Here is a 144,179-nt window from a genome sequence, read left to right on the forward strand (position 1 = left end):
TAAAAAATAAAAAACTCACATCATTGACAATCAAGTTATCAATCACTATACGCCAAACTTACAAAGAACGCTTGGGAGGCGTCGACAAACAATACTTAGGCAGTCAATGAAGAAACCTTGGATACATGTCACCGACATCTTCTAAGACTTGAGGACCAACCCTAAAATATTTGTACATCCAGACCTGGAAAAAATCACCACACATCATTAACGGCACAACAACCAAAACGACCTTCCAAAACACACATAACCAAGAATTCAAAACCTCACCTGCCAAACAAATGGTGCACCTCCTATGCTTGAAAGGCTATGCCGAGAAAGTTGAGTCATAAAGTGCAAAAGGGTTGTGTAAGCCATGCCACCCCAATCGTATTTTTTTTATTTGGCCAATATCCCTCAGACTCCACAAATAGCGCAAACTCACAGTATTACCCAAGTCTGGACATAAGAGAGTTCCAATGAAGAGAAGCCTGAACATGCGAGTGCCGGTTGCTACAGTCTTGCAGCTTTCAATATTGGTGTACAACCACATCAAGGATACATTTTTGCTCCTAATTTTTGAAGGCATCACACCCAAAAGACTTTTAATCTTTTCCGAGGTGATGGAATCATTAACTTTAATTCTTTCATCACCCAATTTTAAGCTAGTAACGGCTGAGAAGTCATAAGGTGTCAACATCACCTCACCAATACCCAAAAAATGGAAAGTCCAAGTAGTGTCCCAGAATCGCTCTGACAAAGCAAGGAGTAATTGGAGGTCCTTATACTCATTGGTATCATGATCCAATAAAGCTCGAAAAAAGGTTTGGAAGCCGGCTTCGTTAATGATGTTCTTAAAGTTTGGGGATAGTATCTACCACATGCCTTTCAACATCTGGAGGCTACCTCGACTCTTGCGGTTCTGCAAAACAAAGTTTAGCCAATCATTGAGATGTCCACAAAATGCCAGGTCTCAAAATCTTCATTCCAAAAAAAAAAAAAAAATCCATGCCCCTAAAAATTTTAGCCAATTCTCAAAGGCCATTCCATAAATTCCAATCCAATGACATCCCAACAGTAGCCCCTATCAACCCAAAACATCCTTCATCTCCATAAGATCATTCCACAATGGCTCAAGCATATGCACACCAAAAAAAAAATCTCAATTTTTTTTCATGTCCAACAAAAAATTCCATGCTCAACAAAAAATAAAAATTTTTCATGTCCAACAAGAATCTTTCATGCCCAATAAAAAAAATCTCACGTCCAAAACATTTTTCCTTACCCATACCCATAAAAATTGCCATGCTCATGAAATAAGACTCATACATTCTAACAAAATTCCTAACTCATCAAAAATGAGTTTGTTCAATCAAGCCTACACATCAAATTCTCATGATTCCAATATCCAAAACATTCAAGTCAAAAATCATTCAACATTACCACAAACTACATACATTGCCAAGTTTCATAAGTCGTCAACATTGTCCAAGTTTCATACCAAATAACTCAACAATTCAGAAATGCCCCAGAAGAAAGAGCACAACATGATCACACAAGGATTTCCAACCAAATCATACAATGTTCAAAATTCCAACAAGAACAAACAACAACAAAATGATAATGTCCCACCATCAAGCTCTTAACAAAACATAAAATCAACAAATTTGCCAACAAAGAAACAAAAATGAGCTCACCTTGAAGTCCTTTTTGGAGTTTGGAGCATGGGTTTTAGGGTATTGAAGGAGCCCCTCTTCCTTATTCCATTCAAGGGATGGATGATATATTTTTCCCATTGAAAGTAAGAAAAGATGGCCCCTTAGAAGATGCCATTGAAAATGCAAAAAAAATGGAGGTTTGGATATGGGTTTCAAGAAAATGGGTTTGTTGCAAAGGGGGTCAAGAACTCAAATATCTGAAAAGATATTCTAGGAAATGAATGAAATCAAGTTTAGAAGCCTAAAGAAGTGATTTTCTAAATAAGAAATGCAGTGGAAATGGAGAAAATGCAAAAAAGAAGAAGCTTGTGAATAGTAACAATGGAGAAAGAGGAAAGAGTGAAGGAGTAAAAAAAATGATGGAGACAAGCACAAAAGGAGGCTAAAAATTCACCCCCCCCCCCCCCTTTTGTCACACTTGAGTTGCTGAGTCAACTCATAAAAAAAAATTTTTCTTTTTTCTAAAAAAATGAAATGAGGAATAAAAAAAACTACGAAAAAAAAGAAGCTTTTCAAAGATTTTCAAAGATAGATGGTATCAATTTCAAGAAAATTTTAATTTTGAAGGAAGAAAAATAAATTTTCAAGGATGGTCAAGAACAAAGGGTGGCATTTTTCAAAGAAAATTTCAAATAAAAAAGAATAAGAATAAGTGATAATTTTTTTTTTTTTCAAATGACTACAAAAAATCAATGATTTTCCTTAAAGAATAACAAATTCAAGTCTTAAAAAAAGCAAGGAAAAAAAAATCACACATCTCAAAATAGTGGAACAAAAAAGCACCAATCATTTAAAATCTAATCCCAAACTTTGGTCGCCTCCATTCAGATCAAGATAGAGAAGCATCTTGGTTACCTTCCATTCAAATCAAAATAGAGAAGCCTCTTGGTCACCTCCAAATTCAGATTAAGATAGAAAAGCCTCTCAATCGCCTCAAGTTCCAAGATAGAGAAGCCTCTTGGTTACTTTTCATTCAGATCAAGAGGCATTTAGATCAAGCTAGAGAAGCCTCAATCGCCCCCTACATGCAGATAGAGATAGAGAAGCCTCTCAATTGCCACAAGCTCCAAGATAGAGAAGCCTCTTCGTTACCTCCCATTTAGATCAAGATAGAGAAGCCTTTTGGTCGCCTCCATATTCAAATTGAGATAGAGAAGTCTCTCAATTGCCTTAGGTTCCAAGATAGAGAAGCCTATTGGTTACCTCCCATTCAAATCAAGATAGAGAAGCCTCTTGGTCACCCCCCACTTGTAGATTGAAATAGAGAAGCCTTTCAATCACCCTAGATTCGGACTAAGATAGAGGAGCCTCTCATTCAACTCAGATTTCAAGATTTAATTCCGGTTTATCAATTGTCAAGTAGGTCAAGTATTCATAGTTCTCATTTTTCAAAACAACAAAACACTAGTTCTATGTCCCATGGTTTTAGGTTCTACGGCTAGGTAATATTTGAAAAGTCAACCTCAATTAAATCATGGCTGCTAAAATTAGTGTCTTTGTTTTACATTGACATTTGCTTTGCAAGCTTTATCAGTGAGGGGCATTCTGTAGACACTCGATTTTGCACCCATAATTTAATCTTGGAAGATGGCTAGAATGACCATTCATATACCCAAAATTTAGAGTTGCATTACATACATCAATTCATTCATTGCATGTCATAAAAATGATCTTGAGATTCTAATGATCGCAACGGTATGTTTGATTCCTAAATTGGAATGTCGGATCGAAAGATATCACATGATCAAGTTTTCACGGTCCACATGCATTTTGTGTGGGTGGAACGGATCACTCATGATTAATTTAAATTAATTCTGATTGGTTAAATAATTAAAATTAATTAAATAATTTTGTGATTGGTTGTTGGTTAGTGTAAAAAATAAGCCTGCTTTCATGGGAATAAAGTGGATAATCAGATAACAAATAAGTTATGGATACTTAAGTCTTTTTGGAATTTTATCTATAAGATAATTATCAATTTGGAGACCTGCGTATCAAGAAAAATAAATTAATTTTTAGAATATGAATCAAAAACACGTTTAGGTGCAAATTCTAGCTCAAACATCCTCAAAAAGAGTCCAAATCGAACCAAAACTTAGGCAGGGGCCTAGCACCCAAGAGGGCTTGTCAGCACTCTTGGAGTGCCGATCGACACATGGCAAGTGCCGATCGGCACTTCCCAAGTGCCAATTGGCCCAAATATGTGGCTTGGCCCATGATTCTCCTAATTGAAATAAAGCCTATCCTTTTCGACTTTTTAGAGATAAGGACGTGTTCCGATTCGTATCTGATCTCATTCAACTTATTTTTTATGCATCCCAACCTCTATAAATAGAGGAAAAAGATTAGAATTCGGGGCTCTTATTTTCAGACTTCTCTGCTTCCCTTACGTTAAAGATGTAGGTTAAAGTCTTTTTTTAAAGAAAAAATTTGTGATGCATGCAAAATAGATTTGGATTATGAATATGAATCATCTCTTTAAAATATATATATATATATATATATATTTTTTTTTTTACTTTCAAAACAGTTCTAATTTTTCTTAACAAAATCTTTTTTTTTTACCCTTTACAAAAATAGATATGATTTTTACAAACCAAATCTCCTTTTTTTTAATTTTTTTTTTAGCTTTTCAAAACATATTTGATTTTTTCTTAGCAAAATCTTTCTTTTTACCATTTTCAAAACAGGTCTGATTTTTCAAAATAGATTTGATTTTTACAAATCGAATCTCAATTTTTTTTTTTTTTAACTTTACAAAACAGATATGATTTTTTATTTTTTTTGAAAAAAGGGCATATTCATAAGACAAATTTTGTTTAAAATAATTTTGTCAAGTGTTTGTTACATGTGTGTTGCAACATATCATTCGACATCATACGAAAAGGTATATAATGGTCATTAGAGTCTAGAAGACCAGACTCTGTCTGGGCAGAATGGGTGTCTTACACCTTCCCATTCTATAACCTAGCCCTCGAACTTAGGATTTTGGTTAGTAGATTAGTGTTTTATCTTTAATTTTGGTATATTGTAACTAGGATCAAAGTTTTGTATTTTTTTTTTTGCACAGATTGTAACTAGGACCAAAGCCTTTTATTGTTATTCTACCAAATTGTACTTTTTTTATTCAATTAATAACATTCAAGGAATTTTTGAACATGTAATTGTATTTATTTTTTTCTTATTTTTTGTATAAAAATAAGTGACGACTCCACACAACTACCCAAAAGAGAGGTGCCTTAAGCACCCGAATCTTTTTTGAGAGCACCCATGCCCAAGTTGGTCCGGTCTCTCACACTTCCATTATTGCCTCGTGCTAAAATCCTTGTCATGATCATCATCTTCTCATTGGTCTTCATTGATTCCTTTCATTTGGTCTTGATTTTTTTAGCTTGACAACTTCGTCTTTTTGGCCTTCTTAGCATCCAATCTTGTGGTCAAATCACTTACTCTCATTTTTGTTTTTCTCATTTTTTTGAAAGATTTTTTTTTTGAATTTTTCATTTTGTTTTTGCCCTAATTTTTGCCTAGGTTGCCCTTTCAGGTTTTCAACCTAGCGAGTTTTTTTTTTTTTTGAATTTTTTTGGAATTTTATTGGCTTTCACTCAGCTGCATTTTACTTTTTCTTTTCCTCATCTTCCTCAATTTGATTGAATTTTTCTTTTGATGAATTTTCATTTTTGCTCATCCTTCTCAACTTGAATGATCTTTCATGGAATCTCATGTCTCTTGTGTCTTTTGATGAATCAGTATTCTCTCACAACTTGATGAAAATTCTTGCATTCACTTCTCTCTCTTGTTTTTTGGTTGAAGTCTTTTCTAGCTTGATGACAATCTCTTTTTTCTCATAGTTTGATGCTTTCTCAAAATCTTATCTATCCTTGATGGATTTCCTTCCTACCTAGATTGATGGGGTGAACTATCCATTTTCTTTGATGAACTCTCATGCCTAAACTTGATGAACTCTTCATCTTTTTCTTATTATGAATTGGTGTCATTGTCTTCATTGAGGACCTTTCCAAGTGGTGTTGAATCCATAAGGTCAACACTTCCTCATCTTGAGATTTAAGCATGCATACTTAATTTTCCACCCAAGGTTTAAGTTTTTAGTGGGTACATTTAAAAACAAGCTAATTATTTAATGGCTCAAGTTGGCTAGCAATGTATAATTATTGTAATGGGTGTCAAGAAATAATGTAGCTTAACAAAGGCGGCCTCCTATCCCTAGTGATGCTTTCTTGTAAGCACAGTAACTTAAACTCTTTTAATAAATTATTCTTGGAATAGAAGTACAAATGCTCCAGTGATGTGATAAATTTTTTTTGAGATATGGATTGAGTATATATGGATTGAGAATTTTGAATGAATGGATGGATTCCTTTGACTACCTTTTGGGACATTTTCTTCTCATATATTAAATATTTAGCAAAAGTCCTTTCATGGATTGAATGAAGTTAAATCCTTCTTTGGAACAAATTGATTGGTATAGCAATTAATCATCATGATTTGGAAAAAATTTTGTCAAATGGATCTTCCTATATTCACTTGGAAAGAAGGCTTTTGAAAATCTTTTGGAGTCTTTGAAAGGAAGGCTTTGGAAAAATCTTAGAGTCTTTGAAAGTTCAAAAAACATTTTTGGAAAAAGGTTACTAAAAAGGACCAATGCCCCTAGTCCAATTTTTTGTTTTTGAAATGAAGTCAAATGACTTGAAGGCCCAATGCCCCAAGTCAAAAAGATTTTTCTTTTTCTTTTTTGGGTTTTTTTATAAACAAAATGCATGAAACATGATAATCAACAAAAATACATTAAACTTCAACAAATATTTTCTAATTGAAACATGTAGTAAACAAAAAAGTCTTTAAGATGAACAATGATTCTGAAACCCAAATATGGCCTGGTTGCTTGCGAGGCCAAGTCAGGCTACTTGTTTCTTCTTACTCCATTGTGGATGTTTGTGTTGAAATTCTATAAATTGGACCTTGGTAGGCCTAAAGCTCGAGGAAGATGACTTGATCTTGATGGAATTGGGCTTGAATCCTCATTGAGCTTGATGAGCTTGAGTTTGATGAACTTATGAACTTGATGGGCTTGATGGACTTTGGGCTTAGAATCTTGGGCTCAAACTGCATATACACATGACATACCTTCTTTCTAGGAAAACAAAATAGGTTTATACAACACACAACATTCACACAATTATGGTGGGCCCAAGTATTGAACTTGGGCTCACCATGGCTCAAACAATGGTCCAAACACACACCATATGCAATGCAATTTTAACATGGACCTACCTAAGGAGGTTCTAAGTCATTACATTGAAGGGTGGGTTTGTTGTTTTATTGTTTCCCATAATTAGGATGTTACACCTCCCAACTTGTAATGTAATGAACATTACGTTGGTCCAAACGGCACGGTCTATTCTTTTTAGTCAACAAGAAATGATCTAGTAACTTTGAGTTATGAGTTGGTGAGTTCACCACTGGGTACCCAAATCTAATGAAGACTAGTGATCCATGGTTACTACCACCATTTGTTGTTTGATGGCACACACTATGACAGTTAGGGAAAGATTTTAACAAGCAACATGGCATTTTCAAATAAGATATTATACCAACAACACAAGACATAAGCATCCAAACAAACAAAACACCATACAAAAACAAGGGTATTTAATTGGTCATTTAAAGCTTAATGTGAAGTTTAGCCCTTGACATCCCTAGTGGAGTTACCATTGTGAGAGACCGGAAAAACTTGGGTGCTCTCAGAAAATGGGTGAGGCATCAGCACCTTCCCTTTTCAGGATTATATGTGAAGTCGCCACTTATTTTTTTTTTACAAAAAATAAGAAAAAAGAAAAAAAAATACACAAGGTATATACTTGAATAATACAACCTCTCATTAATTTGAATGAATTACAATTTGATAAAATGAAGTTTACATGGCTTTGTTTCCTAGATTACAATCTAATAAAAAATTACAAAACTTTGTTTCCTATATTATAATATAATATATATATATATATAACGCACTATCCTTCGAACAAAATTCTAGATTCGGGAGCTAGATTACAGAATGGGAAAGTGTTAAGCACCCATTCTGGCGAGACGGAGTCTGGCCTTCTAGACACAAAGTAACCATTTATATACCCATTTGAATGATACATTACAATGACATATTGAAATTTCCAAATTTAAGATTAATTCATTCTTTAAAAATTCGAAATCTACAATTTTATTTAAGAAGAAACACAAAAATTGGGGATATTTTACATTGAAGAAAACATTTTTTGATTATAAAAAAGGTTCAGATCTGTATTTTAGTGAAAAATACAGATAAGTTTTTATATGCAAAAAAACTTCTAATCTATATTTAATGAAAATACAGATCTATTTTTATATGCAGAAAAATTTCAAATCTGTATTTAATGAAAATACAATTCTGTTTTTATATGTAGAAAAATTCCAATTCTGTAGTTAATGAAAATACAGATCTGCTTGTATATGCAGAAAAATTTCAGATTTGTATTTAATGAAAATACTGATCTGTTTTTATATGCAGAAAAATTTTAGATCTATATTTAATGAAAATATAGATCAGTTTTTATATGCAAAAAAATTTTAAATCTGTATTTAATGAAAATACAGATCAATTTTTATATGCAGAAAAAATTCAGTTCTATATTTAATGAAAATACAGATCAGTTTTGTATGCCAAAAAATTTCAGATCTGTATTTAATGAAAATACATATAAGTTTTTATATGCAAATAAAACTTCAGATTTGTATTTAATGAAAATACAGATAAGTTTTGTATGTAGAAAATTTTCAGATCTGTATTTAATGAAAATACAGATCTGATTTTTTTTCTTTTTTCTTTTTTCTTTAAAAAAATGTTCTTAGTTGTTTATTGTAAATCTCGAAATTTAAAGAAGAATCAAATCTTAAACTTTGTTAATCAACTATTAAGAATTGAATTAAGCATGTGAACATGGCAAAAAAAAAAAATATGAACAAGATTTTATGGGCAATGAGTAAAATCAAACATACATCAATGAAAATATGTGATGAACATAACATATATATTAGATAGGAAAGAAAAGAATAAAAAAAAAGGGTGAGATTCAAGAAACACTTGCGTGAATGTACTATTTGATGAGGGAATTTTTTAGAAATCTAAGAAGTTCGACCTCTCTTAGATCTAAAATATGTTCACTTACGGAAAAGACATTCTTAAAGCCAAAGCTTCCAAAACGTCTTTAACGTAAGGGGAGCACAGAAGTTAGAAAAAGGGGTCTTGAATGTTGGGAGGCCTCCCTTATATATAGAGGTTGGATGCTTGAAAAATAAGCTGGATTGGATCAGATATGAATTGGGTTGCGTCCTTATACCTAAAAAATTGAAATGGATCCGTCAGAGCATTTCTAGGCTAAGCCTTGAAGTTGTGCCAATCGGCACTTGCCATGTGCCGATCGGCACTCCTAGAGTGCTAATTGGCCATCTCAAGTGCTGAGTCCAATTCCCAATTTTGGTTCAATTTGGACTCTTTTTTAGGGATTTTCAGAGTTGGGAATTGCACCGGGACATATTTTTAACTCGTATTCTAAAATTGATCCCTTTTACTTTGATAATCAAGTATTCAAAATAATAATAATTTGATAGATAAATATTTATAAAAAAAAAAAAACTTAATTATCAACAATTCCCTTATTATCTACTTATCCATTTTATTCTTATGCAACCAAGCTTGTTTTTGACAAAACCCAATAACCAATCAAAAATTATTTAATTAATTTTAATTGTTTAACCAATCAGAATTAATTTTAATTAATCATATGTGATCGGTTTCACCCCTAGACAATGCATGCAAACCGTGAACATTTGATCTTATGATATCTTTCAATCCGACGGTACAATTTGGGAATGGGACATACTGTCGCGACTGTTAGAATCTCAAGATCATTTTTATGATATGCAATGAATGATTTAATGCATGTAATGCAACTATGATATTTGGGTATTTGAAATGGTCATTTTAGTCATCTTCCAAAATTAAATTATGAGTACAAAATCGAGTGTCTACAACTGCCACAGTGCTGCCTTCATCTCTGTTGCCATCACTATAGTACCACTGCCTTCCAAAATCAAATCTTAATGATATCCATGTTAAAATATTTGATCTGGGAACCTAGTCAAGTTGTTCTTAACTTGTAAATTCATTTTTGTAATATTTTAATAAAAATGTCACTTCAATTAAAAAATGCCACATCATTATTCCGTTAGCCACATAGACAAAACATTAATGGCAGATAATAAAAAGACTAACAATACTCATTTTTAAAACTTGGCTAAATTTAAATGGGTTTCTCATCTCCTCTTTTACAATTTCAATGCTAATTACTCTCTTCTTACCAAAAAAAAAAAAAAAATTATTTATGGCATGTTAAACATAAGGGACCAATATTGCACACTTAAAACTTGAGGGACCGATTGCGCTCACAGGGTAAATTTTAAGGACCAATAATGTAGTTTTGCCCAAAACTAAACCACAAACTTTCTAACCAAAAAAGCAAAAGTTTAAGACTCAATAATAGTTGACGTAAAAAAAAAAAAAGTAACCTACGAAGGTCCCAAGAAAGCCCAACATCAAAACTAGATCTTGAATCCCTTGGTAATTAATATTGTTTTGCATAAAACACCCGTGATCCTTTACTTGTGTTTTATGTTTAGATGGTGGGAGATAGGGGGAGAGGAGATGCTAGGGGTGGCGCTATATCATGTTAAGGGGTTTGAACCCCTTGATTTGAAAATATTTTTACACATCGCTAACTTAAATTTCGTACACCCAGATGACAGATCAACCTAGTCCAAAACCAAATAACAACATAGAACAGTCTATCCCAAAACCAAACAACAACACCGACTACAGATCATTCTCAAACTCTAAGAGTAAAAGGTGAGTTTTTGTGAGTTATGAGTAGACACTCTTTATTATATACTAGTAATTGACCATGACATCTTAAAAAATATACCAACCTAAAACCGACCAAACCACACTTTGTACGCCGCACCAAATAGCACATGTGACTACAAAACTGTAGTGAGGTGTGGAAATTGTTTTGGCCAAACAGCACCGCACTTTGTAGTGCTAAAAATGGCTCAAAACTGCACCATGAACACCTCCAAATGATGGTTTTAAATTAAAGAAAAAAAATATAAGTGTTCATAATCTCAGTCATTACGCGAGATTGAGATCTAGTGTAATAGCAAAGGCACCTATATGAGATGGAAAAGTTTATAGGGTAAAAAATTAAAAAGAAAAAATTTACCCATTAAGTTTTACATCTTATATAGTATAAATATAATATAATTTTATATAATTTAATAATTAGAAAATACAGAGGGTTTGTTACTGTTTATTGTTATCATGTTGGAATAATTTTTGTTATAAAGTTAGTGAATCAAAAAAAAAAAAAAAAGTAAAGTAAGTGATTATTTAAGCATCCATATAGTATTAACAAATTGTAAATACACAAAATCATATAAAACAATGAAGTGTCTATTGGCATACTATCTTGAGGTCAAAGTTTTGATAAGCATTTTGACATTTAAAATATATATATATATAAATAAATAAATTTATCCCGATTTTTCTTTGATTTTCTGATTTTTTTTTATAATTACAAATTTTAAATTGATGATTTTAAATTTCAATTAATTATCCATTCTCAAAAGATAATTAACTAAATATTTAAAATGACCAAAATGAAACAATGGTGACCTAGCTAAACAAGATGAAATAGAGTTTGTCTTAGAAAATTTAGAGACTAAAATGAAAGAAGCCAAAACAGAGAACCAAAATAAAAGGATCCCAAATATACAATTTTAGCCAAAAACCAGATATCACTCATTATTTGGTGAAATACAATTTTAAGATGAAAAAAAAAAAATTCTCCTTTTTTATATTTGGGGTAATTTACAATCTCTCTATTATCTACATTACTTTCTTAATTAAATTAAATGAAGTCGTTAGACGAATTTATCAATAGTACACCACAAAGAAAAGAAAAAAAAAATCTTTTATTTGTTGACAAATTTTTTTATCAATTCAACTAACTGTAACAAAAAATGTAACTGTAACCCAAAATGTAAGCGTACGTTAGATTCTATGAAACTTGGAAAAAGACACGTTTATTTGCCCATTTGTAAATAAAACAGGTATATTTTTCAGAACCCATCAGAATTCAGAAACCCCAGATTTTGCTTTGAACTTTGAAGATAAGTCATCAAACGGACCAACAACAGATGTCTCGATCTACGGAGATGTTGTCCCTGTCGTCCAAGCTTCTCCCTGACAACGTGGTATTCGACATCCTGACTCGGCTGCCAGTGAAATCCTTAATCCGATTCAGGTGCGTTTCTCAATCTTGGAATTCCACTATCACAAACCCCATTTTCATTGCAAAACACCTCGATCTAGCGTGTTCATTATCCAACATCAACAACAATGGTTATCTGTTATTCACACCACTAAGAAATTTCCTGGATCCTACACCTTCCAAAGAATGGACCACGTTTGTTTACAATACCAACCGCACGTTGACCCAGATTTCAAGGTTTGAAATTCCCTTTCCTAGCAACCTCATAATTGGCTTCTGTAACGGCATGTTCTGTCTTGCTGCTAAAAATGATGACTCTGATGAAGAAGATCTTAGACACTCTTTGTATTTGTGGAACCCAAGCATTAGAAAGTTAAAGAAGCTTCTAGCTACTCGTCCTTCTGATAGAGCCATTTCTGGATTTGGGTATCATCCTCAAAACAATGACTACAAGATTCTGAGAGTTACGTTTGCTATACAACAAGTGACACGAAAACCTGCTGAGGCCGAGATTTACACACTGAGTACTGATTCGTGGAGAAAGGCTGTAATTTCGGTGGAGTCATTTAGTGCCTCTGATTCTAGACCCAATGGATCAGTTGATCAGGTATATTTGCCAACCCGATTATGTTTTAATGGAGCTTTGCATTTTATAGCATTTTCAGGGGACCATAAGTTTATCTTGTCCTTTGACATCAATGATGAGAGATTCCGTGAGATATTGCTGCCTCAAAATTACTTAGAAGGAATTGTTAAGCATTTTGAACGCCTTGCAATGTTCAAGGGATCGTTGGCTTTGATTGTTTTTGGTGAACATCTAGCTGAGATGAGTGACATATGCTACATATGGGTGATGAAGGAGTATGGTGTGGTTGAGTCATGGGCTAGAAAAAGTGTACCAATGAAACAGGTTGCAGAGTTCTTTAGCTGCACCATCAATGGGGAACTTTTGGTCGAAAGGTTTACCCCTTATCAGAGCTTTTTATTCGACCCTGAGAGTTTAAATGAGGAAATTCTAAATATTCCAATGCCTGAATATATGATTTACACACCTAATTTTGTGGAGAGTTTAGTTTTACTTGACAGGTGAACAGCTCTTCCAAATGCGAAAATTAGCAAGTTGGGGTTTCTAGCAAGGCAGACGTCTTTTTGAAATTCATATGGACAAGTCATTAAGCTGCCAGAAATTTTTGTTTTGTTTTGTTTTTTTTTGTTTTAATGTACTTTTGAATAAATGAATCCGGTTTGTTGTGTTTTCTTTCGGCTTGTTCTAGGCATGAAAGTATTGCTTTTGATATAGAAAACTAAACTTTATCATTTTTGTTTTATATATACTATTGGAGAAAACCAAAACATTAAATTTACACATTCCAGTTGCAGATTGGATAGTTTCTTGCTGCTATCTTAGATAATTTAGTAGCATCTTGCAAAATGACTGAACAAGAATTCCTTGTCCTAGAGATGGTCTAACAAGGTTAACAATGTCCTCCAAAATCTTGTGACTTGTCATCTCCATTTCTTCCTTCTGAAAAGCATGTCTTTAAAACCTTTGCTTTGTAAGAGGATGATGGCTCTGTCTAGTTGGGCTGTTTTAGCTCTTGATAATGCTCTGTTGCTGGATTTTGCTTTTATCCTTTCTATTTTAATCAGAATTTACCAATTTCATTGGTGTCCATAAGTGTCACAGCCTACTGCTGCATTTGTGGCTTGGCTGGTTCTTGGTTGCTGGGAGCCTTCAAATGCTGTATCACACCTGTCCACCATTGATTAAATGGGCAGTATCACCCCTGTCCACCATGGATTAAATGGTTAGTAAAGTTGATAAAGCACTCACTTCCTTGTGCTCATGTATCTGTATATTTCTTTGTTGCCAAATGGTCCAAAGGGGGATGATTATGATTCGAGTGCTTCTCCTACTTGGAGGCTCAATAATGTCTCTCTCCAGCCAGTGTTGCAGTGAGCTTTGCTGCAGTTGTTCTGTTCTTAAATTAAGCTGAGAACCCCACCAAATAGCTTTGGCAAAAGGGCATAGTGATAGGAACCTATGAGTAGAACTCACCCTTGAAAACCAGCTTGCAAGGAGAGGGTGCCAAAGAACTTATAAACACAAGGTTAAGCTTACACTTAATCCATGTGGAACACTAGGATCATAACACAGAACAAGAAGAAATGTTCAAATGATTCCTTACTAAACACAGTAAAATCTCTTATTATTGTACAAGGGATGTGGATTTCTACCTATGCTAAAAAGAAACTTGTTGGCTTCTTGACATCATGAGAATGAACAATCACCATAGAGTAAATGCTGTAAATTTCAAATCCTATTGCAACTATCACACAAGAACTAATATTAGAGCTTCTTTTACCTGTAATGACCTCGTAGAAAGGCAACCGGTTATAATGAGATAGGTCATTTCAGTATATAAACATTCTCAAATCGCAAGATAGAGAAGCCTAACATTTTCTAGATGAAAGACAAAGTCCAAAATACCAACTAGTTAGACGAGCTTTAAGTGATGCACTAGGTTGCCGTAGATAATTTTGTGTTACCAAATTTCCATGGAGTGCTTGACTGGTTAAATTATGGTGACATTTAACTATTAAACCATCCATTTCCATGGAGTGCTTGACTAGCTATAGTCACTCAAAAATCTCAATCTCAAGCACAAAGCATCTCTCTCTATAAAAATTGTGTTGGAAGCATAATTGCTTTCAATCCAAGCTCTTAGACTACATTTCTCTTCTATGTTTTTTTCAATGGCTAAGTCTTATTCAACTGGGAACAGCCCTTAAGCGATGTCCTTAATGCTAATGTTTGTGATGCAGATGGCTAGCCTAGACATAATAGGTCCCTCCTTCTCTCTCCCTCTCTCACACTTCTTTTGCATGTTAACTACAAAAAAGTTGTCCTATTGCAGCATAAATCAAAACTAGTCAAAGTAAATAATTCTGCTGGAAGCACACCATTTACCATAACTTAACGTGTCGTTGACTATGAGTGGTAATAAATCCACCACCTTTTCTTTACCAGCATAGTCAACCACTCAAGAGTTGTGGCAAAAGTTGTGCCTAGACTTTTTTACAAAGGAAAACCTCTATAAGATCACTTTATAAACTCTCATAAACCATACATGTTCCATGTATTGCTTGAACAATTTTGATAAGTGGAGATCACAAAAAATTTCACAATAGCTTAAGTGATAGCTAACGATTAATATATGATAAAGTCATATCAATTTTGTTTCTATATGAAATTATATTAGTCATAACCTATCACCTCAAAATTTGTAAAAAAAACATTGTGAAATTATTTGTGTATGCAGCATTATTGGAACATTTAGGATCTGTTTAGAATCCGTTTATTTTGCTGAAACTGAAAATTTTTTGTTGGAAGTATTGTAAATAAAGGTAAAAGTTAATTAAAACAATACAATGGGACTTATGAATAGTATCAAAAAGTGTAGTGGTGCCCATAAATAGTAGCAAAAATAAGCTGGCAAAATTTATCATACCAAACGGATACTTCACATGTATGAAATGAGGTATAATCTTAGAAAACCAAAAAATTGGTAGCATGGACTCTATTCTTGTGTATCGTATGCCAAATGTTACCTTAGTAAAAAAATTATTTAATATCCAATTCTAGTCATGTTTTTAGTTTGCTTATAAAGCATAATAAAACCATGATTTTGATAATTTTAAAAAATTTATAGAGAAAATAATTTTAATCATCTTGATATTTGTTTAGCATGATAATGACAGATATGTGAGTAATATATATTATCTACTATAATTATTCAGTTCAAGTAATGAGAAATTCTTTTTTTTTTTCAAAGCAACTTTAGAGGAATATTGTAAAATAAAAGTTATATAAAATGTGTTTTCCTCTTTTTCCTTAATTCTAAAACAAAATACACATCCCAAACACCTACAGTCAATCATAGTCTTTACAAAACCCATAAGTCCATAACGTCCAATCTTAACATTAAAATCGTAATTGTTGATGTCACTCAATATAAAATGTGTGCCCTCTTCTTTGGTTGTAGCCAACTCATACAAGTTTGAATTAGATAGGATAGTAATTTTGGAGATAGGTAAGTGTCGTTGAAAGATTAAAGGCAAATGACATTGTTTTTGGTTTGTATGTAACTGTGTATTTGACATGAGAGGACATGAAGGGCTATAGATAGGTATATATAAAGGAGTAGATGTGCAAGAGGTGAAAATGGTAAATTCAAATGTAAAGAGTACTGAAACATTGAACTAAAAGAAAAAATGAATATTTATTTTTTAGTTAAAAAAATCTTGAAATACTAAACCAAATAAAACAAAAATTCAATATTTAATTTGTTCTTGATAGGCCAAAAACGTATTGACCCTTAGTGATGGATTAATTGATTAACTAGCCAAGTTATTAATTAATCAAATTAACATGCAAACGTGTGGTAGCACAAATAAATCACTAATAAACTAAAGTATGCAGTGGAAAATAAATGACACGATAGTTTGTTTACGAATGAGGAAAACCTACACGGTAAAAACCCCACCGAGTGAATTTAAGGTCACCACTCCTGAAACTCTACTATTATCATAACAAGCGGTTACAAGTAAAGGAATCCCAAGTACCTTACCAACCTACAATTGAACTCTTACCCCAATACCCAATTGGACTTGTTCTGTAGTGACAATTTCTCCTTTCAATGCACGGCTCCCAAGTACGTGACTAACCAATTTGATGCGCGGATCCCAGTACGCGGCTTACTCCTTTGCACGAATCTCAGTACGTGACTAACTCCATAGCAACCTTTTGATTGTTGTAGTTGATTTGGAACAGCTTTACATAGAAACACCAATAAGATCTTCAATATTAGTGCAAAAGACTTTGCTTGGTCACAAAACCCAAAGGCGTATAAGAAACGCAGCAAGAACTCTTTCTTTTATAGAAGGAGGCTAGGGTTTCAAAAAGAAAACCTTATGACGCTCTCTAGAATAGATTTTTCTTTTTCCACCTCCTTTAAATAGGAGCTTTAAAGGGCTCTACTATTCCAAATAGATTTACACAAACCTTGGGCTTTCCTAATTCAATAAGAATTATACAAACCCATAAACAAATAGCCTTTTAGAGTAAAAATGTTTCTGGCTATAAACTGAATCCCGTAAGCTCAATCGATTGGGATATCTGTCGAGCTTTAATGATCTCGACAGATCGAGCTTCTGTCGAGGAGGTATCGAGACTTACAGTTTGCACTTTTCTTGAGCAATTCTTGAGTAATCTTCATGTCTTCAATTTAACCACTTATAATGATCATCTTGAACCTACTTAGATTTACCCAAATACAAGTAAAGTGCGTTTTATCAAAGGATATGTCAATTACATAAAAATATGTCCCCAACAATCTCTTCCTTTGGCAATCCGTGACAAAACCACAGGAGTACATTGAATGTCCTAGATTTGAACCTTGGAAGTTGCCGCAAGAAGAAAGTTCGGAATCTTGACTTGACTTTAACTTGTCTTTCCTAAAAGGCACTAAACAAAACACATCAAGGTATCATGTGGAAAACAATGACAAGTTAAATAAATAAGAAATATGTGTATAAAAAGAAAAAAGAAACAACACATGTGAGATAAAGAGTGAAACACATACATCATCACATATACCACTTGATGAGCATCATGTATGTAAAAATGTTTACAAAACCAAAAGATATACATCATAAAAATATATCAATATCAATGTGTATCAAACTAACTCTCCCCCTAAGTTAGTTATATCAAAAGCTTTCTTCCCTTTAACATGAAGTTCTCCCCCTAAGTCTATTACTCCCCCTAAGGAATGACATTCAATTCTCAAATTTCTCTCCCTTGTTGATACGATTGTCAAATGGCATAAAAAGCCAAAAGACTTGACTAGAGATAGACAAAAAACAGATACAGAGGGAACGAGGAGAACAAGCAACCATAGACCTGCAAGAAAAAGAAAAATAAGATGCTATGAACATAAAGGAAAAAAAATGCAAAAAAAAAAGAAAAAGAAATGCATGCAAGGGTATCTCGATCGATCTAGAGGTGTCAAGAAGCTATCGACCCAACCTCGATGGATTGAGAAAGTGTCGAGGATCTATCGAGGAGATAGGAGATATCTCGATTGATCCACCTAGCTATCGAGAGGTGTCGAGATTGTGATAAGATGCAACTGAAGAGCTCGAAAGATAAGCCAAGTATTGAGAGGTGTCGGGAGCTGTCGAGATGTTATAAAACCAGTTTTTCAAAGGAAGAGAAAAACATAGATATGAATGCAATCAAACATGTAACTCAGCCAATGATCCAACTAACATTTTAACCTCTCAAAATCATCTCTCACTCAACAAAGAGTTAAGAAATTAGCTCTAAAAAAAAAGCTCACACACACTAAATAAGTCTAACCAATTTTATATTTCAAAAACAAGTCAAGACAGTTTAGTGAGTATACATCAACAAATGTAAACCTTGTAATGGCCAAATCACATTGTACCTGCACATGTATCAAAAATAGCAAAAAATATTGTGTGTTGTGTGTGAAATTATCGCAAGATTGCATAAATGTCTCTATGTTATGACGATTTGAGATATGAGAAAATTACTTTAACTCACACACAATCATAACTGTTTGATGGGGACTATCACATTCAAGATACATCCTATAACTCCCACATCTCCTAGAAAACATGCTTGCAATCATATTTAAAGCTTTTTTTTTTTATCTTTTTGCTTTTATTTTTTTTGCATATTTTCTTTTTATTAAGAAAATCATGCATGAGTATACGAATGAGAGAAAAGAAATACCCAATTATATTAAGATTTTGGCATTGTACTTTTGCTATGTCGAAGCATACAGATGTCATTGACATTGCACTTTTGCTATGCCAAAGCATACAGATGTCATTACATGATTGGTGAGTAACAATGGTGAGATGGTTATTTATGCCTTTTTCTTAGAATTTTCTAGTCATATCTGTCAAAAAGAGTGATACGAGTGTTAAGTACAAAAGATTACTTAACCTTACTCATCACAAACAAAGAGCCACAAAGCTCACTTTCTTAGTTGTGCATAAGAATGCTCATCTAAGCTACAAGAGATACAAAGTTTAGAAAACTCTGTTTCAATGACCATTTTAAGGTTCACAAGAATCGATGTACACATACACACACTGTTTTTGTATTTTTCAATTTTTCTTAATTTTTATTTTGAAAACAAAACAAAATAAAAACTCAACAACCAAACAAAAACAGACAAACAATAATGAAAGCATGAAAGAAAAATGCAAATGCATGAAGGCATGATAGAAGAATGCATATGCATGAAAGCATGATTTCAAAAGCAGATAAGAAATCAAGCAAAGAAAGTCCTACTACAGATAGAAAGAATTAAAGCAGAGGACAAACAGAAAAGACAATTAAGTCTTAGAGTCCTTTCTCACCCACACAGCACGAGTCTTTGGTAGTGAAGATGAAAAGGCACGTGTCTTAGTATGACTACCAAAGGACATAGAGGAATTAGAATTCCCCTGAAATTGAGTTAAAAAACTCAAAACTTTTCATAACTCACCAAGAATAGGTACAGACCCTTTAGACAAAGGATGAGACCTATTGGACACTCTCTTATGAGGAAACAACTTGAAACAATTAGGACGAGTGTGACCTGAAGCACCACAATGGTGACAAGCATAAGCAGTTTTAGAGCTACTCAGTTTCCTAGAAGGAGGTTTAACCTTAGAGGTTGACAGAGACCTCAACTTAGGACAATCTGACCTAATATGACCAACAATATTATGATGACAAGTGGGGACAAATTGAGAATTTTTATTCAACGTAGGAGGAGTTTTAAACATAGGTTTAGAAACTTCAGCGTTAGCATCAGATTGTTTACCTTTGTCTATCCTAGCAATATTAGCCTTCAACTCTTCATTATTCCTTTTAAATGGAGAAATACAAAAATCTTTTTCTTTTGAGTTAGGCTCAACAACAAGTTTGACACTAATTTTTCAACTTCAGTTTTAAATTCAACTAGTTGCTCTTCCAAACTCTTAATTTTGTCCACCTAAGATGAAATTTGAATTTTAAAATTCTCATTCAAATTATTAGCTTCATCCAATTTTGCAATCAAATCATTTTTTTGAAGCTTGACCTTTTTAAAGTTAGCTTTTAATTTTGTAGAATATTCAAGAGATTTCATACAAATATTATAAAGCTTGCAATAGGCATCTTGAAAATCATCATCATCATTCAACACAAGATCATGCAAATCAAAACAATCAAGAGTTTCCATGACAACAGGGATTAATGGATCACACAACAAAGATTAAACCCTAATCAGAGTGTGCCCGCTCTGATACCACTTGATAGGCCAAAAACGTATTGACCCCTAGTGATGGATTAATTAATTAATTAGCCAAGATATTAATTAATCAAATTAACATGCAAACGTGTGATAGCACAAATAAATCACCAATAAACTAAAGTATGCAGCGAAAAATAAATGACACGATGATTTGTTTACGAATGGGGAAAACCTACACGGTAAAAACCCTACCAGGTGAATTTAAGGTCACCACTCCCGAAACTCCACTATTATCACAATAAGCGGTTACAAGTAAAGGAATCCCAAGTACCTTACCAACCTATAGTTGAACCCTTACCCCCAATACCCAATTGAACTTGTTCTGTAGTGACAATTTCTCCTTTCAATGCACGGCTCCCAAGTACGTGACTAACCAATTTGATGCGCGGATCCCAGTACGCGGCTTACTCCTTTGCACGAATCCTAGTACATAACTAACTCCACAGCAACTCTTTGATTGTTGTAGTTAATTTGCAGTAGTTTCACATAGAAACACCAATAAGATCTTCAATATTGGTGCAAGAGACTTTGCTTGGTCACAAAACCCAAAGGCGTACAAGAAACGCAGCAAGAACTCTTTCTTCTATAGAAGGAGGCTAGGTTTCAAAAAGAAAACCTTATGAAGCTCTCTAGAGTTAGGTTTTTCTTTTTCCACCTCCTTTAAATAGGAGCTTTAATGGGCTCTCTTATTCCAAATAGATTTACACAAACCTTGGGCTTTTCAAGTCCAATAAGAATATACAAACCCATAAACAAATAGCCTTTTAGAGTAAAAACGTTGCTAGCTATAAACTGAATCCCGTAAGCTCGATCGATCAGGACATCTATCGAGCTTTAATGAATCTCGACAGATCGAGCTTTTGTCTAGGAGGTATCGAGACCTGCAGTTTGCACTTTTCTTGAGCAGTTCTTGAGTAATCTTCATGTCTTCAATTTAACCACTTGTAATGATCATCTTGAACCTACTTAGATTTACCCAAATACAAGTAAAGTGCATTTTGTCAAAGGATATGCCAATTACATAAAAATATATCCCCAACAGTTCTTATCTCTGATGTGACACTTACAGGTATTTCAATTATCTTTGCAAAGAATGTGTCATATGACAAAATCTCATACTCTCTCAAATGAGGTCTTTCACTAGAAATCTTGGAAAGTGAGGGTTATTGACAAAGCCCACTTGCGGGTTACATTAGGTTCGCCCAAGTCCCAATAACCCCACATTTAGCCAAAAATATATAGTATTTTGTACCTATCCTAAATACTAGTCATACCAAAGTCAATTCAACTCTATTAGGGCAACAGAGAAATATAGTATATATATTATTAGAATTATTAGTTCTATTTGTGTAAGTGAAAAAAATAAAAAACTATTGTTATGTTTAATTATATATACATGGAGAGAGAGAGAGAGAGAGAGAGAGAGAGAGAGAGGTAACTCTCATATTTATCAACACTGAAACATATTATTTCTTTCACCAGAAAAATGACTTCATCTATAACACACTACAAAAAACTGGGCCTATAGTAGCGTTTTAATTAGTGGCGTTTGTCAAAAACACCACTATAGGGTATTTGTCAAAAATGCCACTATAGGTACCCTATAGTACAAAATTAACTTGCTTGGTTTTAATAAAGGTGTTTATGTTGTATTTGGTTCCCAAGAAAGTGAAATAAAATAAAAGGAGAAATAGGGTTTTTTAAAATTCATTTTATTTATTATTTTTTTCATCAACTTTTCATTTTATTTATTAATTGTTGATGAGGCTTTTTTATAGCAATTAACTGTTTTTTAATTGTGTCAAATGAGCATTTTGTCATCCAAGTCAACATTTTTCAACACTGAGATGAAAATAAGGATCAAAGTTGATGGGAATGACGAGAGTGGCTCACAGACGGGTATAATGCTACAGACGACCTGTACTCCATGACGATAGAAATATTTCCACGTCACTGACAAAGGCACCAAAATGGTTCAATGCCAGCAGTAATACCTCGAGCGGTTACGACACCAGCTAGGTAGACCGTTGGAAACATATTAAAGAACCATTACTCGGCCAGGAGCACAATTAAGCCAGGAATTAATGCAGCAACGGCTAGACACCAAAAAAAAAGGTATATAAAGGAGAAGCACCATCCACATAGGGGACACAATTGCATAAAGAACAAATTAATTCCTTAGAAAAACTCTATTTTCTTTTTTTGGCTAACTTTGGCATCGGAGGTGTTGTGGCAGGCACCACACCGGTGGCCGAGTAAAGAAACTTGTCTTATTGCAGGAATGATATAGTGATCGTCTGGACAGACTCCCACCGGCTGGCATTCATCTGGACGAACCTTCCTCAACTGACGATATTCTGCTTCAACAGTTTGGCGCCGTCTGTGGGAACGACGTTCTCGCACTACGATCCGAAAACGCAATTCCTACCAACTTCAACATCCAGATGGAGTCCAACCAAGATCCAGCAACTTTGGCTCAGCAAATTCAAACCCTTGTGGCCACTGTGGAAGAGCTCACCAGACAGAACGAAGAAATAAGGCAAAGGCTTCAGCAGGAGGAGAACCGATCGAGAGCAGTCCAAGAAGACGAAGGAGATAGCCATGGGAGAACTAATCGACGAAGGACCATCACTCCGGAGGAACAACATTCTGATCTCCTCCATGAGATGAGAAAGGAGATGAACGAGCTGAAAAATGCCATCAAGGAGAAGACAGATCGGAGCTTAGATAAAATGGTCAGAGCAACAGATTCACCCTTTACCATGGCAGTTTTGGAACGGCCAGTGCCACCAAAGTTTCTGCTACCTCAACTCGAACCCTTCGACGACTCAAGGATCCCCAAGACCATCTTAATACCTTCAAGACGACATTGGGTCTTCAACGCCCGACGAGATAATGTGTCGTTCTTTCCCTACCACGCCGAAGGGGCCGGTAGGGAATGGTTCACGAGGCTGCCCACCTCATCTATTGACAACTTCGAACAGCTAAGCAGCGCCTTTCCGCCATTTTGTCGGGAGGGCGTCCCCAAGAGACCCGCGGACCACCTGCTCACTATTAAACAAGGTGAAAAGGAGACCTTGCGCTCGTACGTGAAGCGCTTCACTCGAGAGACCTTGGAAGTGGACGATGCAGATGACAAAGTGCAGCTGACGACATTTAAAGCCGGACTTAGGTCTCGAGAATTCGTTGTCTCATTGGCAAAGAATCCGCCCCGAACGATGGCAGAAATGCTCCTGAAAGCGCAAAAATACATGAATGCCGAGGACGCACTGGCAGCCATTATTGACGAGGGCAGATCAAAAAAAGAGGGAAGGCACGAAGACGAACGTAGGGGGCAAAAGAGGGAGCGTCCAAACCGTCGAGGAAGTGACGCAGACAAACGAAATGAAGAGAAGACGCCACGAACGGTAAAATTTACCCCTCTGATTATGCCTATTGACAAAATTTTGACACATATCCAGGATCAACATTACCTTCAGTGGCCAAAACCTTTACATTCATCCCCTAACGTGCGGGACAAGAACAAATACTGCCGATTCCACAAGGATCACGGCCATTACACAGAGGATTGCCGAGACCTAAGAGGACAGATAGAAGAGTTGATACAAAAAGGAAAATTGCAGAAGTATGTCAAGAAGGGAGAACCCAGCAGGTTCAAAGACGAAGGCAAGGGCCAGCGCGGGCCTTCGGTAAAGAATGGGGCCAGCACTCCTCAACTACCGCAAGACGTGATTGGAGAAATACACACGATTGCAGGAGGGCCACCGTCGGGAGGGTCGTGCAAGTCCCTCAAGAAAGCATGCCAGAGGCAAGTGAATAGCGTCCATATGCCGCCCGTTCGTTCGCGCAGACGAACATCATGACATATCCTTCAACGAAGAAGATGCGCGAGGAGTAAGGCAGCCACACAATGACCCCCGGTTATAACACTCACGATCGAGGGATTCAACACGAAGAGGATACTTATAGATAATGGCGATTCTGCGTACATTATGTACCCGACCTTCCAAAGCACTGAAACTTGATCCCAAGAGGCTGCGCCCCTTTGACTCTCCACTCGTTAGATTAAGCGGGGACAAAGTATCCCCCAGGGGTATAGTAAAACAAAAAGTCACGATAGAACGTACCGCACGCAAAGAAACACGTCAGCTGGACTTTCTGGTAGTAGACTGCCCGTCAGCGTACAATGTAATCATTGGTAGACCTACGTTAAACAGATGGAAGGCGGTCACGTCCACATATTGTTTGAAGGTGAAATTCCCAACTGAGGACGGAGTCGGCGAAGCTAAAGGAGACCAAGTCCTGGCTAGGGAATGTTACCAGGCTGTGGTGGCCACAAAGGAGAACCATACATGGACGATAGAAAAAGAGAAAGAAGACAAAGCAGAGGCTTTGGAAGACGTTGAGCTCGAGGAGGGGGAGGTCGCGAAGATGACGAGGATAGGGACAGCACTAAGCCCCGAAATGAGAACGAAGCTCATTCAATTCCTCAGGAAAAACCAGGACGTCTTCGCGTGGAGTCATGAGGATATGCCCGGCATCTCGCGACAAGTGATTCAGCACAAATTAAACGTAAATCCCGAAAAGAAACCCGTCCAACAGAGGCGCCGCGTCTTTGCCCCCGAACGAAGCCAGGCGATCAACGACGAAGTTAACAAATTATTGCAGGCAGACTTCATCAGGGAAGTCTATTATCCCGAATGGCTTGCCAACGTCGTGCTGGTGAAGAAAGCAAATGGAAAGTGGAGAATGTGTGTAGATTTCACAGACTTAAACAAGGCATGCCCAAAGGATAGTTTCCCTTTGCCTAGGATAGACTAGCTGGTGGATTCCACGGCCGGGCATGAAATCCTGACGTTCATGGACGCCTTTTCAGGATACAACCAAATAAAAATGGCTGAAGAAGATCAAGAGAAAACCGCCTTCGTCACGAGCCAGGGGCTCTACTGCTATAAGGTAATGCCTTTTGGACTGAAGAACGCAGGGGCAACGTACCAAAGGTTAGTAAACAAAATGTTCAGCAAGCAAATCGGCAGAAACATGGAGGTATATGTGGACGACATGCTCGTCAAGAGCAAAAAAGAACTGGCACACCTGGACGACTTGGAAGAAACATTCAACACCCTCAGGAGATATCAGATGAAGTTGAATCCTAGCAAGTGTGTTTTTGGGGTAACATCAGGGAAATTCTTGGGATTCATGGTGTCTCAAAGAGGGATAGAGGCCAATCCGGAGAAGGTGCGAGCAATACTAGACATGACGTCACCGAAGTCCGTCAAAGATGTCCAGAAACTCACAGGGAGGATCGCTGCACTGAATAGGTTCGTCTCCAAAGCAACGGACAAATGCCTCCCCTTTTTTAAGATGTTGAAACAAGCTTTCGCCTGGACTGACGAATGTGAAGCCGCGTTTCAAGAGCTCAAATGCTACCTAAGCAATCCACCCCTACTAAGTCCGTCAAAAGAAGGGGAAAACCTCTACTTATATCTAGCAGCGTCAGAATCAGCCGTCAGCGCGGCCCTCATCAGGGAAGAAGACAAGAGACAGCTGCCAGTTTACTACGTAAGCCAAGCCTTCCAGGGGGCAGAAGCCAAATACCCCAGGATTGAGAAAATTGCGTTCGCCTTGATAGTAGCCTTACGGAAGCTGCGACCATACTTCGAGGCGCACCCAATATTGGTAATGACGGACCAACCGATCAGGAAGTCCATGAACAAGCCAGAGGCAGCAGGGAGAATGGTTCAGTGGGCAGTGGAACTTAGCCAGTTTGATATTGAGTACCTTCCCAGAACTGCCATCAAAGCCCAAGCATTAGCGGATTTCATTGCCAAGTTCACCCCTAAAGACGACGACAATTGGGAAGACGATGCAGAACGATGGACGATCCAGACTGACGGATCATTAGCCCGAAGAAGGGGAGGAGTAGGGATCGTTATAACAACTCCCGACGGAGAAAAACTCAGGTATGGAGTTCGACTCAAGTTCCCAGCCACCAATAACGAAGCCAAGTATGAAGGAATACCGATGGCCGAGACTAGGGAAGGCAATCGGAGCAAAAAACCTGGTCGTCCAAAGTGACTCGAAGCTAGTAGTAGCACAGATCAAGGAGGAGTACGAAGCGAAGGAGGAAAGAATGCAGAAATACCTCAAGATAGCAAAGCATTTGGCCCGGGAATTCGACAAACTGGAGTTCATGCAGATCCCGAGAGGCCAGAATATGGAAGTAGACGAGATTGCAAAGATAGCTTCGTCAGAAGATGAACCTGCATGCACGGAGCTGACCATGGAGATACAAGAACGCCCCAGCATCGAAGAAATCTCGATATTCACAGTCCAGGGAATAAACAGCTGGATGACGCCAATCATATCCTTCCTCCAAGACGGGCACCTCCCCCAGGACCCCAAAGACGCCAGTAAAATCAAGCAAAGAGCAACCAGATTCACCATTCTGAATGACCGATTGTACAAAAGAGGTTATTCCCTACCATACTTGAAGTGTGTCGACGAGGACGAAGCCAGGTACATCCTAGAAGAAATACACGAAGAAGTGTGCGGGAACCACGCTGGCCCCAGATCCCTGGCGAGCAAAGTCATCCGAACAGGTTACTTCTGGCCAACCGTCCAAACAGACGCAGCGCAACTCGTCAAAAATTGCGACAAGTGTCAAAGATTTGGGAACATCCAACGACTCCCAGCGGAGAAGTTGATGACCATATCATCCCCGTGGCCATTTGCACAATGGGGAATCGACATCGTCGGGCCGCTACCCCCGGGGAAAGGACAGGTAAGATTCCTACTCGTCGCAATTGATTACTTTACAAAGTGGGTGGAAGCCGAGGCAACGGCATCCATCACCGAAGCACGAGTCCGAAGCTTCGTGTGGAAAAGTATCATCCGTGGAGTTCGGGATCCCACTCGACGATTGTCACGGACAATGGGCGGGCTGATAACCAAGGCTTCGAGAGATTTCGCTCGGCCTCGGCATCAAAAATCGGTTCTCATCCCCCGGGCATCCACAGCGAACGGGCAGACGGAAGTAACGAATCGACATTGCTCCGCATGATCAAAACCAAGCCGGACGATGCGAAGGGTGCCGGCCGAGGAATTGCCCAACGTGCGCTGGCCTGCGTAACCACAAGAAGAACTCCAACGGCGAAACCCCATTCGAGCTTACATATGGCACCGGCGTAATCCCTACGAAGTGGGAATAACCAAGCATCAAAGCGAGAAGCATTCCACGATGAAAGCAATAACCAACAGTTACGAGTAAACCTGGACTGCCTGGACGAGGTAAGAGACAGAGCCTCGAACAGGATAGCAGAATACCAGAAGAAAATGACCGAGTACTACAATAGAAGAGTGAGACTCAGACGACTCCACGTTGGTGACCTCGTCCTGCGGAAGGTGACGACAGCAACCAGAAACTCCACCCAAGGAAAGCTCGACCCAACATGGGAAGGACCTTACTGAGTCACTCATTACTCCAGGCAGGGCAGCTATCGCCTGGAAACCATGGACGGGAAAGAGCTTCCTCGACCATGGAACATTGAACATTTAAATAAGTACCATCAAAAGGTGTAACAAGCTAATGTATTCATGTTTCTGAAATTAATAAAAGCACTACCTACAGTCGTGCAAACAGACCAGTCCACATTACTGACGAGACAAAAAGAATGTCTCCGAAAGATATCTAAGTAATAAGATTCCGCACCGACGGATGTACATTACTGACGAGGCACAAAGAATGTCTCCGAAAGATATCTAAGTAATAAGATTCCGCACCGACGGATGTATATTACTGACGAGGCACAAAGAATGTCTCCGAAAGATATCTAAGTAATAAGATTCCGTACCGACGGATGTATATTACTGACGAGGCACAAAGAATGTCTCCGAAAGATATCTAAGTACTAAAATTCCGCACCAACGAATGTATATTACTGACGAGGCACAAAGAATGTCTCCTAAAAATATCTAAGTAATGGGATCTTGTACCGACGGATGTACATTACCGACGAGACACAAAGTGTCTCCTAAAAATCTAAGTAATGACAGGTGTGCATTACTGACGAGATAGAGAGATGTATATTCTAAGCAAAACAAAACAAGTAGCCACAAAACCAAGAGCAGTGAGCAATTACTTTAAAGCAAAAATAATATTCTCAAAATATGAGTAAAATTGTTCTCAAATTAAAGCCCAAAATACAAAGGGCACACCAAAAAAAAAAAAAAACAACACAAGCAGAAATTATAAAAAGCTTTCATTCGTCCTCTCTTTCATCAGCAGGAGGGACTTCAGCTGGGGTGCTAGCATCGGGGGAGCGTATTGCTGCGCGCCCTCACGACGTAGACATCTCTTTATCTACCTCCTCCATATCTAGCATCTCCAAGTCTACTCCAGAGGGGTGTTTGATTAGGTATCTCCGCAGCAACTCGAATCCCTTGAAGTACCAGCTGAAGAGGACAAAGTTGTACTCTTCAGTTTGCTGGAAGCCCTCTATGGCCCTTGCAAAGAACCCCTTTCCAGCCTCTCCGCGAGTGTACAGTTGTTCGTCCTTCTCTAGAACCAACTCCGCCGCTCTGCCCCGAGGTCATCCTGAATCTTCCCGGCCTCCCTCCTTGGCAGCATTAGCTTCACCCATGACGGTTATAAGCTCCTTCTTCAGCTTTGAGTTGTCCATCTCCAAGGCCGATATCTGCGATAAAGCAGACTCGACCTTGGCCTCTTGAGCTAAATACTCAGAGGAAAGATGAATACTCTCCCCCAACACCTGTAGAACACATAGGGAGGTCAGATTAAAAAAAAAAAGGGAGGAGGAAAAGGAAGAAGTGAACGGGTATATGAAGCAAAAATGACACAAGGACATTACCTGGACCAGCTTGTGCAAATGACGACCCACAAGGTCCTTTGCTGATGAGCTTGAGAAGACCCTCAAATCCTCTGTCGTCACCACCTCACGAGCTCTGTCCACAGCAATTTTCTCGTCGTCCCAGATTGATGACGAACGGGAGTCAACTTTCTCTTTCCCCTTGTCTGAAGTTCGCTGCTTCTTAGAAGCAGGAGTGGGGATCTCCTCGATAGAGGCAGCGGGAGAGGCTGACCTCGTCGTGTCAGTCCCGGATGCGAGATGCGTGACAGAAGCTGTAGGAGTAACCGGGGGGCCCTTCCCGGTAATGCGTACCACCTTCTTCCCAAGGTGGGATAAAGGTTCGTCCTTTTTTGCCCTCATCTTGTCATACATACCTTTGTTAAATTTGGTCGTCATCTCTGCAAGAAAGGAACATAAAAAAAAATGTGAAAGGAACATACATGAGAAAGAAATACACGAGGCGAAACTTACTTTTTTTGCCTTCAATCCTGAGGTTACGCAAGATGAAAGCAGAAGGTTCAGGGCCGAGACAATAGAACGCGAGAGTGCGCGGATCTACAAGGTCGTCCCAATCCACAATTGTCCGCGCGTACTCAATCGCCTTCTCCACACGTTCCTTATATCTACTCTTGAGCTTAAGGCGCCTTTTTACTGCGCAAAACAATGAACAGAGAAGTTTAAAAAAAAAAAAAAGGAGAAAGTCAAGTTCAACAAAACTCGGGTGACGGGGATAAGTAATGACGCACCTAAGTTTGGGGTCCTCCATTGACGAGATAGCCTCGGGAGTTCACCCCAAACCCCTCCAGAGGGGGTTTCAAAATCGTCCCCCGACACAAAGAAGAACCGGGATTTCCGCACTGAAGACGAGGGTAGATTTCGGACGATCCGAGTCCTCTTTTCCCATGGGACTAACTCATAATACCCGAACTCTTTAGATTCCTTTAGATGGTACAAATAGGTGAGCTCGTCCACCCTAAGCTCTCCACCGTCCGTAGCGGCCAGCCATATTCCCATACAGCTGACCAATATTCTCCAGGAGTTAGGCATAAGTTGCCCCGGAGCAATGCCGTAACGATCTAACAACTCCATAAAAAAGGGATGGACCGGGAGCCTCAGCCCGCAGATAAAGGAAGACTCATAAAAACAGACCTCCCCAGGGAAAGAATGACAAGCCCGATCCTCCTTGGTTGGCAAACGAACCCTAACCCGCTCCGGGAACTGAAATCTTTCCCTAAATCTACCTAAAGTCTCAGAATCTAGCCCACATACCTCTCTAAGGGCGTGGAAAGCCCTGACCTCTCGGAAGGAAGAGACGGCGGTATCTCCTCCCACTGGGTCGTCACTGGATGACAGCCCGGTCTCGAGCTCACTCGTCCTCACCTCAGACATCCTTTCCCACTCCCTTAACAAATTCCCCAACCAATTGACGGATAGACGAAGCAATGGCAACAAATCGGCCACCACTACTCCCAAACCGTTACCCTCTGAGATAAAACCCTCAAAGTTTGGGGAAACTCCTACAAACCCTCCTAAGCGTGCGAATAGGAAAGAAACCGAAGGACAAATAACCCAAACCTCAGAACTATCTATCATAGAAAGACCAAAGAAGCTAAAAAAAAAAAAAAAGGGGGAAAAGAAGGAAAAAAGGGGCATCAGAACCTCATTATCAAAAAGAAAGGGGGAAGAAGGAAAAGGAAAAAGAAAGAAAAAATCGAGAAGGAAAGAACGCACCTCGGATAGAGAAGCTAGAGAACTCTGCCTTGCACCAGCTTTAGAGGAATGGAGAATGCGCACTAACTCACAGAGAAAATCGAAGGAATAGGAAGGAGCACAAACAGGAAATTTTAGAAGATGAGAAACAAAAAAAAAAAAAAGTAAAAGTGGGAGTTTTTAAACAAAGTCCAAAAAAAAAAAAAAAACCGCAAATTAGCGGGAAACCCAAGGGTCGCACGAAAGAAACAGTAACTGCACCCACCAGTAAGCGCCACGTGGCAACAATCAGAATGGCGCCGCCACTACGCCTTTATTACAGCACGAAACCCCAAAAGTCATCTGCAGTTCAAGCGATTCGCATTCTGTGGACGACGCATTCGAACGATTCGCATCCTGTGGACGACGTGACGTGTCACGACGACCACATGATCCGGGGGCATCTGATGGGAATGACGAGAGTGGCTCACAGACGGGTATAATGCTACAGACGACCTGTACTCCATGACGATAGAAATATTTCCACGTCACTGACAAAGGCACCAAAATGGTTCAATGCCAGCAGTAATACCTCGAGCGGTTACGACACCAGCTAGGTAGACCGTTGGAAACATATTAAAGAACCATTACTCGGCCAGGAGCACAATTAAGCCAGGAATTAATGCAGCAACGGCTAGACACCAAAAAAAAGAAGGTATATAAAGGAGAAGCACCATCCACATAGGGGGGACAATTGCATAAAGAACAAATTAATTCCTTAGAAAAACTCTATTTTCTTTTTTTGGCTAACTTTGGCATCGGAGGTGTTGTGGTAGGCACCACACCGGTGGCCGAGTAAAGAAACCTGTCTTATTGCAGGAGTGATATAGTGATCGTCTGGACGGACTCCCACCGGCTGGCATTCATCTGGACGAACCTTCCTCAACTGACGATATTCTGCTTCAACAAAAGTAACAATGATTTCGAAAGTTTAGGACCAAAATGGTTGCAAAAAAATAAAAGTATAAAAAGAACCAAATTGGTAATAACTACTAAATATAAAAACCAAAAAGATGTTTTTGGTGATTGGCAAACTGAAAAATGCCACTTGACGGACACATATTGGGAAAATCGAAAGTTCTGATATTAAAAAAAAAAATTGTTGTAAAACTTCCTTTGAACTCTTCTCGACATTCTGGACTCATTTAGTAGCGAAAACTAGATGTTTTTTATTTTTAGAAAATTTTAGAAGAATACATATAGGTAACTCTAATTAATATAATAATGATTCATATCCGATTCTAAAATTTTGGGACTAAGACTTTGTCATCATTGTTATTATAGAAGAAAAATGTTAGAATGTAAGTGTAGTTTTAGTGTTCGACAAACTTGAAAAGAGACATTTAAGTTATATTTGGTAACTGTTTTTGTTTTCTATTTTCAAAAACTTGTTTTGGGAATATAAAGAAAAAAAAATTTCTTGTATTTTTCAAATAAAAAACATGTTTGGTTAGTTGAAATTAAAAAGGATAGTTTTTTGAAGAAAAAAAATAGAAAATACTAAAATATGTTATAATTAGGATTTGAACTCTAATACTAACTCATTAAATGAGATAGATTCATTAAATTAAATGCGTATTTTCATTGACTTTGAAAAATTAAAAACTAAAAACAACCTTTTGCATGTTTTCAATTTCCTTTACAAATTGAGTTTTAAGAATAATTTTTGTTTTCTATCTATTTTAGGTTGCCAAACAAGTTTTTTAGTCTAAGAAATAGAAAATTGTTTTTGAAAATAGAAAATAAGGAAAAAAAAAAAACAATTACCAAATATATTCTTATTTTTGAGGGTTTAACTTACCTTAAGTAGTTTTTTAACTAGACATTGCGTTAGTTTTTCTTTAATATAGAATGATGTGATATTGGATTTTAATTTCCATCAAAAGTTTAGTTAGGGGATAATATGACATTTTTTCATTAAAACAAAAAGAAATGTCCAATTAAAAAACTACAAGAAGTAAAACATTTTGTTGATAAGTGATGAGAGAGAGAGAGAGAGGGGGTGCAATATTTATAATTGGGCCGTAAAGCTTGAACGTTGGATAAATGAGAAACAGTGGCTCAATCTAAAGCTTGAACCTTTCCTCTCAAAAAATAAAGCTTGAACTTTTGTCCACCAATGTCTCGACCTGCAACGAATCCAATGCTGTTGTCCGAGGGTCTCCCTTACGACATTATAGTCGACATCTTGATTCGGCTGCCAGTGAAATCCTTAATACGATTTTGTCGTGTTTCTAAATCATGGTACTCCACAATCACCAGTCCCATTTTCATTACCAAACACTAGACCGAGCAAATTCGATTATCCAACACCAACAACAATAACAATGGTTATTTGTTGTTTACAGTAAAAAAGTATCGAGATCGTTCTTGCGAAGAATGGACTAAGTTTGTGTACAACACCGACCGTACAATGACACAGATTTCCAGGGTTGAAATCCCCTATACTGATGATCTTAGACACATATTATATGTGTGGAAAACCAAGAATTAGAAAGTTCAAGAAGATTGTTTCTCCCAAAAAAAAAAAAAAGAGATTCTAGCTATTCTTTTCACTAATATCCTTCTGATAGAGCCGCTTTTGGATTTGGATACTACAAGATTCTAAGAGTTATGTTTATTGAACCATGTGAAGCTTTCTGTTTGTTTACACATTTGAGTGCCGATTCATGGAGAAAGGCTGTAATTTCAGTGGAGTCATTTAGTGGGTTTGGACCCCAATGGATTAGTTGATTATTTAGATGGATCACCTAGTTTTTTTTTATGTGGAGCTTTGCACTTTATAACATTTTTCGGAGACCACAACTTCATTTGATCTTTTGTCATGTATGTATTTGTGATTAAATGAGGAACTATATATTCTGTGTTTCTTTTCTGGTTTGTATTAGGCATGAAAGTATTGCTTTTGATGTAGAAAACTAAATTCTAGTACTAAGGAGGAAAAGTTTCCTTCGAGGGGACAATGGCTATCTTTTATAAACTGGATTTTTGTGTGAGAAATGGTGTCCACATTCTATAACATGGCATGTCATGGGGAAACGTACATGCTTAGCCAACATTGTCTTGTTTTATTGGTATAACATAATGATTACTAGTTTTTGAATCAAGTTAATGTCGAGTGATACGTGTGAGTGGAGTCTCGCATTGAATAAAGATGAGAAGAATAAATTGTTAATATAACATAATTGAGCACATACTCATTTGGCTTAGGCTTTTTGGATTAAAAGTGTGTCTCTATATGTTATGTTAATTATTCAAAAAAGCTCTCCAAGGTGTTTATCTCTCCAATAAGTGGTATCGGAGCCCATAGTGGTTATCCCCCCAATAGTAAACAATGAAAATTTTTTTTGCCTGTAAATTGTTGATACATGGTGGCACCCTTAATTTTCATTTTTCTAAACACACCTTACTGGATTTTGTTGTATTATTTAATCCCAGATATGAGTAATAAATTTCCGATAAAACATATGCTCATTACTCTTTATAAGAGTAATAACTTTTCCATTTTGTTTCATTTGCATTCTCAATACCAAGAAAACCATGATCCGGATGAAATTTAAATAATGATCTGGGATTGTTAACAGCTCCAAGAATTATTATAACTAGTCATGGACCCACGCGTTGCGCGTGATAATATTTTTAGGATGATCTCATTAAATAGTTTGGACTAATTTAATAAATAGTAATGTACTTTATAATTATATTTTTATTTATTATAGGAATAATCATAAATGTAATATATATCATTTTTGTCGTACCAAAATGAAAACAATACAATTTTTCTCAAGATTTCAAAAGGCAGCAAAAATATTACTTTTTAATAAAAAATATTTATAACATTTTGTATATCATTAAAAAGTATATAAAATTTGAAAATTATTATTTTTAGTTTTAAAAAAACTTTGTCAAATCCAATTGTATCTACAGTACAATCAAAAACACCAAAAAACGTATAAAAAAATCAACAAAAACTACAATTCAAAAAAGAAAGGGAAAAATAAAAATCACATCAAAGTCAAACTTCTTCTTTCAAATATGTAAAGCATTTCAAACGTTAAATATCCAATGCATAATCAAATTCAAAATTTTTAATAAGTTATAACTTTATATATAATGATTGTAACCAAGAGTACAAAGGGGAAATTTAGAGAAATTGTTTTGTAAAAATAAAAAGTATTGTGTTAATACTATCATAATCTAATCTAACACCTAATCCAACATATGAAAAATGAATAGATAAATAAATAATTTTAAAAATTGAATTTTTTTTTCATAAAAGTCTCAAAGAATACACAAATGAGATAAGATTATGAGAATAAAAAATATTCGTAAATGCTTAAAACAATTACTCAAGCATTTAAGAATATCATATAATAAAGACATAACAATTTCCTGTTAATTTGTTCAACAAAATATTTACAAATAATGAAAGGAAACTACACAAATACAATTTTCTTCAACTGCATTACTGTTCTTCATTGTATTGTCTAAATAAACTAAAAGCTGATAACAAAAAAAAATATGGACATATTATAATATGATTTTTTCTAATCTGGTCAACAATATTAAAACTATTTTGTGTTGTAAATAAAATGATAAAAAAAAAATACTTTCATCAAGTAACACATAAATTAGCCAATAATAAGACAATGGGAGTATAAACCTCATAAAAAATCCAACAAAAAATGTAAAAAAAAAAAAAATGAGAGAGGCAAGAAATAACCTTTTTGTGTGAGAAAAATATGCATAAAATAGGAGAGAGAGACAAATTTATAGTAAGATGATGATGATAAGAAAAGTCAAAATAAAAGAAGAAAAATGAACAAAATTATATGTAAAGTTAAAATTCTAAGAGGAATACGTATAGACAATACTTAGTTATAATATCAAAATTAAAGTAAGTGAATATGTAAAGTTAAACCCCTTAAGATGAATTTGTAAAGCCAATATGTTTATATATTTAATATTTTCAAAAACATTAAAGGTAAAAAATAAATATGAAAAATAGTAAATGACATGGCAATGACACGAAGGATGAAATGGCTTAATAAGAGCGTAATAACAATAAATGCTACATTTCAGTTTATATATATATATATATATATATATATATATATATATATATATATATATATGAAAGCTGTTCTTAACTTCTTATTGGATCTTTAATTAAGAATAAGTCGTCTACCAGTGAAAAGGCTTATTTGTTGGGACTTGGGAGATGATGGTGATGTCCTTTGTGTTCTTTGTAGAAATTAAGTAGAGAATAGGGACCATTTCTTTTTATTTTCAATTCCTTTTCTCTAAATAGAATTTGAGTTAGTGTCAGACATTTGTGCCTGGTATATAACCCTTGTAGCTGTAGGAATGATGTGATCCAAAGTACCAAGTAAAAAAAGGGTACCACATGTTAAACAAAACTGATGAGAACCACTGCCTGAACCAGAGACATATGTGGAAAATATTTTGGAAAAAAAAGCTGGCCCTTAATATATATTCTTACATTCATATGACATATAGCCAAATAATCAGCGAGTTGTCGAATAGTGACTTAATCTCTCCCACCCTTAATTTTATATATGAAAAAGCGTTAACAAGATTTTTTTTATGACTCTCCCCATGTAGGAGCCCCTTCCTCTCGACCATCCCTCAAGTCCTCCCTCCCTTCCTAAGGGCTCTTCCTCTCACTATCTCTACAGACACCCCTCTGTGCTCACCTCCAATCCCCCATAACCTTCACTCTCAACCTCTCTTCAATGGACCAGAACGTGATTGAGGGCCTCCAACATCTTCACCTCACGAAGGATGAAGAAGTGGAAATCCCCGTCACAACCATGAACAGATCTGACCTCATGGAAGAATGTGCTCTAAGCCTTTTTGGCAAACTCCTTTCCAACAAGCATCAAAACCAACGAGCCTTAAAGAGCACCCTCAGAGCTGCCTGGAAGATGGGTTCTGACCTGAGAATAGTTGATGTTGGGAAGGATATCTTCTAGTTCAAGTTCACCTCAAAATATCAAATGGGATGGATGGAGGGAAACGGCCCTTGGAATTTTGACAATAATTTGCTGCTCCTGTGCAGATTGAGGAAAGGCCTCTCAATCTCCAACATAGATTTCACCCACTCGCCCTTCTGGGTTTAGATTTGGGGCCTTCCTTTTGAGAACTTGTCTGAGGATGTTGGACGAGACCTGGGGAACAGCTTGGGTCATGAGAATCTAGGTTGATTTACCGCTCAACAAACCTCTTCGAAGAGGAGGCAACATAGTAAATCTTGAAAGAGGAAAGACTTGGGTCACCTTCAAGTATGAAAGGCTCTCCACCCTTCTGCTACAAATGTGGATGGCTTGGTCATGATGAAAAATACTGTCAAAACCACCCCTTCACTCCCAACTCTCCTAAACAATATGGAGATTGGATGAGGGCAAGTGGAAACCAAAAGGGTAGTGCTGAAAAATCCAAATCCCAAAACAATTGAGGTTTCGATGAAGGGCAATCAGGCAAATCAAGTGACAAATCAGCGCTGGCGACAAAAACCTCATCAAACCCAGATTCAGAGCGACAGGCAAGGACAAAAATTCATATTCGCAATCAGAATAAAAAGGGCATAGCGCTCAAGGTGATTGGTGGGCTTCAAGGGACAACCTCACAGAGAACGTTGACATGTTGCCTAGATTGGAGGGCCCCCCACGTGATTAGCACAGTGCAAGAGCCTCAGGTAGAGATGCCAGAGATGAGTCCTCACTTGTGGGCCTTCCCAGTTCACCCTTTCACAAGGCCCAAGGGATCACTAGCCCACTAAAGCCCATCACTAATTATAACCCCTATGGAAAATCCTGAATCCCCATTAGGACCAAGCCTAACAAAGTAGCCTAAACGTAAAGTTAACTTGAAAAGAATAGCTTGGGAAAAAGGGAAACAGACCCAGGGAGTCTCCATGCAAGCAAATTAGAACCTATTTAGGTCCTAAAGGCCAGATAAGCTAGACTTCTCAGTTGAGTTTGAAGAACTTCATCCCCAAAAAGGCATTACATAAGCCCCCCTACAAGTTCAGTTGCCTCACTAGTCAGATCAGCAATGGCTGCTAGGCAGCACAGCCAAGAACAATGAATTCAATATGTTGGAATTGCCGGGGAATTGATAACCCTTAGATAGTGTTTGCATTGCATGACTACATGTGACGATGGAATCCTTATATCGTTTTCCTGGCAGAGACTAAATCAAAGGTAAAGCTTATGGAGAGAATTAAATTTAAATTAGGGTTTTCTAATGGCCTAATTGTCCCCAATCAAGCCCGAAGCGGAGGCTTAGCCCTTCTCTGGTCAAATGAAATAAACTTAGAAATCATATCCTTCTCTCAACACCACATCAACGCCACTATCACTGATCAACAAAACAGCTTCAAATGGAGATTTACCGGTTTTATGGCCACCTAGAACCCCATACGAGGAAAGAATCCTGGAACCTTCTCACTTATCTAAATGCCCAATATTCTTTATCATGGCTTTGTTGCGGAGATTTTAATGAAATTTTATCTGTATCTGAAAAATCAGGTGGAGCCTAGAGATCACAGAGGCAAATGGAAGGCTTCCGTGATGTCGTGAGTGCTTGTGGCTTCGAAGACCTTGGCTTCTCAAGTCTGAAATTTACGTGGTGCAACATGCAAGAAGGTAGCAACAGAGTCTACCTTCGACTGGACAGAGCCTTTGCCAACTCGAAATGTTTCAATATCTTCAAGGATGCCAAGGTCTACCACCTGGTTGAGTCCACCTCAAACCATTGCCTCCTAAGAATTACAAACTCATGCTCCTTGCCTCCAACCAGAAAGCACCGCTTCCATTTTGAAGCCATGTGGGCAAAGAGAGAAGCCTATCAAGAGATCATTGAAGCTACTTGGAATGGGGGCAATTCATTGATTACTCCTGAAGGAATTGCTTCCAACCTTAGCCGTTGTGCATCAAAATTAACTGCATGGAATAAAAGTGTGATTGGCAACATCCCAAGGAAAATCCAGGAAAAGAGGAAAGCTCTCAACAACCTCATTACCCAAGATCATGTTGGCTCTCATAGAGTAGCAATTGATGAAATCAAGAAGGAAATTAATGACCTTTTGGATAGTGAGGAGATTTTATGGCATCGGCACAACAAAATTCACTGGTATAAAGAAGGAGACAGAAACACTAAATTCTTCCATGCTAGAGCTTCAGATAGAAGGAGGAAGAACACTATCTTGGGCTTGTGGAATGATGAAGGTAGATGGTGTGATGACAAGGATAGTATCTTAACTACTGCACTAGCCTACTTTGAGAAAATCTACACTACCTCACCTAGTGGTATTCAGGAGATCACCAATGCCATTCCCACTCGAGTAATAGAGGAGATGAACCCCGAGCTCACCAAAACCTTCACCAGTGAAGAAGTCACAAGAGCTCTCTAGCAACTCCACCCTACCAAGGTCTCAAGTCTCGATGGTATGTTTGCTATTTTTTTTCATAAATATTGGAGCATTGTGGGTTCTAATGTCACCACCATGGTACTGAATGTGCTTAACCTCAATATGTCTATGACGGAACTCAACAAAACCATCATTTTCCTAATCGCAAAAACCAACAACCCCACCAGAATGACAGAGTTTCGGCTAATCAACTTATGCAATGCAGTGTACAAGTTTATCTCCAAGGTGCTGGCCAACCACCTTAAAGGCATCCTTCCCCATGTTATCATGGAGAGCCAAAGTGCCTTTACCTCAGAAGGGTTGATCACAGACAACGTATTAGTTGCATTTTGAGCTTATTCACTACTTGAACCACAGTACCGAAGGCAAGGAAAGCTTCATGTCCATTAAACAAGATATGAGTAAGACATTTGATAGGGTGGAATAGGGCTTTGTGAAGGGTGTCATGGAAGAATTGGGCTTTGACAGGAAATTGGTTAACCTCATCATGCAATGCATCTCCTCAGTCTCATATTCGATGGTCATCAATGGTGAGGCCTATGGCAACATCACCCCCTCTGAAAGCCTTCGCTAAGGTGACCTGCTCTCCCCTGGACTTTTCCTCCTTTATGCTGAGGGTCTTTCTACTCTCATCCAACAAGTAGCTGGATACCAATCACTCAATGGCATGTCCATCTACAGGGGCTGCCCTACAATGACCCACTTTTTCTTCACGGACGACAGCCTGTTGTTTTGCAAGGTAAACACTTCAAAATACGTGGAGTTAATCAACATCCTTAATGCCTATGAAAAGGCCTTGGGTCAAAAAATCAACGCAAGCAAGTCATCAGTCTTTTTTAGTCTAAACACTTCTTCGAATGTTAAAGAAGAGGTCTTGAGGATCCTTGGTCCAATGCAAGACACTAGGCACAAGAAATACCTCAGCCTCCCCTCGCTAATAGGGAAATCAAAAAATCTGGTGTTTGTTGAAATTAAAGAGAGGGTGGGGAAGAAATTCTCTCTATATTAGGGGTAGAGAAATTCTCATCAAGGCCGTTGCACAAACCGTTCCAACATATACCATGAGTTGCATCCAATTACCTAAAACACTATGTGATGACCTTGAATGAATGATGAGAAATTTTTGGTGGGGCCAAAGCAATCAAGAAACAAAATTGGCTTGGGTAAGTTGGAAGATGTGCAAATCCAAGCTCTTTGGGGGTATGGGCTTTCGGAATCTCCAAGCCTTCAACTTGGCATTATTAGCCAAAAAAGGGTGGTGGATCCTCTCAAACCCCAACTCCTTAGTGGCACGGGTTTATAAAGCTAAATACTTCCCCCATGACAATGTCCAAAACTCTAAGAAAGGACGCAACCCAAGTTACACATGGAGGAGTATCCATAATAGTCTGAAGATTATAAGGAAAGGTACCCAATGTGGGAAACAGCAAAAGGATCCATATTTGGGAGGATAGGTGGCTCCTAATACCGACCACCCATAAGGTGATCTCCCCCCCCCCCCCCCCCATAGCCTTTAAAGTTGATACCACCCTTAGAATTCCTATTAGCTACAGTCTTTCGGAGGATAGTCTAATTTGGATGGGGAAAAAAGTGGATCTTTAACTGTCAAGAGTGCCTATTATGTTGCTACTAAGGTGGTTGAACAATGTGAGTTCGGGGAAGGCACATTTGATCACTTAGACCTACCATTTTGGAAGAAATTCTAGCAGCTCAAAGTCCCACCAAAGGTTAAAATTTTTGCTTGGTATGCCTACATGAACGTAATTCCCACCATGTACAATCTCCGCTGCAAAGGATTGAACTCTCCTGGGTTTTGTCCTTTATGTGATAAAAGTATGGAAACCACTTCACACGCCCTTCTTCATTATAATCATGCAAGACAAACTTGGGCCTTGTGGCAGGACTGCCCAATAGACATAGCAGCCACTAAAGTGGACATTATTGACATCGCAAGCCAATTCATCGAGAAAGGGACCTTCAGGGAGTTAATATCTTCTTCATGATTGCTTGGGCCATTTGGGGTAATAGGAACCAAGCCATCCACAATGATGCAGGTGTCCTTCCAATGCAAGCATGGGAATTAGCTAGAAGAACCTTACTTGATTTCAACAATGCCTGTATCCAACCCCTTCTAACGCTACCTACTCCCCACCATAAATGGACACCCCCCCCCCCCACCAGGCTTCTTTAAGGTTAATGTAGATAGAGCAACTTCAGATAATAGGAGGAACTCTTGCATAGGTGTAATCATCAGAGACTGCTTAGGCAACCCCATCAAGGCTCTTAGCAAACCCCTCCCATCAGACTTTTCTGTCGAGGTGACTAGGGCATTTGCCCTTCTCCAAGGAGTCCTTTTCGCTTCAGAGATGCTGATTTCTCGAGCCATCTTTGAGTCAAACACTCTATCAGTGATTCAAGCTCTAACCTCGGGAGACTTAGGTGGTAAGGTTGGTCATATCCTTGATGATATCAAGTCTTCTTCGCACTCCTTCTCTTGTTATTCCTTCAAGCACTTGACAAGGGACGGCAACAGAGTAGCTCATGCGTTAGCCAGGGAAGCCAAACTCTCGGGCTAAACTCAGATATGGAAGGGTGTCACACCCCCTCCCATTCAGTAGATTCTTAAGGATTACTTGTAGTTTCTCTTGTTGTTTCTACCTGTTTCCTTGCTCTGTTGTAATTCAATTTCAAGTTGGAATGATACTCTTCAAAGTTTACCATAAAAAAAAAATTTAAAAAAAAAAAATCTCCCACCCTTAATACCATTTATACAGTTGAATAGGGCCATCTTACACGGGTATTTGTTTTTTTTTTTTGGGTTTTTTCTCGCTATAAATGAGATAAATTAAGTTGGGTTTCCAGGTTTTTTCAATCAAATTAGACACCTTATTAAATTGTGGTGGAGATAGACTTCTCTCATTGTCTCTAGGTAACTAGTGAGGATGGTCTAAGGGAATATTTTGTCCTTTTCCATTTCTAGTGATCCACTAAATAAGTTATTCCTAAATGGATACTTCATTGCCTGACACTAGATCTTCTTCAAAAGCAATTAATACCCACATGTTATTCAAAGTAAGCTCCTGTATATTCCTAACCGTTTTTTCTCTATGTTTTAATATTGGTTTTTCTTTTACTTTTAAGCTTTTTCAATTTTTCCATTTAAAATTAAAACATCAAGGCTTGCTAGTATTTGAATTTTGAACAACACAAAATACTTGTAGGAAATCTATGGGTCTTTCGAATAAAATACGTGCTAGTATTTGGCATAATCATTATCATTAAACGTTAAATGTAATCCAATCCTAATCATCCCATGCAACCCAATAATGTTTGTAAAGTTGTAATTTACAACTATTATGTGTTGGCTTTAATTCAGTGTCAAATTTGATTGTAATTTTGTTTAATCTTTTGTACCCTGTATTTTATGTGGGATTTATTTGTAAGGGTTGTGTGTGAGAGAGAGTGTGTGAAGACTCAAAGGCATCTTTTGAAGACAAAAGGAGTTTTTGTGGGTAGCTCACGACTAGCCATCCCGCGAAGTAAGGCATGTGCCCAACACATGACTGGAATTCGAAGAGTCATGATAGATGGTGACAGCTGGTTTTCGCGAGTGTCTCACAGGTAAGGCCTTCTCACGAGATACACGTGAAACAGTTTGTTCTGCTATTTTGTTCTATCTGCTCCACTACATCCTCATACACACTATATATATCATCATTACCCACATATTGAGTAAAGAGCTTTTCAGAGAGAAAACCCTAGCCTCAAACCCTTGAGAGTGTGAGATTGTCATACCCACAATTCTCTACACCATCCATTGTGGTTTTCCTCTACTCCTACCTCTCCATTTCCAAATCTTTAAGAGGTTGATAGCTCAAACACTTACCACACCCATACTGAGTGTCCGGTGAGGTTTTGGTGTTGCTAGGAAGTATTGGAAAAAGCCAAGCTTTGGCGGATGCAATTGGGCGCATTGCAGAATTCAGAAAGCTAAATAAGACACGATTTTGAGAAGACTTGTTGGAGTACGAGCTTGGAGGGTTTTTCGCTATTCGTGTATCCTAACTTATTGTCTAGTAGATTGATTTACCGCTTGGAGGGTGGCAAAGAGGTTTTTTGCTGAGTTCTTTGGTTTCCTCTTCAATAACACATCAAAGTGTTATCTTGTGTTTGCATCTCTCTCCTTACTCTTTTAGCTTTTATTTTACTGTTGTGTTTTAATGAATATGGCTTAGAGTAGTTGTATTGTTTGTTTGCTCACATTTACTCTATTCTAAACTTAGTTTAAGTTAGAATAAAATCAACTGAGCCGTAATTTTTAATTTGGGGTCTAAACAGCTCTTGTGTTTTCAACACAAATCCGAGCTTTCAATTGGTATCAGAGCTGGTGCACTTGTTGTGGTTTCATTACCTAAGTGCGATCCAAGACCCTTTTGGTGATGGATCGGTCACAATCTTTCAATGCTCCACCATACTTTGATAGGAGCAAGTACGCTTTTTGGAAAGTCCATATGAGGACATTTCTTTGTTCTATAGATGAGTCCGTATGAGATTCCGTTGAGAATGGGTATGTTAGCCCCACAGCAGCCAAGTCCGAATGGGACAAGGCAACACTTACTTTGGCAAATGCCAATAGCAAAGCAATTAACACTAATCAAACCCTGCATGCTAGGCTTAAAGTCTTGTAGGGCCCTTTTTTATTTTTTATTTTTATAAGTTCCCTAAGCCCAAGACCAATGCAAATCTATGGGTCTATTGAAGGGCTAGGGAAGATTTGAGATTCTGAGTAAGGGAGCTAGTCTCAGTCCCACTACAACTAGCTTGGGTCGTTTTAATAGACCAATTTGCGCACAAGCAAGTCCAAAATACAACAATATATGCGCAAGAACTAAGTTCAGTGAACTTTTATTAATAGGACAAAGAACCCAAGCACAAATCCTTTGAGGAAATAGACACAAAGCCTATAGGGCTCAAACTTCACAAACTTAAGTAGACATTGAGGTCTTACAAGATTTTCGATGTTTGGATTCCTAGATTGATGTGTAGCCCCCAAGTAATACTACAAACAATGACCACTTTTAAACTACTTTCCAGGTACTTGACCTAAGTCTTAAACTCTTAATGTGATTTTCAATTTTCTCTATTGCTTTTTTTTACTATTTCTCCTTGTTCTCCTCTTTTCCATGGCAAGTTTTTTCCCCTTTTATACTGATCTTGGAGGGTCTTGAAATTATCATCTTCTCTTTTGCCTTGGTCTTGTTGTTTATCCTTGGGTTGAAGCTCTGGGTGTTTCTTTTCCCTTTTTGTTCTTGTTTCTCTTTCCTAGGAATTCATCCTTAAAAGCACTCTTGGTTGTTTTCCTTTCATAGGAGATACCTTTTTCTAGCCAATTCAAGTATGGATTTTACTAATGTGTGCCCTTAAGGGCACACAATAATATACCATTTTTAGAAAAAAAATTTATCAGAAATTGGAAAAGTTTTGACAGCTTTTTCAATTCCCGATATAATTTTTCCAAAAATATATGGCTTAATGTGTGCCCTAAGAGCACACATTAACCGGACCCCTCTGATAAGGACTTTACATATTGTGCCTCTTTTCTAAAAACGATATAGAACATTTATTGTTTAGGGTGAACTTCTAAGTATTTTCGGCATCTTTCTAAATTGTTTGGGTTGTAACGACTAGAGGAGCTAGTCTTTGAGTTTTATTAGGATTGGTTGTTCCTAATATGCAAGGCTTGTCTAAATTTGAATAATATCATCAGAAAATTATTTATGCAGAGTAATTTGTTGAGATGAAGGAATCCTTGCAATCCTAATTTCATTTTTAGTGTTTATCCATTAATCATTAATATAATTACAAGGCTCAATCAGCATAGGTTGAATTGTAATTAGATAAATTTTTCTCTTCCCTCCTTGCCACAAACACAAATTTTAATTACTAAGATGTCAAAAAGGGTTTGAGATCATCATCATTGTCGAACCACTGATGTCTTGACCAAGATTGTTGTGCTTGTCCGAGTGTCTCCCTGACGACCTCGTACTCGATATCCTGACTCGACTGCTGGCAAAATCCTTAGAACGATTCAGGTGCGTTTCCAAATCATGTTACTCCAAACACCTCAACCGAACAAATTCATTATCCACCAACAAAAACAACAACAATGGTTATCTATTATATGCGACACCTCGGGATCATTCATCTTCCCAAACATGGACTACCTTTGTTTACAATGCCGACCGCATGTTGACCCAAGTTTCTAGGTTTGAAATCCCCTTTAAAGATTAGCACGTTGTTGGATTCTGTAACGGCATGTTCTGCCTCGTTAACAATAATGGTGGAAACATATTATATTTGTGGAATCCAAGCATTAGAAAGTTAAAGAGGCTTCTATCTTCTACTCCCTTAACTCATCCTCTTGATTCAGTCTCATTTGGGTTTGGGTATAATTCTCAAACCACGGACTACAAGATTCTGAGACTAACGTGTTTTAAACCGCTCTGATGCAGAAACCCGCCGAGGCCGAGATTTACACATTGAGTACTGATTCGTGGAGAAAGTCTATGATTTCGGAGGAGTCATTTACATATAAAATAAATAATAAATAAAAGGTTGACTTTAGCCCATTGCTTAATTCACCATTTACATAAAAGAGCTTAATTCTCCGTCAAGCACGCACACAGTCTGGTAGACTTTAAGGTCTAAAACCACTTTCAATTCAAGCAACTCTTTTTTTTTTTTTCTTTTTTTTCCTGCCTTCTTATGTTGGCTGAATCCAAGCAATTTGTTTAGCACGTTGGACCCGATAATCTTAATCACAATGGCAATAGTACAGTTATACAAACCATGTGCTAATGGTCAAAAGGCCATCCTGAATAACCCATCTGGTGGTTGATTTCATGAAAAGTTGGAGAGCTGCTTCCATCAGCTCCATTATGATTAGGGCTAGAACTAGAAGTAAACGAGTGGAATGGCCACAGATAAGAGAGTGGGTTCCTTCTTCATTGAGTCTCCATACTAATTTTCCCTTCCGTCAGCATTACTACTTGTTATAGGATTTTAATATTACGTAAGATATGAGAGTTAATATGGAAAAATGAAGATAAGGAATTTGTCAAAATGTTTAATCCCACATTAAATATGAGATGGACTCTTTTATTGTTTTCAAATATGGTGATTAATGGGCTGAAATGTATTAGAGCAGACATCAGGCCAGATAATTGTAACTTTTACTTCAACCATTTTGATGCTTAAAGAAGAATGTAGGTTCAATGTTTCTTCTCAGTCTCTCTCATATATGAAGTTGAATGTGTATATATCAATGAATCATTTTAGGCAATTACACATAGGTTTTCCTAAGCAATCACACTTCGTTAGGAGAAGATAGTCACACCCTCAAAGCTTAAAACCAGCCCCTGCTGAAAATTTTCAAAATCAATCTTATTATCAATGTAACTAATTAATAGCAATAAAACCTTTATATAAATCATTGCTAAATCTTTCCTAAAAGCACTGGACATCATGGTCTAAATGGTACCTACCTATGTACTAAAACATAGGATTTGAAGGCATGAAAAATCAATCTTATTATCAATGTAATTAATAGCAATAAAATCTTTATATAAATCATTGCTAAATCTTTCCTAAAAGCACTAGACATCATGGTCCAAAAGGTACCTACCTATGTACTAAAACATATGATTTGAAGGCATGGGAGGGGGTTCCGGTAGCAGTAGGATCATTACTGACCAATATCAAAACGGGAAGAAAAAGAATTGCAAAATGAGACTCATGGGCCTCTAAAAGAGGCCCATTACAGGCCATTCTAGAAAATCTAAAATTTCCATGTTGCTCTTATTCTAGAGGCTAAAGTTTGTAGCTTGATTATAGCTTAAGTTTATAATTTCACTTAATTTTTTTTTATTGGGAGTGAATATTGATAAATTCGTCATTGGATTAATATTTTTTTTCTTCTATCCTTCATACTTTGAAAATTTTCAAAAGATCAAAGATTAATTTTTATGTTAACAATTAATTGTTTAAATTGTAAGTTTTTGTAATCTAAAATTATGCATAAAAAATAAGTTTATTAAACATATAATAATAACATCCGATTGGAAAAAAAATTGACATTTGTGTTAAAAATGTAAAAAACATGCAGTCCAGTGATTAGATTTTCAAAAAATATATATAGTAATGTTAATTTTTTAAAGGAAGTCATAGCCTTAGGCTACAACTAACTTTGTAGCGAAACTTTATTCTATTAAAAAACTAAGGCAAAACTACACTATTGGTCTCTAAATTTTATCCCATGAGCACAATTAGTCCCTCAAGTTCAAGTGAGCACTATTGGTACTTTATGTTTATAAAATGAGCACGATTAGTCCTTCTGTTAACTGCTGTTAGTGTTATTGCTTATGCGGCTTACGGAACAATGACAGAGTATCTTTTTGACTAATATGGCATTTTTTTATTATTAAAATATTAAAAGATGAATTTACATGTCAAGAACAAACCCACCCAATTCCAAAATCAAATCTTAATGCTATCACAATTTTATTAAAATATTTTGTTCAAATGAGATTTTTGCAATTTCAAACCCCATGGTATTAAGGCTGGCCTTTCTATTGCTCATGATGGACCACTTTCCTCCGATAGCACACTCGAGATCATCCCATTTGGGTTCAATTCCAGCTTTGAGAAGTGGAAATCAGCCTTTGCAAGCAACTTGCTGAGCTTAATTATCTTTTTTTGGTAGAATGGACTCGAATATCTGATCATACAATCTATACAAAGAGTTCACATTTTTAATCAAACTTGAACACTAGCGAACCCAGTATAAATATTGATCATTATGAGGAAAAATGAATTAATACACAACCTATCTAGATCTAACAAATAAAATCCTCCTTTACCAGCAAGCTATATTTGCACTTCTTAACCAAACAAAAATAAAAAATGAAAGAGGGGAAAGATGAAGAGGAACCCAGATCATGAATTAAAGGACTAGACAGAAAAAAGTGAATAGTTTAGGAAAGTTGGAAAGGTACCACCAGAAATCTTCGACTGTGTCAAAAGTGTATATCTTGGGGAGAGAGGCGCCCCACGCAACACCTTGCTTGGGTTTCAACTGGTTGTCAAACCAGGATGTCTACTTGCTCTCAAACTTTTGTGGTTATTTTGTCACTGCCACAGCACTGCCTTCGTCTCTGCCGCCGCCGCTATAGTACCACTACCTTCCAAAATCAAATCTTAATGATATCCTTGTTAAAATATTTGATCTGGGAACCTGGTCAGTTTGTTCTTAACTTGTAAATTCATTTTTGTAATATTTTAATAAAAATGTCACTTTAATTAAAAAATGTCACATCATTATTCCATTAGCCACATAGACAAAACATTAACGACAGTTAATAAAAGAACTAACAGAACTCATTTTTTAAAGGGGTAGTTACACATAACCCATCTATACGTGGTTTGGGCGAAAATCACTTTGCCTACCCGTGATTTGAAAAGTGTCACTTAACCTACTTGAGGTATGTTCCGTTTATTTCTGTAGCCCACCTCTGTTAAAATCAGGGGTAAATAGGTATTTTTGCTCAAATTTTATGTCTCTCTCCTCTCAAAACAAAAAATAGAGCAAAAATGCAAGAGAAACAAGATCAAAAAATGGTATTTGTCTCTCTCTCCATTCACACAAATTTTGAACATGAAGAACATATCCTAAAGCCCAAATCAACCTGCATAAGATCACTGACTTAATGATATCTCAAAATCTAAAGTCAGTGCATTATATGTCAAAAACCTTCAACAAAAAAAAGAGTAACAATTATCCACCAATGCATTGAACAATGAACTCTCACCAATCACATCCTAGACTTTCGACGAAGGCGCTTCCTAAGCTTCTTGTACTTATGCTTGTTCATCTTCTTCTTCTTCTTCTTCTCCTTCTTCACATTGTCAACCCAAACCGTCCTCGAATCATCAAACTCGACCTCACCATCCTCTCCCTCAACAAATCTCTCAAACCCAGTTGAGGAAACAAGGTTTAAGCAATACCTAAATGGGAAACTTGGGAAGAATCGCAAGGGCTAAGTGCGTTCCACCTCTGCTCTGCTTGTGGGACCCGAAAGAGGAATTGGGTTGTTTGCATAGTCTTCTAGTTTTTGAGTTTTTGCGATATGGGTTTGGTGGGGAATGATAAAAATTTTTGGTTTAGGAGATAGTTGGGTGTTGAGGGTTGTGATGGTTCTTATGGAGGATCTGTTTTTGGTGAGCTTATGTAAAAAGCTCGCCATTATTATTAGTTAGAGAAAGGCTTTGGATTATAAGTTAGAGAAAAGCTCGCCATTATCATTAAGTCAATGATCTTGTGCAAGTGGATTTGGGCTTTAGGATATGTTCTTCATGTTTAAAATTTGTGTGAATGGAGAGAAAGACAAATACCACTTTTTGATCTTATTTTTCTTGGATTTTTGTGCTATTTTTTTTTGGGAGGAGAGAGACATAAAATTTGAGCAAAAATACCTATTTACCCCTGATTTTAACAAAAGTGGGCTACGGAAAAATAAACAAAACATACATCAGGTGGGTTAAGTGACACTTTTCAAACCACGAATAGGCAAAGTGATTTTTGCCCAAACCACAGGTGGATTATGTGTAATTACCCATTTTTTAAACATAAAGGACCAATATTGCACACTTAAAACTTGAGGGACCAATTGCGCTCATAGGATAAACTTCAGGGACCAATAATATAGTTTCGCCAAAAATTAAACCACAAACTTTCTAACCAAAAAAATGAAATTTTAAGACTCAATAATAGTTGTAAAAAAAAAAATACCTAAAAAGGTCCCAAGAAAGCCTAACATCAAAACTAGATCTTGAATTCCTTGGTAATTGATATTGTTTTGCATAAAACACTTGTGATCCTTTTCTTGTGTTTTATGTTTGGATGGTGGTAGATAAGGGGAGAGGAGATGCCAACGGTGGCACTATATCATGTTAAGAGGTTTGAACCCCTTGATTTGAAAATATTTTTACACACCGCTAACTTAAATTTTGTACACCCTAATGACAGATAAACCTAGTCCAAAACCAAATAGCAATATAGAACGGTCTATCCCAAAACCAAATAGCAATATAGAACAGTCTATCCCAAAACCAAACAACAACACCAATTACAGATCATTCTCAAACTCTAAGACTAAAGGGTGAGTGTTTGTGAGTTATGAGTAGACACTCTTTATTATAAACTAGTAATTAACCATGACATCTTGAAAAATATACCAACCCAAAACCGACCAAACCGCACCTTGTACACTGTAGCGAACAACACATGTGACTGCAAAACTAAAGTAAGGTGTGGAAATTGTTTTTGGCCAAACAACACCGCACTTTGCGGTGCTGTAATGGCTCAAAATTGCACCACGAACCCTTCTAAGCGATGGTTTTAAATTAAAGAATTTAAAAAAGAAAAAGAAAAAGATAAGTGTTCATAATCTCGGTCATTACATGAAAATGAGATTTTGTGTAATAGCAAAGGCACCAGAATGAGATGTAAGAGTTTATGGGGTAAAAAATTTAAAAGAAAAAATTCGCCCATTAATTTTTACATCTTATATAGTATAAATATAATATAACTTTATATAATTTAATAATTTAGGAAATATAGAGGGTTTGTAACTGTTTATTGTTATTATGTTGTAATAATTTTTGTTATATATTTAGTGATTCAAAAAAAAGAGTAAAGTAAGTGATTATTCAAGCATCTATATAGTATTAACAAATTATAAATACACAAAATTGTTATTTCTTAATACATCAAGATACAATCATCTACTAACAAAGACAAATAAATAAATAAATATTAGGCTAGCTAGGATTTTTTTTTTTTTTGAAGTTAAAGTATTCACAGTAGCAATGTTAAAAAATTTATCTTTTAGCACCTCAAAAAGCTGTTTTATCTATTTTACCACTTCACTTTACAATACACCCAACATCAAATATTCTATTTTTTTACTAGTTCATTTAAAATAATATAAAAAACTCATTAAAGTAATAAAAGAAGAGAAATAATTTGAGTTTTTTAATTGAAAGAAGAGGGATAATCTTAATAAAATATTTTATTTTATTTTATTTTTAACAACTTGCTATAGTCAACTGGTATTTATACCAGTTTATAGTAGTTACAAAAATTTAGCTTTAACTTCTCCAATAACACAAGGTTTTTTGGTTCTATGGTAGTAAAATAGTTTTTTTTTTTTTTTTTTTTTTTTGGGTGCTAAAATACAATCACCATTGTAAATATTTTTATTTTTATTTTGGTTAAGTTTTTGGGTTGGATAGTTACTAATTAGACTGATTGAGGGAGGAGGAGGGCCCAAGGTTTTGGTTGAGGCCCAACTAAATATATATATATATAATAAATAAAAAATGGGCTAGGGGGGCCCAAGCCCCCACCTAGGTCCATCCCTGGTTAGTAGTCTCATTTAAGCCATGTCATTATTAAGATAGGTGTCATGAGTTCATTTAACAAACACATATCAACTACCGCACACCCTTGATGCGATAGTCACTTCACATTCTACAAGTATAAGTGTTTGTGGGGTGTGAGAGGCAAATGTTGTGATTTAAGTTTCTAGGAGGGAGCATCACATGCATATACAATTAGATTAGGTTAGAGTAAAATTTCTATTTAGTAAAAAAAAAAAACGCATATCAAACCTATAAAGGAGTCTATGCTTGACTTGTTTTATATTAAGCCTTGTAACTCACAAGCTTGTTTATGAACAATTTTTTTTTGCTTGGGCTTACCTTGTTTATTAAACTAACCTAAAACTAAGGCTCAAGGTCGGTTTATTATAAACAAACAAATATGAGCATGCTTTTTATCAAGTCGAGTCTAAGTTGTTTTTGAATGACTTGATTCATTTACCACCCTAAGAAAATGGTTCTCAACATAAAAGCTTTAGATCTAATTTTCTCTTGCTCTCTTTGATTGCTTGTTGGTTTCTTATGCGTTATGTGTTCCCCTTTTCTTTTTTTCTTTTTTAATAGAGAAAGGAGTCCATGATTTTAGAGCTCCATTAGATCTCTCCAATTCTTAGCTATCCCAACTAATATGTAATATCTATCCCCCTAAGGCGATAGGAAAAGAATGCAAGTTAGAAAAACGGAGGTATCTGTTGAAAATTCAAATGAAAACAATGGAGAGTCTATTGGCATACATACTATCTGGAGGTCAAAGTTTTGATAAGCATTTTCACATTTTAAAAAAATATATAAATAAATAAATTTATCTCGACTTTTTCTTTGATTTTCTGATTTTTTTTAGATAATTACGAATTTTAAACTGATTTTTTAGCCACTTATTTATCAAATTATGCTAAGGTATAATTGATGTTTTTAAATTTCAATTCATTATTCCTTCTCAAAAGATAATTAACTAAATATTTAAAATGGCCGAAATGAAACAACGGTGACGCAACTAAACAAGATGAAATAAAGCCTGTGTTAGAAAATTTAGAGACTAAAATGAAACAGTCAAAAAAAAAAAAAAAAAAAAACCAAAATGAAAGGATCCCAAATATACATGGATGAAAAGTTAATTTTAGCCAAAAATCAGATATCACTCATTATTTGGTGGTTTCTCCAAAAAAGAATAAGAAAAAAAGAACTCATTATTTGGCAAAATACAATTTTAAAATGAGAAAAAAGACAATTCCTCTTGGTTAATTCACAATTTCTCTATTATCTTTGAAACTAACCAATTTCTCATCTAAGCTTGGAAATTTAAGAAAATTCCCAATTACATTCAATTAAATTCAATGAAATTGTAAAAGGAATATATCAATAGTACACCACAAAGAAAAGAAAAAAAAAAATTTATTTGTTGACAATTTTTTATCAATTGACCTGACTGCAACTCAAAAATCAAAATAACCCAAAATGTAACTGTAACTCAAAATGTAAGAGTGCATTAGAGTTCTACGAAACTTGGAAAAAGACACATTTATTTGCCCATTTGTAAATAAAACAGGTATATTTTTCAGAACCCATCAGAATTCAGAAACCCCAGATTTTGCTTTGAACTTTGAAGATAGTCCGTTTGGATAGAATTTATTTTGCTGAAACTGAAAACTAAAAACACTGTAGCAAAATAATTTTTAAATATGTGAATAGTGCTATGAAACCCATTTTTAATAAAAAAGTTGTTGAAAAGTAAAATTTATGGGACCCATGAACAGTGCATTTGTGCACTGTTTATAGCTGAAAAGTCCAAACTTGCGGCTGGGTAAAAAAAAAAAAAAAAAGCAAAACGCGGACGCTGGAAACTTGGACGCGCTATCCAAACGTGGACCAACCACAGATGTCTCGATCTACGGAGATGTTGTCCCTGTCGTCCAAGCTTCTCCCTGACAACGTGGTATTCGACATCCTGACTCGGCTGCCAGTGAAATCCTTAATCCGATTCAGGTGCGTTTCTCAATCTTGGAACTCCACTATCACAAACCCCATTTTCATTACAAAACACCTCGATCTAGCAACTTCATTATCCAACATCAACAACAATGGTTATCTGTTATTCACGCCAGTAAGAAATTACCTGGACCCTTCATCTACCCAACAATGGACTACGTTTGTTTACAATACCAACCGCACGTTGACCCAGATTTCAAGGTTTGAAATTCCCTTTCATAACGACCTCATAATTGGCTTCTGTAACGGCATGTTCTGTCTTGCTGCTAACAATGATGACTCTGATGAAGAAGATCTTAGACACTCTTTGTATTTGTGGAACCCAGGCATTAGAAAGTTAAAGAAGCTTCTAGCTACTCGTCCTTCTGATAGAGCCATTTTTGGATTTGGGTATCATCCTCAAAACAATGACTACAAGATTCTGAGAGTTACGTTTGCTATACAACAAGTGACACGAAAACCTGCTGAGGCCGAGATTTACACACTGAGTACTGATTCGTGGAGAAAGGCTGTAATTTCGGTGGAGTCATTTAGTGGCTCTGATTCTGGACCCAATGGATCAGTTGATCAGGTATATTTCCCAACCCGATTATGTTTTAATGGAGCTTTGCATTTTATAGCATTTTCAGGGGACCATAAGTTTATCTTGTCCTTTGACATCAATGATGAGAGATTCCGTGAGATATTGCTGCCTCAAAATTACTTAGAAGGAATTGTTAAGCATTTTGAACGCCTTGCAATGTTCAAGGGATCGTTGGCTTTGATTGTTTTTGGTGAACATCTAGCTGAGATGAGTGACATATGCCACATATGGGTGATGAAGGAGTATGGTGTGGTTGAGTCTTGGGCTAGAAAAAGTGTACCGATGAAACAGGTTGCAGAGTTCTTTAGCTGCACCATCAATGGGGAACTTTTGGTCGAAAGGTTTACTCCTTATCAGAGCTTTTTATTCGACCCTGAGAGTTTAAATGAGGAAATTCTAAATATTCCAATGCCTGAATATATTATCTACTCACCTAATTTTGTGGAGAGTTTAGTTTTACTTGACAGATGAACAGCTCTTCCAAATGCGAAAATTAGCAAGTTGGGGTTTCTAGCAAGGCAGACATCTTTTTGAAATTCATATGCACAAATCATTAAGCTGCCAGCAATTTATGTTTTTTTTTTAATGTACTTTTGAATAAATGAATCTGATTTGTTGTGTTTTCTTTCAGCTTGTTCTAGGCATGAAAGCATTGCTTTTGATATAGGAAAACTACTTTATCATTTTTGTTTTATATATGCTATTGGAGAAAACCAAAACATTAAATTTACACATTCCAGTCGGAGATTGGATAGTTTCTAGCTGCTATCTTAGCTAATTTAGTAGCATCTTGCAAAGTGACTGAACAAGAATTCCTTGTCCTAGAGATGGTCTAACAAGGTTAACAATGTCGTCCAAAATCATGTGTCTTGTCATCTCCATTTCTTCCTTCTGAAAAGCGTGTCTTTAAAAACCTTTGCTTTGTAGGAGGATGATGGCTCTATCTAGTTGGGCTGTTTTAGCTCTTGATAATGCTCTGTTGCTGGATTTTGCTTTTATCCTTCCTGTTTTAATCAGAATTTACCAATTCCATTGGTGTCCTTAGGTGTCACTGCCTACTGCTGCATTTGTGGCTTGGCTGGTCTTGGTTGCTCGGAGCCTTCAAATGCTGTATCACACCTGTCCACCATTGATTAAATGGTTAGTAAAGTTGATAAAGCACTTACTTCTTTGTGTTCATGTATCTGTATATTTCTTTGTTGCCAAATGGCCCAAAAGGTGATGATTATGATTCGAGTGCTTCTCCTACTTGGAGGCTCAATAATGTGTCTCTCCAGCCAGTGTTGCAATGAGCTTTGCTGCACTTGTTCTGTTCTTAAATTAAGCTCAGAATCCCACCAAATAGCTTTGGCAAAAGGGCATAGTGATAGGAACCTATGGGTAGAACTCACCCTTAAAAACCAACTTGCAATGAGAGGGTGCCAAAGAGCTTATAAATACAAGGTTAAGCTTACACTTAATCTATGTGGGACACTAGGATCATAACACAGGACAAGAAGAGATGTTCAAATAATTCTTTACTACTCCCACATAGCCCACATGTTTCAACACATTGTTTTATTCAATCCTGTTTTAATAGGCAGGCTTTTGATCATCAATCTCCATATGGATGTGAGAATATTAAGGGAAAATTTTTGTTTCCATAATGTTTTCCACATCTTTTTTCTCTGGTTCAAGTTGTGTTTCTCATCCTTATTGTTTAACATGTGGTGCCCTTATTATTTTACTTGGTACTGACCTAATTCTTAATGGGCCACATAGGTTGACTGGGATGTCTATCATCTTACAACCATTTTTTGGATTTTTTGGGTTGTTGTTGTTTCTTGGTTTATGATTTTTTTTCCAAGTGGCCTTAAATATCAGACATTTTTGTTAGTTGTCAGGTTTCAAAAGAATATTGGAAGCTACCATCTTGAGTTTTTAAAACTCGAGATCTGGTTAGAACGTGATTTTTTGTGTTTGTACGTGGAAAAATTTTCCACGCGGACCAAATTTAGCCACGTAGTAATCGAGTTTATAAGACTCAAAATCTGCACACTTTAACCCTGAAACGCAACCCCCTTGCGCCTCACTCAAACACTCTCAGTCTCTCAAACACTCTCTCAAAATTCAAACACTCCCACCTAAACACCCAAATCAGTCACCCTCAACCCTTCGGTGTGCAACAAAACTCACCCTCACCCTCAAACGCTCTCCTCTTTCCTCACAATCGGCTTCAGACGATCCCCTAACCCATACCTTCAAAATCCCTTTTGTCCCTACCAATAGAAGTTCTGATTTTTTCAAGTTTGAAGGTATGTTTTCTCATTTGTATGTTCATTTATAGAGAATTGAGAAATGAGGAATGGGTTTGAATGAGTTTATTGTTAGAAATTTTATTGTTATAAATTTGAGTATGGGTTTATTGTTGCTAGAAAATATCTATTTTCCATTTGTTTTTTTATTCGCTTTGTTCTTTCTGAATACTTTGTGTATTATCCCCAACATAGTTCTTGTTAGGTTATTTGGTCCTATAGGAAGTGGCTTTTAAGTATGCTTTCTTTAGGTCTTTTGTTAATTTGTTCTGCTCTAGAACTAGTTATTCTGTTTCCGAATAAAAGCATGTTTAAATGTTTGTGTTTGGTTCAAGATATTTTATTTGATGGAATTTGTACTTTGTGTCTTTAATGTCAAGAATACAATTATATGATATATTTTTTTCTATCTAGCATTTTTTCTTTCTTTCCTATTCAAAGTGTTGAGCCCTTTAAATTGCAATTTTTCTGTGCTATTGTCATCTTGATAGTCATTTTGTGGGACTGCTGGTGAGTTTGATTGGTTGGTTGGTTTGGAGTTGTTGATTTGGTATGTACCTATGTATTTGGATTTTGGACTCTTTACTATAGGGGATGAGTCTCTTATGAAACAAGATGGTAATATAGAACATAATAAAATATGAATAATTTTGTGGATGAAAAGCAAGTACCCATAGTTAAGTGTTGAAATTGAAAATGTTTTGCAATCTTCCAAATCCATTACCTTTAGATATTATATTGTTCTAGAGAATTTTTGAATTAATTTGGTCAATGTACATGTTTGGTGGGTGGCTACAAATTTAGGAGCATGGTTGGAAACTTAGGATTGGTCAGGGTAAGAATAATTGCTTTGCTAGTAGAGCTATGCTTGGTGTTTGCATTGTTAAACACAAGTGACTTCCTAGTGCTAGAAGAGAAATGTGTGGTCTTTTTGAATTTTTATTTTCATTGATTGTATTGTTATTCCTACAATGACATTATTTCCTCATTTTTTTTAATTCCTTGAATGATTCCAAACGTTCCTGTGTTATCCTCATTTAGTACACCTTGGGTTTTTGGCCCTTCTTAATAATCTGTGGGAGGGAAGATGTTGGTGTTACATAAATGAACAAAGATACAGCGTGTTTCCATACCTAAGAATGGCTACTAGGCATGGACTCCAACAAATCACGAGTAATTTCTTTGTGCCAGTCATGGAAATATGCAACAAGTTTGGACCAAGTGAACTCAACTATTGTGGCAATAGAAAGACCTCGTGCACCTTTCAATACACCATTGAAGCACTCTGATATATTGGTTGTCATTGCCCCAAAACATCTCCCACCATCATGTGACTAGGTCCACATATCCACAGACTCGCTCATTAGGTATGTGTATAGAAAATAATATTTTCCCTACCATCCTTCCTTGTCACCTTCTTGTTCTTCCTAATGGCCTAAATTTTCACCTGCTTAATAGACTCCATTATGATATCAAATTTAATTGCTTGAGTATCTCGCTTTCAATGCCGCTGATTTTAGAGTTGAGCTCTGAAAATGTGTGTTGAAGTTGCTAGTAACATGTCGAAGGCAATATCTATGAAATACCCATGTTCTTCCATCATCCCCTCTAGGCCAGGCTACAATGGCCTTTTTGATATCAAGATGTCGATCAGAAATTATGCAAAGGCCTTCGTCAAGTATCACATCACTAATTGTATCTTTGAGGCATTGTAAAAACTTCCTTCAACTAAACCCTGACTCACAATCCACAACAGCAAAGGCGAGAGGGAATTCCTTGTTCTTAGCATCGGTTTCTATTGCGATCAACAACTATCCTTGATATTTACCATACAGATGGGTTCCATCAATACTGATAACTAGCTTGCAATATTTGAATCCATCAATGCATGGATCGAAAAACCAAAACACATAATGCAAAAATACAGTGTCATGGTGTGGTATGATAGAACACCTGGGTATTTGAATCCTGATCAATATATGTCATTAACAACTTTTGCAACATTTGGTAAGACTCTTTCCAATTTTCAAATATCTTCTCAATCGCCTTTTGTTTTGCATTTCATACCTTGTAGTAAGAAGGCTTATGACCATCATATTTCGACTCTATCATAAATCCGAGATGCTTAATTGGGATATTGTGATCCTCACATAACTTTTTAAAGATGTCTGATGCAATAAAATTACAATTTATCATTCTACCATCATTTCGCACTCCAATCGGTATACACGTGTGAGGACCCACATATACGGTGACCATCTGTAGTCCGTGGAGATTGGTGATTGCCGCGACATACCACTTGCATGGCTCATCCATGCATTTCGCACAAAGTTTGACCTTCGTTGACCTACTGATCATAAAATGTTTGTTTTCCTTGAGGGCACAAATTGTTAATGCGCGCTTCACCTCCACTTTATTGGCAAAAGTCAACTCTTTGCACAAATTTATCCCCTCTCCAAGTAGATACAAATGATATCTTAATATTTAAAGGATCAACTATATTTTCCCAAGTATTTGCAAAAAATGACAAGGCAAGAGGTGCGTAGGCAGGGATTGTGTTCGTAATGTTTTGGACACTAATAACATTGTTTGCATCAAGTTCACTACGGTTAAATGTCTCATCGTCATCATTGTCTCTCTCAATGTCCCTCTCAAAGTCCCCTCGTTCAATTCTCTCCTCTTACTCATCACTATCGACAAAAATCTTCACTGTTAATGGCAGTCTCATCAACATAATTGTCGTCATTGTCGTCGTCGTCGTCATCATCATCATCATGAACATCATCATCCTTTACACGTGTAGAATACTCCTATTGAGTATCCGGAACTGTAACCTGTAAACTTGTAGTTGTTTGTTGGATTTCTTCGATACCAATTTTTTCACGCTGCTCCAACTGTATGTACAATTTAATACCATTTACTTCGGGTATTCTCTCCAACTTGTCAAACATGATCTTTACATGTTTGTCTGCTTCTATCGCCATATACTTGTAATTTATCATGTGCTTTAGGACTTCATGTGGCATACGATAAGTAATTTGTATGTTGTGCACAGCAGGATTTACACACAATTCTTCCATAACTATCATCTTCAATTCATCAAAGGTCTTCAACCTATTATCAATTTGGGTATAATAGCACTTTATACCCAGCCCATCAAATGACAATCCCTTGTTCACATTGACATTCTTAAGCGGTTCACCGTGGTATAGGATTATATCAATTACAGTTGTTATGAACCGGTTCGAGTCAAGTTACTAGGTTAGTTAAAAAACATTTTATCTAGTCAAACTATACAAAGTACAAATTCCTATTCATTCAAAGGGCATGAATTTCATTACACATTCGTTATATATTTCATACCCAAATCTTTTTTCCGTCATGTTAAGACTACCCATTTTATACCCAAAAAAAAAAAAAAAAACCAAAATACTTGTAAAATTATACAATATTTTATCTAATTACATACCCATAATATTTACATACCCATTTCATACCCAATACAAAATAATAATAATAATAATAATAATAATAATAATAATAATAATAATAATAATAATAATAATTTTATTACACATTCAAAGGGCATGAATTACATACCCATTTCATAACAATTCATTCGAAGGGCATGAGTAAATCACTCATTTCATTACATACCCATTCAAAAGGCATGAATTACATACCAATTTCATTACGATTCATTCACTATCCATTTCGTACCCAAAATAATAATGAATAAAGTCAAAAACCTTGTAAGATCATGATAAAAATAAGAGCCTAAAAATGATGAATAAATTTTGATAACAAAAACCTAGCAAATAAATACTCAAAAAATTAACACTAACAAAACAAAGTTTTATAATTCACAATATTAGTATCTTAACTAAGTTATGCTAACTATCTACAAAATAAATAGTCAAACTCTTTAACTCACACCCAACAATAAATAATATCCAACTACAATGACAATCAAATCAAAAAACCCTTACCTAAGATATGAATTTGTTGAGAGGGAGGAGCAGTGACAGAGAGAGGCAATGTGGTGTGAGATTAGAGACAATGTGGTGTAAGAAGTGTGAGAGTTATGGGTGAGTGAGGCAGTGAGTTAGTGAGGAGTGTGAGGCTGAGTTAGAGGCTAAGTGTTATGGGTGAGAGAGCATTGAGTGACTGATGCGTATCAGTGTTTATAAAATTTTTGCCTAGCATAACTCAAGTTTATAAGATTCAAGATCTAAGTAAATTTTAATTAGATTTCGAGTCTTATGAACTTGAGATCTTTATGTTATAAACGTTTTTCCCTAAGAAAATCAAGTCTTAGAGACTCGATTTTAATTTGTAGAACTCGAGTCTTTGAGACTCAAGCTTTATGTGGCATTTTACTATCCAAGTTATCAAGTACAAAACAAGTCTTTAAGACTCGAGTTTTATATAGAACTCGAGTTTCTAAAACTCAAGATGTTAGTTTGCTAAAACATTTCAAACATGTGTTAACTTACTATATTGTCCTCTCTTACTGTGCTAGTCCCCAAATATCCCCCTTGGTTTATACATGAGGTAGATTAAGTTGGGTTTCCAGGTTTTGTGGGTTGTCAATCAAATCAGCTGCCTTAGTATCTTGTGGTGGAGGCAGACTTCTCTCGTTGGTGTGGTCTGAGGGAATGTTTTGTACATTTCCAAAACTCTACCTAGCTTGGCATATTGGGAGGTCTTTACCTGCTGTGATATTTTTCCAAGCCCCGTGTAGTGTTTACCTTGGTTTTGTGAGTGCAGGTCTATGTAGGGGAAGTATTTTTGTTTAGCTAGGAGAGCATTTCCCGGTGAAACATACGTTTTTAGCCAATATGTTCTTGTATAATGATTTCTAGTAAACATATTAAATCAGTGCATAATCCTCTGTTAATTATGTGGTTTGACAATCTGAGTCCTGCCACGCCTTCAGCAAGTTCATTGTTTGACACATCACACATGGATCTTCTTCAAAGGCAATATATAGTTTTACACCCAACCGTTTTCTCAATGTTTCATTATTGGTTTTTCTTTTATTGTTAAATTTTTCCCATTTTCAATTTAAATTTAATATAAAAACATTGAGGTTTTTCATATTCAATTATGGACACAAAAGTTTAGGAAAATAATTGTGGTTTTCATCATAAATAAAAATTTTGATATTGAAGTTGGTCTGCCCTAGCACCTCTCACAGGATTGGGAGAACCATTATCCAATCCAATTTCATTAAATGTTAGATGTAATCCAATCCTAAACACCCAGTCCAGTTAATCAAACTTTTGAGGCCCGTTTGATTGGGGAGATGAAAAAGTGAGAGAATGAAAAAGTTGAAGAATAGAAAAGATTTAACTTTCCCTCATTAGTGTTTGGTTCAAGGGGTGGAAAAGCGAAGGGATGAAAAACTTTGGGATGAAAAACTTTTTTGTTTGGTTAAGATGAAAAATAAGAGGATGGAAAATGAAGTTGACATAAATTTACCATTATGTCCTTACTAAATATATAAACAAAAATTAACACATTTTTTTATTACAAAATTTTGTATGGACACTTCAATTTTTATTTATTTATTTATAAAATAAGAATATTCCAAAAGGATCCCAAAAAAACAAAAAAAAGAAATACAAAAAATGTGAGATGAGCACCCAAAAAAAAAAAAACCGGAACCAATGTGAACATATTGTGCAAACAAGAAGAAATGGAAAACAAAAAGTCAACTAATGGGTAGGGAAGGGTAATTTTGTCCAACACACATTTTCTCCATTTTCTCTCCAATTTTCTCCCATTTTAGGGAGATTGAATTTTGGTGAGCTCAAAGAGAAAAAAGTCGAGCCTACCACTTTTCTCTCCCCATCCCCTTCCCCCTCCCCCTCCCAACCAAAAAACCTTTCCACTCATTTTCTCTCATATTTTTCACTCTCTTTTTTCCATCTTCTCCAAAATCCACCTAATTAAACATAACCTTAGAGTGACACACAATGTTAAATTGTGAAAATAAGAAATTTTGAGGAGATTTGTTACTCTTAGCCTCTTTCTATTGAGAGTGATGTACGTTTTTTATTATTACATGGATAAATCTCATGGGATGGCCCCAAGATGCTTGCAAGAGATTTTGAACTCAAGATCTCATGAATATTATGAGGTCTTAGGAATTACTAAGTCAATCCTTTTTTTTTTTTTTTTTTGAGAATCAGATCGACACAAACAAAAGAGAAAACAAGCAATTACACGATATCCATCCGGATTACAACAGACACACAAGGAGGAATCTCTTCAATCCAAGCCAACTTTGTGTCAAACTGAATAGCTTTGCGGGCTAGAGTGTGGGCAACCTGGTTTGCCTCCCTCTTTGTGTGATGGAATTCACAGCTTTTCATAGCCATTGACAAATGCTTCACATCCTCTATGATGTGTCCAAAATCACAGGTAGATCCAGCATTGTCTTGGATAGCTTTAACCACCGAAACGGAGCCACTCTCAATTATAACACAACTAAAATTAGTCTCAATTGTAAACCTGATAGCCCACTGGATAGCCATTGCCTCAATGACCTCTACATTTTGCACACCTTTCACTTTCTCCGACAAAACAACCAGCACCCATCCTTGATTGTCACACACCACCACACTTGTGCTTGCTTCACTTGTCTCTTTGAATATAGCTCCATCAACGTTAACTACTAAGTCAATCCCTTGAATATAGTTAATGATAGATATTAAATTACACAATATATGAAACAAAAAGTAAATTCCATCTGATGGCTTAATAAAGAATATATAAACAAAATTAGAGGAAGAAGCCTTTAATAGGGGGAGTTAAAGAGAATTCATTAGGTATTATTTTCATTCTCACCTCTACACATTATTAAAAACTAGTATGTAACTCATGATACCACACGGGAATAGATATAATTTAATAAAACAATGAAAATAAATATATTGCATTTTATTATTTAAGTGATACTATTGGTTTTTTTTTTATTATTAATCATGAGTTTAGTCATGTTTAAAAGACTTAGTTTATTCATGTTTAATAAAACTTAGCATTATGTAATTTTTTAACAAATATTTTTATCATACAAAATTCTAATGAAAGAATGCTACATAGACATATATATTCAAGGTTGATTCATACACGGTACATATAACTATGATTAAGTTGCTTTATCACAAATCATTTTTAGCAAAATATTTTAATCAATTAAATGTGAATCTCATAACGTGCATCTCATAACAATATATAACAATAGAATAACGTGAATCTCATAAAAAAAATTTAATCAATTAAAAATTACTAAAATTATGAGCATAAAACGTAAAGACAAACAAATAGGATAAATACTAATTACTTAAAAGAAAACTTACAGTGAGTTGAGAAAACTACACAAATAATCTTTGATGTTTGAAAAATAATGGGATGACAACTTCTTTTCGAAATTGGGTAGAGATTCGTGCTGATAACATGTTATGAAAAAAAAAAGGCAATATCAATGATAGGAAAACAAAACAATTTAACAATTAAACAATAAAAATTATTGACAAAAAGGAAAGAAAGTATAGGCAGATGAAGGAAAATAAACATGTAACATCAATCATAGGAAAACCATAATATTATATAATTAAACAATAAAAAATTTACGCAAAAAGGAACGATAGTCTAGGCAGATGAAAGAAAACAGTAATCAAGCTTTAGGAATGTTTGGAATTTGTTTTGCAGAGCATAAACTAGGACCATGAAAATTGTAAAGACAAGTACAATCGGAATATCTAGCAAACCTCTTCTTATATAAGATACAAAAATACTCAAATACATGCATCATTGATACTGAGAGATTCTTTTAAAATCCCATAGCATTGATTGAAGAAGAGGAGAGTTGTATATTAAGGTGCCTGAATCGGTGTGGAAAAAGGAGGTGAACCTGAAAATACCTGGGTGTGGGAAAGGAAGGTGAACCTGAAAATACACGGGTGTGGGGAAAAAAAAAGCACATCTGAATTACAACAGATGGAGGAAAATTAGACTCCAATTTCATATTTACATTGACACGTGACACAATATAGATTAGAATTATAATTTAGAATTGTAATTGGAGTTTCTCTCTGCTTCACCTATTATATATATAGACTAATAAATTATATGTGTGATGCATGGATAATGTTATAATGTTTTATGTAATATAGTTTTGGAAAGTGTTGTACATATATTATAGTATAATTGTTATATAATTTTGTTAATAATGAATCCATCATAAGAAGCAACAATTATAAATTGCATAGCCAAACCATGTAAACTATCATATCTTTTCTCTCTCTTTTTCCCTCCCATTATCACAAAATAAGGAAAGAACAAAGTTGCCAATAACTACAACTCTATTTAATATCTTTTTATTGGATATGAATTTTGATAAATTTACCATTGTATTATATTTTCTTCTTATATCATTCATATTTATAAAATTTTCAAAAGAACAAAAAACAATAGTTATCTCATCAATCAAATGTTTAAATTTCAAGTTTTTGCAATTTAAAATTATACATAAAAAATAAATTTGTGGATTTTAGTAAATAACATCCGATTGACACGAAATTTGACATGTATGTTAAGAACATAAATATCATGCAATCAATTGGTTATATATTCAAAATATGTACTCATGTTCACTATTTTAGTAAGAGTTGTAGTTATTGTCTATAACCAAGTTTGCAAATTGCAACCAATCTTTGTTTGGAATATCTTTGAATACACAAGTTCATATTTAGGAAGAGGCTAGAATATAATAACCGAATTAGTCCCATCAATTTTTGAGGTGGCTCCCTTCTTCCCCTAGTCACCGCATGAATTTGTGGTTGTCACTTATTGACCAATTGAGCACACCGAGTCCAGCAGCCAGAAGTTCTAAGTCATGGTGTACTAATCTTGATAAAATCAGCTATATCGCACGGCTCTAAGGAAAGAGGTCATGTTGTTTGGACACAAACAACTATTGAAATCTCGATTTTCCACATCACTGTACATTAAGGATTACTAACTTCCAAATGCTCTTTAAATCGCACCTTTGTTCGTTTCTGGAAGCTAGGAGTTGGCATTTTGTCTTACAGATAAGATAAGGACCTCTTTTTCTGATATTTTGGGCCACTAGCATTCTCTTTGGTGATTGTCACTTGTCAGTATTAGCATAATTTGTTTTGAAATGTCAATGAGAAAATTTGGCAGGTCTGGAGTCTAGTCTCAAGTGGGTTGGTCTGCACTTCTTAGCCACCTCCTTCAATTCTGTAGCACATATTCACTGGCTTTATTTTTTTAATTATATATTTTGTGCACATTGGAATGCCTCATGGAAATACTTTTCCATTGTATTTTACAATATTAACAACTTGGGTCAGGAATTTGTAGTTCAACTAGTTAGTACATTTTGGTATTTTAAACGAAAATATATAGGGTTCAAAAACTTCAAATTGCCCCACTCCCAACTATCAAATTATCAACAAAAAAAAAACTTAGGTAATCTGAATCCTATGCAATTTGCAAGCAACGACGCCAGAAGTAAATTTGTTAACACCGGTATAGGATTTTATGTGCGCTTTGTCAGTTTATTGGCTTAAAAGCGTTACAAATATTGACTTTATTCCAAATTGCAAGCAATGCACCATAAGTAACTTTGTAAACACCATTGGTATAGCATTTTATGGGCGTTTGGACAGTTTATTTGCTTAGAAATGTGACAAATATTGACACCATAAATAACCTTGTAAATGCACACGGCGTAGGATTCTGTGTGCATTTGGTCAGATTATTTGCAGTTTGTTTATTTGCTTAAATGTGTGACAAAAAATCGATTTTAAACAACAAATAAAGTAATCTTTTTTATCTCACATTTTAGAAAAATAAGTTGACAACAAATATGCTAGTGAAATTCACTACTCCAACTTATTTACTTAAAGGTGAGAAAAAAATGTTTCATCAATTAACAACTTATATTATTCTTTAAAGTTATTTTTTGACTCTTAAAAAAAAGGGTTATTTTTTGACTCATCTTTAAGAAAATAAGCTAACCAAGTGCAATGATGCATCAAATAATTTTCACACCCTCTATGGTCATTTCACTTCTACTTTTCCATGATTTTATTCAAAAGTGTATCTTACTATTAAGAGTGATGTACGTTTCAATGCATTTTTTTACCAAAAACAAAAAAAGGAAGAAGATATTTTTATTGTTACAAAATGACTAAAATTTAGTCTATTGACTTTTACTTCAATTGTCAAATGAAAAATGAGCTCTTCTAGTTTAACTTTTGCCAATTTAATCGCATACTTTTTCAAGATGAGTCAATAAAGCCCAATCCTATGATTTATCCAAATCTGTTAGTAAATTAGGTTGTGGGGTGTGAGGAGGCAAGAGTCAGGGTTCAAATCTTCAGGTAGGAGTTTCACACACATATATATTTAAATTAGGTTAGAGTAAAATTTCTATTTTGTACAAAAGAAAAGATCTATTAAATTAGGAATCTCATAAATGCTTTAAACTAGATTTTTAATTTAAAAAAATGTTTAAATGATATCATCTCCTAATTACAAATTTGGACAAAATGATCATATTGACTAATTTTCAATTTACAATTCTTGGTCATTGGATTTTGAATCTCAATGGCAGTCTTATCAAATACAAGAAAATGGAAATTTGAATTTTCTTCATATATGAAGACTAAAAAGTACTCACAACAAATAGAATTGTATTCAACAAAATCTTGCTAACTATCACAAAACCAAAATGTTCTTTGTCAGATTTCTCCAATCCCACTTGCCAAATACCACCATAAGAAAGAGTTTGTGTAGCAACATTAGATAGCTCATCCCAAAATTCCCTTACAAAATTGTCAAGGATCCTTTGCAGCCACCAAATTAAGTTACTAAATGAAATCAATGAAACAACAAACTTAGAGACTAAATTGAAAAAAAATTAAACCTTAGAGAGTAATTTAACAATTGAAGTATTGGTTTAGTCTATTGACTTTTACTTCAATTGTCAAATGACAAATGAGCCCTTCAAGTTTAATTTTTGCCAATTTAATCGCATACTTTTTCAAGATGAGTCAATAAAGCCCAGTCCTATGATTTATCTAAATCTGTTAGTAAATTAAGTTGTGGGGTGTAAGGAGGCAAGAGTCAGGGTTCAAATCTTCAGGTAGGAGTTTCACACACATATACATTTAAGTTAGAGTAGAATTTCTATCTTATATAAAAGAAAAGATCTATTAAATTAGGAATCTCATAAAATGCTTTCAACTAGATTTTTAATTTAAAAAATGTTTAAATGATATAATCTCCTAATTAAAAATTTGGACAGAATGATCATATTGACTAATTTCCAATTTCCAATTCTTGGTCATTGGATTTTGAATCTCAATGGCAATCTTATCAAATACAAGAAAATGGAAATTTGAATTTTCTTCATATATGAAGACTAAAAAGTACTCACAACAAATAGAATTGTATTCAACAAAATCCTGCTAACTATCATAAAACCAAAATGTTCTTTATCAGATTTCTCCAATCCCACTTGCCAAATACCACCATAAGAAAGAGTTTGTGTAGCAACATTAGACAGCTCATCCCCAAATTCCCTTAAAAACTTTTCAATGATCCTTTGCAGCCACCAAATTAAGTTACTAAATGAAATCAACGAAACAACAAACTTAGGGACTAAATTGACAAAAATTAAACCTTAGAGAATAATTTAACAATTGAAGTATTGGTTAAGGAACTAAATTATATTTTAACCATTATATAACTAATTGTACAATTGAAGTAAAAGTCAAGGAACTAAATTAAATTTTAACCATTATACAGCTAAGGACTTCAAGAGCCAGGTAGCCAAAACTCCCATCGAAGTTGATATAAGTGTTGAAGAAAAGTCTATCCATCAAATTGACATTTAATACTCTAAATTACCACCACTCCTTCTGCATTAAATCCACCATACAACCTTGGGACAAGCACCTTACAAATCCTTCCTTTTAATCAACCGGAGGGGAAGTGGATACTAACCCTTCAAAAATAATAGTAATAAATAAATAAACTTATATACACCCCATAGCTTAAGGAAGAGCGAGGTATGTTCATCACGACTATTCAACTCATATTAATTGATGAGCTCACTTGTTATTAAGGCTGTTCAAGTGTTTTTTTTTTTAGGGTGGTCAATTTTTTTTTTTTTTTTCTAGAGTGGTCAAAAAACCCATATTAATTTAAAGTCAAAATATTTTAAGTTATATTAAAAATAAAAAATAAAATTCAGGGTGGTCCTGTGACCACCCTAATTAACACTTGGCGCCGCCAGTGATCCTGATCTATCAATATTTTTTTATTTAGATTTAGGTTTTCTCTTTTTTACACAAGTTACGTGTAAAGAAGCCTCTCTCTCTCTCTCTCTCTCTCTCTCTCTCTCTATATATATATGTGTGTATATATATGTGTGTGTGTGTGTAAGTTAGTCTTTGCTTCCTCATGCATATTGTACAAACGCAAAATAATTTTTCTATTTAGTGACCATTTGGATCCAAATGATAATTGTTGTGTTTTTGCGTTTTCTCCTCTCTTTTTTTTTTTCAGCGTGCATGAACAGTAACCGGTACTGTTCATGCACGTTATTTTATTATGCAAGAGACAATTTCACTGTTCACGCATGATTCATGGGACCCACAAAAACTTTATAAAAAAAATATATTAAAAATTGGTCCCACAACACTAGTTTCACATTTAAAAATTATTTTGCTACAACATTTTCAGTTTTCAGCAATAAATTCTATCCAAACGGACCCTTAGTGACCGTTTGGATCCTGATGATAATTGCTGTGTTTTGCGTTTTTTCATTTTCTCCTCTCTTTTTTTTTTTTCCCAATGTGCATGAACAGTAACTGGTACTGTTCATGCATGTTATTTCACTGTGCGGGAGACAATTTCACTATTCACGCACTGTTCACGCATTGTTCATGGGACTCACAAGCACTTTATTTAGAAAGAAAATATTAAAAATGGGTCTCAAAGCATTATGCACACATTTAAAATTTATTTTGCTACAGTATTTTTAGTTTTCAGTTTTCAACAATAAATTCTATCCAAACGGACTCTTAATCAACTAGCTTTCTAAGTTTTTCTCTTTCATGTAAATAGAGACAGTATATTTCATAGTTAAGATTTTATTTCATGAATTTAATAGTATACAATTTTCATACCATAATACTAGATATATTATTAGATTTATAATATTTAATATGAACCATAAATTAAATGAATCAATTTAAAATACCATCCAATTGGAAAGCCCTATATGCATCCTTCACATAAACATGTAAATTTGCGTATGAAGGCAACCAATAAGACTGGTTGTTTCAAATAAAACCAAACACAGTGGGACATTGAAAAATTGAAGACAATTCAAAAGGTGGGGAGAAATTTCCACAAATTGCAGTTAGACTTAGATGTGCCTTGAATGACGCAAGTTGGATCGTGTACCCCTTGGTTCACGTAAGTGCTTGACCAACAAAAATTTTAGAATGTGGATATAGTCACTCAAAAAAATATATAGTACAAGCATCCATCTATATCTCTCACTCTATAAAAGGGCAGCTAAACAATGGTATAAGGCATAGTTGGCTATCTTAGCTTTTTGTTTCCTATTCCTTCCATAGTTTTCTCAATGGCTAAATCCGGTCATGCAGGTAAAAGCCCTCCCAAGATTTCCACAATAATGCTGGTGCTTGGGCTGCTAATGGCTACCCTAGGCACAATAGGTCTCTCTCTCTCTCTCTCCCTCTCTCTCTCTCTCTCTCTCTCTCTCTTTGATACATGATTTTAAAGTCTTTTACAGCCCAAATCAAATGCTTTTGTGTCTTAACCCAAGGTTGAGAAGCTGTGATATTGTCACACACCCACAGTGTACTGCCTAGCCTCTTGCACCCATATGTGGGTTCCATGTTGTTGTAAGAGGATCAGGATGTATGGAACAGTAACTATACTTATTAAGACACCAAATAGTACTATCCCTAGCTAGAACTATAGAAATAGAAAGTAGAAATAACTACCAATGTTAAATGGCTTCCAACTCAATTAATGTTGCCCTCTAGGCTCTAGATTTTCCTTTGAGCTAAGTTTGATTGAACCAACCTTAGTCCAATCTCCACAAATCTGTCTTGGTCATCATGTCATTTTTGGAATTGAAGCACATTCACGTTGCATGCTCGCCAAAAGTAATAGCCTAGAATGCACTAATAAACATTTAATTTAAGTGCCGCTCTATAGTTGTATTTAGAGTAGGCACCTAAATAAAAAGATATCAACGAAGTACTTCTCTTTAAATGAGCCACAACAACTAGACACTATATAGCTGTATTTAGCTGGGAAGGGGGGGGGGGGGGGGAGGGCTTCTTTCTTCATTTGTTTTGTTTGGTTATGGTTCTCTCTCTCTCTCTCTCTCAATAATGGGAGGAGAAAGAAGAGAGAGGGGAGTCCAATAAAATCATGTATAGAATTAGGAATTTTTACTAAATGATAAAGGACAAGATATGTGGTTTAATGTTTATCGTTTCTTAGTTTTTGAATTTTATGTAATTTTCGCTATTTTAGTATAGAGGATTTTATTTTCTTGATTTTAGGTGTTTTTAAGAGATTGTTAATCAAAATAGAACCATATTATAATATTGTATTGAACCTTTAAAAAGGCTTGTAATATGTAAACAAAAATTCAGGTCAGAATTTCATGAATAAAAATTTCAAAAAGGTTTTTCTCCTTTCTTTCGGTTGAATTCTAGTTTTTGCTTGTGGATTCATGCAATATTCCATTCTGCGTCACTAAGAGACTTAACAAAGTGCATGACAACTTTACATGCCTGTAGTCATGATAGCCTCTACAAGGTCAACTGTGAAGTTAGAAGACAAAATAACCAATTCATGGTGGTGAAAACAATTAGCTGAAAAAATGTGAATTTCCATGTTTACTTAATCCTATAGTATATCTTGCAGAAAATGCTAAGCTACTCCATATTTTATTTTAAAAAGTTTACATGTTAACGTGATTAGTGGATTTTAACAACTAAATTAATGAATATTTGAGTTACTTTTTTTTTTTAATTAGTGACACATTATTTTGTAAGTCTTATAAGTAATATGATAATATCACTAACATCAATCTTATTATCCAATGAATCTTTCACTTTTAATATAATATATGCCAACCTACAAATCCAATAATGAATCTTTCACTTCCAACACATTTATAACATTCCTCCCTTGAGTCCCTGACTAAGATAAAGCATAATCATATTTATGTATATAAACTATTGACTTATTGTCTAATCTAATGCAGGTGCCCAAGTTGGTGTTTGTTATGGAATGCTAGGTAACAATCTACCACCACCAACAGAAGTTGTAGCTCTCTATAGACAAAACAACATCCAAAGAATGAGGCTCTATGATCCAAACCAAGATGCTCTCCGAGCCCTTGGAGGCTCCAATATTGAGCTCATGCTAGGCCTTTCAAATAGTAAGCTTCAAGAGATTGCTTCAAGCCAAAACAATGCAAATGCTTGGGTCCAAAACAATGTGAGAAACTTTGGTAATGTCAAATTCAAATACATTGCAGTAGGAAACGAAGTAAAGCCTTCAGATTCATTTGCACAGTTTCTTGTCCCCGCCATGCAAAACATTCAAACCGCAGTTTCTGCGGCTGGACTAGGGAACAAAATCAAAGTTTCCACTGCCATTGACACTGGAGTCCTTTCATCAGATTCTTTCCCTCCATCAAAAGGCTCATTCAGAGCCGATTATAGGCCAATTCTTGATCCTGTCATTCGCTTCTTACTGAACAATGGGTCCCCATTGCTTGTTAACTTGTACCCTTATTTTAGTTACATTGGTAACACCAAAGACATTCGTCTTGACTATGCTCTTTTCACAGCTCCTTCACCTGTTGTGAGTGATCCCCCACTAAGTTATCGCAACCTTTTCGATGCCATTCTTGACACTGTTTACTCGGCTTTAGAGAAGGCCGGCGGGGGATCGTTGGTGATTGTTATATCAGAGAGTGGTTGGCCTTCAGCTGGTGGAACAGCAACAACACTTGATAATGAAAGAACTTACATTACCAATTTGGTTCAACATGTGAAGGGAGGGACACCAAAGAAGCCCGGAAGACCTATTGAAACTTATGTGTTTGCCATGTTTGATGAAAACAACAAGACTCCAGAGTTTGAGAAACACTGGGGGCTCTTTTCTCCAAACAAACAGCCTAAGTTCCAAGTCAATTTCAATTAAGAAGAGGGCTTTATTAAGTGCATCAAGGAATAAGAAAAACTTATTATGGTGCATAACAATTATTATCATAATAATTAAGAGTTTTTGCTAACTCACAATAAATAAGAAGTAATCACCTCGCAGACAATAAATAAGAGTGGCAATATCTCTGATGTAATATTATTAAGAATCATTTACATCTAATGTAATGTTTAGGCATGTTTCATTGATGTATTGGATATCTACAAAATATTATTTCATTGCTTGTTGGATTGGCTAGTGTTTTTTTCTTTTTCTTTTTTTTTTTTTTTTTTTTTGGTCGGGGCTAGAAATATAAGTATTTTCATAACATAAGATGAACTATTTGCGTACATTAATTATTATCATAGCATATGCAAATTGAAAATCTATAAATCAAAATGTTAGGAATACGCGACTTCCAACAATGAACTCAATTAGTAAAATCTCTTATTATTGTATAATGGATTTGGATTTCTACCTATGCTAAAAAGAAACTTGTTGGCTTTTTGACTTGATGAGAATAACAACCACCATAGAGTAAATGCTGTAAATTTCAAATCCTATTGCAACTATCACACAAGAACTAATATTAGAGCTTCTATTACCCATAATGACCTTGTAGAAAGGCAACCGGTTATGATGAGATAGGTCATTTCAATATATAAACATTCTCAAATCGTAAGGTAGAGAAGCCTAACATTTTCTTGAGGAAAGACAAAGTCCAAAATAACAACCAATTAGATGAACTTTAAGTGATGCACTTGTGGTGGCATATAACTATTAAACAATCCATTTCCATGGAGTGCTTGACTAGCTATAGTCTCTCAAAAATCTCAATCTCAAGCACAAGCATCTCTCTCTATAAAAATAGTGTTGGAAGCATAATTGCTTTCAATCCAAGCTTTTACGGTATGTTTAGATAGAACTTATTGCTGAAAACTGAAAACTGAAAACACTGAAGCAAAATAATTTTTAAATGTGTGAATAGTATTGTAGGACCCATTTTTAAATTTTTTTTTGAAAAAAGTGCTTATGGGTCCCATGAACAGTACGTGAATAGTGTATGAATAGTACCTCTGGTCTCCCGCACAGTAACTCTATGTGCATGAATAGTACCCGTTATTGTTCACGCACTGTTAAAAAAAAAATGAAAACGCAGCAGTAAAACGTGGATCCATACACATTCTTAGTCTACATTTCTCTTCTATGTTTTTGTCAATGGCTAAGTATTATTCAACTAGGAACAACCCTTAAGCGATGTCCTTAATGCTAATGTTTGTGATGTGGATGGCTAGCCTAGACATAATAGGTCCCTCTTTCTCTCTTCCTCTCTCTCACTTCTTTTGCACATTATACATTAGGCTCCTTGTTAATGACATATTTTATGTAATTGGCTAATCCTTTGACAAAAAAACACTTTACTTGTAATTGGGTAGATCTAGGATAGGTTTAGTACTTCAAGAAACATGTTGTTCAAGTCTAGTATTAAAGTCATGAAGATTGGACCAAGAAACAAGTGAAGAGAAGTTGTTCATTAAAGCTAGACAGATAGCTCGACAGTTGCCGACAGATAACTATCTATCGAGATTTAATGAGTCTCAATAGCTCTCGACAGATAGCTATCAATCGAGACCTCAACAGTTGTTGACAGATAGCTATCTATCGAGAATTACGAAATCAGAATTTTCAAATCTGATTTTCAGCCTATGATAACATGTATGTGTAGGGTTTCTTTTTTCACAACCCTAGACATATATAAGGCTTATTTTAAAGGCCATTACACAAGAGAATACAAGGAGAACATATGCAAAAGGTGACTGATGCCTTATTCTCTCTGAAAGAAGCTATTATGTCTTTGCGCCTTAGGATTTTGTAACCAAGTGCTTCTTGATCTTCATTATTGATAAAGTGAAGAAATTTACAGCCAACATTCTTCTTCCTCAAGTTGGTGAGTGAGTCACGTATTGAGATTTATGCAAATAAGTTAGTCATATACTGAGATCTATGCATCAAAAGGGTGGCATTCATATACTAAAGAGTTCAGAGGTTTTGAAGCGATAGAAGGTTTCTGCTGTAAGTTCATCTACGGGATTGTAAAGTCTAGGAAAAAAAGTTTTATACTAGATCTGAAACTTCTCTTTACTATAGTGGATTGCTTTTCAAGAAGGTTTCCCCCCAAGTTTTTTTACTGTGAAACTAGTTTGTTTCATTGGTTTTCCTGGGTCATCATATCTTGTCTTATTTATTTTTCTGTTGCATATGATTTTGACATGATATTTATGTTTATTTATTTTAACAAGTTCTATTCATGATAAACCTAATTAATAACTTGAATTTAAAACTTGTTAGTTCTGTCAACCGGGGTCTAAATTTCCCAACACTCCTAAATCAAAACTAGTCAAAGTAAATAATTCTTCTATAAGCACACCATTTGTCACAACTTGATGTGTGGTCGACTATGAGTGGTAATAAATCCACCACCTTTTCTTTACCAGTACGGTCGACCACTCAAGAGTTGTGGCAAAAGTTGTCCCTAGACTTTCTTACAAAGTAAAACCTCTATAAGACCACTTTATAAATTCTCATAAACCATACATATTCCATGTATTGCTTGAACAATTTTGATAAGTGGAGATCACAAAAATTTCACAATAGCTTAAGTGACAGGTAACGATTAATATATGATAAAGTAATGCCAATTATGTTTCTATATGAAATTATACTCGTAATGCTCCAAATTGATTGATTGTGTGATGTGTGTGGATGTGTGACGAGTCTCACATCGGGTATTTACTAGGTAGATCTGAGCTTTATTAACAACTATAAAGAGCCTCAATTGTGAATAGTCCTTTTGTGGAGTCCAAGAAAAGCTGGGCTGGGTCCGTCAAGGGCTTCTTTACCCCCATCAACTTCCCATCTCGTACTAGTTCGTCAGGTCCCAAATGTCGTCTATCTGGAAGTGGAGTCATCAGGCTAAAATTGAAGTCATCAACCTCGAGGACTTCGTCTTATTCATTTAAAGCCTAGTATGACTGACGAGTTTCTTCAGGCCGTCGGCATTATCTAATGTAGAAGAGCCTTAATAATTTTTTTTGGAATCACCCTTATCAGCTACCCCCTACTCCAAAAATCTGTGGGCTATACCTGACGGGTTATGGAGTTTGATTCGTAGATTTTCATTTGCTCGAAAAAAGACACGTTCATTAATGGTTCCTCGAGCAGCCATCATTTAATGCTTAGGACACGTGGCGTAGGCTAGTTGGCCTCGCTTCTGAACAAAAACGTCGCTTCGTTTCCCATGTACCTTCTTCCTATAAATACCTCACCTCTCCCTCACATTTTTCCTTATTTCACCCTTGGAAACGCTAAGAGAAAGAGAGTTGCCATCATTAGCTTGTGGACTCCGTCATCTCCAGGGCCGTCACTTTATCTTGTAAGTCCTTTTTCCCTTTGCTTTCTTTCTTCTTTTTACTTTGGCTTTTGTAGTTTAGTCATCACTTCTATAGAGACCTATCAAATAGGTTCTTAGATTACTCCGTCGCTTGTTGGTGAGTAGATGTCTAGAGAAGTGATGAGTGAACAGTCGTCAGTCCATGAGGAAGCGGACTATGACGAAGTCTTCCAATCAAGTCGTGAGCCGAAGGAGGGCTTTTCTTGGTCTTCAGAGAGGGATTCGTCTACCCATTCTCCTAACAACGAAGTGGAGAGTCATGTTGGAGAGGAAAGTGAGATAGTAAAGGGTGATGACGATGATGACGAGGGGGGAGAGGATGAAGAGTATGCATGAGAAGATGACAGGGACAAGGATGAGGCTGATGAGAGAGCTCTTAGGGAAGGAAGCTTAGGAACCCTTGGTGATGGTCACACCTGTACTTTTATTCTCCCCAAAATATGGACCGTAAATGACTTCAAGCCGACGATGACGACCAATATTTTTTAAGAAACTACCGGACCATTTTCAAATTTTGAACCATATCCCAATCCGCCTCCCCGAGAAGTTTGAAAAGTGTTACTCAGGAAGGACTGTGGACGTCGTCATGTATGACGCCATGTTCACGGCGAGACTGAGGTTGCCTCTAACAGCATTACACCATCAACTAGCTAAGTTCCTAGGACTATCCGTTAGCCAGATCACTCCTAATGCATGGAGGATATTTATTGGAGCTAAAATTTTGTAGGGTTGTCTTAGCGGTAGGAACCATCAACTCACACTTGACGAGTTCTTCTAGTGCTATCGACCCGAACACATCGTCTCATCTTAGGGGATATACCACTTCACTATGAGTAAGAAAGTCCTTAGGTTGATATCAGACATGCCCGACTCCAATAGAAATTGGAAGGGTAGGTATTTCTTCGTCCAAGGGACAGATTGGGTATGCCATCCAAAGGAGTGGGTTACAATGCCCCATGGCTTCGACAATACGTGAGGTATTGTCAAAGACTCAAGTTTAGTGCCATCACTTTGTTTTCTTCTACTTTGTTCATTTATAAAGTATTTAACATCATTGTTCTTCTTTTGCAACTAGTGTTCATCCACGCATAATTGAAGAGCAGGAGGCTTTTATACATTGGGTTCTCGAGATTCCATTCGAGGAACGGAAGTGCAGGGAACTAATCACTTTTCCTCTCATCGGCACGAGTCCCCGTTTAATTTGTTTCTTTCCGTTGTTTAATTGTCGCCGTTGTATCTAACCCGTCTCTTGTCTTCCACAAAAATAGAGGTTGCTAGATAGAGAGCATTAATGAAGGCAACCGCGGTGCAGAGAAAGGAGGAGAAGAAGAAAAAGGAGAAGGGGAAAGAAGGGGCATCCTTGTCAGCCCCTAAGATCATTGGGAAGAAAGTTCCTAAAAGGAAGGCTGATGGGAAGGACAACTGTCCTTCCAAGAAAGCATCAGTCGCTCCTGGGGAGAAGCAGCCCAAGAACCTGTCGCTTCCCAAGCCAAGCCAAGCCATGGAAATGACAAAGGCTTAATGACGTTGTCGGGCCCCGTCACCCAGGGAACCCATCGTCTTCTTATGAACAAAGGATACGCCGTCGAGATGGTTGAATTAATCATCAAGGAGACAGATATGGATCCTTGTGCTGAGCAAGAGACTAAAGAGCTAGGAGCATCGAGGTCTTTTTGATCTTTCCAGGGTATGTTCTCCTCTTAGGAAATTTTAATTTATTGTTTATTCGTCAGCTAACGGTTGTGTTATATTTTCAGGCACTGATGCGCTTGAAAGCACTCTAAGATAGGTGCGTCGCTGAGGAGGCAATAATCATTCGTCTAAGGAAGTGCAATGAAACGTTGACTAATGAAAAGGATCAATATAAGGACGCCCTTCGTATTTTCAACAAGGAGGTGACGGAGTTGAAGGAGGAAACCTGTCAACAAGAAAAGGAGCAAGAGGCAAAGGCGACCTTGGAAAAGGAGCTAACGACTCTCTTTGGGCAGGTTGAGATGGCCAGGGTTGACGTCGTAACCGAATTCAAGGCTTCATAACCTTTCATTGACTCTTATGCCATTTACTATAGTAACGAGTTTAAGGACTACCTAAAGCAGGTCAAGTCCATCTACCCACACTTGGATTTATCCAAGGTCACCATGGATGACCCGTTACCGTTTACTCCAGCTGGCGACACCATCCTTAAGGAGAACGACGACTCCACCCAGTCTGAATGGGATCCAAAAGATAACGGTGTTGTTCTTGCTCAACCCGCTGTGGAGAAGCCCGTCTCTCCTTTGGTCCCGTCCACCAAAAATCCTCCTTATGACGCCGAAAACCCTTCTTCTCAAGATGCCCAGAACCCTCCTAAAGATGACAAGCATCCTCCAGTTTAGGACGTCGAGAATCCTATAGTTTATTTTTTATTTTTAGTAGCAATTTATCTATTTAGTCCTATTTTTAGACAATGTTAAGTGCCCTGATGTTTTTAGGCTTTGTTTGTAAACACTTCACTTTATTTGTGGTGCATTATTTTACATTTGTCGCTCGTGTGTGTTGATCTTTATCTTTTGATATGTATATCCATCCATCCTTGTGTTTAGGACGTGCTTGTCTCTTGAAAGACTTGGTAGATAACTAGGATGAACTCGTCTACTTTGGTGTACTCGTCCACCTATAAACTGATTAACAAACTCATCCCCTTAGACTAGGTAACGAACTTGTCCACTTGTGGACTTTAATAATTTGAGGTATCCTCATGGGATGAACTCGTCTACTTTGTGGACAATAATGGATTTGTCTACTTTGTGGGCTTAACAATGAACCCGTCCACTTGTGGACCTAACAATGGACCCGTCCTTTTTGTGGACTTAAATAATTTCAGGGCATCCTCATGGGATGAACTCATCTACTTTGTGGACTTAATAACGAACTCGTCCACTTGTGGTCTTAACAATGAGCCCATCCACTTGTGGACTTAAATAATTTCAAGGCATCCTCATGGGATGAACTCGTCCACTTTGTGGAGTTAATAATGAACTCGTCCACTTGTGGACTTAAATAATTTTAAGGCATCCTCATGGGATGAACTCATTCACTTTGTGGACTTAATAATGAACTCATCTACTTGTGGACTTAGTCATTTTTGTAGAAACGTACACATACTTAAGCCATAATTGAATAACTCCTCTTATTGTGATAAGTACATGCATAAGTAAAAAAATTATTCTTAAAAAGAATAAAAACCTGCCCTTGGGTTTTAAAAAGTACTGTAGATAAAAGTTAACTAAAAGAAATAAATTGCAAATGAGGAGTAGTGCCCTTCATGCTGTCTTCTACCGGTATTATTTCCGAAGATGCTCGACCATGGATGGGGTAACTTCTGCTTGTCTAATGTCTCTAGGTGGTAAGTACCTTTCCTTCACCATGATGTGAGTCTGTAGGGTCCTTCCCAATTAGATTTGAGCTTTCCCTAGGAGGGATCTCTTTTGGCACCCGTCACCTTCCTCAAGATGAGATCTCCAACTTGGAAGTCTTTGTTTCCTAACCCTGGAGTTGTAGTGCTTGGCCATGAGGTCCTATTACCATGCTAGCATTTGCTCAGCTGCCGCCTTGACTTTGTCCATTAGGTGTTCTAACTGTCATCTTGTATGCCCATAGTATGTTCTACAATTCTTCTGGCCATATACCATTTTCCCCCTTGAGCCGAGTCTTGATGATTTTAAGTAAGGATCAGTTCGTTACCTCAACTTGCCCGTTGGCCTAAAGGTGAGCGGGTGATGAATAGTGATTCTTAATCCCCAATTGTGAGAAAAAGTCCCTAAACAAGTCATTGTTAAACTACTTCCTGTTATCCGAGACCAAGACATTAGGGATTCCGTATCTATAGATGATGTTCTTCCAAACGAAGCTTTGTACGTTCTTCTCAGTGATGGTAGCCAAGGCTTCAGCTTCTACCCATTTGGTGAAGTAGTCTATACCGACTATCAAGAACTTCAGCTGTATCATCGCTATTGGGAATAGGCCCATGATATCCAACCTCCATTGAGTGAAAGGCCATGGGGCCGTTATTAGAATGAGCTCTTCTGCTGGCTGTCTAATGACGTTGCTAAACCTTTGACATTTGTCGCAAGTTCTGACATAAGCCTGGGTATTCTTTTGCATAGTAGGCCAATAGTATTCAGCTTGAATTAGTTTGTGTACCAACAACCGTGACCCTTAGTGGTTCCCATGGATCCCTTCATGAACTTCTCTCATGACATAGTCTACTTCTTCAGGGTTTAAGTACCTTAGGTATGGGCAGAAGAAGCCTTTATTGTACAAGACGTCCTTTATTAGAATAAATTATGCTACTTGGACCCTTAACTTCCTTGCAACTTCCTTATCGTCTAGTAATGTGCCATCTTTCAAATAGGAGACTAATAGTGTGGTCCAATTGTTTCTTGTATCTACCTCTTGCACATTGATAGCATCTATTAATGGTGAAAACTAAACAAAGGAAAGTACCTTGCCTAAGGTGATCATGTGCTCTGTTGACGCGGCCTTGGCCAAACGGTCGGCTTGCTCGTTTTCTCCTTTTGGGATTTGACCAATCTTGGCATGTAAGTCATCCACCCTTTTCTTTACTTGCTCCAGGTACTTCTTCATCTTCTCACCCTTACATTTGTAATCGCTATTCACTTGGTTTGTGATGACTTGAGAGTCGTAATGAATAACAAAACTCTTCGGCCCTGCTACTTTGGCGAGATCTAATCCTGCCACTAGAGCTTCGTACTCCACTTTATTGTTAGTCGTCAGAAAGTCTAGATGAACCATGCATTCAATCTTGTCCCCTTCTAGAGAACGAAGTACAATACCCACTGGGGATACTGCCAGGTAAAGGAATAGTTCTTCCACTGGTTTGGAGGGACTTAGCAATGGTGGAGAAGAGAGGTAGGCCTTCAAATCCTCGAATGCTTGCTAACACTCGGCCGTCCATTCAAACGATTTCTTTAGTGTACAAAAGACAGGTAGGCACTTATCCATTTCCCTTGACATGAACCTATTTAGTGTGGCTACCTTGCAGTTGAGGCTTTGTACTTCTTTCACATTCCTTGGTGGTGCCATCTCCATTATGGCCCGGATCTTGTCTAGATTAACTTCAATACCTCTCTAAGATACCATGAATCTCAGGAACTTACCAACCATCACCCTAAACACACACTTTCTTGGATTGAGTTTCATGTTGTAAAAGCATAAGGTGTCGAAGATTTCCTTGAGATTGTCCAAGTGGTCATCCTTCCTTTGGCTTTTCACAAGCATGTTGTCAACATAGACTTGGACATTTCTTCCGATCTGATGGGCAAACATCTTATTTATGAGCCTCTGATACGTCGCGCCCGCATTCTTGAGGCTGAACGACATTACTTTTTAGCAGCAAAAGACATTGGCTGGTGACGAACAAAGTCTTCTCCTGATCAACTTCGTCCAATTTAATCTGGTTGTAGTCAGAAAAAGCATCCATGAAACTCAGCAACTGTTGTCAGGCTATAGAGTCTACTAAGACGTCAACCCGCAGGAGAGGGTAGCTATCCTTGGGGTACGCCTTGTTCAGGTCCATAAAATCTACACACATCCTCCACTTCCTGTTGGCCTTCTTGATCATCACCACGCTGGCAAACTAGTCGGGATAGTAAACTTCTCTAATGAAGTTTGCATCTTGCAACTTGCAGACTTCCTCTACTATGGCTCGATCTCGTTCTTGGGCAGATACTTGCTTCTTTTGACGAATAGGGGGAAAAGTAGGCGATACATTCAACCTGTGCACCATGAATGAAGGGTTGATTCTAGGCATGTCTTCATGACTCCAAGCAAAGACGTTCTGGTTCTCTCTTAGGAATGATGTGAGTGCTTGGGGGACTGATGGACTGGAAAGAGTGCCAATCCTAGTCGTTCACTCGGGCCTAAAGTTATCAAAAGGTATCTCCTCCAATCCTTCAATGGGCTCTACCACCATCTATTGCTCTTCTATGTTCATTGCCTGTAGGTGATCATCCATTTCCAACATTGCTATGTAGCATTCGCACGCAGCTACTTGGTTTCCACGTAATTCTCCTACTCCATAGTTAGTGGGGAATTTGATCATCAGGTGGTAGGTTGAAGTTACAACCTTCCATTTGTTAAGGGTAGGTCACTTTACGATGTCATTGTAGGTGGATGAGCAATTGACAACAAGGAATGTAACATCCTCAACGATCTCTTAGGGGTAATCACCAACCGTTACGGGCAACGTGACTATGCCGAGGGGGTATACTTTATTCCCTCCAAATCCAACGAGTGGGGCATTGGTCGGAACCAGTCATTCTCTATCAATCCTCATTTGCTAGAATGTCGGGTAGTAGAGGATGTTGGCGGAGCTTCCATTGTCAACCAGGACCTAGTGCATGTTGTAGTCTCCTACCCGTATGCTAACGAAGAGCACAACATCATACAGATGGTGGAGACGTTGAGCATCTTCCTCTGAGAATTCAATGATGGGATTGTTAATCCACGCCATCTTTGGTATGAAGCCCGTCATTTGGACGTTCTGATCCATCCTGAGGTAAGTCTTACAGGCCTTTTTGGACTAGCCAGAAGCCGTAGTGCCTCCCACAATCATTCTTATGTCTCATATTGCCGGCCTAGGACGTTCATTCTCCCATCGGGCAATCTGCTCCTATGGTGGGTCCTCTCTTTCCTTGCTGACGAACCTCTGCAACTTTCCTTGTCTGATAAGAGTTTCTATTTGTTGCTTCAAATCACAGTAGTCAGATGTGTTATGACCATGATCTTGGTGAAAGCAGCAGTATTTGTCTGTAGATCTCTTATTAGGGTCTCCTTTCAGTTTGCCGGGAAATGTCAGGGATCCTTCGCCTTTGATCTATATCAAGACTTGGCTGATCAAGGCGATCAACGGGGTGAAGCCTGTGAACCTCCCCGTGGGGGGTTTAGAGTGCCTATCCTCTCATCGGTCTCCAGTCCTTGTTGTCTTTTGCCCCTATCTTGCCACACTTTCTCTTGTCTTTCCCTCTTCTTAGGCTTCTCTTCTTGGGCTAGAAGTGTGTCCTCTGCATCCTATACTTAGTTGCCCTGTAGATTACATCTAACATAATCTTTAGGTCATTTTTGTATAAGGAAAATAGAAACTTACCATTTCTTAATTCATTCGTGAATGCGGCCACGAGTATCTTGTCAACAGCTTCATTAATCAAGAGGGCCTCTTTGAAATGGGTAATGTAAAACCTTAGTGTTTCGTCCTCCCATTGCTTAATGTTCTTTAGGCAGGAAATAGACTTTTTATACGTGTGTCCCTCGATAAAGTGCAAGGCAAACTGAGCTCTCAACTCCTTGAAGGTACTAATGGAGTTAGGTGTCAACTTGCTGAACCAAACTCTTGCAAGTCCCTTTAGCGTAGTGGGAAAGGCCTTGCACATGATCTCGTCCGCCACCCCTTGCAAGTGTATCAAGGTCTTGAAAGCCTCCAGGTGATGTAAGGGATCCTTAGATTTGTCGTAAGCCTCTACTTATGGCATACGAAACTTTGGCAAAAGGGGGAACGAGGTAATAGACGTAGTAAAGGGTGAGTCCATCCGATGGACCAACTCATCAAGGTCACTTGATACCCATCCTCTGAGGACGTTCATCATGAAGTCTATCCGTTCCTTCATCATCTACATCTTTGCTACCAAGTGCGGTGGTGGAACCATATCTGCGGCGAATGGACGACTTGTGTCCTGTCGTTCTTGCTTGGTTGGGGTTTTGTTGCCTTCTGGCCCCTCTTAGTTTCTCCTCTTAGCGCTGGTTCCTTCCTGGTCCTCCTCCTGAGTGTTAAGCGCTACGTTCTTTTGGCATAGTTGCTCCTTTAGGTCATGATTTTGCTTGGTGAGGTGTTCTACAATTGCAGCAAGCGTTTGAACTTGTCTCTTGAGGGTGGTGGTGCATGGTTCATCTCTTTGATTGTTGGTGGTGGTTGTCATTGAGCGAGTAAGTACCATGCAACTCTTTATCCGGGAAGTGGTAGTATGGCTTACTTCTTGTTTCCCATAAACAGCATCGATTGATGATGCCAAAAATCGTTAGTAAGCCATATAGTCCTCACATGCTCTAGAAAAAAACATACACAACACAAAAGATGAAGACCCTACGAAGAGTACCTGTGTGTTACCGACCAAATACCCTCTGAATGTCAAGTTAGAAAACTTTCACAACTCTAGAGTGCCAAAGTTAGGGTGAATTATGCATACCTTGGTTTGTGAGGCCTTTGGAATTTTTATAGTAGTGTAAAGTTGGCCTTCATTCCTTGGCAGAGAGGGTCTTTCCTTATGGGCAAGATCCTTATTAATGCGCGTATCTTAAGGGATTCTTTCGTTATGGAGATCCTCTTAATTAGGGTTATTCGTGGGGCACAAGATGTTTCCATATATTCTCATTTGTGGAGTCCAAGCAAAGCTGTGTTGGGTCCGTCAAGGGCTTCTTTACCCCCATGAACTTACTCTCGTCAGCTTCCCATCTCATCCTAGTTCGTCAGGTCCCAAATGCCGCCTATCTAGAAGTGGAGTCGTCAAGCTAAGATTGAAGTCATCGGCCTCAAGGACGTTGTCTTCTTCATTTAATGCATAGTACGGCTGACGAGTTTCTTCAGGCCGTCGGCGTTATCTAATGTAGAAGAGCCTTAATAATATTTTTTGGAATCACCCTTATCAATTTATAAAGCATAATAAAACCGTGATTTTGAATATTTAAAAACTTATAGAAAAAATAATTTTTAATCATCTTGATATTTGTTTAGCATGATAATGACAGATATGTGAGTAATATATATTATCTATTGTAATTATTCAATTCAAGTAATGAGAAAAAAGAAAAAGAAAAGAAAAAGAAACTTTAGAGATATATTGTAAAATAAAAGTTTAAATACAATGTGTCTTCCTCTTTTTCCTTAATTCTAAAACAAAATACACATCTCAAACACCCACAATCAATCACAGTCTTTACAAAACCTACAAGTCCATAATGTCCAATCTTAACATTAAAATCATAATTGTTGTTGTCATTCAATATAAAATGCATGCCCTCTTCTTTGGTTGTAGCCAACTCATATAGATTAGGATTAGATAGGAAAGCAATGTTGGAGGTAGGTAAGTGTCGTTGAAAGATTGAAGGTAAATGACATTGTTTTTGGCTTGTATGTAACTGTGTATTTGACATAAGATAACATGAAGGGCTATGGGTATGTATATATAAAGGAGTAGATGTGCAAGAGGTGAATATGGTGAATTAAAATGCAAAGAGTATTGAAACATTGAACCAAAAAAAATAAAGAATATTTATTTTTAATTAAAAAAAATCTTGAAATACTAAACCAAATGAAAAGTCAATACTTAATTTCTTCTTATCTTTGGTGTTGCACTTAAGGGTATTTCAATTATCTTTGCAGAGAATGTGTTATATGACAGAATCTCATACTCTCTCAAATTGTTAGGATATATGTGTTTCACTTGTTTAGAACATATGTCATTCATTATTTATGTAATTGGCTAATCCTTTGTCAAAAAAGACACTTTACTTGTATTTGGGTAGAATTAGGATGAGTTTCATACTTCAAGAAACTGTGTTTCAAGATCAAGTGTTAAAGTCATCAAGTCTGTCAAAGAAACAAGCTTAGAAGTGCTCTTTATTAAAGCTCGACAACTGCATTTATCGAGCTTTAAGAAGCTGTTTTGGCCCCAAGGCTCGACAGTTGCTCAACAACATCTTGACACCTTTAGCTGTCGAGATTTAAGAAAAACAGATTTTGAGTTCTGTTTTGATTCCAATCCGTGGATGTGTCTTTGGGCCTTCTTTTCTCCTAATCCTAGACATATAAAAGGTTATTTTAAGGGCCGTCAAAGTGTAGAAAGTTGCACAAGCATTGAGAAATCCTTGCTCATGCAAATTGTAACTTGAGACAAACTTCTTGCCCTAGTTCATCTCTATTTTGAAGAAGTTGCTATGTCTTTGCACCGTAGAGTTTTGTAACTAAGCATATTCTTAATCTTCATCATGTGGATGAATTGAAGAACTTTGCAGCCAACAATCTTCTCTAGTTGGTGATTAAAGTCGCGTACTTGGATCCGCGCAATTGGTTAGTCACGTACTTGGGAGCCGTGCATCGAAAGGAGAAATTGTCACTACAGAACAAGTCCAATTGGGTATTGGGGTAAGGGTTCAACTGTAAGTTGGTAAGGTACTTGGGATTCCTTTACTTGTAACCGCTTGTTGTGATAATAGTGGAATTTCAGGAGTGGTGACCTTAAATTCACCCTGTGGGGTTTTTGCCGTGTAGGTTTTCCCCATTCGTAAACAAATCACCGTGTCAATTTATTTTCTGCTGCACTTTAGTTTATTGGTGATTTGTTTATGCTACCATACGTTTACATGTTAATTTGATTAATTAATAACTTGGCTAATTAATCAACTTAATCCATCACAAGGGGTCAATACATTTTTGGCCTATCACAAATGAGGTCTTTCATTAGAAAACTTGGAAACTGAGGGTTATTGACAAAGCCCACTTACGGGTTACATCAAGTTCGCCGAAGTCCCAATAACCCCACATTTGGCCAAAAATACATAGTATTTTGTGCCTATCCTAAATACTAGTCATACCAAAGTTGTTTCGACTCTATTGGGGCAATAGAGAAATAGAGTATATATATTTTATTAAAATTATTTGTTCTATTTATATAAGTGAAAAAAAAAACTATTGTTATGTTTTATGTTTAATTATATATATATATATATATAGAGAGAGAGAGAGAGAGAGAGAGAGAGAGGTAACTCTCGTATTAATCGACACTGAAACATAAAATTTCTTTCACCAAACCAAAAATGACCTCATCTAAAACTAATAATAATAAAAAATCGAAATGGCCTCCAGTACAAAATAAACTTGCTTGGTTTGAATAAAGGTGCTTATGTTGTATCTGGTTCCCAAGAAAGTGAAATAAAATAAAAGGAGAAAGTGGCGTTTTTAAAATAAAATAAAATAAAATAGTGGCATTTTTAAAACACTGCTATAGGCTCTTGGAAACACTGCTATAGGCTAGTATTTGAAAAAAAAAAAAAAAAAAAAAAAAAAAAACAACAACAACAACAACAATTGCAGGATACCTAGAGTGGTGTTTTTTGTAAACGCCACTAAAAAAACATTGCTATATGCAACTTTTTTTGTAGTGGCATTTTGTCAACCAAGTAAGCATTTTTTGCCACTGAGATGACAATAAGGATCAAAGTAACAATGATTTCAAAAGTTAAGGACCAAAATGGTTGCAAAAAAAGATGTTTTTGGTGATTGGCAAACTCAAAAATTCAAAGGAAGTATAAAAAGAACCAAATTGATAATAACTACTAAATATAAAAACCAAAAAGATGTTTTTGGTGATTGGCAAACTCAAAAATATCACCTGACAAATGCATATTGGGAAAATTGAAAATTCTGATATTAAAAAAATTTTGTTGTAAAACTTCCTTTGAACTTTTCTCGACATTCTAGACTCATTTAATAACGAAAACTGGATGTTTTTTATTTTTAGAAAATGTTAGAAGAATACATATAGTTAACTCTAATTAATATATTAATGATTCATATCCGATTATAAAATTTTGGGACTAAGACTTTGCCATCATTGTTATTATAGAAGAAAAAGGTTAGAATGTAAGTGTATTTTTAGTATTCTACAAACTTGAAAAGAGGCATTTATTTTTGAGGGTTTAGCTTACTTTCAATGGTTTTTCAACTAGAAATTGCATTAATTTTTCCTTAATATAGAATGATGTGGTATTGAATTTTAATCTTCATCAAAAGTTCAATTAGTGTATAATGTGATAATTTCTCGTTAAAACAAAATAAAATTTCTAGTTTAAAAACTAGAGAAAGTAAGCTAAACCCTTTGTTGATAAGTGCTGATTGAAAGAGAGGGTGAGACATTTATAATTGGGCCATAAAGCTTAAACGTCGGATAAATGAGAAACAGTGGCTCGATCAAAAGCTTGAACCTTTCCTCTCAAAAAATAAAGCTTGAACTTTCGTCCACCGATGTCTCGACCTGCAAAGAATCCAATGCTGTTGTCCGAGGGTCTCCCTTCATATTCAACATCTTGACTCGGCTGCCAGTGAAATCCTTAATACGATTTTGTCGCGTTTCTAAATCATGGTACTCCACGATCACCAGTCCCATTTTCATTACCAAACACTTAGACCGAGCAAATTCATTATCCAACACCAACAACAATAACAATGGTTATTTGTTGTTTACAGTAAAAAAATATCGAGATCGTTCTTGCGAAGAATGGACTAAGTTTGTGTACAACACCGACCGCACATTGACACAGATTTCCAGGGTTGAAATCCCCTATACTGATGATCTTAGACACATATTATATGTGTGGAAAACCAAGAATTAGAAAGTTAAAGAAGATTGCTTCTCAAAAAAAAAAAAAAAAGATTCTAGCTAGTCCCTTCACTGATAGAGCCGCTTTTGGATTTGGGTACTACAAGACTAAGAGTTACGTTTATTGAACCATTTGACGCTTTCTGTTTGTTTACACATTTGAGTGCCGATTCATGGAGAAAGGCTGTAATTTCAGTGTAGTCATTTTTAGTGGGTTTGGACCCCAATGGATCAGTTGATTATTTAGATGGATCACCTAGTTTATTTTTAATATGGAGGTTTGCACTTTATAGCATTTTTCATTTGGTCTTTTGTCATTTATGTAATTGTGGTTAAATGAGGCACGATTCTGTGTTTTCTTCTGGTTGTCTAAGGCATGAAAGTATTGCTTTTGACGTAGAAAACTAAATTCTAGTACTAAGTAGGAAAGGTTTCCTTTGAGGGGACAATGGATATCGTTTATAAACTGGATTTTTGTGTGAGAAATGGTGTTCACATTCTAGAACATGGCATGTCATGGGGAAACATACATGTTTAGCCAACATTGTCTTGATCTATTGGTATAACATAATGATTACTAGTTTGGAATCAAGTTAACAATTAAAATTTGTTTTGCCTGTAAATTGTTGATACTTGGTGGCACCCTTAATTTTGATTTTTCTAAACACACCTTACTGGATTTTGTTGTATTATTTAATCCCAGATAAGAGTAATCCGATAAAACATATGCTCCTTAGTCTTGATAAGAGTAATATGTTTTCGATTTTGTTTCATTTGCATTCTCAATACCAAGAAAGCCATGATCCAGAAGAAATTTAAATAATGATCTGGGATTGGTAACAGCTCCAAGAATTATTATAATGAAAGCTGTTCGTAACTTCTTATTGGATCTTTAATTAAGAATAAGTCGTCTACCAGTGAAAAGGCTTATTTGTTGGGACTTGGGAGATGATGGTGATGTCCTTCGTGGTTTCTGTAGAAATCAAGTAAAGAATAGGGACCATTTCTTTTTATTTTCAGTTCCTTTTCTCTAAATAGAATTTGGGTCAATGTAAGAAATTTGTGCCTAGTATATAACCCTTGCTGCTGTTGGAATGATGTGATCCAGAGTACCAAGTAAAAAACAGGGAACCACATGTTAAACAAAACTGATGAGAACCACAGCCTGAACCAGAGACAGATGTGGAAAACATTGTTGGAAACAAAAGCTGCCCCTTAATATATATTCTTACATTCATATGACATAGCCAAAAAATTAGCAAGTTGTCGAATAGTGACTTTAAATCTCCCACCCTTCATACCATTTATACAGTTGAATAGGGCCATCTTACACTGGTATTTGTTTTTTGGGTTGTTTCTTGTTATAAATGAGATAGCTTAAGTTGGGTTTCCAGGTTTTGTCAATCGAATCAGCCACCTTATTAAATTGTTGTGGAGACAGACTTCTCTCATTGTCTCTAGGTAACCAGCGAGGATGGTCTAATGGAATGTTTTGTCCATTCCATTTCCATTTCTAGTGATCAGCTAAATATATAGTTATTTCTAAGTAGACACTTCATTGCTTGACACTAGATCTTCTTCCAAAACAATTAATACCCACATGTTCTTCAAAGTAAGCTCCTGAATATTCCCAACCGTTTTTTTCTCTATGTTTCAATATTGGTTTTTCTTGTGAGTTCCAATTAACTCAATTAGTAAAGTCTCTGATTGTTGAATAAGAGATCTAGAGTTTAATCTCCACCTACACCAAAAACTGACGGGTGTTTTAGTCTGATAATACAAGAGTTATTATCAAGAGTGGACGCCATAAGTTGATAAAATTTTCTATAAAAAAAATATTGGTTTTTCTTTTACTTTTAAGCTTTTTCGGTTTTTCCATTTAAAATAAAAGAATCAAGGTTTGCTAGTATTTGAATTTTGAACAAAACAAAATACTTGTAGGAAATCTATGGGTCTATTGAATAAACTACTTGCTAGCATTTGGCATAACCATTATCATTAAACGCTAGATGTAATCCAATCTTAATCATCCCACGCAACCCAATCTAGTTAATCAAACCCAACATGCTAGTCTTAAAGTCTTGTAGGACCCTCTTTTTTATTTATTTATTTATTTTTAAGTTCCATAGCCCGGGACCAATGCAAATCTATGGGTCTATTGAAGGGCTAGGGTAGATGTGAGATTCTAAGGAAGGGAACTAGGCTCAGTTCCATCACGGCTAGCTTGGGTCATTTTAATAGACCGATCTATACAACTATATATATAATCTATGGGTCTATTGAAGGGCTAGGGAAGATGTGAGATTTTGAGAAAGGGAACTAGGCTCAGTTCCACTGCGGGTAGCTTGGGTCATTTTAATAGACCGATCTATATATATAACTACAGAAACAACATAATATTGGCAAGCATAAATAAGTTCAGTAAACTCTTATTAATAGGTCAAAGAACCCAAGCACAAATCCTTTGAGGAAATAGACACAAAGCCTATAGGCCTCAAACTTCACAAACCTAAGTGAACATTGAGGTTTTACAAGAATTGCAAAGTTTGGATTCCTAGATTGATGTGTAGCCCCCAAGTAATACTAAAAACAAGGACCACTTTTAAACTACTTTCTGGGAACTTGATCTAAGTCTTAAACTCTCACTATGATTTTCAATTTTCTCTATTGCTTTTTCTATTGTTTCTCCTTGTTCTCCTTTTCATGGCTAATTTTTCCCCTTTTATACTAGCCTTAGAAGGTCTTGAAATTACCATCTTCACCTTTGTCTTGGTCTTGCTATTCTTCATTGGGTTGAAACTCTAGGCGTTTCTTTTCCCTTTTTGTTCTTGTTTCTCTTTCTTGAAAGCACTCTTGGTTATTTTCCTTTCATAGAAGATACCTTTTTCCAGCCAATTCAAGCATTGGCTGAGATCAACAAGGATGGGTCTCTTCTCAAGGCTAGGAGAGGGACATTTCGATGGTTTCTCCACTCTAATAGGGACTTTACACATTATCCCTCTTTTCTAAAAAATGATATAAATCATTTATTGATATGGGTGAACTTCTAAAGTGTGTTGGGCATCTTTCTCGTTTCGTTATTCTTCCTTCTGGCAGAGGTTCCTTAAGCCTCTCCCTTATGCACTGGTTGGTTTTCACTCCCAGGTCCTAATGTTTAGCGGGACCATTTGTCCCTTTCAATCCTTCCTCTCCAGGGAACTCGGTAATCTGTGGCCATTTTTCCTAATGAACGCTCCCCCATTTGCTAGGTTGGTCTCATTCAAGGACCTCTTCTTTTGCACCCTCTTGTGGGGTCGGTTGCACATTGTTTCAAGGTCTTATTCTTTCTTTCAATGTTAGGTGTTTGCCCCACCTTATTCAGTTATTTTGCCTCTTTTACAAGAGCAAAGTTATGGAGTCATGGACTTATAAGTATCTTACATCTATGCAAGGACCATGTTTGGTTGCCTGGGCTAGATCTGTTCCTTTAATTTTTGGGTATCAACAAGTCTCAATTCAAATAGGTGGCAAATTAACAAATTTTCATCGATGCCCACTCTTATTTAGAGTGGCTACCATTGCCAAATTATGAAAGTACCTATGCCCACTCATATAGACTTCATGTCATATTCACAAGTAGCTCTACTTTATATTCATTGAAAACACAAATTACGAGTCTTCAATTACAAGACCATAGACGATTAAGGTGCTCTCGTGCCTAGTGCATGTGGAAGCAGTTGAGGGTCTTGCAGGCTTAGCCATTGCAAGAGTATAGTGGTTCTCATCAACGTAGAACCATCTAAGGGTGTAAGTATGGCGGAAGAGTTAGAAGAGCTCTGGAAAAAGCTGTCATTTACAAAAGAGGAGGATGAGAGTATCTCACTAGGAAGTAGTACAACGGAGGCTGCAAGAAAGTTAGGGAAAAATTGTCTTGTGATGAAGGTGCTTTCAAATAAGAGCATAAACATTGATGCTCTTAGGAAGAACCTCAGAATGATTTGGAAACCTTAGAAAAGCATCCAGATAAATGAAGTGGAGGATGAGCTCCTCCTTGTGGAGTTTGGGGATGGTTGGGATAAAAAGAGAATAATGGAGATGTGCCCTTGGACATATGAGAAGCACTTGATACTGTTAAGGGAGTTCGAGGGAGAGCAAGTCCCAAAGGATATTTCACTCTGGTTGTCTCCATTTTGGGTGCAGATACACAACCTCCCTCTGAAGAGTAGACCCAGGGAAATGGGCAGAGCAATAGGACCCAAGTTGGGGGAGGCCCTGCACATTGATGTTGCGGAGTCTGGCATACATTGGGGTTAATTTTTTAGGGTGAGAGTGCAACTCGATGTCAGAAGGAATATTGTGAGAGGGAAAAGGATTGTTATAGAAGGAGGGGAGCAAAGGTGAATAACTTTCAAATATAAGAGACTCCCAAATTTCTGCTACCATTGTGGGCTACTCAACCATAGTCTAAAGGATTGCGAGGAAAGGAAGGGTGTTGAGGAACATTTGGACCTGAGTAAGCTTCAGTATGGAGCGTGGCTACGTGGCGACACACTGCGGAGAGGTGGTGGAGATGTCACGAAGGTGGGACATGAGGAAGGAAGAGCCAATCGGGGAGGGTTGGCGAGTAAATTGGAGGGAAGTAAGGTAAGGGTAACACATGCGCTGGAGGAAGGGAGTGGAGTGGGAATTGAACCAGGGTTAAAGCAGGCAGCCCCTGGGGACTGGTGTCACTGAGAATGTGACAAGAAAAGAAGACCTACGAAGTCAGGCTCCAGGTTGCAAGCTTGAAACGGGCAAGAGTAATCGCATCGGTGAGAAAGTAAAAGTAATCACTTCTACTTCAGGTAAGGAAAGCAAGGGGGGGCATGGGGCTCAAGATGAGGCTTCGGAGGTAATGCAGTGGGAGACAGGGACGTTACCTAGGGAGTGCAGCTCTTTTGACTTTAAAATTGCGCCAACTATGGAAGGGATTCAGAATGTTGAAGCCCAGAGGGTTAAGGAACATAGGTCGGGCCTAATAGCCCTCTATTATGAGGAAAAAATGGGTTGGGTTGCGGAGAATTTGGGCCCAAAGAGTGGCCACTGGAAAAGAATCACACGGGAGACCTGTGAAGCAAAACCAAAGGAAAAACAAGGGCCCAGGAACAAGGAAAAGACCAGGTATCACTCCCCTTCATGAATTAGAAACACATATCATTGACCTGAAACACAAAAAACCTCTTGAACAAAACAAAACCCTTAGGAGAAAATCTTCAACGGATGGCAATGAGGCGATGGCTGCGGAGTAGCACCGCCGAGCCAAATGAGTGTGTTGGCTTGGAACTGTCGGGGTTTAGGATAACCCCCGGCAGTCCGGATTCTCACCGGCGAAGTGAAGTAAAAAAATCCTACTTTGGTTTTTCTATCAGAGACCAAAGCAAGTGTAAGTCAGATGAAGGGTTTTCAGAGGAACTTAGAGCTCACACAAGGTATCTCGGTGCTGAGTGATGGACACAGTGGTGGTTTGGCAATGATTTGGCGTGAGGGTGTGGATGTGAGATTCATGAGCTGCTCCCATTCACATATTGATGTGGTTGTGCATGGTGATGGAAATGCAAGGCCGTGGAGGGCAACGGCCTTTTATGGCCACCCCGATGCTAGTAAGCGACACATCTCATGGGAGCTGTTGGAGACCCTGAAAAAACAAAGCACGTTGCCATGGGTGGTGTTCAGAAATTTCAACAAAATCGTGCACTCAAATGAGAAGCTGGGCTGGCTGGATCGGGACACTAAACAAATGAGGAATTTCAGAGAGTGTTTAGGTAGGTGTGGTTTGCTTGATTTGGGTTTTGTGGGGCAGAGGTTTTACTTGGTGTAATGGGAGATTTGGGGAGCAACGGACAATGGTGAGGCTAGACAGGTGCGTGGCGGATGCGAGATGGATAGAGCAATTGTTTACTTGCATATCTAGATAGAGCACATGTTCGGCATATCTCAATGTCTGCATCAAACCATTGTTTACTTGCCCTGTTTCTAAAGAAGAAAAGACCTTCTAAACTGACGAAGAAAAGGTTCCTTTTTTAGGCAATGTGGGTAAGGGATGGGGGATGCAGGGAGGTAATCGAATCGGTATGGGACTCTTCTTAAGCTAATCCGTATGAGTGCCTCACTAACAAAATCAGCAAGTGCCAATCCCAACTACGGCTTTGGAATCAATTGTCATTTGGAAATGTAAATAAGAGGCTGAAACGATTGAAGGAACGTTTGCAACTTATCGAGGGGCAAAATCTCCTACATGAAATAGCAAATGAAGTTCAAGCACTGAAGAAGGAAATCAACGAAAAACTAGTCAGAGAGGAGGTGATGTGGAATCAAAGGTCGAGGTCACTGTGGCTAAAATGTGGAGATAGGAACACTAGATTCTTTCATACAACAGCATCCCAAAGACAAAGGAGAAATAGGATTGATGGTTTAATGGATGAAGGGGCGTGGTATGATAGTCTAGAAGATTTGGAGAGGGTGATCTTAAAGTACTTCTTAAGCATTTATAGTACGGACCATCCTCCCTCTTTTAAGGCCAGCCTAAATGCAGTAGCTCCGCGGGTCTCATAGGAGATGAATGGAGAGCTGATGAGAACGTTCAGAGAGGAGGAAATCAGAGAGGCCCTGAACCAAATGCATCCTACAAAAGCACCTGGACCCGACGGTATGTCACTGATTTTCTTTCAAAAATATTGGGATGTTGTGGGTCAATCTATTGTACGTTGTGTTTCCTAAATCCTTAATACTGGTGCGATGCCTCCTGGATTAAATGAAACTTTTATTTTTCTGATTCCAAAAATTAGCTGTCCTCAAAAGATCACTAATTTTCACCCAATTAGCTTGTGCAATGTTTTATATAAGATTGTGTCCAAAGTCCTTGCATACAGGTTGAAGAAAATTCTACTAAAAGTGATAAGCGAGTCATAGAGTGCTTTTGTCCCAGGGAGGCAGATCACGGATAATGTGCTAGTTGCCTTTGAGATGATGCACTGCATAGACCAAAATAGAAAAGGAAAAAGAGGCCTAATGGCTATAAAGCTCGATATGAGCAAAGCCTATGATAGAGTGGAGTGGACGTTTTTGGAGGCGATGATGCGAAAATTGGGTTTTCAAAAGGAATGGATCAGGTTGATTATGATGTGTGTTATGACTGTTTCCTACTTAGTCCTAATCAATGGGGAACCAAAAGGAAAAATCATTCCGACAAGGGGGCTATGACAAGGGGACCCAATCTCTCCCTACCTGTTCCTTTTGTGTGTAGAGGGGTTAACAGCCATGCTTCGGAGGGATGAAAGGGAGGGACTGATCAGTGGAATTTCAATGTGTAGGGGAGTGCCAAGGATTTCCCATCTATTGTTCGCTGATGACTGTATTATTTTCGGTGAAGCAAGTATTAGGTTCTGAAGGTGCTTGATGACTATGAGAGAGAGTCAAGGCAGAAGTTGAATAGAGAGAAGACATCGCTTTTCTTCAGCAAAAATATGGATAAGGAGATCCAAGAGGAAATCAAAAACAGCTTTGGTGCTCAGATCATACACAAGCACGAGCGATATTTGGGACTGCCTACGTTAGTGGGGAGGGGAAAGAAGAAGGCTTTTAACTGGATAAAAGACCAAGAGGGTAGAAAGATAGTGGGGTGGAAAGGGAAACTACTCTCAAATGCAGGTAGAGAAGTACTAATTAAGGCAGTTGCCCAAACGACAACAACATACACTATGAGTTGTTTCAAACTCCCAGATTCCCTTTGTCGAGAGCTCAATTCCTTGGTGAGCCAATTTTGGTGGAGGCAGAAGGACAAAGAAAGGAAAATGGAATGGACTTCATGGGAAAACATGTGCATTCCAAAATTGGAGGGTGGAATGGGTTTTAAGGACTTGAAGGCCTTTAAGTTGGCGCTTTTAGCAAAACAAGGGTGGAGAATGAGTCAAAACCCGGATTCCCTCATTCATAAGGTGTTTAAAGCAAGATACTTCGCAGAAGGCTCGTTTTTGGATGCATAAGTGGGTAAGAAGCCATCGTATGTGTGGAGGAGCATTATGGCTGCAAAGAAAACGTTGGAGGTGGGATCAAGGTGGATTATCAGCAATGGACAAATAGTGAACATTTGGTGGGACAGATGGCTACCTCTGTCGAATTCGGTTAAGGTTCTAAGACCCCAAGGACATAATACCGACTTGGTGAAAGTGGCACAACTCATTGATAGCGACACAGGTACATAGAAGACTGAACTTATAAAGGAAACCCTCCTTCCCCATGAAGTAGATTGCATTCTCAGTATCCCTTTGAGCCCGCGGCTGCCAGAGGATTCAAGAGTCTGGGCATGGTCTAAGAATGGCCTTTACATGGTGAGAAGTGCTTATAGGGTGTCCCTCAAACTGTTGAAGGCTAGCACGCCTAGAACAAGTGGTGATAGCTAAAAAAGCCAAGGCAGCCCAGTTTTGGAAGGTGGTGTGGAAGATTGATTGCCCAAATAAAATAAAGCATTTTTTTTGGAGGGCTTGTAGAGAAATCTTGCCCACAAACTATCGCTTGGCAGCGAGGAAGGTGAGCAACAACGATAGGTGTGGGTTTTGTGGGGAATGTGAGTTATCTGGACATACCCTTTGGGATTGTAAAGTTGTTGCTAAGGTATGGAAGGAGATGGCACTTGATCTCCCTATGTTACCCCAACCCACAAGGGACTTTGTGGACATGGTCTGGGCGGTGAAGGAGAGGAAGGAGGATTTGGATTGGGTGTTGTTTGCAATTACGGCGTGGAATATATGGAACAACAAAAACAAGTTCAAGCATGAGGGCACAAGCAAAGAGCCGAGCAGAATCGCCAGGGAGGTACGTGAGTATGGGAAGGAAATAAAAGGATCCCAGCTGCCCTGCCCTCGCAACAAGGCCTCAACTCACAATCAATGGAAACCACCAAGGGAGGGGAGGTATAAAGTGAGTGTGGATGGGGCAACTTTTGCGAATTTAGGATGTTGTGGGGTCGGTGTAGTCATTAGAAATGAAGAGGGTCTGATTATGGGTGTGATGAGTAAGAAAATACCCTGCCCTCTTGGTGCTACGGAGGTTGAGGCAAAGGCGCTGGAGGAAGGCATTCAGCTTGCTTGGGATTTGGGGCTTAGGGACTTAGATTTTGAAAGTGACGCGCAGGTCGTGGTAGGGGCAGTAGCTGGCAATGACCCGGGCCCTTGCTCAGTTCAAAAAGTGGTGGAAGGCATCAGGGCAGGGCTGACAGCGTTCAGATCTTGGAGCTGATCACATGTCCGTAGACAAAGCAATATGGCAGCACACATTTTGGCTAGGGAGGCCTGGAATGTAAGTGATTGTGTAGTTTGGGTCGAGGATACCCCTTCTGTAATAGCTAACCAGGTTGTTCTGGATGCAAGTGCAGTGGACAATTGTCCGGAGTAATGAATTTAAGGCATGTTTTCACTATCAAAAAAAAAAAAACACACACACACAAATTACTTAAAAATGGTCTACTGCTAAAGGAAAAGGTGCAACACGAGAACTTCTAGGAGGTCTACTGCTCCTAGACTCTTACCATTAATAGTGATTTATGTTCTGTTATGGTTCCATAGAGTTTAAAAGAGGAAGTTCTAAAAATTCCAATTATTGGACGTATGTTTTACACACCTCATTATGCGGAGAGCTTAGTTTTACTTGATCGGGTAAACATCTCATCTCAATAGGAAAATTAGCTAGTTTCAGTTTATAGCAAGTCAGTCATCTTTTTGAAATTCATATTGACTGATTGACAATTATGTATTTGTGAATAAATGAGTTACTAAGTTGTGCTTTCTTTCTGTTTGTTTGAAGTATTGCTTTGGATGTGGTAGGAAAGGTTTCCTTTGGGGGAACAATGGCTAATCATAAATAAACTGGATTTTTGTGTGCAAAATGGTGTACACATTCTAGAACATGGCATGTCACGGGGAAACATACGTGTTTAGCTGACATTGTCTTGTTTTATTGGTCATAATATAATGATTACTAGTTTTGGAATCAAGTTAACAATTAAAATTTGTTTTGCCTGTAAACTATTGATACTTGGTGGCACCTTTAATTTTGATTTTTCTAAACACACCTTATTGGATTTTATTATTTAATCCCAGTCAACAGAAGAAAGTTTTCGATGGACTACCCTCATTAGTCTTTATAAGAGTAATAAGCTTTCAATTTTGTGTCATTTGCATTTCACTACCAAGAAAGCCATGATCCAGGGGAAATTTAATTAATTATTTGGGATTGTTAACAGCTCCAAGAATTATTACAATCAAAGTTGTTCTCAATTTCTTATTGGATCTTTAATTAAGGATAGGTTGTCTACCTGGAAAAGGCTTATCCGTAGGGAGTATAATGTTGATGTCCTTTTTGTTTTCTGTAGAAAACAGGTAGAGAATAGGGACCATTTTTTCTTTCAATTCCTTTTCTCTAATAGAATTTGGGTTCATGTCACACATTTGTGCCTAGAATATAAACCCTTGCTGCTATTGGAATGATGCGATCCTGTGGTGTATAAATGATATGAAGGGTGGGAGATTTAAGGTCAATGGTTCTATTAAATCTGTAGAATTGATCTTGAAGTTGATCGAGTTTCCTGTGTTGAGTTCTGCAAAGCAGTGAAGGCTCTGCCATTTAAGAAGTCCCTTTGTGCTTAATTGGGGTGTCTCTGCCAATGTATTTGGTCCTTGTTAGTCCTATGAAAGTCTTAACTAGGTTTTGCTCTGTAGCTGGTTAGTTGAGATCTTTGGTAGTTGTTTCTTCCTCCGTTTCTTTGTTTGGTGTGTGGTTGACTGGGTGGTGAGGTTGTATTTTGTTCTCTGTTTGAGTTTGTTTTCTGCATTGTTTGTGTGCCTTCTGTACAGCTCTTCTGAATATAATATGAATTAGCAAGTTGCAGTGTCTAGCAAGGCAGTCATCTTTTTTGAAATTCATGTTGACAAGTCCTTAAGCTGTTTAAGGAATTTTTGCTATTTATGTATTTCTGATTAAATGAATCCAATAAACTGAATTTTTGTGTGAAAAATTCTGTGGACATTCATGAACTTATTTTATTAGCCATAACATAATGAGTATTAGTGAGCATATTAAACCAATGACCCTAATACTCTGCTAAGTATTGAAGTTTATCTGCCTTGTACCATTTACAGGATTGGGATAACAATTATCCAACCCAATTTCATTTAATCATAATGAAATCCAACCTATGGAATCCAATCCAGTAAATCAAACGCAGCATTCCATACTCAATTCAAATGGGAGGAAAATCAACAAAATTTCACCGATGCCCACACTTATTAGAGTGGGCACGAAATGTTAAATTGTGAAAACATTTATGTTTACTTTTAGACTTCCTGTCATATTCACAAATGACTGAACTTCATGGTGCCAACTTCCAAAGAAAGGGTTGCAACACCGAACTTCCAGGTCCGCTTAGTCTCTTACGATCAACAGTGATGTCTGTTCTATTATGGTTCCACTTCAGTTGATGATAGATGTATAATTAAAATTATAGTTGTGAAAATGTGAATCGTATCATGAATCGATTTTGATTTTTTATGTTGTTTATTGTATCATATCAGGTATCGTAAGATGCACAAACATTTAATAAACTTTATAAAAAATTATAGATATACATATATAAATGATATATTCATTATAAATTTGAATGCATGTGTTTATAACATACACATTCAATTTATTATACCCAAAACTGATAATATATTACAAATGACCCAAAATAATAATTTATTTTTACCATGTTCATCATCTTGCCTAATTAATTTCATCTAAGTCAATGTCATTATCATGTTCATCATTTTGTAAACTTATTTTTTCATTAAAGATTTCATCATCATCATCAACCATTACCATCTCTTCTTGCTCTTTTATTTTAATATATATTTTTTAATTTCTTCTTGGCATTCTAGTTTTTAAACTTGTAACATTAATGAGAAAAATAAAAAATAATTATATTGTCAATTAATACCTTATTCATAGTATAGTAAAGAAATTTGTAATTATGAAAGTGAAGTGTAAATGTGTAGTCTAAATTTTGTAGGGGAAAAAAAAAAAAAAAACTTATGGACATGTTCTTTTATTATGATAAATTAACTTAATAATTTTGCGTTAAAAAAAGTTTAACAACTTCTTGAATTCAAATAACAAACACAATTTAAAGCATATGTCTATGTATTGTACGATACAATACAATTCACACAATACACACACTGTATCGTACAATTCAATAGTACTTCCGATATGTCTTTACAATACAAAACTTCTTACACACAATAAGATACGTATTGTACAATACATATTACTGACAACTACATATTAAAAAAAAAAGTTAAAACTCCCTCCAACAACTTAGCAAAGGATTTTTTTTTTTTTTTTAAAAATCAGAAAAAGGATAACCGGGCATTAATCCCTGGAGATCAGCAGCCAAAATATTTAAGAGCCGAGGGCTTGAGGCATTACAAAAGCTGATGGCAATCGCTGAGTTAACGAGAATTTCATTAGATGTTATTTTCAATCCCACCTAAAGACCATTTTAAAAATAAGCAAATAACTAAACTGAAACAGTTATCAAAACAATAACTTTACAACAAAATTATTTATAAAGTTCAACCTATCGTATCTGCTTCTAATGATTGTGTTCATTGTCATTAGATCAAAACACTAATCAATTTTTGGTGTATGTGGAGATTGAACATCAAACTATTATTCAACTATCAAAAACTTTTCTATTTAAAAAATAAATAAAAATAAAAATAAAAAACTAGGTACATAAAACCTTGTTATTGGCTCTGCCCATAAACTCTATACATTTAACATTATAAATTATACTCTAAACCACAGGATGCTAAGTAACAGGAAAATAGCAAGGTAATCTAATTTAAAAAGCAAAACTATACAGAATAAAGTTCTTTACAAACGTTCTCAGTTTTGCACATTAAGTAGACAAAAAAGATCAACCAGTAATGCAGTTCTCCCACCGACCATATCTTGAACTAAAGCACTCTCCTCCGATATGCTGAGCATTCTCAAGAAATACTTCATGGGCACAGAATTCCCAAGTTCTCGCCATCTCTCCAAGAGATATGGGCTCTGAAAGGTTGCGCAGAACAATGCTGAACTTTAACTTTGCATTTTCGGATAGTTCTTTACACTCTTTATTGTCATGGCTGTTTTTAAAAAGAGAACATTTTTAGTAAATCCAGCAATTCATTTATTTTAGTTTGAACCTGAACCTAGCATACTAGCTATAAAAAAAGGAATTCAAGATTTATGTTTCAATTATTTTTAACAAACCACTAGATCTTAGTCACAAAAATTCATTAAGGTTATATAATACTTAAAAACCATTGGATACCACATTAAAATGTTTATGTTGTAGATCCATGTGTGGGTGCTCATCCTCAGATATGCACCATATTAAATCACAACTCATCCAACCTCAATCAGATACCAAAATGTCTAGTGAAAGAGAGAAGTTTCTAATCTCTCACCTCCAGCGGACAGTCATCCCATCAAAGATTGTAGGAGAAGAATTTGGGTAATCAGCAGGAACAAGCAACCATAAAGAAAGCACTGGCAGCTGTAATCAGAAAGGGGAGAGCAAATAAACATTCTAGTAAAGAATTCAAATAATATGTTCTCAGAGAATATACAAAACTTACCATATGGGATGAAGCATACAGCAACTTCAAATTTTGACTCAGAGCCACAGCGCTATAGGAGCATCTGATAACAGTTCCTTCACCAGTTTCAGTAGAAGCAAGATCTTCAGTTGAATCTAAATCTATCATGGTTTCTACTAACTGCTGGTTTATGCATTTGATTTCATTCCGGAGTTCATTTTTTGACTGCAACATTTTGTGAAGAATAAATCCATGTCAAAGATTTTAAGGACATGCCCATCTCAACAAAAAGGATGAGAATAGTGAAGTTAACCATAATTCAATTTTCAACTAAAACAAAAGAAGTCAATAGTCTTGAGCTAAAAGTGCACTGACATGGATAGGGGAAGAGCTAAAACAAAATCATATGGCCAATAAACTGAAGAACTAATTCACGAATTTGAATGACTAATACAACTGATAAGGTGATCATAAAAACTAAATCATGCATAGCATAAACAAGGTGGAGACCTGAAAATAGTAAACAAAAAATGCCTAAGACAACTTACCATGTATCAATTGCATAGACCAAACATGTACCACATTGCAAGTAACTTTGCCTTTAATATCATAAAAGGAAAGTATTTTATCTTTCCAATCATTTTCAAAATGTTAGGCTATTCATGCATAATATATATAGCATATGTTAACTTAGGAAAAAATTTCAGACCAGCCAATCTACAATAGGTATGGAAGGGGACTGGTTCTAACAGGGCATGCAACACATTAAAGTCCAATTATCAACAACAATCCACTAAATAGCAAATGATTTAGAAGCAGAATGCATACCTCAATCCTGGGCCGCTTGATCTGATATCTTGCAGTTGAATCTAGGTCACTTAAATCATCAGCTAACCGCTTAAAACTACAAATTTCATTGGCAGATAACAAAGTTGCAGCTAAACCCCCACCAACAGAACCTTTGGATACATTATCAATTGTGGTTCCAGCTATCATATCAATTTCTTGAATAGAGGCACTCAGTGCTTTTTGTGAAACTGATTCTACCTGAAAATTTTTTTTATGCTCAAAATCCACTATATAACATCTAATTGAGAAGTGATAACAACTGCAGTGAAGATTCTCTTATGAGTAATGGGTGGACCAAGACACGAATGTTAAAAAGTCTTTCTTCAAAAAGAATGAAGAAACTTTTAAAAAAAATTGTCTCAATAACAGTGATAACATATAATTTATATCCATTATTATTAGAACTTTGTTGGACTATGTATATTTTTTCTTAGAGCAATGAAGGGAGAGGATATACTTACCGCTTTAAGTAAGCGCTCAAGTGGCTGCTTTGGAGCAGCTGTTTGTTGATTGCAATCTGAGTTTGAAAGTACAGAAACAGAAGAGGGGCGTTTCTCAAGGTCTACTGGTGTTGCAGATGGAAACACTGTACCAGTTTTTGAAAGAGGCGACCCTAGATTTCGTTGGCTAACTTGAAGAGAAGAACTCTGATATATTTGAGAGGTGGAATGAAAATGGACAGTATTTCTTGGTGGTCGAGTTTGATCAGGATGTTCCGAGTCAATTGAAAGAGAACGCTGAAGAAATCCTGAACTAATACTGGGTTGGGCATCTTCTGTAAACACCTGTTGCTTCCTCTGCTGAATTGACTGAAGTCGATTTTCTTGCTTTAGGTTCTGTGGCTGCATCATTTGATGTATTTTGTGTTGCTGGAAAGCGATGATAGTAGAACCCTTCTGAAACGAATTTATAGTGGAATCAAGTGTATTCAGACTGGAATTACAAGAAAATTTTGTCTGTTTTGATGAACCGGTGATTGCTTGGTGCACAGGTGTTGGATAATCATGCTGCAATGGACTAAAAACATTTCTTTTCTCCAATCTCGCTTGAGACCCAGACTGAAGTGAATTTATCATTGTTAGTTGAGAATTAGGAAAACCTTGCTCTATTTCTGAAAGTGGAGATAAACTAACTGGAGTGCTTCTTGAGGGTAACTTCACTGGATGAAAGTGGGGTCTCACATTTTTGGCATGCTGCAGTTGAGATGGTTGGGATTTGCAACCAGAAAGCTGAAGTTGCTGTGCATGTTGTTGTACAGGCACAGAATTTTTATTCTTCATGTTACTATGATAAACAAATAAAACAATTGCCTGTAAATAACCCTGAAATTTCTGCTCAGAGAACCTTACAATGTCACTTCTGGGAAGTTTTAAAAAAGTTATCATTTTCCCAATTGAAATAATTGATTTCTTGAAATTTTCAGGATTTTGTGCCTGCAGAAGGAAGCAGATACTTTAAATTCAGACAGATAGCAAACAGGATGCCAAATCAAATCTGGTAGTGACATATCAACAACAAAATCAATTAGTTGGATCTGGCATCCATGAAAAATGACAGTAAAAGGTAGAATAAATGAGATACCTGCTGAAACATGTCAACAGCTGTCTTCTGTAGTCTTTCCAAATCTTCTAAGCAATTCTCCCTCACAGATTGTAGCTGAAAAGCACACTCAAATACATTAACAAGCAAGAAAAAGCACCGAATCTTATATTAAATTAAAACAATACATAAGGAGTCCATAGCCCATGAATATGCTGACGCTTTCAGCACAAGCTATGAGAAGTCTCAACTCCCATCCCACCATGAGAATTAGTATTACAAGCCTAACACTCATATACGCCCAATGTCCCATTTCGTTAGGCCTGATTAGAAAATCCAACCTTTTAAGGGAATATCTTTTAATGTATTGTCTATTGCATAAAAAGGTACAAGATTCCAAATCTACCCTCCTTAATTTAAACTTTAGTGAAAGAGGGCTATTGGCTTTTTAGATAAAGTAAAGAGTATGTTAGGAAATATATTTTTGACTTTCCAAAGAGGACTTCTTATTGGGACATCCCAAAATGATATAGACATCTAACAAATTGGGACGAAGGGAATAATAAGAAGTGCCCAAAAATAGGGGCAGGAGAACATGCTACTTTGTCATTGAGGGTTTTTATTACATTTTGAGCGAATCATAAAATCCTCAAAACTTTAAGATACTACCAAGTATCAACGTATATATCAGTCAAAAATAGCCTAGCCTGTAGCAGATATGATTTTGTGTGTGTTTAAACATACACAAGGACATACAGACGTGTTTGCATGTAAATATTTAATAACATGCAGTGAGGTTGGAGATTATCAAGCTAAGAAGCACAGACGTGGAACAAAGGAGACACATGTTGAACATAAGTATGCTGGAGACATGGCCTAATGCAATTCCATGGGGCATCTAACAAAAAAATATATTATTTAATTTTGGATTTGATTAAGACATGGCAAAGACACAGCCAGAGACAAAATTTGAAATATAAAGAACAAATTGATAAAGGATGGAGATTATATTACTAATATGCCTCAAGTATAGAAGTGAAAGGTAAATAAGTGGAGGAGCAATTTTGTGATTTCCTTCAATTATGCCCTTATTATGAAACAAGTGGAATATTATCATGGTAGCAAAACTAGTGATCTTAGGTTCGAACCTTGTCCCACTCTACCTCCTATTTAAAAGTTATAATTCCCAAGTGTTTCACTTATCAAAGGTAAATGATAAGATCAACTATTTCCTAACAACTAAATTTTTTTCGAAAAATGATAATTTATCAATATTTTTGATAGGTATGATAGTTTATCAATATTAATCAATTAATTGTCATGTCCCTACCATGGTTTGTCCTAGCTTTTTCAAGAATCATGATGTCACTGTATCCAGTGTAATGTCTGTGTTCGTGCTTCTTTAGTTATCAAAAAGTTCACAATTGTAAAGTCTATATTACCCAAAAAAAAAAAGACAATATATGTCGCAAAAGCATGGTAATTAGATAATCCATAACACAAACAATTTTTTTTGGATATGTAACACAAACTATTATTTAAAAAGAACAAAAATACCTTTTGATATGCCCAGTCATACCAATTAGCCACATTTGTGAGTTCGTTTGGAGCGGAGGGACCTAATGATGCTTCAAGAGAAAAAGAGAATTTATTGAAAGTAGGAGTTGATATGTTCCAAACCAAAACACTGCCCCAGTAAAGAAACTTCAAGAAGAAAACTAAGTAATGAATAATAACACTACAAGAACATGAGGTTTACTAGCTAACAAAACACCAACATTCATCTGTCAAAATTTCTTGACAGAAGTATAAGAATGGCAATAAAATCAGCAAATGACTGAATCTTCTCATACAATTAATACGTAACACACACACACAATGAAAGGTGCAAAATGGAAGGGCTAAAAGAGACTATTGTTTTTTTTTTTTTTTTTCTCTTTGGATAGTAACATTTCATTTAAAGAGAAAACAAGAGGGATAAGGCACCTCTTATATAAGATGCACTGGCCAGCAAAAGTTAATCACCAATGGAAAGAAGATGCGGCCAGAATAAGGCAGCGATAGTTTGCCAAAAACATAAAATAACCTTAATAGGAAGAAAATGAAGTAATCCCAGAAAAATTATAAGTTTCTTTCAAACATAGCATGCTTTCTTCATATTTTCATTGAAACTTTATAAGGGATTACAAAGATTGACTGGTCAAAGACACATAATAAATATGGTTTCCAAGAAAAATTATTAAGTAGTCTAAGACATTCCCAAGACACAATTTACTAAACAATATTAAATCTAGACATACTTGGATACTCCACACCTTATTAGATAGTCAAATACAATTTTGCAAACAAAATTTAAAAGAAACGCTAAAATCCCAAAGAACTAACGTATTTATCAAAATTCCAAGCATCAAAATTCTCAATTTATTCAAAGATCTTAGTTAGCACCAAAAGCAGATTGCAAAACATATAACAAATCGTTTGCAGCAGATGCACCTTCTTATAGTTACACTCTGGTTTTTAGTTTTCACAGATATTGTATGAAATTCAATTAATTTTACAGAAGTGTTCTTAGTCCAGCAGAATTTTGTGTAATTAATACACAGAGAACTGGTTTCAGTGTAATCATCCCCTTTCTATCTGCTGAAGATATTTGAGCAGCTGATAACTGCAATAATTAAAACCCTTTTTTTTTAAGAGCATCCCAATTTGATCTGTATACACAAACTATTTGGTGTAGACATCTTTCAATTTATACTTCATTCCCTAACTTTTTTTTTCATCTCTTGGGTCCAATATATGAATTATCAATTTATTTGCAAAAGATTTTCTTCTGGATTTAGATTGGCCAGTCTAGTCAGCCAATGTATAAGAATTAAAATATAACTTCTTGTTATTTTACATTTTCAGCAATCAAGTCAACCAAAATAAAATAAAATTTTAATAGTACCAGAAAACAAATGAACAGAAAAGGTTTACAGAGTAATTCCAAATTTTAAGATTACCAAAAACAAATGACCAGCAGGTTACGCTGCAATTAAAGAGCATTCAACAAGTTTTAATTTCATCAAGAATACAAATATACCTGTTGAGGATTCATGGAGCGCTCTCTGTGATTGAATTTGCTTCTGCTGATCAATTACATTCTGAGACTGAAGCAAGACAGCTGATGTCTGAAGCATTTGCTGCATAGTTTCCTCTGATAGATTAAGTTTCATTGGAGAACCTTGTAGCTGATGAAACTGAGTTGACTGTGAAGTTTGTTGGACCTCATGTTGTGCAGCAGTGACCTCTACAGGTCGAAGCATGGGTGTCAGAGGCTGATGTGACTGTAGTTTCAAGACATTTGACTGAGGTGCAACCACCTTTTGCAGTTGCAACACTCCAGAAACATTACTTGGCAAGCCAAATGGCTGTTGGAATGTATTTGATTTGTACCCTTGACTCAAGGAATTTTTCTGCTGCTCTAAAGTATTTATTTGCTGTGTAAATTGCTGATTCCAATTACACAGTGTAGCACTTGATTGCTGCTGTGGCAGCTGTTGATGCAACTGTTGTGATGAAATATTCTGCTGCATGTGTTGTTGCTGAATTTTTTGTGATACAGTCTGCTGCTTTTGTGGAAGGCAATTATTGTACAGCCTTTGCAACTGGTGATTTTGCAACTGCTGAGGTTGGTCTGGCTGGGAAACCACCAGTTGCAAAGGCTGGCTTGCAGACATCTCACTCTTGGTAGTGGCAATAATTGGTTGCAGCTGATCTACTGAATTTCCCATAACGTTATGAGCAAATCCAGGCACATTCTGCAACCTTGAGTTGTCCCCAGTTGCATCTGCCTCTGAAAACTCTGTACCTGTAATAGATCATGGATGGCAAACACGGCATTATATTGGTAGACATAAAGCAATGGCATATGCAGTTTATCATAATTGTGAGGTTCAATGACTATTAAGCTGCTTAAGATCAGCTAAAATGCTTCTTTTTCTGCAAGATGTAAACTACAATTCCTTGTAGTTGCTTATATAACCCATATCGACCTAATACATGCTTGCTACTCAACATACACCAGCACAACACACACTTATATACAGAGCAATACGAATCCAAACAATTCAGGGTATCAAACCAACCCCAAGTGTTAATTCCTTAAGTGTTACTATCTCGCTTGGTCCTATTTCCCAGGTGCAACTTTACGTTGAACTCAAGGTGTTCATATGAATGCCCTGGCTTGCAAATATATATATATATATATACACATAATTATTTTTAAACTAATCTGCTTTGTCTAACCTAAAAATAATATTGAACACTTTGACTTGAGAATTGTAAGAATTTGGATTCAACAAAAATAATCTTCGCCCCCAAACAAAATCCTTAACCTCTTAAACAAAAAAAATGAAAGTCCAAAAAATAACAACAATAAAAATTAGCTCATATAGCAGCAAAAATAGCTCAAACAACAACAATATTAGGCCCAACAAAAACAAATGAACAAAAAGCCCATTCAAAACCAAAAAATAAGAAACCTTAATCATTCAAATTCATAGCTCGTTCAACCCATTTCATTAATATAATCCCTAATTTCATTTTTCCTAAAAATGATACCAAGAGAGATATTGTGGCTGTGAGTTCTTCTTGGCGGCACCAACAGCTCTACTCTGCTCAATAGCTTTGCTCACAATCAATGCAGGTATCATCTGTTACTCTCTCTCTCTCTCTGACTCTCTCTCTCTCTCTCTCTATTTTTCTCTTCTCTATAATCATTTTAGACTCTCTCTCACTTTATTACTTTCATCTCAACATTCTCAATTTTTACTTTTATCTCTCATTAGTCCTTTTTGCCTTTTTTTATTTTTTTAGTAAAACTTCATTTTTTTTTTTTTTGGATAGATAACATAAAAAGTAAAACTTCATGTATTTGCATTTTTTTTTAATATTTTTTTAAATCGATATATTCATGTTCTTTTTCATTAGACTTTATATTTTTTAATGACTACCCTAGAAAAAATTCCTAAGGTTACCCTGCTAATTCATAATTTTGTATCTTGCTTGGTGTTAATTCCTAGGTTTAATTTTATTTTTCGGTTCTTGTTGATTCTCAATCCCCTTTACGAAGTTTTCATGCATCACTAAGTCTCTTGTTTTCTTTCCCTTGTCAAATGTCCCAAGTTCATAAATACATCCTTCTCTCCATCCTTCACTTGCTATATAATTTGTCATAATTCTAAAATCTAATCATATAATTTGTCATAAGTCTAAAATCTAATCTTTTACAACCGCCTTTTGGTTTCCTTTCTTGCTCCCTTGCATTTTCATATGCCCCCAAATTCTATATTTATTTATTGTTTGATAGGGAATAACAGCTTTATGGATAAAAAAAAGTACAATGAATTTACAATAGTAAACTCACTGCATTGAAAAGAGTACAAACCAATCAAATAGAGAGACTAACAGAATTAAGAAAGTCAAGCAAAGAAAGACAATGCGTAAACCCCCAAATCCGAAACTACTCAAACAAAGCCCTAAGAAGCAAAGACTTCACACAGTCTACAAGTCTCTCAATTTCCTCAAAAGTACGGGCATTGCGTTCCTTCCAAACTAACCACATAAAACACCCTAGAACCATAGTCCACACTTTTGAAGAGTGCCTCCCCAACCAATTCCACCATGCAGTAAGAAGAGAAACAACATTCTTCGGCATCACCCACTGAACCCTAAACAAACAAAGGACTTCACTCCACAATGTATAAGCATACTTACAATGGATCAATTAATGATCCACAGTTTCCTCTTCTCATCGACACAGGCAACATCAATTCACAAGAGGTATCTTCTTCTTAACAAGGTTGTCTATAGTAAGAAGCTCACCCCTAACAACTGTCCATAAGGAGAAAGCCACCCTTTTAGGTACCTTAACACACCAAATGCTCTTCCAAGAAAAAGACACCGACGGGGCTGCTAGCAATGAAGTATAAAAAGAGCGTACGTCAAAAACACCACTACAATTCAATTGCCATATCATGGTATCATCACCCCCCCCTGGGTAATTTGGAGGAGATATGCACAAAAAAATCATAAAAGATCCCTGTCTCCCAGTCTTGAAATGCACGACGAAAACGTAAGTTCCAACTTCTACCGCCCCCATTCGGAGCATAATCAACCATTTCAGAAATCATAGCTTCCTTGTTCCTAGCAATAGCAAACAGTGCCGGATATAAATCTTTCAAGGCAGTAGAGCTACTCCAAGGGTCATGCCAAAATCTGATACGAAAACCTTCACCCGCTGCATACAACACATGACCAAAGAAACTCTCAGCCCCCTTCCTAATGTTCTTCCACATACCACACCCATGTGTCCTTCTAACAACTCTAGTACACCATCCCCCACTGGCCTCCCCATATTTAGACGCTATAACCTGCCTTCATAAACGAGTGACCTCATTCCCAAAACGCCAGAGCCACTTCCCAAGCAAAGCTTGGTTAACCAGCCCAAATTCCCGGATCCCCAAGCCACCAGACTTCACTGGCTACACAACTTTCTCCCAAGCAACAAGTGAGAATTTAAAGACATCATTAGATCTCCCCCAAAGGAAATTCCTTAGAATTTTCTCTAATCTATCAGCCACATGTTGTGGAATAGTGAACAAAGAAAAAATAAGTAGGAAGACTTGATAAAGTATTCTTCAATAAAGTAAGTCTACCTCCTTTTGACAAATATAACTGCTTCCAACCTGCAAGCTTTTTTTCCATCCTTTCAATGATAGCGTTCCAAATTGAGGAATCCTTATAATGTGCCCCCAAGGGCATCCCCAAATAAGACATGGGTACACAACCTACCTTACAACATAAAATACGAGCTAAGGCATCCAAGTTCCCAACCTCACCAACCGACACGATCTCACTCTTACCAACATTTACTTTCAATCCTGTGATAGCTTCAAAGAAAATTAGAACCATACGAATATGTAATAATTGTTCCTTGGATGCATCACAAAAGAGAATAGTATCATCAGCAAACAAAAGATGAGAGATATGCAAACCTCCACGTGTATTGGGATTTGCTTGGAATCCACTGAGAAATCCACCATCTTCTGTCCTTTTCAACAACCTACTCAATACCTCCACGTGTATTGATCTTTAACAAACTACTATCTAAACTTCTTCATTTTACCACCAAACGTCTTTGGACGATGATCCACATCCTCTACATTCTCCAAGTACCTTTTTAGTCAAAATTATTGTAATACAACCAGCCCTTTCCTCCCACATCCTGTCAACATATTCATCTAAGTATCATTTTTATTTAACCATTCTATCTCTAAACAAAACTTGCTTCCCTCCTATTAAATTCTACCACATAATTCTTATGTTTCCCTTTCCTCCATCATTTCTTCTCAATCTTCCAACACAAACATCTAGTGTCATCAACGTATATTGTGTTGTTACACTCTCTACTAGTATTTCTTTACAATCTTTATGACATCCTTTGTCATCCGTTCAAGTAAAGATAAAATAATTTAGCATTATTCCCACTTCTTGAACCAAGTGTTAGAGCACTCACATCAATAAGTTTAAAATAGAAAAATGTGTAAAATTTACATAGTTTTGCCTAAAAATGACTAACATCATTTTTACACTTTGTAAAATTGTTACAGTAATTGTGTAAATTTAAACTAACACTATTCATTTTGTATTTATTTTTTTATTCTTTTTTTATGTATCCCGAGAACAAGGAAGAGAGTGGATGGTGGTGTTGTGTGTGAAGAAAGAGAAACAATTAAATATAATCAAGAAATTTTAATATTTTAATGAAATGTAGTGTAAAATATATAATCTGATGTTGGGTTTTTTGTAAAGTGAGTATGTAAAATAGAATAAGTAGGTTTTTAAGCTAAAATAGAGAGGAATTTTTGCACGAATTGATGCAAATGATCTTATCCAATATTAAATCATAAGTCACTATGTAATTAGGATAGCATCCTTGACTCACTTCTTAATGCATATCTCTACCCTCCATTGTCCTCTCAAAACTGAACTACCTTTCCCAACATGATTATTCAAGTCTCCCCCAACATAAAGTTTTTCTTCATTGTTATCCTTTGAAACAATTCATTCTTATCCTCCTATAAATGTTGCTTAATGGATACTTCTAAACTTAATAAAACAAGCTCTATTAACAAAGTTCTCTCCTATCCTCTTAACATTGACATCTTCCTCTTTAAAGCTTTTATGTACAATTAACCCTATCCTTCTCTATTATTGCTTGTTAAATAACAGCAACAACTAAAAAACATTTCAGCTCCACAAAAGAAGTGCAAGAAAAGTGTATTCATTACAAAGAAAAAGGACAGGATACCTCTTAAGACATTCTATAAATAAACAGTATGTTACAGCAAACCATAGCAAGGTTCTTTTATTATGATTATTATTAGTAACTAGTAAGTTACACACACATCCAGTGGGTCTTGAACCCACAACCTCACGCTCTATCACATTATTAAGGGAAGATGATGTATCAGTTGAGTTATAGGCTCATTGGAGCAAAACATGGCATGGCTAACAACTTCAAGTATGAGACAAATAAATAAAAGACATATGAGTAGCAAAACTTAGCAGCCACTGAACTTTTCTTGTTTTTAATGTTTCCTTGCATGTTGAGTTGAGGTTGAAGGAGGAAAGGAAAGATAAACTGTGCAATTTATAGTGTCTAAAATCCTGTTACCTTGGCTGGATGAGGAAGCAACAATGCTGCTGCTTGAGTTATCCATCAATGCCATCTTCTTACATATTCCTTTTAGATAAACATCCTTAGTACAGAGAACATGGATATATCCAATTAAAACAGAAGGTCAACTTCACAGCCTGTGCATAGTCTTAATGAAAACAATAAACCAAAGTTACGCATAAATGAAGATTGAAGAGGTACTTGTTGTTATTAACTTTTCTGTTTAAAATATATCACACAATTCCCCAGGAAAATAATTGCTGCAATTGCATCATAAGTTTTCAACTGATAGATTGATCCATGTAGCAGACAAGAGAGATACCAACACATATTGTGAAGAGCAAGCAGAAAATAGGCCAGAACCACATTGATCAGAGTTCCCCCATCTGCCAATCCTTCCATAATTTTTTTATTTGTGTTATGTATTCCATTTTTGGGTTATTTTTTAAAAAGCTTTATCAAGAAGTCAACGTGAGGAACAAAATGATTTTTAAAAAAAAAATATGCTGCAAGTATATCCCAAACCTAATCCAGAACAAAATTTACACAATTGAGTAGAGTGTCAAATGAGCACCCAAACCTAAAAAATTTGAACATAACATATCCTTGCCCCCAACGAGCTCCTCCATAAACAAACTGCTTATATTTGCTAATCATTGTCCATGAAACCATCAAATAAGAGTCAAGTTGCTGTTTTTAGTGTGATTTTCGGTTTCAACATCTTTTCATAAATAGCTCCAAAATGAAGGGTCCAATCAAAGCAAGAGTCATATAGTTTTAAATTTCTAGTTTCTTGATGATTAAGTAGGTCTTAAAAAAAATAATAATAAAAACGGTGAGTTACACACACACCTGATGGGTCTTGAACCCACAACCTTACCCACCACCTAGAACTTATAAGGGATGGAGGTGGCAATTGAGATAGACATCTTTAGATTTAAATCAGGTTTTAATTTAGGTTTTTGTTTTGCAAGTAATAGTTTCATTTGTAATGAGGATCAGATCAGTAATTTTTTGCAACTCCTACAAATTGAGGAAATTTCAGAAATAGGGTCAAGTCTAGAATTTTTTTTGAAGATTCTAAGTGTCTTGAGTTTATTTATTTTCTTTTAGTCCTAGTTAGCCTTTATTTAGACTTATTAGGTCTTTAGTTCACTAGTCAAATAGGACTCCTATTGCCACTAACAGAAGAAAGAGTCCTACACACTAGTGCTCAATGTACTCAAAGAAATCAAAGATTTTGATTAATTGATATTTGAGTTGTCTCTTTTCTTCTGTACTATAAAAAGAAAAAGTAAAAACAAAACAGCACAGACATTCAATTATCCCTGTATTTTGACTAGAATAATATAGGCACTTTAAGTCCAACAGAGACATAACTGCCATCCTCACTCCATAACCGTGTGCAATTTTTCATATTGCTATGAGAATCAATGTACAACCTAATATGCAATAAATGTGCAATTTCTATGTTTAAATAGAAATTGGGAGATCCACTAAGAATAAAGAAAAACATATAAACAATTGCTTACCTCCTTGAGTATATTAAACTGTAAAAGCCCTACCAAGACCCACCAACTTTTTTGAAATCAAGAAAGGTTTCAAGGGCTCAATTAAACAAGATTGCACATTGTTATACACCAGATAGATCATTACTGAAACATATTGCATTATTCAAAATCTATTAATAACTGGGTTTAATAGTTTTTTTTTTTTTTGACAAGCGGGTTTAATAGTAATTGTTGAGCTACGTTGAGACCAAATCTACCCAAAAATATTCAATGGGGGGAGGATGAGATTCATGGGTCCTAGACAGCTGCATAAGTAGTATTTAACAAGCAATAAATCACATAGATCGTTACAAAGACTACTTTAAGTATACAACTCCAAATCTAAAAAGAAAAATGAAACAAAAAAATAGAACCATAAATCATAATTGAATCGTAGAATAGTGAGATTTATGCAAAATCAGGTTTCATATTTTGTTATTGACAAGTCGCACACGTTCAGTGGATGCATCCATGACCTTATGGGAGAAGGAAGTGTCATTAAAGCTAGACTTCATTGGCAATACACATTTAGTCTAAGTAAATAAAAAATTACTACTTATCTATGTTCAACTAATTACTTTTTTTTCTTTTAATAAAAGATGGTAAGCATACAAGTAATTGTTAAAAGCCAAGAACTAGCACAGTAAATTAAAAAATAAATAAAAACAAACAAACAAACGAGGAAGTCGCTGAAAACTGTGATTGACCAGTGTACCTTGGTTGTTGCATAGCGGAAGATCTTTTCCTCAACTTGTGCCGCAATATTAGTAAATCGATTGAGACTATTAGGATCAGAAGAAGACACCCTACTCATCAATTTTAACAATCTGCCCATACAACAGTTACACTTTAATAAAATCCAGTTACAACATCATCATGGAGCTATAGGCAATTGAAAATTAGAAAAAAAAATATAATTAATATATAAATATATGATATCACAAATTAACCTAGAAATATTAAATCTGACAGACGAACTATCAAATACAAAGACAAGTAATTAAGCACGAAAGCAGCAAGTAGAGCATAAATCCTGAAAGCCAAAACTCACATAAAATGTTCAGACAAATAAAAGCTCGATGCAGATTCACTTATCCAAATTTGTTCTTTTAAAAGTATTAAGTAATAGTATGCTACCGTTTTAAGCTATGAAACACGGGTGCGGGTGCGGGTACGGGCACGGGTGCGGGTACGGGTGCGGGACTCGGCAATTTTTGAAAAAAGTGGGTGCGGGTGCGGCGGGACTCGGCAATTAAAAAATTATTAAAAATATTTTTATTTATATTTTCTATATATTTTTACTATTAAAATATTCTTAAAAAACATATTACTAATTTACTATGCCTTGATTCACAAAACAAAGAAAGAAAAAAGCAAGAAACACAAAACACAACACAAAACCAAAAAGAAAACACAAAAGAAGCAAAAAATATTCAAAATAAAATTAAGGAATGATAGATTTAGGGTTTTTGGGTCTCATTTAGAGCTGATTTCGGAAGTTGCAGCATGATTAGAGGCCTGTTTCGGCCGTTTCGGGTCTGTTTCGGCCGTTTCGGCCGTTTCGGTCACCGGCCGATACGGACCGATACAGCCGAAACAGCCCGATTCTGGCCGAATCGGCCCGAATCTGCTTGAATCGGCGCCGCGTCGGCGCGATTCAAACCGCGTCGGCGCGAGTCGGCGGGGAAAAAAAGATGCCACGTGGCCGACTCGGCCGGACGCCGCACCGACGCGCGAGCAGCGGCGTCCCTCGCGTGTCGGCGAGTCCCGCCGCGTCGGACGCGGGTGCGGCACCTCCGGTGCCGCGTCCGTGCATCCCAGGTTTTAAGTCTTAAGTTACACCAAAAACATTATTTTTTTTCATGAGTAATAAACTTTATTAATAATGTAAATTATTAATAACTAAACGAAATACAAAAGATTATGTTTTATACATCAATTCTTAAAACACACATGTTTTATCAATTAATGGCTTATATACATGATTAGTCCCTAAAGTTTAGGGTGATCATGTTTAATCCCTTCGATGATGTGGTCAAACTAAAAAAGCTCCGTAAGGACTAAAAACAAATCGTGACTAATATCAATCCCTTTTTAAGTTTTTTAAGGACTAAAAAATATAGCTTTAAACTTCAGAGAAGTACTAAAATCGGTTTGGCCTAAATAAAAAGATACGGTCTAAAAGTATAAAGTGTTCAATAAGAGTGTGAAGGAAGAAAATTACAATTTATTGACAATTTTGTGTCTAATAGTAGGCGTAAGTTGAGCTCTCCAATCATCGTTCGATGGTGCAGTGGGTTCAGTTTTGATAGTTTGTTTGCACCTAATATTCTCCTCCATCTTTCTGAAAGACCAAAAATAACCATAACTGTTTTAAACTTTTAAAGAAAGAGTCTTGAAAACAGAAAAAAGAAAATATCAGAATAGTAATAAATAAAGACCTAACGTGTTATATAAGAATCCAAAAAAAGCCAGGGAATACACAGAAACCTTGCTTACAGCTTTCTTTGATTTTTCGCCCTGTAATTTTCTTCTGTTCTTCTTCTACTTCGTGTTGCTTTCTTTGATTTTTCGCCCTGTATTTTCTTCTCTTCTTCTTCTTCTTCTTCTTCTTCTTGTTCGGTCGAGAGTGAGAGTGAGAGAGAGAGAGGAAGTCGATGAGTTCGCGGTATTGGAATAAGACTACGAAAACGCTATTTGAATGCTTTGAGGTTTGGCCCTTTGCTTTTGTGGCGAAACTGGAAACGTGTATAACATTAATTGTTGGGATAAGGATTCTTTAGTACTTTATTTTAACTATTTTTTAATGGTAAGAATTTTGCTACGTCAATATTTTATTAATAATAATATTAATTTTTTTTGTTTGTAATATTATTATATTATTTTAAGAGTGTTAGTAGAATGTTAACATAGTATAATTTATACCCTTAAATCATACAAGAATGCTTAAGATTTAAAGAAATTTATTTAGTAGAGTAATATAGGAAATTTAGAGAATTTAAATCCTAATTATTGTTGCACAAGTTGAATCACACACGGCTGTGTTTTGTGCACTAATGCACTCCATATAGGCAGTGTCCGAATTTTTAAAACTTAGTAGCTAAGATATATATATCCCATACTATTTATAAGAAGATTCTTCTCTTTAAACTAAACTTTTATTTAGTTCAAAAATACCCTTAAACCTTACGTTTAATAGAGACAGAACTTGAGGACAATTTAGTAAAAATATATCTCTAACTCCACATAAAATGCCTACAAAATAGGACACTCTCCTACTAATCCATGTCTTCAAACAAACTTATCCAAAAATTAAATTAAAAAAAAAAAAAAAACTTCTCAATCCACTTTGATATTTCTCTCAATACCATGTTTTTTTACTTTATCAAGGCTCGCTACTTTTTTATTTAATTTTTTTTTTATAAAAGCTTTTTCAGTTTTCTCAATTCCTAATCTCACGTACACTAGAAAAAAAAAAAAAAAAAAAAAAAAAAAAAATAAAAACAGAGCATCATCACACACACAAAGTACATGTGATGAGGCTAGTACACTTGAAAGAGTCCTCCAGGTCAATTCTAGTCTAGACTCTTGCAAATCATGACTCTTTGACTTATGTAAATAAACACCGCATATAACATATTAATAATTCAATAGTTGGAATGAAGAGATTTCAACTTTAGACATCTCTATTAAAATATGAAAAGGTTTTAGTTGTGCTATAACATCTTGTCAAATGCTAAATATGTTAATGGATACTCAATTGCACTAGTTAAAGAAGAATCAAGTGCATGTCACTGTATTAGGAAATAATAAAAGCTTAAAAATAAATGCAAATTATTTAAATGAATTTTGTGCAACTCCCAAAATAAATCAATCAATACTACATTACTTGGAAGAGTATATGCTGCAGTGGATGAACCTCAGCTCACGTCAACCTAAGGAGCAGTTGTGGCCTCTTGGATTCCTCCTCCGGTAAACAACTTCACGGTTAATGTCGACAAAGCAATATTCTTGGAGCAAAGAGCTGTGGGAATCGGAGTAGTGGTTCGAGATGATAAGGGATGTGTTGTATCAGCTATGAGCAAGAGAATTAACAAACCTTTAGGGGCGGTGGAGGCTGAAGCGAAGTCCTTTGAAGCAGGGTTGCAGTTTGCACAGGATATAGGTATTCAAGATTTTATTTTGGAAGGAGACTTCCTCATCATCCACAGGGCACTATCCGGCCTGACTCCAGCTCCTACTTTTGTGGACTCATTAATCGTGGGTATGTAGGCCTCCTGTGGAGAGTTTTGTCGAGTTTCATTCTCCCATGTACGCCGTCAAGGCAATAAGCTAGCTCATCTTTTAGTTAAACATGCCAAAGGTATGGTTGATTTTTCTACTTGGATGGAAGAAAATCTTTGTTTCTTAGAACAAGCTCTTTTCCATAATGTAAATTCTTTTGAAAGTGCTTAACAAAATTTTTGTGTTCCCATCAAAAAAAAAAAAAAAATTATACCAATAAAAAATTTAACCTTGACTAATGCCCTTCTACACTCACCAATAGGACCTCATAAATAGTATAGTACAGACTAGAATAATATGACTATGACTTTTGTGTATAAATATTAATACAGATTACACCTATATGATTTATCACGACCCTGATTGTTCAACCTTTTTTTTTTTTATAGAAACAAACTAACTTCTAAATACACACACATAATTACACTCTCTTACCATGCTCAAACACATTACTTAACCCAAAGTACCACTACAAAAAGGGATAATTATTGAACTAATATCTCTTGATAATTCTTAATATTTTCAAAAAGTAGACATACATTATTCAAATTCCCATATCCTGTTATAACTCTTGAAGTATAAAATAATAATAACAATAATAATATAGGATTTTTTTAGTATCAAATATGGGCATAGTATTTTCATGCCTTTTAATGGCAAGAAAGTACTATATATATGATTTTTAATTATTAAATATGGGCATAGCACCCTCGTGTTTTTCATGTTGTTGTTTAATTATTTTTTGTGTTTATTTTTAGTTGCATCATCCAACGTGCAATGCGCAAACTCAGACTCACGCATCATGATATAAGTATTTGTTGATGATATATGATGAATATTATTTAAAAAATAAGCCTTTTAAAATTAAAGAAATTGTATATGTTTGATTTTTTTTTTTGGAGAAGGTATATGTTTGATTTTGTTAGGGTTTTTTTTTTTTTTTGAAGAAGAAGGAGATAAAATCTAATTTAATCATTATTTCTTTTAATTTTTTAGCTATTTTATTAAAAATGGCGACGATTAATAATTGTCTTTTTTAACATTCTTTGCACTTCTAAAAATTAAAGTAGAAAATAAATATTCAAATGATGATGTCAAAATTGGATTTCAAAAGCTTATATGCTAAACTTAAAAAATGTTAAAAAAATTCTTTTTATATTGTATATTGGAGTTCTACACACCAAAAAAAAAAAATTGATATAGACATAAGGAATAAAAAATGAAAAATATAGCAAAAATTAGAAATGAAAAAAAAAGAGAAAAAGAATTAGACATATGTCAAAGTATATATATAACAAATTTCTTTCTCCAAAAAAAAAAAAAGTACATAACAAATTTTGAATAAAACTTAGGGAATAAAAAAGGGTATAAAATGGCTATATATGTTAAGTTATCTCTTTCAATATATTTCAATTTAGTAACATATTTATAGTATCTTAAAAATTGGCTAGCCTTACCACCACTCATCTTTGGTGCTTCCATAAGCATAAGTGCTTGTAAGGTGTGGGGCCAAGAATCAGAGTTCAAGTCTCCAAGAGAGAGTTTCACACACATATACACTTAGATTATTCTAGAATATAATTTTTATTTTGTATAAAAATAATAATTATTATAATAATTTGGCTAGCCTTATAACACACATTACCAAAGTTGTACATATTATACCAGAGGGCATTTATTTAATTTTTCCAAAGGAATGAAATGTTCAGTTCAATACTGATTAATAGTGATATATTATTTCATATACTATTTCAATTGAATCGTGTGTAACTATGTGGTGTTACACCTCCATAAATTTTCTTGTAATAGTATTTCAAAAAATCAACTATAAGATTACATTATCTCTTTATAACCCTCCAAAATTTCAAACCATCAAGATGATCAAATATTAATATTTATATCATAATAACAGTTTAAATGTCAATATTTTAACTTAAAAATTATACAGAAACTTGTCAAAAAAAAATTATACAGAAGCAAGAGTTTGTAGATCACGTATTAAATAACATTAAATTAACATGAAATTTTTCTTGTATATTAAGAGCGATTAAAATATGTAATCCAACTGTTAGATTTTCAAAAAAAATAATTCTATAAAAAATTGTGAATTTTAATATCAGAAAGAGTCACGTTAGCTGTAATCAGATCTTAACCTTATGAGAGAGAGAGAGAGAGAGAGAGAGAGATAGGAAATATTTTTACCATCTCAAAAAATTGCCTAACACCCTATAGTCTTCGAGTACATTTGGCATCATCAAACCCAATGGCATTGTCAGGCACTTGAAGGAGCATAACATCTTGGCTTAATCAGGTAGTAAAGGATTGCCAGGCCTCATTTGTATCGTTAGGTATCCCACTCATCTCCTAGAGTAACGGTCAGATACTGACTCCTTAGACACTATGTCATGTGACTGAAAATTCCATTCTAACAGACGAGACTTCATACTTAGCTCCACGTTGTTTATGTGTTCTCCACTCAAGTATCTTTATATGGAAAGAACTTGCACACCACACTCACAAATCTTTTTATATATTCGTCTTCTTCAAACATGGGAAGTTAGGCCCGAGAATCTCGGAGCATTGACCCCATACTCTCCCTATAAGGAAAGAGCCTACATTCATGGGATCTTTGTTAGCTCTATACCATTATATAAGCTCCAAACCCCCACTTCTTCAAGGTATTTAGAATTTCCAAACTCTCAAACTTTTAGAGTTATTGGAAATCATTCGATCACTGACTTAACCTTCAAAGGGTCTTTGGTCAGCACTCCACCAGTACTCTGTAGGTTCTTCACCAGTTGTTCTTAAGGTACCTCCAATCATTGCGCTTATGGATGATCAACTCATTGACAATTTTGTACATCATTAATAAATATATATAAACACACACACACAGAGAAAAGTTAAAATCCACATATTTATATGTCCAATATATTACCCCTAAATAGCATGTTTTACCGATAATATCACATGAATGGATTGCGCGGGACGAGAAAATTGTCTTTGCAACATACCCATAAATGAAAACTAGTAAAACCCTAAATGTGCTAGTACATGGGATGCATGTGGTGTATTGAAACTTGAAGTCTTAAAACCAACCTTGCTTTTTAGGTTCATTCTACGGTACCCCCTAATTTTTTTAGGGGGTACGGTACCCACACAGATCATGACCATAAATTTAGTGGAGTTTTAATCCTAGCGGTTCATTTTATTTTAATGGGTTACAGGTTACTGGTAGAGTAAGTCAGATATTTAAACCTAAAATAAAATTTAGATTGTTCCTTTCATGCCACTCTCTATCCTTCTCTGAGTTTCTTGCCAATTACTTCTTCAGTTCTTCTCAAAAAACTAGATTGCTTCTTCTTGCATTCTTTTGGTCATTCCCCTTTAGCACCTCTTCGACTTACTATCCAGTGAAGGTTTCTTGAGATGATCATAATCTCTTTGATATTGTTAAAGGTAAGGATCCAACGATGAAACCTAGTTTCATTGCCATTGTTTTGTATCCCTTTTTCTTTGTTGGTTTTTCATGGCTACCCATTTGAAAAGGTAGATATATGCAATTATTTCAAAGGATTAATGTCGATTTTTCTATGGGTATTGGGTATGGGGTGGGTGGGGGGGGGGGAATCTTTAATCTTCTCCATGATTTGTTATATGAGTTGATTAACAGTGTCAATATTCATTTGTTATGTTTTATTTATTTATTTATTATTATTATTATTGTAAACTTTCGTATATAAGGGTATGTGGCTTTCTAGTGTTTGTGTCTGTTTGTTCTTTTGAAGTAGCATGTGTATGTGGGTTTGTGTTGTTTTATTGCTTTGCCAAATTAGACCACTTAGTGAATATCCAAAGTAAGCATTTGTTAGTTTAACTCACGAGCAAGACAAAGGTTTATGGGTTGGTTCTTATAAATTTGATTGTGCTGGTATTTGAAATGAAATTAGGAGCAGAGGTAATAATATGGAATGGTGTCATTTACTGTGGTTTAACTTGGCCATTCCCAAACATTCATTTGTTGGTTGGACATGTTATTCTTAGTAAGCTTTCAACCAAAGCTAGAATCTTGCAATGGGGTCTTCCAAGTTCCAGTGGATGGTTTGTGTTTTCTGCAGATCTGGCATTGAGTTCAGGGACCATTTATTTTTTGGTTCTTTTACCAAGAGGTTCTGGGAAATTACAATTAACTTGTTTCTAGTATCTTTTGCTAAGACTGATTGGCAGGATAGTATAAGTTAGGGGGAAATAATCTTAAAGGAAAAGGCTTAAGAACCCTCTACAAACTAGCTTTGTGGGCTACTGTTGATCATGTATGGAAGCAAAAAATTCTATTATATTTTTTGGGAAGGTATATACCGAAGATCAACTTATTTGCAATATAAAGAAGGATGTTCAAGGGAGACTAGAGAGCAGACTATGCAGTTGTGACTCAATGCTTAATCATATCCTTTGCTATTAATGGGGACTCAAATTTGAAATGCTATTACATTATCAAACTAGTGATTGATCTATCCTATGATAGAGAATTATTGAAAGCTTGGTTTTGCTGGATATTTTGTGGTGCTCTATTATTGTCAAAGCCTGGAGGATCTATTGTTTCATTGCTCAATTGTGACATGTTGCTGCTATGTTAAAAAGTTGTAATAGCTTGTGATGTTAATGTATAAATTTTGTTGTAGATTGTGTTTTAGGAGTGGCCAGTTTTAGCTTGATTTGTTGAGATCATGGCACACTGTTAAGGGGTGTAAGCAGTCATAGCCTGCTGTTTTGTTGTAGTGGGTCTGTTATAAACTTTTTTTTTTACAGAGGCCAGTCTTAGTTTTGCTATGGCTTGGTTGTTTTGCCTAGTATTTTGGTTGATTTCTTAGTCAATAAAAAAACCTCATTGATTCATCAATAAAAGTGAAAAAGGAGGTGGTCATGCAAGACTAGATCAGGAGAAATTAAATGATAAAGAGAAGAATAAAATATCACAAAAAGGCCAAGGAATTAGAGGTCATATATACTGGTATGTTTTAAATGATGGTATGTGAATATGAGGAAAATATAAGCTTCCTAATTGAATTGAATGGTGGAATTCTTCCAAGAAGTAGTGACGAAGAAAGTGGACTTGGATTTTTGTTTGATGTTCCCATTGTAGGGTACTTTGTAAATTTTTTTTTTTTTTTAAAAAGAATTGAAATTTTTGTTACATAAGGCCTATAAATTTTGTTTGATGTTTTGAATCTCAAAACATGATAGGAGTAACTTGATGATGACACATATTTTGAGAGCTAGTATGTTCTTCTAAATTTTGTGTAAAAGACACATATTTTGGATAATTTATCGTCTCTTGATATATAACTTTTTAGCAGTTAAGAACTTCAAAACAATTTTTTAGTTTGAGATTTTAAATGTTGTGAAAAAACTCATGCATTAGGGATATAAAACATTTTAGTTGTCAATAGTTGGCAAGACATTTTTTTAGTTGGTTATGATGACAAATTTTTATTCATCATCTTGTCAATTGGATTTTCAATGGCCTTTTCATTACCTTATCTATTTATTAAAAAATGTTACTAAAATTAAAATATAGAAAGTGTAAGAAAATAATAATTGGAAAAAATAGTTTACTAATCTTAAATCCAAATCCAAATCCAAATTTAGACATCCAAACAATGGAATTTCAAATCCTTCATTGTATAAAAAGACCCAAACAAGGAATTTAAAAAACAATGGGTTTCAAATCAAGCAAATAGAGTGGTTGTATAAAATTTTTATTGTCATTTTGGTCTTGCAAATAGAGATTTCGGGGGGCATTTTGGTCTTGCAAATAGAGATTTCGGGGGGCATTTTGGTCATTTTCATATTTCAAGAATCCTTTAGTCATTTTTTAGGTTTCGGGGATATTTCGGTAATTTTTTAGGTTTTGGGGGCATTAGGTTCCAAGCGTATTTCAATAATTTTTTAAGTTACGAGATCATTTTGATCATTTTTGAGGTTTCAAGGGTATTTCAGTAATTCTTTTAGGTTTTTTGGGGCATTATGGTCATTTTTAGGTTAAAAGGGTATTTTAGTCTTTATTCTATTTTTCAGGGTTATTTAAGTCATTTTTTAGGTTTCAGTGTCATTTGGTCAGTTTTAAGTTCTATGGGTATTTTGATCATTTTTTAGGTTCTATGGATCTTTTAATCATTTTTTAGGTTTTAGGGTCATTTTTTCGGTTATAAGGGTATTTCGGTCTCTTTTTAGGTTTTGGGGGTATTTCGATCATTTTTTAGGTTCTAAGGATATTCCGGTAATTGTTGAGGATTCGGGAGTATTTTGTCATTTTCAAGCTTTATGAGGTATTTTGGTCATTTTATTGGTTTCAAGGGTATTTCAATTTTTTTTTAAGTTTTCAATGTCATTTCAGTCATTTTTAAGGTTTTATGAGTATTTTGGTCATTTTTTAGATTTAAGGTACACTACGGTCGTTTTTTAGGTTCTAAGGGCATTATAGTCACTTTTTAAGTTACAAGGTCATTTCAATCATTTTTAGGTTGCATGGTCATTTTGGTCATTTTTTAAGGTTCCGAGGGTATTTCGATCATATTTTTAGGTTATAAAGTCATTTCAGTCATTTTTTAAGTTTTAAGGATATCTCAGTAATTTTTATGAGTTTCAAGGTTATATTAGTCATTTTCAAGTGTTAGGATGCGTTTTGGTCATTTTAGTATATTTAAGGGTATTTCGGAAATTTTAGAGGTTTTAAGAGTATGTTTGTTATATATATTCGTTGATTATTAGGTAATTCGATGGGGTTGAGTTGGGTTGGCTACGCCCATGTGTGATGTTGATGCTGATTAGTGTGACGATCGTACAGTAAAATTTGAGTAAAAAAAATAAGAGAACAATCGAATGTGACAAAAGTACGGCCACATGTGATTTTAGTACTGCCCAATGTGATAATGGAATTGACAAATGTGAGGAAAAAAAATAAAGGTAAAACTAAATGTGGCAAAAGTATAGTCATATATGATATTAGTACTGTCTAATGTGACATTTGAACCATCAAATGTAAGAAGAAAAAAAAAGAAAAAAAAAGAATCATCGAACGTGACAAAAGTACGGTCACATGTGATATTAGTATTGTGCAATGTGACAATAGAATTATCAAATGTGAGAAAAAAAATTAAAATACTATCAAATGTGAGAAAAATACAATTATATGTAATGTTAGTACTGCCTAATGTGACAATGAAACCATCAAATGTGAAAAAAAATAAAAGAATCACCGAATGTGACAAAAGTATAGTCATATGTAATGTTGGTACCACACAATATAAGGATGAAACCGTCAAATGTAAAAATAAATAAATAAATAAGGGAACTACCAAATGTAACAAAAGTACTATCAAATATGGTGTTGGTACTGCCGAATGCGACGATAGAACCATCAAATATGAGGAAAAAAAAATAAAGGAACCACCAAATGTGACAAAAGAACTATCACATGTGATTGTTTGGAACTGCACAATGTGAGGATAGAATCGTCAAATGTGAAAAGAAAGTAAGGGGAACCATCGAATGTGACAAAAGAACTGTCAAATGTGAGGTTGGAACTGCACAATGTGAGGATGAAACTGTCAAATGTGAGAAGAAAGTAAGGAAACCATGGAATGTGACAAAAGAACTGTCGCATGTAATGGTGGAACTACACAATGTGAGGATGGAACCATCAAATGTGAAAAAAAGGTAAGGGAACCATCAAATGTGACAAAAGAACTGTCACATGTGATGTTGGAACTGCACAATGTGAGAATAGAACAATCAAATGTAAGAAAAAAGTAACCTGGTATAACAAGTTACCAACTAATAGGTACCTTACCCCCCCCCCCCTTTTTTAGGGGTACGGCAGAATTACCCTACTTTTTATGAAGTTATTTTAGACATCTAAAATATGTCATTGAAGATGTTTGTTTATTTAGAACCTTGTAAAAATAGTTTGTTTAACCTAATTTAAAGCTAAGTTATTACTTAGTTCAATTAAATAGATCTAAGTTAAACAAATATCAATCATATAATAAAATAGAAGAAAAGTAAAGAAGACAAGCGATACGATGACCTAGGAAAACCAATGAAACAGTCCAGTTTCAAGGTAAAAAACCTAGAGAGGATTTAACCTAAACAATCCACAAGGCAACAATTCACTAATAGAATGGAAGTTTTACAATTAATTCAACCCTAAATCTAATGTTACTTCTTGTAGTACTTACTCATGTGACCACATGCAACTTTGAATTCACGAACTCTTCTATCTTAATTTGTTGCACATAAACACTCCAATTTGTGACTCTAAGAACTCCACTCAAAGATTTAGATCATCAACACAAACTCTCTAGTTTGTAACTCCAAGATCACCCTTGAAGGTTTAAATCTCTAGCACCTTTGATGACTAGTGGTGGCAGCAACTTCTATAGTACTAGATCTTGAGTTTCTTCAAGGAATATTGCTGGTAGAAGATTTTAGAAAGTTTTAGTTACAAAAACTCTAGATCTCCAATATGAGGCACAAGAAGCACTCTACTTTCTCTAAACAAAACCACTTTAAAACGTGTCTTAGGATTTCCTTTAAATACTAGGAGAATTAAATCTGAAACCCTAATCACTTAATGGGCTTAATGGGCTATTGGACTTTAATTAAATTCTGCCGATCTGTGTCTCAATTGGTCAAACCACAATCTCAATTGGTCAAACCTAGCATGTTTCAAATTTCCTAAACCTACAGTTTCTTTATTCTTGTATTCTGACTTGCAATACCTTGAGCATTAGCTAATCATACGTATAGATCTTTTTTTAATAAGCTCATACGTATAGACTTAGGAATCTATATCTAGACAAGTTTGTGCTTACAATTTGCCAATTGTTCAAAACTTTTAGAACCTAATAGAAGCCAAAAGTCTTGTAACTCAACTGACACTTTCTGGTATTTTCAACAAAAATATTTAGGGTTCAAATCTTCCATCCTTTAATGTAACTATCAAATTATAAAAAATAAAAGCATTAAAGAAGGATAATTAATAATTATATAAATGAAAAATAAAAATGTATAAATGTCATAATAGGTAAACTCAAACATATTATGTCACTCCCCGCACCCATGTGCACAATAATGTCCTCTTTGGGAGTGACACGAAGCCTTGTCCCTCCAGGTTTTGCTCTTCCCACGTGACACCAAGCCTCGTGGGAAAAGGCCTCATGCACATTAAGGGAGGGCGCACTTATGAACCAGGCTTTGGATGCTCACTTGAGCAATGTGGGACTTTTGGCACCAAGCCTCACTCACAACCTTAGAGGGGATCCGTCCTTAGCTCTAATACCAATTCTTAATTTGTGCGTGTCATCCCGATTCATCAATCAAGTGAGCACCCAGAGCCTAGTTCATAAGGAGTGCCCTCCCTTAATGTCCATAAGACCTTTTCCCATGAGGCTTGGTGTCACGTGGGAAAAGTAAAACCTTGAGGGACAAGGCTTCATGTCACTTTCAAAGAGGACAATATCGTGCACATGGGTGCAGGGCGTTACATAATATGCTTACAAACCATCCAAGGTGGTGGTTTTGTGGTAGAGGGGTCGTTCCAATGTGTTTTGTTTGGGGGGGGGGGGGGATTAGGCACATTGTCCTAGACAAAATTTGTCCTTGCGAGTGCACCTTAGTCATGTGGGCTAAGAGGCAGTGGGTTGGAAGTCACTACTTAGTTTAGGATTAGGGACCAAGTTGAACCCTACTCAAAGTGAGGTATATGCACCAAACTTTAATTTTGGAGATAGGGAATGAGATGGGAAGGTGTTAGAAATCCAAGTCCGCCCGGTTGAATGAGATGGCTTCCACTAATGTAGATAGGCCATGTTTAAATAAAGAATGTAGATATGCCATATTTAAATAAAGAAATTATTAAAGGAGCCCTATATCCTAATCACACATTTATTGCATTAAATACAATCCACAAAGAAATCACAATACAAAAGGAAACATATTTAAAATTCAAATTAAATAAGATATGGAAGATCAAAAATAAATTTAAATCAAACATGCAAGGAAAGATTTTATTTTGGAAATAAATTAAAATTAAACCTACCATGACAATGTTTTAAAAAGAAAATATAGCAATCAATCTGTTAATTAACCTAATCCTAGAAATTAGAGTAAACAAATTCATAGAAAATATGGATGTGAGAGACCGGGACTTTTTTGGGGGGCTCTCAATCAAAACAAAAAGTTATCGGCACCTCTCTCTAGGGGTAATGTGGAGTCACTATTTATTTTTTATTACAAAAAATAAGAAAAACTATGTAAAGTACATAACTGAATAATTCCAAGTTTCATTAATAGAACAAATTAATACAATTTTGATAGAAGATCTTTACAAGGCTTTGGTCCTACATACAGTATATGTAAAAAATACAAAACTTTGGTCCTAGATACAATCTACTATAATATAAAATAAAGCACTATTTCTATGAACCAAATACCTAGAGTTTGGGGGTTAGGTTACAGAATGGGAAGGTATTAGACACTCATTCTATCCAGTGTTTTAGACTCTAAAATGATCATTTTAGTACCTTTGTATGATATTATTTAAATGTAACAAATGTCATGTTAAATTCTAGATCTAAGGTTAATCCACTATTTAAGAGTCCTATACCGACAATCTTATTTTGTATGAAAAAGAAAAAGTTTGATGAGATTGCTTGGTGAAAAATCTAGATCTGAGTTTCTGAGATGAAAAGAATGAATTTTTTTATAAAAAATTCAGATCTAGTTTTTATATTTATAAATGGAAAGAAAACAAATTTTTATTAAAGTGTAAACTTTTATGAAAAACACAGATTTGGTTTTATTAAAAAAGTTCAGACCGGTATTTTTAAAAAAATACAGATTTGGTTTTGTTGAAAAGGTTCAGATCTGTATTTTAATGAAAAATACAGATTTGGTAAAAGAAATTCAGATCTGTATTTTAATGAGAAATACAGATTTGGATTTTGTTTAAAAAATTCAGATATGTATTTTAATGAAAAATACAAATTTGATTTTTATTAGAAAGAAAAAGAATGAAGCTTTCATAATAAATTTCTTGCATATCTAAAAACCTTAAAAAGAAATTTAACCCTAGATCTATGTATGTTAGTTAATTAATGTATTAGAACCTAAACTAAGTATGTGAAATTGAAAGAAATGATAGAGAGTGAGTATGCAAAAACAATTTAAGAACATGACCAGGTGAATAATGAAAGAAACCAAAACACACATTCATAGAAAAATCAAAAGAAACAAGAACATGTTTATGAAAAGTAAACAATAACAAGATAAAACTATGTAAGAAAGAAACAAAGTAAGAAAATACCTGCATGAATGTATTTTACAAGGGGGGAGTATTTAAGAGGTCAAAGAAGATGAACCTCTTTGAGATCTAAAATAGTATCACTTACAGAAAAGAAATTCCTAAAGCAGAGCTTCCAGAATTTCTTTAGCATAAGGGGAGAAAAGGGTGCTGAATTTTATATTTTCTCCTTTATTTAAAGAGGTGTCTGCTTAAAAAATAAGCTAGGATTGCCTAAAAAATCAGCAGATACGAATTAGATTAGGTTTTATCCCTAAAAAAATAAATATGATAAGTTTAGACCTAAGCTAAAAGTTTATGTGTTGGGCTTAAAATCTATGCCAATTGGCACTGTGGAAGTGCCAATCGGCGCTCTACAAGTGCGGATTGGCACTCCTTAGTGCTTGGCACTCCTTAGTGCTTGGCCCGGTTTTCTTTTCTAGTTCATTTTGGACTCTTTTGGGCATTTTTTGGGCCAAGATTTGTACTTGGACGTTTTTCAAACTTGTATTCTAAATAAAATCCTTTTTAATTTGATAATTAAGTCCTTAAAAGAATAATTATCTGAAAGATAATTATTTCTAAAAGCTTAAATATCAACAATTCTCATATTATCAGATTATCCCTTTTATTCCTATGCAACCAAACTCATTTTAATCAAATTCAACAACCACTCACATAAATTACTTAATTAATTTTAATTATTAACCAATCAAAATTAATTTCAATTAATTACTTGTGATCGGTTTCATCCAAATGAAATGTATGCAAACCATGAAAACTTGATCTCATGATATCTTTCAATCCAACGGTTCGATTTGAGAACCAGACATACCATCACGATCGTTAGAATCTCAAAATCATTTTTATGATATATGATAAATGATTTAATTCATGAAATACAATCATGATTTTTGGGGTACTTAGAATGATCATTTCAATCATCTTCCAAAATTAAATTATTGGTGCAAAATTGAGTGTCTACAATGGAAAATGCTCAATTTAATCAAAACCTGATTTTTTGCCTAATCTCAATTTGGGATGTATAGGCATACTCAATTGTGCCTGTGCAGGTACATAGCCTCAATGACATGTACGCATTCTAACGCATGAATTTGAATTCTAAATCTCAAAATAAACCAACTGAAATTTGAGGATATAAATGAAGAAAGACATGACTAACATCAAACAAAAAAAAATCATGTTGATATTATCTAACAAGGTTGGAAATCATAAAATAGAAACCTACCATACTTATGGATCTAGTTTGAAGATTTATCTAAAGTTGAAAACAAGTTTGAGCCTATAATGCCTCATAGAGAAAGATTTTAAAGACTTAAAAATCATGCATAGTGCTGGTGTCAAGAGAATTAAGATCAGAAAAATAGTTTTATGGAAGAAGAGCGAAATGACACCCTCTCAAGTAATCAATTGTAGAACATGGGTATTTTTAGCTAAATTTTATGATTTTAGGGGTAATTAGAGGGTTTCAGAGCCTCCTAGTTGTCCAAATTGCGGCCCCTTGAAGATTGAAACATTTGGGATTTGAATATGGAAGTTTAGGGGTCATGGGGGCATTGTTGCATATGCAGAATTGTGCACAACCCTAGTTTCTAGACAAGACTATTACCCCGACTCTGAACAAGCATAACTCACTCAATTTAAATCCAAATTGACCAAAATTGGTGTCTATATTGAAGCCTTAGATGTCTATTTTCTTATGGAAAAATTATCATTCAACAATCTTTTGTGTGTGTGTGTGTGAGTATAGTCAAAATAGTGAGCATATGTCATTTTTTTAACATCATTTTCAAAGTAGTTTTAAGCACTTTTGAGTTGTGTTTACCTTTGACCTATATATTAAGAATACTTCAATTACCCTAATTTGACATATTTCAAGCTCTTCATTCAAGTTAGAGTCTAAATATTACTAATTAATACAAAATGAGATGTCTATAGTTGCCTCTCATTGTGCTTACATTATAAGTAGTGTCAAAGGCTTGAAGAGATGAACAATTTTATAGGTTGATAAACTTTAAGTCCTTACAACACACACAGATACACAAGCAAGCATGTAAACACGGGGCATGCTAAAAAAATTTTTAGTGCACTTCTAATAAGAAGTGTGAAAAGCTACCCTCTCGTAGGGGTTAAAAAGAAAAGCATATGAGACATAACTTGCAACACTAGAATTTTAAAGACACTCAAGATAATGGTTACATAAGGAAGAATTGGTCAATTCACAAGAACTTAAGAAATGATCTCAAATGACCACTCACTTCGTGAGAATATATGTTGGAAGTTGGAATCGATTATTCTCTACACAGGCATTTAGGAAATGACCACACACTACATGAAAATTTTCGTTGGAAATGAAATGACCACCCACTACGTAAAATTAAATTTAAGAATTGACTACTTCTTAGTACATGAGAATTTACATCGCAACGATCACGTGCCATAGAAGCATTTATGAAATGATCAACTACTTTGTGAGAATTTACGTCAAATCATTTAAGAAATGACCACTCACTACGTGAAAATTTGCACCGGAAAATTGGCACCGGAGTATTTATGAATAAAAAAATTGTTTAAAAAACATGGTTGGCCTTTTGTTTTTCTTTTCTTTTTTTTTTTTTTTTTTTTTTTTTTTTTACAAGATAGAATTATACTATAACCTAATATAAGTGTATATATATGTGAAGTTCCCTCTGTTGGGCTTTGTGGAGCTTAGTTTATGTTTGATCCGGTTTGACGACCCGACCCGACCCGACTCGAATAGTGTTGCGTGGTTTTTAATAGGAGATTTTCTTAGGCTTAGTCCATGGAGCGGAGGCTTGAGCTGACAGGCCCATTGTGAATCCAGTTTTTAGTAGAAAATGTGACTTTGTGATTAGGGTTTGTGTGAAGTCGGTTTTGGTGAGATAAAAGGGGTCTGTAGCCGCAATTTGTATTTACCCTGATAATAGTGAAATCTCTGCAACTCCATGGACGTAGGCAAATTACCGAACCACGTAAATACTGTCTTGTGCGTGTGATTGTTTTTCTTTGGCGTGTGTTTTCTCTAATTTTTTTTCTCACAAGTTTAGGAATTCGTGGAAATTCCCTACAACTGGTATCAGAGCCTAAGGTTAGGTTTGAGTGGGAGCAATGGCAAAGGAAGCAAGAAAGGCGTCTGGAATAGAAAAGTTTGACGCACAGATTTCGCGTATTGGAGGATGCAGATTGAAGATTATCTTTATGGGAGGAAATTGCATCTGCCTCTTTTGGGGACAAAACTTACGACTATGAAGGATGAGGAATGGGCTTTTCTCAACAAACAAGTACTGGGAGTTATCAGGTTAACGCTATCTAGATTTGTTGCACACAATGTTGTGAAGGAGAAGACCACTATAGATCTGATGAAGGCTTTGTCTGGTATGTATGAAAAGTCGTCAGCAAACAACAAGGTGCATCTGATGAAGAAACTGTTCAATCTAAAGATGGCAGAGAATGCATCAGTAGCACAACATCTGAACGAATTTAACACTATCATAAATCAATTGTCGTCTGTAGAAATTGATTTTGATGATGAGATTCGTGCACTGATCGTTTTAGCTTCTTTGCCAAATAGTTGGGAGGCAATGAGGATGGCAATGAATAATTCTACAGGAAAAGAAAAGCTGAAGTACAACAACATACAGGATTTAATTCTGGCTTAGGAGGTTCATAGAAGAGATGCAGGTGAAACCTCAAGATCTAGTTCTGCCCTAAACCTTGAGTCAAGAGGCAGAGGTAATGATAGAAATTCAAACTGAGGCAGATCAAAATCCAGAAATTCTAATCGGAACAGAAGTAAATCTAGATCAGGCCAACAAGTACAATGCTGGAATTGTGGGAAAACAGGTCACTTTAGGAGGCAATGCAAAAACCCTAAGAAGAAGAATGAAGATGACTCTGCTAATGCTGTAATAGAAGAGGTATAGGATGCATTACTTCTTGCAGTAGACAGTCCACTGGATGATTGGGTTCTGGACTCAGGAGTTTCGTTTCATATCACTCCACACCGAGAAATCATACAAAATTATGTTGCAAGTGATTTTGGTAAGGTGTATTTGGCTGATGGTTCAGTCTTGGATGTTGTGGGTATGGGAGACATCTGGATATTGTTGCCCAATGAGTCTATTTGGTTATTGGAAAAGGTTCAACATATTCCTGACCTAAGGAGGAATTTGATTTCTGTTGGACAGCTTGATGATGAAGGGCATGCAATTCTATTTGTTGGTGGTACTTGGAAGGTTACAAAGGGAGCCAGAGTTATGGCTCGTGGAAAGAAGACTGGTACTTTATACATGACCTCAAGTCCAATAAACACAATTACAGTTGCTGAAGCAAACACTAACACAACTCTATGGCACCGTAGACTTGGTCACATGAGTGAGAAAGGGATGAAGATGCTGCTGTCAAAAGGGAAACTACCAAAATTGAAGTCTGTTGATTTTGACATGTGTGAAAGCTGCATCTTAGGAAAGCAGAAAAATGTGAGCTTCTTGAGAACTGGTAGGACACCGAAGGCTGAGAAATTAGAGTTAGTACACACTAATTTGTGGGGGCCTTTTCCGGTTGCATCCCTTGGAGGTTCAAGGTACTACATCACTTTCATTGATGACTCAAGCAGAAAGGTATGGGTTTATTTTCTGAAAAATAAATCTGATGTATTTGAAACTTTTAAGAAGTGGAAGGCTATGGTTGAGATAGAAACAAGTTTGAAAGTAAAATGTTTGAGGTCAGATAATAGAGGAGAGTACATAGATAGAGGGTCCAGTGAATATTGTGCTGCACAAGGAATTAGAATGGAGAAGACCATTCCTGGGACACCACAACAGAATGGTGTGGCTAAGCGCATGAACAGAACTCTAAATGAGCGTGCTAGGAGTATGAGGTTGTATGCTAGACTACCAAAAACTTTATGGGATAATGCTGTTAGCACTGTAGCTTACTTGATAAACCGAGGACCATCAGTTCCTATGGAGTTCAGACTTCCTGAGGAGGTTTGGAGTGGTAAAGAAGTAAAATTTTCCCACTTAAAAGTTTTTTGTTGTGTTTCTTATGTTCATGTTGATTCTAATGCTTGTAGTAAACTTGATGCAAAGTCTAAAATATGTTTTTTCCTTGGCTATGGTGATGAGAAATTTGGCTATAGGTTTTGGGATGAACAAAATAGGAAAATCATCAGAAGTAGAAATGTGATATTTAATGAACAGACTATGTATAAGGACAGGTCAACTGTAGTGCCAGATGTTACAGGGATAGATCAAGATAAATCTGAGTTTGTCAACTTAGATGAATTGATTGAAAGCATTGTCTAGAAAATGGAGTAAGAAGATAAGGAGAATGTAGATTCATAGGTAGATCAGAGAACACCTGTTGCTGAAGTCCGTAGATCTTCCAGGACAATTAGACCTCCACAGCGTTATTCACCTACTCTAAATTATCTCCTGTTGACTGATGGTGGTGAGCCAGAATGGTGGTGAGCCAGAATGCTATGATAAAGCCTTACAAGATGGGAATTCAAGCAAGTGGGAGTTAGCCATGAAGGATGAGATGGATTCCTTGTTGGGGAATTAGACATGGGAACTGACTGAATTGCTAACAGGAAAGAAGGCTTTGCACAACAAGTGGATATATAGAATAAAGAATGAGCATGATGGCAGCAAACGTTACAAGGCCAGATTAGTTGTTAAAGGATTCTAGCAGAAGCAGGGCATTGATTACACATAGATATTTTCTCCAGTTGTGAAGATGTCAACAATTAGACTGGTACTGGGAATAGTGGCTGCAGAAAATTTACATCTTGAGCAATTAGATGTAAAGACAGCATTCCTTCATGGTGACTTGGAGGAAGACAATTACATGATTTAGCCAAAAGGGTTCATTGATCAAGGACAAGAGAATCTAGTCTGCAAACTGAGAAAGAGCTTGTATAGCCTAAAACAAGCTTCTAGACAGTGGTACAAGAAGTTTGACAGTTTTATGCATAGAATTGGATTCAAGAGATGTGAAGCTGATCACTGTTGTTATGTTAAATTTTTTGACAATTCTTATATCATTTTACTATTGTATGTGGATGATATGCTCATTGCAGGGTCTAGCATTGAGGAGATTGATAATCTGAAGAAGCAATTGTCAAAACAATTTGCAATGAAGGATTTGGGAGCTGCAAAGCAAATCCTTAGTATGAGAATCATTAGAGACAAGGCTAATGGTACATTGAAGCTTTCACAGTTAGAGTATGTGAAGAAAGTTCTCAGCAGGTTCAATATGAATGAAGCTAAACCAGTGAGCACACCCTTGGGTAGTCATTTCAAACTTAGCAAGAAACAGTCACCAAAGACAGAAGAATAAAGGGACCATATGATCAAGGTGCCCTATGCCTCAGTTATTGGCAGCTTGATGTATGCTATGGTGTGTACAAGGCCAGACATTGCACATGCAGTGGGAGTTGTGAGCAGATTCATGAGTAGGCCAGGAAAGCAACATTGGGAGGCAATCAAGTGGATTCTAAGATATCTGAGGGGTTCATCAGATACATGTCTTTGCTTCACAGGTGCAAATTTGAAACTACTGGGTTATGTAGATGTTGATTTTGCTGGTGATATTGATAGTAGAAAGAGCACTACTGGGTTTGTATTTACTCTGGGTGTTATAGCTATATCTTGGGCCTAAATTTGCAAAAGATTGTTACTTTGTCTACTACAGAAGTGAGTATGTTGCAGCAACAGAAGATGGAAAGGAGATGATTTGGCTACATGGCTTCTTGGATGAATTGGGTAAGAAACAAGAGATGGGAATTCTACATAGTGACAATCAGAGTGCAATCTTTCTTGCTAAGAATTCATCTTTTCATTCAAAGTCGAAGCATATACAGACAAAATACCATTTTATCCGGTACCTTGTTGAAGATAAGCTGGTAATACTTGAGAAGATTTGTGGATCCAAGAATCCGGCAAACATGTTGACTAAGGGTGTTACTATTGAGAAGCTGAAGCTGTGTGCAGCTTCAGTTGGCCTTCTAGCTTGAGGACAGGAGGATGAGTTGCAGGGATGAGGGATTGTATTTGGAAGATAGCGTCTGATGTTGGTGATTGAAGTAGTCTCCCAGTGGGAGATCTGTTGGGCTTTGTGGAGCCTAGTTTATGTTTGATCCGGTTTGACGACTTGACCCGACCTGACTCGAATAGTGTTGCGTGGTTTTTAATGAGAGATTTTCTGAGGCTTTGTCTGTGGAGCGGAGACTTGGGCCGATAGGCCCATTGTGAATTCGTTTTTTAGTAGAAAATGTGACTTTGTAATTAGGGTTTGTGTGAAGTCAGTTTTGGTGAGATAAAAGAGGTCTATAGCCGCAATTTGTATTTACCCTAATAATAGTGAAATCTCTGCAACTCCGTGGACGTAGGCAAATTACCGAACCATGTAAATACTGTCTTGTGCGTGTGATTGTTTTTCTTTGGCGTGTGTTTTCTCTAATTTTGTTTCTCACAAGTTTAGGAATTCGTGGAAATTCCCTATACCCTCCTGGAGATTTGAACCCTGGCCCTTGTCCTCCCCACCCCACAAGCACTTATACTTGTGGAGTGACCATCGCACCAAGGGTCTGCGGTGGTAATTTTTCTATAGATCTGGATGAAATGAGGTTTTATTTATTTTCAGAAAGTGAATGGCTAAATATACAAAATCAAACCTTATGTACTAATTTGACAATTAAAGTAAAATGTAAGGGAATAAATTGAATTTTTAGCCTTAAAATAAATAAAATATGTGGTGTACCGCGTAAGTGAAACTCTTTTGTCAAAGTTTCAAAAATACTACCTTGTTTAAAATTATTCTATCAAGAGGTTCTAGATATTTAACAAAAATTTCAATATTTATTTTAATAATCTACCATCACTTAATTGTTTTAATAATCAAAGTTGGGCTGTACATGTTAGGTTTAGGAGATTCCAACCAAATAAAAGGAGATTCCAGTAAAAAAAATACTGGAGGTAAACCATACCCTTAGGTTTACACTATATACGTGTTTGGATACCGCTTCTTTTGCTGTAAACTGAAAACTTTTTGCTAAAAACAATAAAAATAATAATTTCTGGATTACTGTTCACTGCTAAATGTACTGTAGGTTTGCTTTAATGCACTGTTCATGGGATATGAACAATGCAAGAGACATTGGTCAAAAAAAAAAAAAGGGCAAAAATGCTAGACGTGAAATGCAATCAGCTATCCAAACGAGGCTTATGTGGCTTGATATAATTATTACAAATTGTATAACATAATTTGGTTAAGCAATACTCTATTATCAAGTATTTAAAATAAACCTTCTCAAAAAAAGGTATTTAAAATAAAAATAAAAACAAAAAAGTTAAAATAGTACTCCAATTAAAACTTATTTCTCGAAAATTTTAATAAATCTAATAGTAGTGTCATTATTTTTTTATAGTCTTCAGTTTTTCATAAAATTGGTCTTTCTAGGCACTAGCCTAATCAATGGATAAATTTTCTTAATTAATTACTAAATAAAAAATGAAAATAGATGAAGTTTAGACTTCGGACTTTGAGATGGCTTAAAGAGGATTATTGGAGATAATTCCAAGGATCATAAAAAATATAAGGAAAAAAAGGCTTAAGAAAGAATTTCACTTTCAAGCCATATTCAGCTTCATATTCTTTGAAAAATCTGGACGGGTGGATGTATAATAATTTTGAAGCTGAAAACAATAATTTTATTATCAGTTGCTTAATAATTTTTTAAATTTATTAAAAGGAAAAAGTAGTTGCTCATATATTAGATATAACAATATATAATTGACTGTCACACAATAAAGCAATATTATCATTTATCACAAACTGAGAAAAAGTTTGAATTGGCGTTAGCGTGGACCAGTGTACCACTTTTCTATTGCTTGTATAATCTTTATTTATTTATTTTTTTTTTTTCAGTTCCCCCTCCATGGATTTGAATGATAAGTGAATCAAAAAATGAACTTGTTTAGTTTCCAAGGAACACTCAAATATGCCTTTATTGATTGCTTATTAAACATTATTGATTGTACAATAACAATAACAAGATACATCAAAAGTTCACATTATATGAACTAATTAGAGAATGTACAAATAATACAACAGTGTGTTATAAACTTCTGGTTTATGTAAAACAATATTATACACTGTAGTTACCTGAGCGAAAAGGAGTGAAAAAGATTTCGATAGACAAGGAAGTACTGCAATATCACAGGTTGAGGGACAAGTCTAGTCCTGGGGCTTTAAGTTGCTGATTTCTTGAAAAGCTATTGCCCTGAAAATCCCAAAGACTGGCAATTCTGTTAGTAGCTACAGATCCTGATGAATTTGAGACTAATGAAGAGTGCTCAAAATCATTAATTGCATCCCTGAGATTCACTCCCATCATGTCTCTTGGTTGAAACCCACTTCCTGCGACCCAATAATCGTCCATGCCCAAATGGTGCACACCATACAGTGGTTTGGACCACACTTCTTTGCCATACCAAACTCCAGCATGGGGTCGAGAATGAAATGGCTTATGAATCATAGAGCGCATATTAACCCCCAGAGCCCTAGTCAAAGACTCATGATGAAGATGAGGAAGTGTTGGCATAGGTGAATAATATTTGTTCAAGTGACAATCTAAACTAACCATCCTCTTCAAGAAAGCTCTCTCATGTTTGTGGGCATTTTGGTGCCCACCTAAAGCTTGACTGTTGGAGAACTTCTTGCTGCAATATTTGCAAGGAAAATATTGCTTCTTCTCTTTCACTTCATTGAAGGGTTCAGGTTCTTCCTGAGATTTTGGAGACTTTTTATCAAAGCCATCCAACAAATTGTTTGCTACCTTTGATGCATGACCATCCACAACACTGTTAGAAAGCCTTAGATCTAGTAACTGATCCAATTCAACCTCCATGGGGAGTTCTACTTCAGCCTTTCCTTGGCTATCAACATTGCTGCATGAAATTCTTTCAGACATTATTGTGATTCTCAATGAATTTTCTAATGGATGTAAATTTTTTTTGTTTTGGAAAAAAAAGGAGGATGTGTTATTTATAGAGACCAAAGTGAATCAATGTGATCTTCCACATATAGAATAATATCTATATGGGAATATTGCATTAGTAAACATTTTATAATACTCGAGGCAAAACAAAAGCCTAGCTTGATGAGTTTTTGAGACTTTAATTTGGAATGTTTTATAAAATAAGGTTTTATTGATAATTTCTAAAATATATATCTCATCATACAATTGACAACTCTGCTTCAAACTAGATGATTTTGTGAGTCTTTATTACTCGCCCGTTCCTTAAAAGGAGGTTTTATTGATAATTTTAAAAAATGTCATATTACATCTCAACTTCAGTCATATCCTCAAGATAATGTTGAATCGATAAGATTCCATAATACTATTATTAGCAAAAAAAAATATTTATATATGAAGATAGATTCAAGTTTTATCTGATGTTATACATTTTTTCAGCCATAAATGTTAATGGGATTCACTAGTTATCCACTATTGCTTACCGTCTCACCAATTTATTAATTATTACCTTTATGGCTTTACCTCATTTATATCTTTATCTCTTTTATCTAAAATTTCACACCTCTAAAACTTACTTTCTTTGTCCCACTTTGTTTGTCCTGTTTGAAAGGTTAAATTTTTTAAGGAAACATCATTTATTGTCTTATCTGCTTTATAAAAATATATAAGTTTACAAAACTATCCTTAAATAAATTTATCAGTTTAAAAAAAAAAAATTTCTTAATGAGGCAACTAAAATCTAAAAAGGTGTCCTAATTAGATTAATTTTTTTAAAAAAAATATTAGTTAGTTTATTTTCAAATAGTTTTGAAAATAAAGTAGGGGTATAATAGGAACATTAATAAACTAATAATTTTTATTTTTAAAAACAAAACAATATTTTGAAATATTTCAAAATTGAATAAAGAACAAACAAAGTGGGATGGAGGAAGTAGTTATTATTGGGGGTAAGATCTGGAATTCAAGTCTCCAGGAGAGAGTTTCAAACATATATATAGTTAGATTGGTAGAATTTCTATATATCTTGTATAAAAATAAAAATAAAAAAGTTATTATTTGTTACTTTCCTCCATCCTGTTCTGCAAAGACCCTTTATTCGGCAGATTTGGATCCTATCAATTTCATTGTTAACGGTTATTTTGAAAATATCGTGATATTTTGTAAAGAATAAGATTTTATGGGAAACAGTGATTTTTCTTGAGTTTTTAATAAAAAGTGTTTTTTGAAGGGAATATGGGGTTTAATGGGAGAAATATTTTAGGAAAAATATTTTCATTGAAAAATAAATCTCTCGTGTCTTGAAAAATTATTTTTCATTTTTAAGAAAATATTTTCTAATGAAAGACCTCGTAGCATTTTCTTATGAGAAAAGTTCTGTGGATTCTAAGAACGTGGAAAACCTTGTAGAAATCTTCTTCTTCTTTTTTGTGGGTAAACAGGGAATAACATTCAACTAATTAAACAGAAACAAAAAACTCAGGACAGCGCCTGGAGGAATACAGCTCATTGAAATCAGAAGTGAAAGTAAAACCCAAGTCCACAGGCGGACTTTGGGACAGCAAAAAGTCTTGATTTTGGTGAGAGAGTCGTGAGGCCCCATCTTGGCAATGTAGAAATCATTTTCTTATAAGAAAAGTTCTGTAGATTTATGGGGTTTTTTTTTTTTTTTTTTTTCATGTTAGTTCCTTTGGAAAACACTTTTTAAGTGAATCTTATTAGTTTTGGTGAAAAATTATTTGGAGATGAAAAATCCAATGAGTTGATGAAACCCACACATAATTAAGCAACATGCAACGATGTCATCATCGATCAACTGGTATATTTAAGCATGTAATCACCATTTATTTTACTTAAGCATCATCATAATTTCACCATTATCTATATGGTTGATTAGCACTTAAGCATGCTAGTAGAGGTGGACACAGCCTTTTTGCCCAGATTGTCTAGTTTTTCAATTTTTAGGTCCCTATTTTGTGCACATGGTTGGAGACCTTACAGTCCTTACCGAGTTCCCATTTTTGTATTATTGTTGTCGTTGGAAAGGTCTCGCAGCCTACTGTAATAAAAGTTATTAACCTCTGAAATTGGTTGGTCCAAGTGAGATTGCTCCTTAAAGTTGATTTTTATCAATCTTGTGGGAGCAATATCATACTATTTGAATTTGATCTTGTGATGCCGTTTTTTTCCAGGACATAGATAATCACTTGTACTTTATAAGTGTACTAGCCTTTTGGATCCAATTTTCACGAGCAATGAGAAATGCGGGCACAAAGAGAGAGCACCCCAAGTGAGTTTTTGTGGGTTTCACATAATTTGTCCAATTTTTGTTACGTTACTTTTTACATCCTTTTTGCCCTCCATTTGATTTAAGAAAGGTATTGCTGAAAAGATCATGACCTCTACTTTCTAGACCCCCTATCCACTTTATGGTTCCAATTTTCATATATATATATATATATAGAAGGGCCAATTTTCATATTTGAGTCTTTGACAGGTCAGACATTTTGGAAAATGACGTCAAAATCAAGTTTTTATCCAAAAGTAGTTTCCACTTTAATGTTTTTGTAAATTGATTCTGATTTAAGTGGAACTTTCGCAATCCAAGCATTCCAAACTAAAACTTATCATGAGTTGTTGGAAGCAAGGTCTGACTAAATCAGGCTTATGGAGACTCGTTTCAAAATTTGTACTTTTTCAATGTTTTTGAGATACCTTGCTCGTTTTAAATCCAACCTGAGCTTGTTAAAATAATTCAATTGTCCACAATGTGGGCTTGAATTCATCCCAATTAAACGATTAGATTTTTATTATTATTATCAAATTAAGGTCAAGCTCATGTTGACCGTGGTCAAACTTGTAAAGTGTTTGATAATATGTATTTCGATGCAAAATAATGCAATTGGGCGATTAGTTAAAATTTTAAGTTCATTTGACCATCGTTTCACCTGATCAAAGTTTGATCGACATAGGGAATTTTGGTCATTGGACCAGAAAATTGTTTGCTCTAGTCTAACGTCCAATCAAAACAAATTAACTTAGAATTAGATGTTTCCATAATCCCAATGTGAAAATATAATTTTTTACAATT

The 144,179-nt window shown here is 35.8% G+C and overlaps 8 protein-coding genes and 1 pseudogene across 8 annotated transcripts; 7 read left to right on the plus strand and 2 right to left on the minus strand.

Moving 5' to 3' along the window:
• The first annotated feature begins 11,872 nt into the window (after positions 1–11,872).
• LOC142609975 (F-box protein At3g07870-like) lies at positions 11,873–13,331 on the plus strand. Its single transcript, XM_075781697.1, has one exon. The coding sequence runs from the start codon at positions 12,000–12,002 to the stop codon at positions 13,161–13,163; it is 1,164 nt and encodes a 387-aa protein (XP_075637812.1). The 5' UTR covers positions 11,873–11,999; the 3' UTR covers positions 13,164–13,331.
• Positions 13,332–22,895: 9,564 nt separating this feature from the next.
• On the plus strand, positions 22,896–24,314 carry LOC142609120 (uncharacterized). Its single transcript, XM_075780745.1, has one exon. It carries the CDS (start codon positions 22,896–22,898, stop codon positions 24,312–24,314), a length of 1,419 nt encoding a protein of 472 aa, XP_075636860.1.
• A 109-nt stretch (positions 24,315–24,423) lies between these two features.
• On the plus strand, positions 24,424–25,272 carry LOC142609121 (uncharacterized). Its single transcript, XM_075780747.1, has one exon. The coding sequence runs from the start codon at positions 24,424–24,426 to the stop codon at positions 25,270–25,272; it is 849 nt and encodes a 282-aa protein (XP_075636862.1).
• Positions 25,273–26,584: 1,312 nt separating this feature from the next.
• Positions 26,585–29,015, plus strand: LOC142609122 (uncharacterized). Its single transcript, XM_075780748.1, has 2 exons — positions 26,585–27,235; positions 28,869–29,015. Exons 1-2 carry the CDS (start codon positions 26,585–26,587, stop codon positions 29,013–29,015), a joined length of 798 nt encoding a protein of 265 aa, XP_075636863.1.
• Positions 29,016–38,649: 9,634 nt separating this feature from the next.
• Positions 38,650–39,507, plus strand: LOC142609123 (uncharacterized). The gene has a single exon (XM_075780749.1). The coding sequence runs from the start codon at positions 38,650–38,652 to the stop codon at positions 39,505–39,507; it is 858 nt and encodes a 285-aa protein (XP_075636864.1).
• A 14,375-nt stretch (positions 39,508–53,882) lies between these two features.
• On the plus strand, positions 53,883–55,401 carry LOC142609808 (F-box protein At3g07870-like; annotated as a pseudogene).
• Positions 55,402–70,512: 15,111 nt separating this feature from the next.
• Positions 70,513–73,455, plus strand: LOC142611195 (glucan endo-1,3-beta-glucosidase, basic isoform-like). Its single transcript, XM_075783239.1, has 2 exons — positions 70,513–70,679; positions 72,251–73,455. Exons 1-2 carry the CDS (start codon positions 70,586–70,588, stop codon positions 73,195–73,197), a joined length of 1,041 nt encoding a protein of 346 aa, XP_075639354.1. The 5' UTR covers positions 70,513–70,585; the 3' UTR covers positions 73,198–73,455.
• A 7,012-nt stretch (positions 73,456–80,467) lies between these two features.
• Positions 80,468–83,162, minus strand: LOC142609124 (uncharacterized). The gene is made up of 4 exons (XM_075780750.1): positions 83,067–83,162; positions 81,592–81,778; positions 81,134–81,495; positions 80,468–80,782 (listed from the first exon to the last, which is right to left on the minus strand). The coding sequence occupies exons 1-4, from the start codon at positions 83,160–83,162 to the stop codon at positions 80,468–80,470; spliced, it is 960 nt and encodes a 319-aa protein (XP_075636865.1).
• Positions 83,163–102,031: 18,869 nt separating this feature from the next.
• On the minus strand, positions 102,032–117,719 carry LOC142609489 (mediator of RNA polymerase II transcription subunit 15a-like). The gene is made up of 11 exons (XM_075781083.1): positions 117,604–117,719; positions 116,095–116,206; positions 113,827–113,911; positions 108,190–108,957; positions 106,665–106,735; positions 105,150–105,224; positions 104,030–105,001; positions 103,548–103,766; positions 102,759–102,944; positions 102,588–102,676; positions 102,032–102,263 (listed from the first exon to the last, which is right to left on the minus strand). Exons 1-11 carry the CDS (start codon positions 117,717–117,719, stop codon positions 102,050–102,052), a joined length of 2,907 nt encoding a protein of 968 aa, XP_075637198.1. The 3' UTR covers positions 102,032–102,049.
• Between the last annotated feature and the right edge of the window lie 26,460 nt (positions 117,720–144,179).

Source organism: Castanea sativa, chromosome 9, assembly GCF_040712315.1.
Source record: "Castanea sativa cultivar Marrone di Chiusa Pesio chromosome 9, ASM4071231v1".
Lineage (NCBI taxonomy): Eukaryota > Viridiplantae > Streptophyta > Magnoliopsida > Fagales > Fagaceae > Castanea > Castanea sativa.

Coding starts and splice junctions, on each gene's coding strand:
- LOC142609123 (XM_075780749.1), top strand. CDS start 38,650: ATGGAAGGCTTCCGTGATGTCGTGAGTGCTTGTGGCTTCGAAGACCTT.
- LOC142609120 (XM_075780745.1), top strand. CDS start 22,896: ATGGAGTCCAACCAAGATCCAGCAACTTTGGCTCAGCAAATTCAAACC.
- LOC142611195 (XM_075783239.1), top strand. CDS start 70,586: ATGGCTAAATCCGGTCATGCAGGTAAAAGCCCTCCCAAGATTTCCACA. Junction 70,680..72,250: donor GGCTACCCTAGGCACAATAG/GTCTCTCTCTCT, acceptor AATCTAATGCAG/GTGCCCAAGTTGGTGTTTGT.
- LOC142609975 (XM_075781697.1), top strand. CDS start 12,000: ATGTCTCGATCTACGGAGATGTTGTCCCTGTCGTCCAAGCTTCTCCCT.
- LOC142609121 (XM_075780747.1), top strand. CDS start 24,424: ATGGCGATTCTGCGTACATTATGTACCCGACCTTCCAAAGCACTGAAA.
- LOC142609124 (XM_075780750.1), bottom strand. CDS start 83,162: ATGGCGTGGATTAACAATCCCATCATTGAATTCTCAGAGGAAGATGCT. Junction 81,779..83,066: donor TGCTCTTCGTTAGCATACGG/GTAGGAGACTAC, acceptor ATGGTATCTTAG/AGAGGTATTGAAGTTAATCT. Junction 81,496..81,591: donor GTTTGAATGGACGGCCGAGT/GTTAGCAAGCAT, acceptor TTTACCTGGCAG/TATCCCCAGTGGGTATTGTA.
- LOC142609489 (XM_075781083.1), bottom strand. CDS start 117,719: ATGGAGGAGAATATTAGGTGCAAACAAACTATCAAAACTGAACCCACT. Junction 108,958..113,826: donor TGCTTCCTCATCCAGCCAAG/GTAACAGGATTT, acceptor GATCTATTACAG/GTACAGAGTTTTCAGAGGCA. Junction 102,945..103,547: donor TCAAGCGGCCCAGGATTGAG/GTATGCATTCTG, acceptor AAAATGTTGCAG/TCAAAAAATGAACTCCGGAA.
- LOC142609122 (XM_075780748.1), top strand. CDS start 26,585: ATGCAGAAATACCTCAAGATAGCAAAGCATTTGGCCCGGGAATTCGAC. Junction 27,236..28,868: donor TACCCCCGGGGAAAGGACAG/GTAAGATTCCTA, acceptor GTGTTTGATTAG/GTATCTCCGCAGCAACTCGA.